General features: G+C 38.3%; 4 protein-coding genes and 1 pseudogene across 7 annotated transcripts; 4 read left to right on the top strand and 1 right to left on the bottom strand.

Annotated features, from left to right (window-relative positions):
* The first annotated feature begins 15,278 nt into the window (after nt 1–15,278).
* Nucleotides 15,279–17,377, top strand: LOC149008096 (peroxidase P7-like). The gene is made up of 4 exons (XM_089166184.1): nt 15,279–15,571; nt 16,036–16,227; nt 16,379–16,544; nt 16,705–17,377. Exons 1-4 carry the CDS (start codon nt 15,338–15,340, stop codon nt 17,091–17,093), a joined length of 981 nt encoding a protein of 326 aa, XP_089022310.1. The 5' UTR covers nt 15,279–15,337; the 3' UTR covers nt 17,094–17,377.
* A 2,472-nt stretch (nt 17,378–19,849) lies between these two features.
* On the top strand, nt 19,850–35,649 carry LOC149008095 (aspartate aminotransferase, mitochondrial-like; annotated as a pseudogene). The gene is made up of 9 exons (XR_016174994.1): nt 19,850–20,409; nt 20,506–20,591; nt 23,957–24,163; nt 24,300–24,405; nt 25,731–25,835; nt 25,912–26,085; nt 30,421–30,580; nt 30,939–31,034; nt 31,157–35,649. The product of XR_016174994.1 is annotated as an aspartate aminotransferase, mitochondrial-like (transcript).
* Nucleotides 35,650–74,339: 38,690 nt separating this feature from the next.
* PRX52 (Peroxidase superfamily protein) lies at nt 74,340–77,763 on the top strand. The gene is made up of 4 exons (XM_089165985.1): nt 74,340–74,678; nt 76,364–76,555; nt 76,707–76,872; nt 77,091–77,763. The coding sequence occupies exons 1-4, from the start codon at nt 74,460–74,462 to the stop codon at nt 77,480–77,482; spliced, it is 969 nt and encodes a 322-aa protein (XP_089022111.1). The 5' UTR covers nt 74,340–74,459; the 3' UTR covers nt 77,483–77,763.
* A 2,592-nt stretch (nt 77,764–80,355) lies between these two features.
* LOC149008093 (aspartate aminotransferase, mitochondrial-like) lies at nt 80,356–115,216 on the top strand. Of its 3 annotated transcripts, none has more exons than XM_089165691.1 (11): nt 80,356–80,913; nt 81,010–81,095; nt 84,562–84,780; nt 84,917–85,022; nt 86,360–86,464; nt 86,541–86,713; nt 91,053–91,212; nt 91,505–91,600; nt 91,723–91,817; nt 114,010–114,127; nt 114,235–115,216. In XM_089165691.1, exons 1-10 carry the CDS (start codon nt 80,767–80,769, stop codon nt 114,080–114,082), a joined length of 1,260 nt encoding a protein of 419 aa, XP_089021817.1. In that variant the 5' UTR covers nt 80,356–80,766; the 3' UTR covers nt 114,083–114,127; nt 114,235–115,216. The 3 variants fall into 3 exon arrangements, with proteins under 3 accessions (XP_089021817.1, XP_089021816.1, XP_089021818.1); XM_089165690.1 differs by having other exon boundaries at nt 114,216–115,214; XM_089165692.1 differs by having other exon boundaries at nt 84,574–84,780; nt 114,216–115,210.
* Nucleotides 115,217–120,254: 5,038 nt separating this feature from the next.
* LOC149008092 (LOB domain-containing protein 15-like) lies at nt 120,255–122,958 on the bottom strand. The gene is made up of 3 exons (XM_089165693.1): nt 122,529–122,958; nt 122,060–122,309; nt 120,255–121,971 (listed from the first exon to the last, which is right to left on the bottom strand). Exons 1-3 carry the CDS (start codon nt 122,540–122,542, stop codon nt 121,525–121,527), a joined length of 711 nt encoding a protein of 236 aa, XP_089021819.1. The 5' UTR covers nt 122,543–122,958; the 3' UTR covers nt 120,255–121,524.
* Nucleotides 122,959–127,790: the final 4,832 nt, after the last annotated feature.

Genomic DNA, 127,790 nt, shown 5'->3' with positions numbered 1-127,790 from the left:
GTCGATGCTATTCGAGTGAATGAGGTTCAGATTGAGCGCCTTGAACCAGGAACTCTTCGAGTTTTTAGTTTTCTTCAGAAGGTAATTTTTGAGGATGATATTCTGCGGTGCTCACGGTGTAATCGAGAAGGCCACCTGGGTCTTCATTGTAGGTTTGCTTCAAACGATTCTGTGGATGGTTTGCAGGTTCAGCCCTCTATCGTTCCTGCAGAAAACCTCCCAGCAGATAATCCTATTGTGGATGGGATTCCTACTGACGATGTGAGAGTGCAGACTCCAAGCTCACTCCAACATCAGATTCGTGTGGCTCTAGAGGTGGCGGGTTTGGAGGACTCTATTTCATCCAATGAGGGTGCGGCAAATTCAATTTCAAATTTCAATTCAAATTTCAAATCTACAAGGTTGGTTCCCTCTGATGTGTTGATCGCGTCTAGCGAGAACTCTTCTCTTGATCTTTCTCTCTCTCAAAGTGATCCTTTTCAACTTCAAAAAAATTTAGATAAAGGCAAGAGTTCGATGTTGGTTGGTAATCTTTCAAAGAACGTGGTTACCTCTGTTGGTCCCACAACTAACCAACTTCCACCTAATTCGGCCACTAAGGATATTGGCTCTTTTGAACGGTTTGAAAAGCTTCATGAGAGGCCTTGTGGGGCCCTGCTGAATTCGGTTAGAGTGGAAGACTCTTCTACGGAACAGAATTCGGTTTATGTGGAAGACTTTTCTACGCAACAAAATTCGATTAGATTGGAAGAAACTGCATTGGACGTGAACTCTAGTTTGGAGCTTCAAGTGGGGTCATGCGAGGCCCAACAGAATTTGAATAATTTTGAAGCAGCTTCTTTGGCCGTGGACTCTAGTTTTGAAATTCAAAATTCCTTAGATACGGCAAAGTGTTTTAATTCAATTGGTAAACTTCCTTTGGGGAGTTCACTAGTGGGACCTACAGATAAGCTCGAAAGTGGTTCGGCCACTCCTTTTGAATTTCAAAAAGTGCTTGTTGCAGGTAAGAGTTCTATGCAAATTGGAAACCCTTCTTTGGGGTGTTCATTGGTGGGACCAGAAGTTGCAAATATTATTAGAAGTTCAGCCATTGAAGGAACTACGGAGGATAATTTGGACTATTGTGGGGCCCATCAGAATTCGGCCAGGCTGGAGAGTTCGGCCAATGATGAAACTTTGCAATTGAAAGTAGTTCTTTCACTTTCGTCTTCGTCTATATCAGTGCGGGCTGAAGGTTCTCCTCGTCGAAAACCTGGTCGTCCGAAGAAGAAGGCTCACGCAATGAAGAAAGTAGTAACAAGTAAAAAGGGTTCTATAGCAGAGGAATTCAAGAAGGTAGATTCAGCTTTAGCGAAAGTATCCACAAGTGCATCGAGCCTCCCATTGGGAGAGGATAGTGCTACTATATAACTATTGTTATGAAGCTTTTCTTAAAGATCTTGATTTGGATGCATCTAGACGTCCTACATTTCGTTTCTGATGACTTAGTTGTTGTCAATTATGAGTAGGAACCAGTGAGGAAGGGTGTATTGAGGACAACTGTTGTTGCGGGTGAGCAAGGTAGGTACTAATTGCTATATTTCTTTTTTTTTTCTTCTTCTTATTTTCGTTATAAAATGACCCTTTTAGCGAAAAGAAAAAAAAACCTAGATGGCCAACAGAGGAAAAATGAAAGAATTGTCTAAAACTCAGATAGTGGAGAAATTCATGAACTGCAAAATTATTGAAGATAGAGAGATACTCCTTCAGATTACAGACCTATAAAACTTTAGATCCAAACTAAACATAGACAAGATAGATATTAGTGATTGGTTTCTTATTGGGGTAATTATTTATAAATTACCATCGACCTATCACTCATTTAGGACAGAGATGTTTAAGAAAAACGCACATGTAAGGCTAGATGATCTTATAAGATTCAAATGAATCAAAGATGAGAATAGACTTATAAACAACTTGAAAATGGTGAATAGACAAAAATTTGTTGCAAATATGGTCACTCATTCCAAATATAATTCTAAGAAATCCAAGCTACAAAAAAGTAACCCAATAAGTTGATGGCTAAAAGTAAATTCACATTTGGGGGGAGGGGGGGGGAGGGGAAATAAGTTAGAGGCCCAAAAGACTATCTTAAAGAAAAAAGCGACAAGTGCCACAATTGTGGGAAATGAGAACACTTTGCAGTTGATTGTAGATTACCAAAAAAGACTGATGGATATACTATAAAGGAAAAAATTAATATGATGATTGATAAGACTAAACCAATAAACCTTGTAGGCATGGTGGGGCAAAGAAGGTCCAGACCAATACTTCTTCAGATTGGTGGTGGAACTCAAGAGTAATATGTTATGTTTGCCACAACAAGAACTTGCAAACTGATAGAGTTAACTCAGTTAAGGTTTCAAAGACTGTAATAGTTACAAATGGAATATCAACATTGGTGACCCAGAGAGGAACTATAAATCTAATTTTATCTTCAGGTAAAGTTCTAATTTTGAAAGATGTTAAAGTAGTTACTAATCTAAAAAAGAATTTAATTTTCACTTAGCCTTTTACACAGTGCTAGCATGTATATTTCTTTTCATAGCAGTAGTGCGATTTTATGTGTTAATTCTCACTACTCTAATTGTGCTTATCTAATTAAGAGCGTGTATAAGCTGAGTTTAGGAAAAGAAACAATGAACCATATTAGTTCAAATTTAATTGATCATATTGCAGTATAAATTGGAACATGTGAATTATATGAAGATGATTCACTTTTCTAAAACTCATAAAATATTATAATTCAACATATGTGAAGTGTTGCCCAAACAAACATTATTAGAAAATCTTTTTATCAGGTTTTTTACAGCATACAACTTTGATCTTTGTGAGATTAAAAATTTGATAACTCGAGGAGGATTAAAGTATTTAATTATATTTATAGTCAATTTTTTTAGATATTGTCATATTTATCTGTTAAAATCAAAAGATAAAACGTTTGAAAAATTCAAATTTTTTAAGAGTTGAAAATCAATTAAACTTAATTTAAAAGACTTAAAAGTGATAGAGGAGATAAATAATTTGTGATGGAATTCAGAACTTTTTGTACCTTTGAATGTATAATTTTTTAAACTACTGCACCTTAGTCACCCGATCAAATGGGATAATTGATTTTTTTTTTTTTTTTTTTGTCCCTCCATGTTTGAAATTTGAATATACTTAACGATGACTAACGGTATTAGTCTGATTGGACCCACATGTAATATGTTACACTAAATAGACCCAACATTAGTTTCTAATCCACTAAGAAGACTCACATGTAAGAATCTTTTAACTAAATTAATTACACTAACATAGGATTAGACTGGGCTAGGGCTGGTTGGCTCGAGGGCTAAACCCGAACCTGACCTGACCTTGTCAGGGTTGATTACCCAAGCCCACCCTTCAAGTAGAAAAAATGAGGCAGAGAACGGGTTGGGCTGGGCCAACAGTGTTTTTTTGACACCCCTACATTATATGATACTCTGATATTTTTAGGATTACGTTTACCAAACCTAACAAGAGTTAAAATGATTGCGCAGTTTTCTTGGCTGGATTCTTATACAGTCCACACAAGAGGTTTAATCCCATCCATCTTCTCTCGTAGAAGCTCATAGTGCTATCGTGGGGATGATGCGAAGGCAAAAAACTACTATAGATTGTAATCTTTTTTATTTATCTCTTTATTTATTTATTTATATTAATAAAAATCTACATTTACTCTTCCCAAAAAAAAATCTATTGGGCTTGGACCTGATTGGACTTTGATTGATGGGCCATCTTCAGATCATGGGAGATCTAAAATAATCCTTCCAATCAAATGATTAATCTGATTCTAAACTAGCTACTACTGTTTGACTTTTGAGTCTCTCTTGAAGCTCCCCTGCACTACAATTTGTTAAATTTGAAGACTAGAGAACGAATAAAGAACTTTTGACTGGTTCTTGTTGGCAGATAGGCTTAGCTAGCCCAAATAGTGCAGATACGCGTTCCCTTCAACTACGCCAACTTCAGTAGAAACGAAAGAAAAAAACAAATCCAAAAGAAGGAAAAGAGAGAGAGAAAGCATCTTATTGACAATTCATAAAGTGGGCTGGTGGGCCGAAATGCTCCAAGCAAAAGTAGACTATTGGAAAATCTAGAGGGATATTTCGTTAAAGAATAGTTAGGTAGAGCAGGTTTGCTATGAAACTATGACTTTGAAATTCATATAACCCAAGAGTAGCTATTGACATTTCTTTCTTTTTCTTCTTGTGTTTAAAGCAATTTGACATCAAAGTGTGTTTGGAACCCACCATCATTAAATAGTATGGTTGAGCAAGAAAATATAATCACAAGATTCACAACATCACACCTTGGCTTGTCTTTCAAGCTTACGTGTTTGACTTAATGAATTATCACCGTTAAAATTAACTGTTTTGCAACATTAATCAAAATTTAATACAAGTTCGCTTTTTTTTCTAGAAGAGTGGAAAATTTGTTGTGATGGTTGGTACATAAGAGGCAAGGTTGAATACATTGAATATTTCCTTACTCATTCTTTGTTCATTCGGATATAGTTTGAAGAATCATTAGTCTTTTGTGATGTAAAGTTGCTGGCCAAACACTAATTCTACTCTAATGGAAAGACTTATTAGCCACAAGTTTTTGTATAATTAGCATTCTTCTTACTAATTGATTAATCGCACAGTCATACCATCAGTGCTAAAGGCTCCTACACAAGCAGAATCCAAGAAAGGTGGTGCGAGAGGGAGGAACTTCCTATGTTGCTTTACTCCAGAAATTTTTGCTAAGAGATTGTTTTAATACCTTAACCTCATTCTACAACTATAGTAAACCTTTAGCATAATAATAAATAAAAACCATGGTGAACCAACTATTGCATTAAGACTTGTTCTTTTCTGATCATCATATCACCAATGGAGGAAATTAAACATTTACACACTATAAGAACGAGGAAATGTTGCAAATGATTCAATGCTAGAGATTTCATTCATACTTGTAGATTGTTTAATAGGTCTTTCTATTCTTAATATGTAATTGGGTTTTTAGGGTAATCTTCAGCACTTTTTATATATTTTGATAAATTTGCAATATAGATGAGAATTTATAATTCATCTTTTAATCCGGAGAAGATTCTGAAAGATATCTACTATTGGACTGCAAACTTTGACGAGGTGCTTTCTTTACTAACACTGGATTTTTTGGTTCAATAGAATGAGAAAGTTAATTAGCAGCTTGTCTGCTAAGGTGGTATCACATTTTTCTCACCTCATCTTTTTTAGAAGTTTAATTTTTTAGTGGGACTTTGTGAGAAAAAGAAGGAAATGATAAAAGCTAGTAGAACCTACATTTTAACTTTTTCACAAAATTCTTTTCTTTTCTTTCCTATTCTCGCACCCCACTGCATGTAAATCCTACATGTATATTCTGGATTTTTGTTCGCACCTGCGCGGGTATCCTCCACACAAGCACAATAATATGACACTTGACGCACAGAAAAATAAAAATGTGAACTTCTAACAGGTAACAAGGGTTAGGTTCAGCAACCCTATTTTTGTAAATTTTGATTCAATGAGGGGTTAGTTTTTGTAATTCTAGGAAGCTTTTGGGCTTAATAACTCTAATTACCAAAGTACCCATCCATCCAACTGTTTATTTTTTTGTGCGCCAAGTGTCATATTATTGTGCCTGCGCGGAGGATACCCACGTAGGCGCAAACAAAAATCCATTTATTCTTCCCCCCTGCTTTTATCTTGCAAACACACAGTGTCTATGTGAAAACATAAAATGAGTTACACAGGCGTAAATCAGCTTATCTCTACCTCTTCCTGCATCAAATAATTTTCTTATTGCTAGAATTTATTATTATTATTTTTTTTTCCCTCTTCCTGCATCTTTATGGAAGTTGTTAAAATGTACTTCTAGCGCCTCTTGGCCTTGGAAGTTGGAACTAACCATTTCACCAACCAAAGCCAGAAGAGTATAGCACATGTTGTATAACACATTTTTTTATAAACTATGACAGTTAATATTAATGAATCTTTGTACTTCTCAATAAAAAACAAAAATGAAAGGACTGGAAGAAAACTTTAAACCTTTAACTTTAAAAAGTTCCACGCTGAAAACCCTTTTAAAGTGGACCATGCAGAACAAAAAGCTACACGAAAAGAGAAATTCTCATTTGAATTTTAGGTCAGGATCAAATCACCTAGACCTAAAGAAAGATTCCCATTCCTTTGAAGAAAAACTTGTTCATGACTCCTTTCGTTATTGTATTTTGCAACATTCATGCTATCATCTGCTTTTTTTTTTCCTTTGTTCCTTTCGGAAGTCAAGTTTTCTTTTATCTTTCTCATAAAATTTTCTTCATAGGATTTCATGTAATCTTGAAAGGAAAAACATACAAATTAATATTTTTAAGGAAATCCACCAACTCAACGAGATCTTAATGGTTTTTGAAATAATCGAGCTGAACTCCTAATTAACTAATTAAGTTTCTGAACTCTACCAATAAATCTGACTTCTTAACAACTAGGATTCATTCATATGAGTCCTTTTTTTAGGTAAGAGATTAGTTGTGTCAAAAGATAAATTAAAACGTACATTAGGAGGATCCACAATAGGGATATCCATAAATGAAGTCAATTAACCTACAAGTAGTGAGCTACATCGACCTGGTTAGAGAATAATCTAGGTCGACCCATTGCATCCTTCTCTATCTCTTGAGTAATCTTTACAGGCTAAGATTGAATTGGAGTAAACAATTGGTCATTTGTTGGTGATTTTGCCAAAAAAACCAGCCACAACATTTGTTTCTTATAGCATTGAGTGATTTTCCAATCCATTGCTTCTAGATGTGGATACAGAAGCCACCACTACTATATACAAACCATGGCAGCTTCTTCTTGGACAATCAATATGTAACAGCTTTAAAATCCGTTCCTACTCAAATTTTCCAAAAATCAAATTCCTCTTCTGAATATTCTAGTCCTGAGATCACCCCTTCCACTTCATTCAAAATTGTTCCATTTACCAATTGATAATCAGAATGCATATAGTATTATTTACATATCATCTTTAAAAGTACTACTGATCAAATCCACCAAAACACTTTTCCATATTTAGTTCCACCACCCCTAGGAGGTCGATACCAGGAGACTTCAATGTGAAATATGTGTCAAAATCGAACTCATTTATTTCTCTTCGTTATTTTTTCCTTTTATTGACTTCTATTCTTTTTTCTTTTTCCTTTTTATTAGAAAGCTTCTTTCAAATCTTTCAGTTTTACTACCATATCCAATAGGATTGTCAAATGTTGAAGCGGACACACTATCTTTGAACACTTTGGTAGGAGGGACATGATTCTGTCGTCATTGCACCAAATATGTGTAATGGATATGTTTTACTTCTTTGCTAGGTCTAGTCCAATACTAATTGCAAAAAGGGTAGCACCGATCTTGTCATTTTTGTTCACACATCCTACCTCCACAATAACTAGTCTGCCACTTACTGCACTCCATCTTTGCCTTCTTTAGAGATGCATTAGGTACCCCTACGCAAAATAGAACTGGTGAGCGAAGCATAGATAATTCTCTAGATACATAATGTACCTATTGTTCCAAGATAATATTATCAGGAGAGGGTTGCTGAGATTCTTTGGGCGGGTGCATAGTTGAAGATCCCAAATGAAGCTCCACTATCCAAAAACAAATATTATTCATGACTCTAACAAGCTGAGTTTTTGTTTATTAAGCATAACAATATTCCTTTCTATCCATAAGAAGTAACAAGTGATACTAAAATAGGAAAAGAACCAGTGAGAAGCTTCTTTGTCCAGCTGTGTTAGCTAGAAAGAAGCATAGAGGTGGAGATAGAATCTCTAGTTAAGTATTGAGTTTTGAGCCCCAAGGGTCCTGCCACCCAGATCCTCTTGGTTCATTCGCAAGATAAGAACATACGCCATAGAGTCTCTACATAGTTCAAAAACAGAGTCCATGTCCTACCATCAGGCAAGAATAGACTTAATAGGCAGTCCTGCATTCAATAGACACACCCAAAGAAAATTCAGATGGAGGGGTGGCTTCCAAAAGATCGAATTGCCACCAATGAATGAAGATATTTCAACTAATTGGGTATTTTGTCTCTACAATACTCACCCCGCGGTGTTTCCTTTTTTTTTGTTAATTTTTTTTTTTCCTTTAATTTTTTTTCCCCAACCCCCCCTTTTTTTCCCAACTTAGCAAAGAACTCGCCATTGACAAAGATGAGCCTTTTGTACCCATTTCCTATGATTTGATCAAAGAAGGAAAAGAGGAAGAGAGGGTCCAATCAAAAAGAAGGAGAGAGAATCCCGAAGTTGAGTGTCTCTGCCGTGATTAGCTCCATGGTTGCTCATTCATGTGTGCAGCATCGGCGTTTTTGGAGGAGAGCTTAAGACTTCTTGGCTTAAACCAACGGGGGTTGCTTGGGGCCCCGGGACACTCCTGTTAGTCACAATGGATAGCCCTCATTCAGCCACGAGTTTAATTAATCTATAAAAGGGGCGCAAAGAAGAAGAGGGGGTTGGGGGGAGAGGGGGCGGGGGGGGGGGGGGGGACGAGCCCGGGGCGGGGGGGGGGTGGGCGACCAATCTTTCAATGTTCTTGAACTCCTTCAATGTTCTGTAGGACTAATTTAGTTTTTCTAGGGATCAGATGTAGCCTATCTTTGAATTCCCACTCTTGAATTCATCAATATAATTTTGATATTGTTTCCTTTGTTTTTTCTTCTATTCTTCATGCTTTTGATTAATTGGCCACTAATCAACGCAGTTCATTGGAGTAAAAGCCATGAATTACATGTAGGATAGAGATATACCTAGAGACAAACGAGAAGAAAGAAAACAACGAAAAAAAAAAAAGAGGAGAAAAGGTAAGAAGAAACACCCAGGTCAGCAAAAAACAATAACAATAAATAGTCAGAAAATTACTTTATATTGTTCAAATAAAATGGATAATTAATTGGTACTAATCATAGTTTCGAGGGATCGATTTTTATCATTATATTACTTGTTACGACAGCGTACACTTGCGTTGTACTTTTTCACAACACCCGCCAACTTAGCAAAGAACTCGCCATTGACAAAGACTTTTGATACCCACCTATCATTAGAAGAAGATAGTGAAAAATGAGAGAGGGCTGAAGAAGGAAGATTAAAAGTTGAGAGATACTCCCTATTAAGCTCCATGTTTCTCATCATTTGTGCAACCATAGTTTTCGGTGCCCAACTGGGACATCCTTGTATTTAGTCACAATGGATATGCCCTCATCTAGCCAGGGGTCAAGCAAAAAAGAAGAACCAATTCCATTTCCAATAGTTTTTTGAACCATTCCTTCAAGTTGAGGGATTATAGTGCAGATACTAGACCACGTCAGGGAACCTTTTTTCTTTTGTACTTGGGATGGAACAAAGAGGTCTTTGGAAAATATTTAGCCTTAAGAGTCAGAGCCTAGAGGCTATTGGACTCGTTAAGAAGTCGTCACCCCTGTTTGAGAGGTAACGGCGTATTGACGTCTTCCATTCTTTTGAAACCCAACCCTCCAACTGATTTGCATTAGCAACATTTATCCCAACTAATAAGAGTAAGGTGCTTAGCCTTAAGAGGATTGCCAAGCCAAAACCTTTGGCAAAGAGAGTCGAGTTTTCTGTAAAATATCTCAGAAAACGGAAACAAACTAATAAGGGTTGCAAAACAGATTTAATGAGAACCTCTCGTCCAACATAGGAGATGGATGAGGCCTTCCAACCTGAAAAGCGCTTGCTTATCTTATCCACGAGAAAATTTTAAGTTCTTAGTTCTAGCTTTGTTTTAAAAGAGATTAGTGCCCAAATACAAAGCATCTTGTTTCATTTTTGAGATGCTCAAAATAAACAAAATCTAACTTTTAGCACAGGCATCCACATTACGGTTGAAAAAAGCACCACTTTTTTCAAAGTTAATTTCCTGCCCAGTTACATTGGAGAATAGCTCCAATGCAACTTTTACCACAAGAACATCCTCAACTTCTGCTCGACAGAAAAGGAAGGTGTCATCCCAAAAAAAAAAAATGCGATATTTCAGGGGTAGAGGGGGCAATTTTTATACCCTTGAAAAGATTCAAATTTGTATACTCTTGAATAAGTCTAGATAAACTTTCATAATAAGAAGGAAGAGGTAGGGGCTTAGAGGACAACATTGATATAGCCCCACGCATTCTCGAGAACCATTCAAATGGGCAACCATTAATTTTAATGGAGTATAGCCAAACTAATATGTTTTAAAACTAGGTTATACCAAAGTTGGTCAAAGCCAAGGGAACCAAAAATACTAGAAATGAGCTTCCATTTAGTTCTATCATAGGCTTTGGGCATATCCAGCTTAAGCGCAACAAAGCCTTGTTTTCTCATTTTATTTTTTTTCATAAAATGAAAATTTTCATGGGCCAAGAAAATATTTTGTCTATTTGGGGCAAAAGCTCCTTGAAGAGGGGATATGAAGTCAGCTAACAAAGGTTTAAGCCTTCAAGCTAAAATTTTAGCCAAAACTTTATAGGTTACATTACAAAGACTAATACGTCGAAAATCAGCCACAGAGATAGCATTATCCTTTTTAGGGATGAAACATAACAGGGTATGATTGACTTCCAGGGGTAAGCACAAGTCCCTAAAAAGGAGGCTACAAAATGAAAGACGTCCCTGTTAATTAGAGGCCAATGCTCTTGGGAAAAAAAAAACGTGGAACCCATCAATCCCAGGGGCCTTGTAGGGGGCAAAGGAAAATAAGGCTCCTTTAATTTCCTCCAAAGAGGGTATTGCATATAAACCCTCAAGGGAAGAAGCATTACCCAAAGTAGGGAACAGGTGTTTTATAAACGCAGGGTCCAAAGGACTAAAAGAGGTGAAGAGATTCTGCATATGAATAGCAAAAGTATTGGCAATATTCTTTAGCTCCGAAAGAGAAACCCCATCCAACACAATAGATTCAATCTTCCTAAGGTGAAATTGGACCTTAGTGGTTAGCTGGTAGTACGTGGTATTTCGATCCCCTTCAACAATGTATTTAGTCCTGGATTTTTGAAACTAGAGCCATTCCTCAGCATCCAAGGCCCAATCAGAAAGGTATTGTTTTTCTTTTTCCACAATAAGGCTCCAATCAAGGCAAGGCTACCTTTCCAAAGCATAAATCTCTAGAGACAAAGCATTAAAAAAGTTATTGACACTGTCAAACACATGGTTATTCTAGGTCTAAAGAAAGCGGGAAAGGTTTGCTAATTTAATATCTAAAGAGCTTTCATCACTACCATCCCAACCTTTGGTAATTGCATTAGAGAAAGAGGGATGCAAGTGCCAAGCAATGGAAAAGCTTTCTCCTAGAAAAGGGGGCAAGTATCACACCCCACCTGCCGGTATCGATCCCACCCGACAACCCGTGGGTGCGATCCATAATCACAAGATCCACGGTTTAGCCATCAGCAATATTAAATGCATATAATGTCAAATCAAGAGCAAGGAATAGTTCGATATTTAAATAAAAAGAATATACAAGTGTGCAACATCAAAATAAGGAAAAGGGTATAATCCAAAGAATAAATAAAAGGAACGTGTCCAAAAAGGGTATTTCAGCAGAAGCAAAAGAATATCAAAGTTTAATTATTGTTTTGGTCTTTCTCGAGGCTGGCACTCTTCTCTTCTAGTTTCTCGATAAAAAGAATCATGAAACCCTCCTTCATTAAAGGGCAAACCACCTGGATCCTTTTGTCATCAATAGGTGTTATAAGCGCACTCCATGCACCCACAGGTGGCTTTGTGTTGTGCAGCAACACATCCCATTGACGTCTCCAAAGTCTCTTTATAAGGGTTCTCTCAGTCATACGAAATTTCTCCCGCATCAATATAGCCATCTAAATAATATAGAAATAATCCACAAAAGAATGAGTTCTGACGAACTCAGTAAAGCAACAAATCTCATATACATATCAACATCATAACATGGTAAATAACATAAAAGGAAAGATGATATGCATAAGTATGGAAGCATCTAGTATTCTAGTAGCTAACCATGCAAGTCTCTAGTATGGCATACATGTTTTAAGATATAACACCAACCCTCCTCCAGGTAGGTTTCATTACTCTCATCCCTCACAGACTGGCTACCTCTGTTGGGATCCTGAGCAAGGGGTACACTCCTCATCAATAAACCATGGCTGGGGTTTAGGTCCACACTCTCTCATCGCAACCATTGGCATGAGTACTAGCACATGTCAGGGATTCTAACCCAATGTAAAGTCTTACAGTAACATACTACATGTGGTCCAGATACTTCCCCTATGACATCAACCAACTTGGTTCAATATCCTTCTCCACCTAGGAATGAGAATCCTCACACTCCATTCCCTAACCCTATGGTCGTCCACATATTGTTGGGGTGGATGCTCTCATTTCCCCTCACAACTCTCAAGCCGCTTATTCGACACTCATGAGCCCAACCCTAACATATTCAACCCTACCAATGCATGATCACAGTGGACCACTGAGTCTCCGCATGGATTGACTACCGTTGTAGGATGAAACAGAGTCACGTCACCATTATCACCTATCATTTGGCTTCCATACTCTTGCCAATGGGTAGTAGCATGTACGAGTATCTAACCATAGAATCTAGACAATCTAACAACCATGATAGTGCTAGGGGCATCAGAGAATAGGGTCTCATACCACAGTCTCTAATATCCAAAGCTAGGAATATCCAGTAAGGATACCCTCAATCGTAGTTGCAATAACTCATCATTCCATATCACATAATAAATCAAGTACATCTAATCATCATCCACCACATATTATTATTAGGTAGTCATTTTAAACTACCGTAATAGCAGGTTATAAGACTACTTATGCACTCAAAGTAATAAACAATTTAACACATTACAAGTCGATTCATATATAAGTAATTGTAACCTTACCTGTCGAAGTGGAAAAGCTACTAAAAATACAATTAAACCTCACAAGCAACAACTCCAGTAAACCTCAGAGATTGCCTATATTAGGATTAACAAGTATCATTAAAGTCAGAATCCAAAATGGAGCAAAACACAAGTTGACATGACTACTATGACCCAGCCGGTCGCACCTTTGGATATTGAAAATTTCTTGTCCCAAAGTTTCAGTGACAGACTTTCCCTTCATTTGTTAAAGAAAAACCTTAACTATAGGGTCCTCAAGGATGGAGGCTGGGTACCCATCATCATGATTATGACACAGATTTGGATTGGATGAATGAATCGTTGGTTGAGAGCCATCAGAGGCATGCAGCCCCTGAAAAATATTACATTGTGGCTCATGTTGCGCGCCTTGTACACCCAACTTGCTGATATTATTCAAAGCAGCTTTTGCATCATCAGCATCAACAATCTGATTGCCTTTATGTACCTGATCAGTAAAGGTAACTGATTTCCCTGCATTGTTGCATGGGGTATTCTACGCTCCCTCATGACTAGTCCCTCCCTCAATTGAACCTTCTTCAACAGGGACCCCAAAGTCTCTCTCAATGTCTTTTTCTTTTTCACTTCCTTTGTCTATTATTTTTTTCTCTCTTGTTGCTTCAACTTCTTTTACAATAGCATTTGAACCACTTACTTTATTTTCTTCATTTTTTCCTTCAATGTTTCTTTCTATTATTACTTTCCTAGAGTCAATGACAACATCTTTCCCTTTCATCTTGTTGTCTGATTGGGGACCATTTTCCACACAAAAAAGAAGCAGACGAGGGAGAGTCACAGGACAAATATCTTGCTAAATTGCAATCACCGCTCGTACCCTTCAACAAGCAAGCATTTCCAAGAGTCACTTCAGCCAAACAACCAAGACCAAAGGAATCTTCACTTGATTTACAGGGAAAAGCTTCCACTCCACACGGAGATCTCCCCAGAAATGAGTTAACTTAATCGTCATCAGAAATGTGAATTGGACCATCCGAGACAGGGGGTGTTTGGTTCAAGGGCAGAGGGTTAAGGTTGAGTGGAAAGGAGGCTCTAAAAGCAGGTGGTTCACAATGGATAGGATCCACCATATAATCAGAAATAGATTCAGAAGGACGAAGACCAAAGTTAGGTCTAGGGTCATACTCATGTAGCGTACAATGTGGAATTTATGGGTTATTTTGCTGCAGATAGAGCATATCAGCAACATTTCATAGGATACTTTAAGGTTAAAGAATTCTCCAAACAGGTTTTTAATAAAATCACAGAGGGCTTAACGTGGCTGTGAATCTCAAAAAAGAATCTTCACTCTAGCAGTGTTGGGTGGTAGACCAAGGTTAACATAATTGAGTTGTGCATCAATGACAACCTATAAGAGAGAGGCCGTCCCAAAGATTTGATCCACCGCAAAACAATCAAGCCTAATATCCCGAAGCTGGATCCGAAGAGTGATGGGAGGGAGTTTAGCTTTTTTCGGATCTTAGGGAAAGGTTCAATAAAGAGGTAGGCCAGATAGTTCCCCACCCACCAAGGTGATAGGGATAAGACCTTACCCTAGAAGGAAAAGATGCATGGATATTATCTCTTCAACAATCAACAATAGCTGGGCTTCCAAATTCTCTACAAATGAAAAAAAAAATCCTCTATTATGCACAGCAGTGCACTTTTATACCAAATCAAAGGCAGAGATTTAAAGCTTGATTTCAAATTTGAATAGTTCAAAAAAGCTTTATAGTTTTTTTCTTTTCGAGCCAATGATTTGATATAAAAGTGCATTACTGTGCACTGAAGACAACTGTGCACAACTGAGGATTTTTTTCCCCCCTCTACAAATGATACAAAAATAACCCACAGTGAATTCAAGCACTGTCACCCTTCCATTTAAGAAACACCCTCTTTAGGGATGGGAAATTACTCACCTATCGATTTTTATTTTTTTTGGTAATAATTACTCACCCATCGATGGACAGACTAAAGGAGTAGAAAGCGCGTAGACGGGGAAAACAGGAAAAGGAAAAGGAAGGGAGAGGAAACAGAGCTGTCAGACTCATTTTACCTTTTCTTCCATGCATCTTATTCAAAACTTGAATATGGTGACAAACAGTGCTGTGATTACTTCCATTCTTAATTCCTATTAAACGTCACTGTGTGAACTCTTTCATTTTAAATGCCATGCAATAAAGGTCTTGGTATTAGGTGACCCGTCGGCGCCAAACTTCTTGACGAGACTCTTATATATAGCTAAGTACGTAACCCTCGAACTGCAATCATCTCAAGGCCCTTGTACCCGTCAGTGAGTTTTTTACACAGCAATAGTACAATGGCTTCTTCTTCTTCTTCTTCTTCTTCTTCCATTGCCACTTCAACAATGTCTTTTCTTCTTCTGCTACTCTTGGTGGGGAGTTCCTCTGCTCAACTCTCCACCACTTTCTACTCAAAATCTTGTCCCAACTTAGCTTCTACAGTGAAATCTGTTGTTCAATCTGCGATATCAAAGGAGAAGCGAATGGGTGCTTCTTTACTTCGTCTCTTCTTCCATGACTGTTTCGTCAATGTATTATCATCTTTCTTATCCTCTACTCTCATCCTCTAGGTTCATTATAATGTTGATATTCCATGCTCTGTGCTTTCTTTCTAAGTTCTAGTATTAGAATATTATATATCTCAAGACTTTTAAGGTCCCAATATGTCATGTGTTTGATGGGGCTTGATTTGCTAGCTGTATGGCCCCTAGAGTGGACTAGCCAACTACTAGATAGATTAATGGAGTTGATTTAATTTTTTCCTTTAGTTTCAGAGCTTTTAGAGAGAAATTTATATCATATCCAATTAACTGTTCAGAGGTAGACTAATAATCTACTTAAATGGTGGATTAGTCAAGCCTGTCTCCCTCGTGATACATACTACACATACGTAGTCACTTTCTTCATTGGTCTCACAGTTAGATTCTAAATCTTTCGTGTCTGTCTATTCCTTGCCGACTCACCTTTTGGACTTTCTGTGTTTTATTGATTACAGGGATGTGATGGTTCAATACTGCTAGATGACACATCAAGCTTTACTGGAGAAAAGAATGCAAACCCTAATAAGAATTCAGCCAGGGGATTTGATGTAGTTGATAATATAAAAACTGCTGTGGAGAAAGCGTGCCCTGGGGTTGTGTCCTGTGCTGATATCTTGGCTGTTGCTTCCCGAGACTCTGTGGTTACTGTGAGTAGTCTATAACCATGTCTCACTTAGCTAAAGCTTAACAATGATCTAATGGCTTTTCTTTCAAGGATGCAAGTAGAATTCATCTTCAAAAGCTAGTCATAAGAAGATTGTTTCCAAGTTTATTTAGTTACGTCTTGAATCATTTCAGCTTGGAGGACCTAGTTGGAATGTGAAACTTGGAAGAAGGGATTCTAAGACAGCAAGCCAATCTGCTGCAAACAATGCCATCCCTCCACCAACTTCTAGCCTAAGCAACCTAATCTCTAAATTCAAAGCTGTGGGTCTCTCCACCAAGGAAATGGTTGCCTTATCTGGTACTCTCTCTCTCTCTCTCTCTCTCTCTCTCTCTCTCTCTCTCTCTCTCTCTCTCTCTCTCTCTCTCTCTCTCTCTCTCTCTCTCTCTCTCTCTCTAATATTAGAAGAGTCTCAAATAACTCAAATTTATGAAAATGGCTTATTAATTGAAACAGGTAGCCCACACGATTGGTCAAGCAAGATGCACTAACTTCAGAGCCCACATATACAATGAGACCAACATAGCTACTTCCTTTGCCCAGACAAGGCAAGGGAATTGCCCAAAAGCTGCTGGGTCAGGAGACAATAATTTGGCACCTCTAGACATTCAAACGCCTACTTCTTTTGACAACAACTACTTCAAGAATCTCATTGTTACCAAAGGGCTGCTTCACTCTGATCAGGAGTTGTTCAATAGTGGATCCACAGATTCCCTTGTGAAAACATACAGCAGTAACCCTAGTACCTTCAACTCAGACTTCACAGCTGCCATGATCAAGATGGGAGACATAAGCCCCCTCACTGGCTCTAGTGGAGAAATAAGGAAGAACTGCAGGAAAACCAACTAAGGTCATGCAGTCTCTGCTTGTATGGTTAAGAGTTATCTATCTATTTTGTCTTAGCTAGGGTCTTTCCTGCTTTCTTTTGAGATATCAAAAAAGAGACGTTTGGGTTGTAGCTATTAGATTGATCTGATCATAACGGGCTTGTTTGTTTTACTGTTTTTGCTTTGTAGTTGTGACATGTGAGTGAAGCCTTGTTCTCACTGTCACTAGGGATCCATATTTATGATTGTATGCTGGGGATTAATCTAGTCCTTAAAGATAAGAGCTTGTGTGGCTAAAGTTTGTTACGAGCTGTGACTTAGAATTTCTATTTCTGATTTGTTCTTTCTTTCCCAGTTTGAAGAAGACATTTGCGGCCAATTGTTAGCCAGGGATGAAGAGGTTAGGTCTAGAGAGAGACTTCAATTTACAACTTGTGTGGAGTCCTCCCTAGCTAGAACGTACCAACCTAGCAACGCAACATCTATTATTGCATCTTCCTATTAATTAGGTAATCAAACACCCATGACACTTATCATATGAAAACAAAACTACCTGTTATTTGAAGAAAAATAAATAAATAAATAAATAAAAAATGAAGAAAGAAAGAAAGAAAAACAGAAACACCGATAACACATTTGTTTCATGCCAATATACCACCAGATTTTGGGTTTGACTTTAGTGTTGTGCCGTAATACTGTGTTGCGAACGGTTGAGATCTTAATCTCGACCGAAATTTCGATCTCGACTGTCCATTTTCGAAAAGTGTATTTCCATTTATCAAAAGTGTAAAAATACACTTTTCGAAAATGGACGATCAAGATCTTGACTATTCGCTGGAGGTGCTGCTCATTAATTACGTAGCATCCAAGCAATTTCCTAGATTTTGATGTTGAATTGATGGACCAATAGAGACCTTATATTCTATTGGATTATCCCAGACCGAGACCTGTTGGGTGAGCCACGCATCTCAACACTCATGACCAATCCATCAATAATTGGGGAGCACATACCTACCCAAAGTATGGTTTTCTTTTTGAAATTGAGTTTGGTGGCATTTCGTCTCTTACTTGAAGGGAATTCAAACTCTTCACTTCACACTACTCAAAGTACGGCTGTAGATATTAAATTATCACCTGTTATCAACAGTTATGGATGAATATTGTTGGAGAGATATGTATACTAAAATGGCTCGACTATATACCGGTCAAAAATGATTTTTCTTTGTTCGTTTTTTTCATAACAGAAAAATGACTTTTCAATAAAGAAAATGTCTACTGTCAATTGTCAAAAAAAGATAAATAGTTTGGTCATTTTACATTCAAACCCCAAGTCCGTGTGCGCCTACTAGACCTGCAGCACACTGGATCCGGTTGACAGGTTATATCAATTGGTAGTTTCTAATGGGCTAGGATTGCATTCAACGAAAATCCTTGGGCCTAGTTCATATGGGCCAAAATAAATTACAAAAGCCCATATTTTAGGTTTCTCCGTTTTTTTCCTTTGTTATTTGTTGGGGGTGTAAACGGATCGGATTCGGATCCGATAATGGTATATCCATATCCGCATCCTATTATATTCGGACGGATTCGGATAATATCCTATCGGTTTTCTGAAGGATTCTGTCGGATTCGGATGATAATCGAATAGTTATTTTCTTAAGTAGATTCTTCTAAATGGACATGAATATAGATTGAATATAAGTTTTTGACTACCTGTTTACATCTTTACCTTTTTATTTTTGAGGGTTAGGTTTGAAATTTAAAAATTTAACAAATTTGGTAGCTATTTTAGTAAAAAATTTAGAAAAATAGTCACATATCATAGGTAAAATTTATATAAATAAGAATAATAAATCTAAATAAGTAACTTAATCGGATAATTTTATCGGACGGATTCGGATACCTCTAAATGGATGTGGATGCAAATTCGAAAGCGGATTTCGGTTATCCATTTACACCCCTAGTTACAATGTCAAGCGAGTAGCAGATATTCCGAAGTTTGGAATGGAATTTTTTTTTTTTTTTTTTTTTTCGATCTTACGATCCTAAGTCTTCTACGGTGGATAAATACCACTTATGGGTGGGTCCCACACAATCAACTAGTCTATTTAGGTTCACAAAAATGGAAGCAAATATAATTGGAGGGGGAGGGGGGGGGGGGGGCGCTAAACATTAGGCCCAAATAGTTACCCATACCGAATATGGTTCGAAAAATTGCTCTGTGTCCTGTGTTGGTGGCTAGCAACACTACTGACATGGCAACTTATCACGATATGTCGGGCAACATTTCGAGGGATATCGAGAAAAAATATACCCTTAGTTTCGAGGAGGTATTTTGAGTCATTTTAATCTAAATTTTGTTGTGCAGCCTAACTTGAAGCTAATAAACACACTAGGAGCGTTATTTTGACTTAAAACATCACATAAACTAATGTTTATAATCGACACATGTCCTGTATGAGAGCGAAACTAGAAGTTTGGAAAACTAGTGGATTTGTATTAAATCCCACTTGATTGACAAACAATGTAATAGTCTGGGATAACGAAGCAAGATGCGCTCGTAAACGTTGAAAATCAAAGCAAAATATGATTAAAATACAAGAAACAATAGAGAAAAGCGATATATCGGTGACATTGGCGACATTTGGTGACGTTTCGGTGATATGTTGTCTACTTATTGCCGACCTCGTGTCTGAACAAAGTATCGTGTGACCCCACTCTAACGTGGCGATATATCAAAGACATTTCGAACGATGCCCGTACCGTCATCTCAACGTTAGGCCCATTGAAATTCGAGAAGCTAGAAAACCGCCCACTGTAAAGATTTCATAGTCCAAAATTTCAAAGTCTGTGTTCGGTAACGGGCGGAGATACAAGTCAGCATTCAACGAATCCGGACAGCTTCAGATCACGGTTTGATAGAATGATTGTGGGTCAGATGGAGCAATAAATTTCAATCCGACAGCATTGAGAGCTTCTTTTGTAGGGAATATATCCTTCTATGGGCCCAGCTAATTCTCGTACGATATGTCCGACGCGTAGAACCGAAGCCAACAGTTAGTGCGCAATACGCACCCCATTTGCAGAGACTCAGAAAAGGCTAACAGTGAACTGCTTCTGTATCTTGTGAATATTGGAAAGCAAAGTTTGAACTGAAAAGAAAGTGAAGAAGAAGAACTTCAGAAGTAGAAATGCGGAGATTTTTGGGGAAGAGATGGATGTCAAGCTCAACTGGTGGATGGTGGGACAACGTTGGTCCTGCTCCCAAGGATCCCACTTTATCTATTACAGAGACCTTCCTCGCTGACACTCACCCTAGCAAGATCAATCTCGGAGTGGTTAGTACTTATTTTGATAATTATATGGTTTCTTATTTGCTTGTTTGCAGGTTTTTGATCGGTGTTTCATTTTCTCTACTTGTGAATTGTGATTAGGGAGCTTATCGTGATGACGAGGGTAATCCGGTTGTGCTTCAATGTGTTAGAGATGCAGAGGCTAGGATCGCTGGTATGGAGTCCTTGTAAGTGTTCCATTGGGAATTGTTTTAAATTTTGTTATTTATTGTTGATGTTCTGTGAGTTCTTTTAGTGTTTAAATGTGAATGTAACTTTTTCCCCCTTTCTATTGATCAAGTGGTGTGATTTGTTGAATGTTATCTTGAGAATGCCTATTTAATTTATACAGCGAAGTTTAGAAAATTTAAATCAGAACAAATATCACATGAACTATCCAATGACTTCAAATTATTGTAACAGTTCACAGTCAGTTAATTTATTTTTGCTTTTCCTTTTCTTCTTGATAACTGAATGGTTTTTTGAGAATTTTCAATAATTTGATTTGTGGAGTATGACGATGGATGGATCAACCTTTCATATGCTTGATAGCTCTTCAAGTCTTTCACTTCTTATTAATAGCATGACAAACAAGCGGTCGAGTCATTCATCGAAAGATTAAGGAATGTCCTTAATTGCCATTACTTTTCAGTTGTGAATCAGGTTTGGAATCTTGAAACAGAGTCTCTCTGGAACAATTAGCGAAAGGAAACCTGATCAAACTTTTTGGTTGATTAGAAATCAACTGGTTACATGACAGAGGAAAGAGGCTTATATTTCTGTCAATCAAGGGTATTGAGCAATGCCATATTGGGAAAATTACAGAGGTTATTCTAGAAGGGAAAAAATAATCTGTTGCATACTCTTTCTCTGGTCATACATGGATAACCAAGATATGGTGTTTGATGGGGGTAATGGTGAAGTCCAAGATGATTATGAAGCATTTCTGAAATGAAACCATGAAGGATATACCTTGATGTGAAAAGCAGGGAGTTTTGAATGCCGTCCTAGTTTGCCCATATTCAAACAATGTCACCCAGGTAAAGCAAGGACATAATATTTTAGTAACGCAACTGCTACTTACATTGAAATGAAGTAGCTAACAACATATGGCACTCAACACTTAGATAACAAAGATAGGGATTTTCATCAAATTAACTGGCTTTTCTATTAGAACAGCCACCAACAAATCACAAAGAAAAAAACAAAACAAAATGAAAAGAACGCAAAGATTTAACGTGGTTCACACACCAATGCGGTGTGCTATGTCAACGGGCGAAGAAGAAGAACCTTCCACTATGTAGAAGAATAAAAGAATGCAGCGTTACAAAGGTCTCAACCAAAACCCTAAGGCGAAAATCTCAAATCTCACAATTTAACCTCATAGGGAGAACGTAGGTTGTAAGGTACATATACAAATTTTAATTGAGTAAACAAGCCGATCCATTGGGTCGGGTTGTATTTTGAGTAAACTGAGATTAGTGATGGGCTCTAGTCTTGGGCCAATATCATAGATCTACCAAATCAGTTATTTGGATCGCCAACCAAAATATATCATTGTGGGTCCATCTTCGAAGTCAGATATAAGAATTCGGGTCACAACATAACATTTGTATTGTGCTTTAAAAAAGTACAAAATCTAGGGTATAATATAAATATATATATATATAAAGATTATATTTTGTTATATGTGAGTATATGACTCAAATTCTTGTAGCGACTTTGAAGATGGACCCACACCGACATTTTGGTGGAAAACTGAATGATCGGATTTTTATGGAAGTACAGAGCCCATCACTGATCTCGGTTTTTGCGGCACATTAGGACCGACCCAATGGTTAACCCATTTATCCATTAGAATTCTATAAATTCATACCCTGTGCTCTCTTATGAGATCATTGTGAGATTTGAGATTTTTGCCTTAGTTCTTATGAGAGTTTTGTAACGCTATTCTGGAAATGGTTGAGAGATCTCCATTGTAATCTTCTTCCTACATGGTGAAAGTTCTTCTTCTTTGCCTGTGGATGTAACATACTGTGTTGGTGTGTGAACCATGTTAAATTTTTGTGTTCCTTCAATTTGTTATCGTTTTTGTTTATGATTTCTTGGAGTTTGTTATAACATATTTTATGCAAATATTAAATTGTTAAAGTAGCAGGGTTTGTAATTGGATTTAATTGTATTGGTCGAAAATAATAAATAATCAAAAACAATGAAAACATAGCAAGAAAATTTTGCTCTGCTTCAGTTTTTAGGTTTAATCCGTAATCCATCAACCAATCCAGACTTTGTGGTTAGAACGGCCACCAACAAATCAAGAACATAAAACAGAAATAAAATGAAAAGAACGTAGAGATTTAACGTGGTTCACACACCAATACGGTGTGCTATGTCAATGAGCAAAGATGAAGAACTTTCCACTATATAGAAGAAGAAAAGAATCTAGCATTAGCTCTCACCCAAACCCGTTAAGGGGAAAATCCAAATCTCAAAATTTGACTTCAAAGAACGTAGGGTACAAATATAGATTTTAATTGAGTCAATAGGTCGATCCACTGGTCAAGTTGTATTTTGAGTAAACTGAGATTAGTGATGGGCTCTGAGCATGGGCCAATATCACAGGTCTCTCAAATAGGGTCATTCAGGTCGCCCACCAAAATATATCAGTGTGGGTTCATCTTTGAAGTCGGGTACAAAAATTAAGGTCACAACATAACATTTGCATCGTGCTACGATGTGGTACAAGATCAAAGTATATATAGTGTAGTCTTTTTTTTTTTTTTTAAAATATGTTGTTATATGTGACCCGAATTATTGTAGCGACTTCAAAGATGGACCCGCACCGACATTTTGGTGGACAACTTGAATGATCTGATTTTATATGAAAGTAGAGAGCTCATCATTGATCTCGGTTTTGGCGGTACAATACAACCGACCCAATGGGTTGTGACCCATTTATGCATCAAAATTCTTTAAATTTGTACCCTATGTTCTCTTATGAGGTCTTTGTAAAATTTGGAACTCTCATCTTAGGGTTTTGGATGAGAGTTTTGCAATGTTGTTCTGGCAATTAGGTGAGAATTGTCATTGTAATCTTCTTCCTACATAGTGAAGGTTCTTTTTTGCCCATGGATGTAGCACACTGCGTTGGTGTGTGAACCACGTTAAATTTTTGTGTTCCTTCGATTTGTTTTTGTTTCTGTTTGTGATTTCTTAGAGTTTGTTATAGATATTTTATGTGAATATTAAATTGTTAAAGTAGCAGGGATTGTAATTGGATCTAATTGCATTGGTAGAAATATGAAATAATCAGAAACAATGAAAAGCATAGCAAGAAAATTTTGCTCTGCTTCAGTTTTAATGTTTAACTGACAAAACTTCGATCACGTTTTGGGAAAACAACATAACCCTCTCCTTTTAGTGATTTTTTTCTTCTAATCTGATAATGACTTGTAGGAAAAATATACTTTTGGTGTTGTTGAATTAAGAAACTGTTACTATGTTTCTTCAACCTTAAGGTTGTCAAAGCTTCAATTTCCAGTGATGTTGGCAGGGAGTCACCTTCAAGGCAAAGCAGTCTGAAACTAGTTTTGGAGAGCGTGAAGCTTGCTTAGGGGGAGAATTCGAATGTAGTAACAGAGGGAAACTTTGCAGGTATCCAAGCTATTTCTGGCACTGGTGCTTGCCGTCTATTTGCAGAGTTCCAAAGGAGATTCCAACCTGAATCACGGATTCATCTACCTATTCCAACTTGGTCCAAGTAATCTCTAATCTACAACCTTTCAACATTTTCTCTTGCTTTAAAGTCTGGAGTTTCATGAACTCTATTAGCACCTGGGAACTTAAGATTTGATATTTCCCTATAATGATTAAAATGTGGTCACTTGCATTCCCAGTCACCATAACATATGGAGAGATGCTCAAGTTCCCCAAAGGACCTTCCAGTACTATAACCCCACATCTAAGGGCTTACACTTTGTGGCACTCATGGATGATGTCAAGGTATATGAATTTGATTGGATTAAGAGCCAGTGGATGAAATTTGCAATAACTAATATGCATTCCTTGACGAGTGCATCGATTCAAGCCTCCTCACCCATCTAATATCAAGGTTTATATGAGAGGATGTTTGAACACCAGTAGTCTTGTGGGAATGAGGTCAAAGCTTGAAATTGAAGAACTGAACCTCTTTTACGCAAAAAAGACAGAAACCTTGATCCTAATGAAGCCTTTTAGCGAATCATGAAAATAGATATTATTGATAATTGTGTTTTACCTGTCGCTTCACCTTAGTTCACAGTGCAGATGACCAGGGCCAACATTTCAAATTTCACAATGAAAATTTTGAGTTGGCAGATTATGCATCAGAAAGGACATAGTTAGCGTAATTGTAGTGATGTGGTTGGTACTCCTACTTTAAGAGGGCAGGGTGAAGATATGAGGCATATCAGTTTGAGAACCTTTCTGGCTTTTTACTTTTTCTTTTTCTTCTTCTTTTTTTTTTTTTTTTGGAGGGGGGGGGGATAGGTAAAACTTTGCTTTTCAATGCTATAAGATAAGAAACATGATGCTGCAATATGATATGTTCCCTCTCCCAACCTTGGTTTAGCATTCACATTCAATTAGGTCTGCAAACAAGAAGTGAATTTGGCAGGGCTCATACTGATCTGTTTATTATGGAAGTTGAAAATATTTACTTTATTTATTGTAAGAACAATCTGACAACATTTAAAAGCATTGCTTTTCTGTGAATTTTTTTTCCTCATAATTCTCTATATTCTTATAATTTACTCTCTTTAGTTCGCTGTTCATGATCTTGGTCTGGAGGCCCAATGCCCAGGGCAATGATAAAAAGGTTGGGCTTCCAGCAAGAAAACTTTGTGCCGAAGGGTTAACTATTTTCCATACTGATACCCTGCAAAAAGGGGACTTGTTCTGAGCCATGGGCTTATTTCTTTTCAGTCCAATTCTACTTGTTCCATATTTGTAGATCCTTCCATTGCCATCCTTGCCTGTATATGGAGTTACTATTTTTTTTTCATTTTATATTATGTTCGATTATAAAACATCCCCCATTTTCCTGAGAATGAGTAGCAACTCACTTTACTCAATGTGTGACAACCCTGCATCTTCATACAAATACACTATCAAGCATATAAGACATTGTGTCATGCGTAAGACTGGAGCAGATGGGTGAGGAAGCTTGAAGCTTCATAGAGCACATTATATGGGCTTGAAGGGGGAACACACCCATATTCTTATATTTTCCTTATATGCAGAATCTTCTAATCATGTTTCATTTATCTTCTGTTTAATGGTTTATGTAGAATGCACCAAATCATTCTTTTTTCCTACTTCATCCTTGCGCACATAATCCAACTGGCATTGATCCTACTGATGAACAGTGGCGAGAAATATCATATCTATTCAAGGTCGGTTGCTAGAAATATTCTAAGACCTTTCTGAATCTTCTCAACTGCTACGATTTCAACCCTGATATTTGTTCAGGTGAAGAATCACTTCCCCTTCTTTGACATGGCTTATCAAGGTTTTGCTAGTGGGGACCTCAAAAAAGATGCGCAGGCAATTCAGATCTTTCTGGATGATGGCCATTTGATTGGCTGCGCTCAGTCATTTGGCGAAGACAATGGGCTTATATGGACAACGAGTGGGATGTCTCAGGTTTGTAGAGCACTGCTAATTCTTTATTTCCTTTTACTAAGCAACTTAATAGTTACAAGTGCTCAATTCCCTAGAACTACACGTAAATAAAACATGGGTGGTCGTGCTAATGCATAAGTTGGTCATTTCTGCACTCTGGTCTCTATCCTCACCAAAAAATAAAATAAATTCAAATAAATGAGCATAGTGATTTCCCCTTACTCCCGTATTACTCATGTAGTCTCCTGCAAGTGGTGATCTACGGAATAATGCCTTTGTTGTTATGAATTGGATTAGTGCTGAACATCTTTAGAACTACACATCTCGAGCAAAAGCATGGAATGGCTTTGCTTTTATATAATTAGGCAGAGATCATTGCTTGGTCATTTATTGTCACCCCCCACTCGATGGTGTCGGATCCACCCCGACTACCTGTGGATGTGATCCACAGTCACCAGATTAGATTATAGCCACAGTAATTAGTAATGCACACAAAACCATAATCAAGAGAAAAGAGCAATAAATCCATTAATTTATAAAAGTAATAAATTTCAAAATCCCAAATAAATCTCAAAGGAAATTTGTAAGTGGAAGGCAAAGAATGATCCAACTAAGGTTTAGAATCTATTTCATTAAGTTCATACATTTCGGTATCGCCTAATAAAGCAGACAAGTGTATACATCAACCCAATTAGTGCCACCACACTCTCGACAGTAATCTTTCGATGCTCGAAAGGGTTGGACTCCGTAGGATTAGTCCAAACAAGGGCACGAGTCTCTGTGTGCCTCAGAGTCCTGTCTTGTTCGTTCATCGCACTATTCCACTGGCATCAAACTCTCCGAGAAAAAGGTTCCCCCATGACCTACAAAGTAATCTAAAGAAAACAAAGAATCCACAAGGGTGAGTTCCACAGAACTCAAATAAGGTAAAAAATTCTACATATACCAGGATAGTATGAAATGTAGATATATAATGAATGCAGTGACATTCTAGGTATGTAGTTAGTAAGCTAACCATGACATTCTCTACCTAGGCAGACACGCATTAAGATGAACGTCAACCTCCTCTAGGTAGTCTCACACAGACCCCTCACGGTATCCAACCGACTTTTGGGTGTCACAACTGAGGTATGGGATACAAGTCCAATCTGACCGTGGTTAAGGGATATAAGGCCACACTCTCTCACCCCAACCATTGGTATGAGTCTAGCGCGTGTCGGGGATATTCTAACCGAATGTTAGGTCATAAAGGTAACATACTACATGTGGTCCAAATACTTTTCCTCATCCCTAGTTCCCTTTTGGTCCAGTATCCTTATCCATCTAGGAGTTAGCTAATTCCTCACAGGAGGTGTACTGAATGTTGGATTTAGCACTTTGAACCTCTATGGTCATCCACATATGATAAGGTGAATGCTTCTCATGCCTCCTCACATGATAGTTACTGATTGTTGGACGCCCATGAGCTCAACCCTCAACATATGAATGATACACTAATAGGCTTTGGTCTCCTCATGGGACGATTACCGACTATTGGACGCCCACCAGCGCTCTACTACTATCATGGTAGAAGATCTCACTCTCGAGCGAGATCTCGCCTCCTTGAAAAACTGAGATCTCGACCATCTCAGCGAGATCTCAGTGGAGATATACAATTTTTTGGCGTCAACTTGGTGGCCCATCTCGGTGGATTTTAGGGTCCCAATTGGGTTGAAACTTGGTATTTAGCTTATTTAAGATCTTTTGAACACATTGGTGACCTTGGATTTGTCAGAAAACAACCCTATGTATGATTTATAAGTCTACCCATAGTGTGAAACTGAAATTTTGTAGGATTAGGGAATGCGAGGTTATACAAAATGTAATATAGAACCTTTAAGGCATATAAATGAAAAACAAGTGTATCAAATGCATCAAGTAACCTAAATGTTATCAAAATTCCATCCATATGAATATCACAATCTTAATTTTCAAGAATAGAATAATAAAATTATACAACCATTAGAAGTTCTATATAAGTCATCAAATCATAAGTTTATAAGACAAGCAGAGAATGATTGATCTTCCTTCAATGTTGTAGATGTGCTAAGAGTAGTTACACATGAAAATCCAGTCGAAATCCTCAAAAAAAGGCAACAATTGAGAGTTCCAGCGAGATCTAGGGCGATATATAGCAAGATATCCGAACTCTCTGCTCTCGACCTCCATCTTGTCTCGCTTATGTGAAAAATGAGATATCTCGCGAGATCTCCCACCATGACTGCTATCACGGGCCACTTAGCTTCAATTCTCATGACGAAGGGATAGTAGCATGTACATGGGTAGCCTAACCATGCATCTAGACATCCTAACATGCAAAAACAGAAGCTATATGAGGCACGAAAAGCACCAACGGCAATGGATCTTGACCACAACCCTTGATGTATGATGTTAGGTTTACAAACCCATGTTTTCCCCAAGTCAAAGTCACATTCCAACATTCCATATCAGATGACTAATGAAAGAACAATAGTAAGTAATCATGATTCATATACACGAAGTAAACATGCTTAAACAGTAGTTATGTGAACATGCTTGGATTAACAAAGAAGATAGCATATCAAACGATCAAGTATAAATGCTATTGTTCCCTTATCTGACTAATCTATAAAACCTTCTATATGAGTTGGTTTCACCAAAACCAATACCTTAATAGATCTCAGTAGGTCCTATAAACAAGTTCATATAATTACATTCATGTTTTAGAATCAATCTAACCAAATCACACTTCAAAAATAGGGCCGGCTGATTCAGCCAACCAACCGCTTGTAGCAACCACCAGGTCTCTCTGGCAGTTTTCCAAACCCGAATTTCATACCTCTTATTTCCCATTTCAAATAGGTTTCGGGAGCCTAGGCAAAAGTCATGACTCTGAATCACTGATCAAACATCCCAAACTTCAAAAACAAGAAGTTCTGATCTAAAATTCATATCTGGACTCTGAGATCCTTCTCTGAAAGAATACGCCATTAAAATAGATTCAAGATCTATTCTCATAGCCTAATATGATCAAGGTCAATGGTAATTAATTATTTCCCCATCAAATCTTCTTCTAGCAGAGGTTTCTCAAGAAACCCAACTCTTAAAACTATAAAATAATCAAGGGGAAGAGAGTATGTTAGTCTATTTAACTTCAAGATCTAAAAATCGATGATGATGCATGAAAATCTCCGCAAGAAGAGGTCTTCTTCTCACTCCCACGTGCTCTCTAACTTCTCTAAAGTCCACAGCTGCCTTTGTAATAAAATAATACAAAAAATAGGGTTTAGAGAGCTTAAAAAGAGTATCGAGGGCAAAAAAGACAATTTTGCCTATACAGGTTCAATCGACCAGCTAGGGTAGCGATTGATTGGTCAATCGACCTCCTAGAGTGACCGCCACCTGGTACTCTACAATACAAAGGTGGTTTGCTCCCCAGTTGGTTCAAAACACTGGTGCAAGCCTAAGGAGCATTCTAAGGGCTCTTACCTGGTTTAGTGGCATCTCCCAACTCTATTACGCATGAGCTGGAAATCCACCTGCCAAAATCATCTGGATTCTTGTTGGATCTTCTCCCGGTTTCCAACAAAGCAGGGGTGCTACCTTCTTCATCATCCAGGTCCATGGGTTATGATGCCAAACCATGGGCTTCAATTCAGATGGCCCACAACTTCTTCCCACTAGATGCTCGGGTCCTCGGACCTGCAATTAGGGTTTTTCAGGTTAGGATCCTGAGGGTTATCACACTAGTCCCTTGGGCCAATGAGAGCCATTGGCATCAACTTGGATGGTATTTTTTTTTCCTTCTTATTTCAGAGTCGGCAGGCAGTAACTTTGCACGGCAGCAATGTCTTCCCTTTTAAGCTGTAAGACACACAGTAAGCGATACTTGTGTATGAGCTTAGAATATCATACTTTCATCATATATTGACTATTAAGTTTCATAAACTGGTGTATGGCAGCTGTGGGAATTTAAGACCATTCTTGTAGGCCCATTGAAGGTCAAATGGCTGGATCGCCTTTGATTTAGAAGCCCATGAGTACAAAAGGGATCAGTAACTGCACCACATGAAGATCTTCTGGCTTTGTGGTCTATACTAATGTGTCAATACAATTTACAAAGCCACTAACAGCCAGCAACCCTTTTAATGGTCAGAAATATGGCAGCAATTGATTAAAAGAAAATGTCCAGATTGCAAGTTACGACTACCTACTAGTTTAGGTCATCTACATGAAGGCAGATTAGAGCACCACCAGTCACTGCAGTGCGGTTGTCTTGTAATTTTATAAACTTGTCAATTCGTTTTCTAATTTCTTTCCCATTTTATTTTAATGTAGTCTACTTTGTGTGGATAAAAATCAAGCAGCAGCAGTCGAAAGCCAGCTGCAGCAGATTGCTGGAGCAATGTACAGCAGCCCACCTGTTCATGGAGCTTTACTGGTCTCCACCATCTTAGGTGATCCAAGCTTAAAGAGTCTCTGGGCTAAAGAGGTGAAGGTAATTGTTTCACCTCTTACTACTCATTGTCAATATCCCACTTCCAAAATTCAACTTCTCTGTCCTTTATAAATGCATTTTGGTATGTATGCTTTTTATAGTGACCAATTTGTCCATATAGCCTGCAGCATGGAAACTACTCTTAACAGCCTCTAATGGTAGTTTATGCCCCGCTTCCCCCCAAAAAAAAAAAAAAAAAAGGGCAGAAGAAGAAAAAAAGAACTTTTTTTCTGCGTGCTACTGGCTTCTCTGACATTTTTGTACCTATTTTTTTAAGTGCAAGTTTTGAGTCTGGACAAATGGGTCCTAAATGATGCTACAAGGTTCTGTGTGGCTTTAGTTCCTCTGTCTTTTCCAGGTCATGTTAGATCGCATTATGAAAATGCGTGCTGCTCTACGTGATAATCTTGAAAATTTGGGATCTGCTTGTGCTTGGGAGCATATAACCAACCAGGTCCAGTTTCTGGACTTCGACATTTGTAGTAAATTTTTATATTTTTCTCCCACCCACCCTAAATATAAAGATTAGTGGAGGGCATCCTTCCTATTTTAACATGTAGTTTTATAATACTGCAGGTTGGGATGTTCTGGTACAGTGGTTTAAACCCTGAACAGGTTGATCGACTTAGAAATGAATTCCATATTTACTTGACACATGATGGCCGTATCAGGTACTGCTCACTTGCACAATAATTATGGTTTGCACTGGCAAGAACTCTTTTCCATTTGAAAACTTCAAACTGATTCTATATTAGGAGTTAATTGATTTATGATGAAATGGAATGTGAATGTCCTTTCTTTTCTTATCCCTGCTATCCAAATAACACCATCCAATGGATAATTCCTTTGAGTGGAAGGGTAATTCCTATCATCATAGTAGAAGCCACATACAAAACAATTGCATAGAAGTTAGCTATTCGTTTTGCATACTATGTTTCCCTGATATGATGAGGAAATTGGGAATTGTTATAGGCTTATTGCTGATTTATACTCATTGAAAAGGGTTATCTACCATAGTGCTAGACCAATACTGTAAAAATTAATTTTCCAAAAATTACTAATGTTCCAGTTATTTCTGTGACAATATCAGACCTAATATACCAACAAAAATATAAAGTAAAAGACTGAACAGGATCAGAGGAAGTCGCTGCTTCTCAAGCTTTCCTCTTTCCAATATATATTAGTAAAAAGCAACCTACTTTAGAAGACTAACTGAAAATCAATCCCACATGTACAAGTCATGTGACCACACATGCAGGCACCATATATGTAACCCACAGTTTTTGAATTATGAAGCCCTTAGAACTTATGTAAGGTAACTTCAACACTTCCCTTTCAAACTGGAGCATATAGGTCATTCAAGCTCAGCTTGAAACAAATTCTTCTAGAAAGCAGGCCAAACAGGGACATGGTAAACTTATCACCAAGCTGATCAGCAGAGGAAAAATAGGTGTGACAATCAGCTTCTTCACAAAACCACAAAAGATGACTGTCAATGTCGATATGCTTTGTTCTCTCATTTAACGCAAGGTTGCTGGCATGTAGATAGCAACTTGTTTGTCACAATACATCTTTATAGGATGTGGGAATGGGAAAACCTCTACTTTTGAAGAGGGAAACTTAGCAGTGGTGTTTGGCATCGATACTAGCATTATGCTTAGCGGTCTGCTTTTTGCTGCACCACGTGACTAGATTATTGCCATTAAATATACAACATCTCTTACATCTCTTGTCGGCATCAGACCTGGTCTACTCAGCATCAGACTACCCAACCAGATAAATATTCTGATGAGATCAATAAATGAGCTCCTTTCTTGGAACCCTCTTCAGATACTTCAAGGTTTGACAAGCTGAAATGAGATCCCATTGGTTGTTTTTAGATGACTGTAAATTGACTATAACCCAACTGAAAATGATATCTCAAGCCAAGTAACTGTCAAATAAATCAGTTTCCATGTAAATACATCATGCACATCATCAAAATCTTCACCATCAGCAGTGCCAAATTTCTGGAGGGATCATAGGAGTATCAACTGGTTTAAAGACAAGCTAACCTATCTCAGCAATATGTTAACTGTTGAAGTTTGGGTTGTTACTGTTCACATGAACAGTAACGTGAGCAGTGTTATGCCATTATTCCTTGTTTCCTTTTTAGATATGCTACTCTTTCTAGTGTAGGAATCTTGCTACACAAGTTTTGGTAGTTTCTAGAAAGCATAGTTTACATTTTCTATTAGTTACTAATTTCAGAACTTTCCCTTTTCAGTACTTTCTATTTTAGACTGATTTTAGGAGTTAGTTTTACTAGAAAATTATGTCCATAAGTTTTACTTTTTATTTCCTTTTTTAGAGGGCAAGATGGCTTGCTTCTCAAATTATAATCTAGACTATTAATATCTATATATAAGAGGCTGCGATTCTAGGAGTACTAAGCTAGAATCATAGGCTTATGTGATTCCTATCAATTCTTCTTCTTTCTTCTTCTCTTCTCTTATTCTTTTTTCTTCTTCTTAATTCTTCTTGTTATTGCACTGTTTTGGTTGATTAAAGTTTATTTTCTAACATGGTATTAGAGCTTTTTTAATCAAAACAGTGTTGTTCTCAAGTATTCTCTTCTGAAGTTCTCTTTCAATGTTCCTCTCTTTGGTGCACAACCACCTACTGCTGTATTTATTTTATAGTTAGATCAGATGAATATATAAATTGATCTATTCTATTACTTACCTCTTACTTATCTCATAATTTGATTGATTACTTTGATCTATTATTTTCTACAGTTTTACGTCCTTCTGCAGATCTGTTTTGCTCGGCAAACACCTATTCAATTATGTGTTGCAGAGCTGTTGTAGATAATGTGCTACTTAGATCAGTTTTTTGTTCTACCCTATTCTGTTATGCATTCTAGAATTTATTTTATGATTCTTCTTCAAGTTTTGGGCTGCTAGTTCATGAGTTTATACTACAGATCAGGGGATCTTTTGCTGGTTTCTGAAGATTTATTTGGTATGGCTACTGGTTTATATGGTTCTCTTGTTTGATGACTTATGAAGGACTCAAATAATACCTATCCATGCTACTAACAACCATGGTGGGAGATCTCGCGAGATATCTCATTTTTTCAGCTTGGCGAGACGAGATGGAGGGCGAGAGCAGCAAGTTGGGATATCTCGCTCGAGATCTCGCCATATCTCGCCATATCTCGTCATATCCCACCATATCTCGCTATATCTCGCTATATCTCACCCTGGATCTCGCTAGAACTCTTAATTTTCACCTTTTTTTGTGGATTTTGGCTGAATTTTCACTTGCAACTACTCTTAGCACATCTACAACAAGGAAGATCAATCATTCTTTACTTGTCTTATGAATTTATGATTTAATGACTTATATAGAACTTCTAATGATTGTATAATTATTTTATTCTTGAAAATTGAGCTTTGATACTCATATGGATGGAATTTTGATAACATTTAAGTTAGTTGATGCATTTGATATACTTACTTTTCATTTATTTTCCTTAAAGGTTCTATATTACATGTTGTATAACATTGCATTCCCTAATCCTACTATATTTCGGTTTCACACTATGTGTAGACTTAGAAATCATACATAGGGTTGTTCTAACAAATCCAAGGCCACCAACGTATTCTAAAGGTCTTAAATAAGCTAAATACCAAGTTTCAACTCAATTGGGACCCTAAAACCCACCCAGAGAGGCCACCGAGTTGACGCCAAAAAGTTGTATATCTCTACCGAAATCTCACCGAGATGGTCGAGATCTCTCTTTTTCAAGGTGGCGAGATCTCTCTCGAGAGCAAGATCTTCTACCATGCTAACAACCCAAGGAATCCAGATGAAGATTGGCTGTATGTTTCAGTTTGCAATCCTTTACATGATGGTTCCTACACAAGCTTTTCTTTGGGTCTTCTCTAAGGTTCGATCTTCCTAGTATTTAATCCCTGGGCAGCTGTTTCTTTTTTCTATAATAAGGGCTGCGATTTACCTATATGGTTGTGTTTGCATCTCAACTACTAGTTTATAACCTACGATGCTATACAATGTTTTATGCGAATCTCTGGACAACTGTTTCCCTATTTCGTGGGTGGAATAAATTTTCTGCAAGTTTTTTTTTCCATAAAGACTTGTACCTACTCTGTTTCTTCAAAGATTTTTTCAACATTTCAGACCTGAATTTAGCATCAGCTAGATTTCTACTCCATTGACTACTATTGTTAACAAGATTCTACTCCATTGACTACTATTGTTAGCAAGATTCTACTCCATTGACTACTATTGTTTCTAACAATTTTTTTTCTACCCACCTTTGGTACTACACATATTTTGCTTTTTTATTATTCTTGATTATCCATAGTTGAACCTATGCCTCTCCCTCCTCGTCCGTATTTTGCTTTTTATTAAATCCCATCTATACCATAACTCCTCGCCATTGGACTATATTTACCATTGATACTATATATTTACCACATTACAACATTCCCTACCATGAGGAGAACTTGAAAACTATATATATATATATATATATATTTTGGATGAATAAATAATCAATTAAAGACAAAACAACAAATACAAAGAAGGATCCTATGGAAAAGGATCAAGGAGGAGAATGGATTTGGCAGTTAAGCCCCCAGGCAACAACAATGAGTCTGTTCCTTGGGGAGTTAACTACCGGGGGGGAGGGATTAGCTGAGATTTTAGAGGATACATCAAAGTAAATAGCATTCCAAATAGTATCTATAGAGTGGGATTTAGAAGTCCAGCGCCGGAGATTTCGCTCCCACCATAGATGATGGACTGAAGCACCAAAGACAAGCCTGCCAATTCGGTCACATATAGAGGTACCTGAAAAATTACTCAAAACCCAAAGACCAGTCCCGGGCAAACCCAAAAGAGCGACGAGAGCGGGGCCAGATGAAGGTAAGGGCTTTTCTCCAAAGAGCACTAGAGAAGGGGCAAGAAAAAAACAAATGCTCGATGTCCTCAGTGCTAATCCAGCAAAGAATGCAATTTGTGTTCACAGGGATATGGCGCGAAACAAGGAAAGACTGAGTTGGGAGGGCAGTGTTTAGGGTGGGGTTATGACCTTTGAACCAAACCAAGGGGGGCCAAATGGGGGGAGGGGAGGGAGAATGGAAAAGGCTCCAAGCAGAGGGGGTAGTGTATATTTTGGAAGTGGATGGCAGCCAAATAACTCTATCATGGGGAAGGGAGAGGATAGGGGGAAGAGAGTTCCAAACTAGCATGAGACTATGATGAGGAGAAGGGACCCAAGAACCATTAGAGATGAAATGCGAGAGGCGGGTAGATTTGGGAATGCGGGTCTCATAGACAGAGCGGGGAGTGAAAAGATTGATAAGGATACCCAACGGATGCCACGGATCTAGCCAGAATGAAGTGGAGGAACCAATGGAGATCTGAATGGAAATGGCAGGGAGAGCATGGTGTCTCAGGAGAAGAAGCTTCCTCCAGGTCCAGGAAGGATTAGGAGGGATAGGGACAGACCAGAAGGAGTTAGATTTGAGAAGATAAGAGTGGACCCATTTAACCCAGATGGAATCCTCATTAGTGACAATTTTCCAAATGAATTTGAGTAAAGCTGCAGAATTGACTTATTGGATACGACGAATTCCAAGGCCCCCTTCAGATTTGGGCCGACAAATGTTGGACCAACTTATAGGCCGAAGGAATTGTGCAGATTCTTGGCCCTTCCAAAGAAAAGCACAGAAGAGAGATTCCATTGCAGACGATATAGTCTTGGGAATCGGGAAAATGCCACACCAATAAATGTAGGAGGATTGGAGCACAGACCGAATGAGCTCCACCCTACCGGCGAAAGATAGAAGCCGGCTTTTCCAGAGTTGGAGACTCTTACAGATGTGATCTAACATGGGAGAACAATGATGGCGAGAGAGTCTACCTGGGATAAGCGGGAGGTCAAGGTAAACCACAGGGAAGGAGCCAGGCTTAAAACCCGAAAGATTCAAGAGATTTGATCTTAGAGGCTCAGACACTCCAGAAAGGAAGAGGGTAGATTTATCAAGATTGACCCTAAGACCAGAGATGGATTCAAAGAAGGAAAGGGCAGAGATGATGGAGGAGATGGATCTATGGTCTGCTTTGGCAAATATCATGAGATCACCAGCAAAAGCGAGATGGGTGAGATTAAGGGCTTTGCATTTAAGGATGGGAGAAATCAGGAGCTGATCTGTCTTGGCTTGGAGGATCCGGGAGAGCACCTCCAGAGCGAGAGAGAAAAGGAAGGGAGAAAGGGGACAGCCTTGGTGGATACCGATACGAGAGGGAAAAAATCCAGCCGGAGAGCCATTAGTTAGAATGGAGAAGTAGGGAGTAGAGATGCAAACCTCAATCCAATGGATGAAGGAAGGAGGAAAACCCATGGCAGAGATAACATCACTGATAAAGTTCCAACGGATAGAGTCGAAAGCTTTGTGGAGATCAACTTTAAGGAGGGCTGCAGGGGAGTGAGAGGATCTATCGAAACCCCTGACAACCTCAGCACAAAGGAGGATATTATCCGCAATACTACGACCCGCGATGAAAGCAGATTGGTTGGGACTAACTAGTTTAGGCAAAACCTTTTTGAGCCGATTCGCAAGGATTTTGGAGATGAATTTGTAAAGGAGATTACAAAGGGAGATGGGACGAAAATCTGAGACAGAAGAGGCTCCAGCCTTTTTGGGGATTAGACAAAGAAAAGTTTGATTGATGGAAGGGAGTTGAGATGGATTAAGGAAGAAACTGCGGATAGCTCGGATAAGGTCATCCTCAATGAGATCCCAGGCACAAGAATAGAAGCCCATACTGAAACCATCTGGTCCAGGGGCTCGGTTTGATTTATGGGAATGGATAGCCTGAATAATCTCATCATGGGAAGGAATAGAGAAGAGAGAGGGAAGAGAAAGAGGGTCAACCAATTTATTGATAAGACCCGAGGGGAGGGAAGGGCGCTGCGGGAGAGCAGAAGGAGAGAGGAGATTTGAAAAGTAAGAGACAACCTCGGCTTTGATTCCAGATGGGTCGTAGATCCAAATACCAATGCTAGAAAGGAGGGCAGGAATGGAGTTATGATTATTTCGAGATTTAAGAGAGCGGTGAAAGAAAGCCGTATTAGAGTCTCCAAGTTGGAGCCAATTGATTCTGGCTTTTTGCCGGAGGAAACTCTCTTCAAGGGAGACAAGAGAAGATAGCTCAGAGGAAAGATCCCTTTCACTTTCAGCAAGCAAAGGGTTGAGGGGATCAGTTTGGAGGAGAGCTTGGATCCTTAGGAGATTAGAGCGGCTATTAGAAACCTTAGAGGTAATATCTCCAAAAGTGGAAGAGTTCCACCGACGGAGAGCTTCCTTAGTATTCCTAAGACAGCAAGCAAAGACAATAAGGGGGAGGGAGTGACAATGGAGAGGCTTCTCCCAGGCTTCCTTGACAGTGGGAAGGAAGGACTGGTTAGAGGTCCACATATCAAAGAATTTAAAAGGCTTAGGACCAAACAAAGAAGGGGGAAGGAGATGGACAAGGCATAGAGAATGATCAGAAAGCCAAGCAGGAGAGAAAGAGGCATGGGAGTCCGGGAAGGAGGAGAGCCAGTGATGGTCGACAAGGAAACGATCGAGTTTCGAGGCAATCCTATCTACACCGATACGCCGGTTATGCCAAGATAAAAAGACTATCTTAAAGAAAAAAGTGGCAAGTGCCACAATTGTGAGAAATGATGACACTTTGCAGTTTGACTGTAGACTACCAAAAAAGACTGATGGATATACTATAAATAAAAAAATTAATATGATCATTGATAAGACTGAACCAATAAACTTTGTAGGCATGGTGGGCAAAGAAGGTTTAGACCAATATTTCTTCAGATTGGTGGTTAAACTCAAAAGTAATATGTTATGTTTGTCACAATAAGAACTTGCTAATAGAGTTAAGATTTCAGAGATTGTAATAGTTGCAAATAGAATATCAACATTGGTGACCTAGAGAGGAACTATAAATCTAATTTTATCTTCAGGTAAAGTTCTAAATTTGAAAGATGTTAAAGTAGTTATTGATCTAAAAAAAAAATTCACTTAACCTTTTACGAAATGCTAGTATGTATATTTCTTTTCATAGTAGTAATGTGAAAGATGTTAAAGTAGTTATTGATCTAAAAAAAAATCACTTAGCCTTTCACGAAATGCTAGTATGTATATTTCTTTTCATAGTAGTAGTGTGATTTTATGTGTTAATTCTCACTACTCTAACTGTGCTTATCTAATTAAGGGCATGTATAAGCTGAGTTTAGAAGAGGAAACAATGAACCATATTAGTTCAAGTTTAATTGATCCTAAAATATTGTAGTATAGATTGGAACATGTGAACTATAGGAGGATTATCCACTTTTCTAAAACTCATAACATACCATTAAATATTTTTATATACTTCTACATATGTGAAGTGTTGTCCAAACAAACATTATTAGAAAATCTTTTTGTCAGGTTTTTGAAATCATACAACTTTGATCTATGTGAGATTAAAAATTTGATGACTCGAAGAGGATGAAAGTATTTAATTATATTTATAGACAACTTTTTTTTAAATATTGTCATATTTATCTGTTAAAATCAAAAGATAAAACGTTTGGAAATTTCAAATTTTTTAAGAGTAGAGTTTAAAATCAATTAAACTTAAAAATAAAAGACTTAGAAGTGATAGGGTAGGTAAATAATTTGTGATCGAATTCAAAACTTTTTATACCTCTAATAATTTTTGAAACTACTGCACCTTAAGTCATCCTTGTAAAACGGGATAATTGAAAATTTTTTTTTTGTCCTTCCATGTTTGAAATTTGAATATACTTAACGACAACTAACGATATTAGTCTAGTTGGGACCCACATGTAATATATTGCACTAAGGATATCCAACATTAGTTTTTTGTTTTTAGCCAAATTTAACTATCCAACATTAGTTTGTAGTCAACTAAGGAGACCCACATGTAAAAATCTCTTAACTAAATTACACTAACCTAGGGTTGGATTGGGCAAGAGCTAGTTGGCCCGAGGGCTAAACCCGAACCTGACCTGACTCTGTCAAGGTTGATTACCCAAGCCCACCCTTCAAGTTGAAAAAATGCGGCTAAGATGGGTTGGGCCGGGCCAACAGAGTTTTTTTAAAACCCCTGCATGATACGATACTCTGATATTTTTAGGATTACGTTTACGAAACCTTACAAGAGAAATTAGGCACAGTTTTGTTGGCTGGATTCTTACAATTCCACGAAGAGGTTTAATCCCATCCATCTTCTCTCGTAGAAGCTCATACTGCTATCGCGGGATGATGCGAAGGCAAAAAAACTACTATAGATTGTAATCTTTTTTATTTATGCCTTTATTTATTTATTTATATTAATAAAAATCTACATTTACTCTTCCCAAAAAAAAAATCTATTGGGCTTGGACCTGATTGGACTTTGATTGATGGGCCATCTTCAAATCATGGGAGATCTAAAATAAACCTTCCAATCAAATGATTAATCTGATTCTAAACTAGCTACTACTGTTTGACTTTTGAGTCTCTCTTGAAGCTCACCTGCACTACAATTTGTTAAATTTGAAGACTAGAGAACGAATAAAGAACTTTTGACTGGTTCTTGTTGGCAGATAGGCCTAGCCCAAGTAGTGCAGATACGCGTTCCCTTCAACTACGTCAACTTCAGTAGAAATGAAAGAAAAAAACAAATCCAAAAGAAGGAAAAGAAAGAGAAAGCATCTTATTGACAATTCATAAAGTGGGCTGGTGGGCCAAAATGCTCCAAGCAAAAGTAGACTATTGGAAAATCTAGAGAGATATTTCGTTAAAGATTAGTTAGGTAGAGCAGGTTTGCTATGAAACTATGTGTTGAAATACAATGTTTGGCAGAATGGCTTATTGATCCATGATCTCAAGCCCTTTATTTATAATATAGTGGAAAGTAGACTATTACAAGGAATAGAAGTTTACATGAATGCAAACTCTAATTTAATTCCTATACAAACTCTTATTAGACTCCTAATAGAATCCAACACTCCCCCTCAAGTTGAGGCATGGATATCACACATGTCCAACTTGACCAAAAAAGTATAAAACATCTATCCAGGTAAACATCAACAATTTGATCTTCAAACTTATAGATTACGTCTGCCTTATAGACTTCCATTTGATTTGTCCTCATCTTTACTGCAACTTTATGTCTCCAAGGAAGAACGCCCAAGTAAAGAAGTAGAATCTTCAAATGTTGAGAAGACTAAATTTCTGCACAAATTTGAGGAAAAATATATTTTTGGGGTAACAATAGCTAGGGTAAAATAGCCAAAGTGAAAGTTTTGATTTGTAGCAATGTTAGATCTTTAAAGGGAAAGTTTGCCAAGGGGCAATCTCCAAAGGTAGGGGAAAATTTGTCAAGATAAGTGACAATCTCCAAAGGTAATAGAGATCAAGTTCTGCAAAGGTCAAACGACAAGTCTTTTGCAAGGTTAGATCTCTGAAGGGAAGATGTCAAGTTAAGGGGCAAATCTCCAGGGTTAACAGAGATCAAGTTCTGCACAGTCAAAAAGATAGATCTATAGCAATGTTAGATCTCCAAAGTGGAAGATTGCGAAGGTAAGGGACAAACTTTCAAAGGAGTAGAAGATTGCGAAGGTAAGGGACAAACTTTCAAAGGTAACAAAGATCAAATTCTGCATAAGGAAGTTTACATGAAAGGCTTTGAATTGTAGACATCTTCAATCTCCCCCTCACGTGTAGCGTTACAAGTGGGAAGATAATAACAAATGAAATTCCAATGGGGAAACTTGGAAAGGAAGAAATTGTAATGGTAAGATAAAAGTATCAGGAAAACAAATCTAGAGAAAATGACAAAATTTGAAAGGGGTTGACCGAGCCTACGGTGCCACTAATGAAGGTCTGATATTACCGAATGGACCGGATTAGAAGATGTAGTCAAAGCAGAAGTAGATCTAGACCAGATCAAGTAATTTGTGCCGTCAAATCTTACCGAAAGAGAATGAAAAGTGGAAAAATATTCAGATCCAGTGGGAGTAGTAGTATCATCAATAGTTGTCATGTTGACAAAATTATCTGCAGTTCTTCAGTCTTCACCCTTTCGAAGTAACAGAAACGTCGCAGAATGCAATAGCCAAACAACCCAAACAGATCTACCTCTTTTTCTTTTTTTTTTTCTTTTCTTTTTTCAGTAATGACAAATATGTCCTTGAAAAAACGGAATTTGCAAATAAATCTCAGAACTTATACAAATTTACATATAAGTCCCTGTAAAGCAAATTTACCAAAATAACTCAAAACTTGAATTCAAAACTTAAATTCAAAAATTGAATTCAAAAACTTGAATTCCCCTGTAAAGCAAATTTACCAAAATAATCCTCAAAACTTGAATTCAAAACTTAAATTCAAAAATTGAATTCAAAAATTTGAATTCAAAAATCAAATTCAAAAACTTGAATTCAAAAATCAAATTCAAACCATAACAGATCCGTTATGGTCTTTCACAGGCTTAAGGAGAACAACCCCAGTCGAAGAACCTTAATAGCAGAACCCCAATTGAAGGTTTCAGATGACTAACCAAGCTTTAGAATCGCAGGCTTCAGATGAAGAATCAGACAGAAAAAATTGCAGGAGCTGAAGCCGAAGTTGTTGCAGAAGCAGCGGAAGTTGCGATTTCTGATTTCTTCTTCTCTTCTTCTTTCCTCTTTTTCTGTTCTTATTCATTGAATCAAGACGGAACGAGAATCGTCTTCTTCTTTCTTTTTTTTTTTTTTTTTTTTGTTTTGGTTGGCGACCAAGATGGTACTTGAAAAACTGCCTAGAACTGAAGATTGGCGATGGGTTTGAAAAAAAATCAGAAGAAGAAGAAGGTAGGTCGCTTCCCAAATCGAATTTAGGCTCGATGCCATGTTGAAATACAATGTGCGGGGGGGGCGGGCTTAAAAAAACACCCAATTGGCGATGACCACCTTAAGGGCTTTCCAACCAAGTTGGAATAACTGGGATGCCTGCACACACAAAGAAAGCAAGAACGGTCCGGCCTAGTTTTGGCCAGGGAACCGCCTCCGACGCTCAAGTCAGCCTAGGCAACAATAATGGTTCTTGAGAGAGTTCTCAAGAACGTAATGAGTAAGTACTCAGATGAAAGTTCTCTTTACCTTTCTCCATGTAGGAGGTAGGTTTATATAGAGGTTACCTGGAGGCGGCGATTCCTTAAGTTCCGGATCGATAGTTGAGGAGTGGGTGGAGTAGTGGAATAACGGCTCCTTCTTTGTCGTACTTGATAATGCCGTTATGCTGACTCACCTCCCTAATTCTCGGAATAGATATGCTGAGTGTTTATGCGTAACTAACTCTTCTTGACTTAGTCAAGAGAGTCTTCTGAGAAATGCTAGAGTTGGATATAAATATATATTTTTCCCAAGTGTGGCACTTCTCCAACGAATAAATGAACCTGCCCAAGAGGGAGGTGTCTCTCCCGAATGAGGCCCTCGGGACCTTCTTCAGGGATGAGGTGAGCCATCCCACATGGGAGGTGTCTCTCCCGAATGAGGCCCTCGGGACCTTCTTCAAGGAAGAAATCAGACAACCCAAAGGGGTGCATCTGTCCCGAGTGAGGCACTCGGGACCCTTTATGAGGGAAGAGATGCACCAGCCCGAGGGAGGTGCATCTCTCCCGAGGGGGGGGGACTCGGGACCTTAGTTCCCCACAACAGAGCCCCCCATTCCGTGCGATTGACTTCTCGAACGTATGGAATGTTACTCCCAGGCTTCTTAGAAAATTTCCTTTCTTCTTGGAGAAACTTTAAGACGCCGTCTTGAATGAGAGCCATTATTTCACCAAGGCCTTCGTAATTCCCAACCGTCGTACTAATTCATATTTATTGCTGCTTTTGATATGCGAATGGTCATGTTATCTCAGCCGTTGATTTATTTGATCAAGGGCTGTTTGATTGAGATCTTGAGTCCCTTAATCTCGACCGTTGTGTCTGTTCATTGTTGGTCGTTGGATCGCGACCTTTCATGTGCCAGATCTCAACCGTCGCTTTGCTTGATTCACAGCCGTTGGATGTGTCTCTTCATCTTCCTCCTCCTCACTATAAATAGAGGTTCAATCCTCATTTTCAATTTTTTGCTTGCAAACTCCCTCTGAAGTCCCCTGACTGCGTTGCTTGCTTTCTCCAACTCGCTATTCCAATCTTCAAACCAGTAAGTTTTCTCTAACTTTTCTTCATTTCTTTCCTTTGTCATTTCCGTATTATGGATAATTTAAGAAAAGGCAAGGAAATAGCCCGAGCCCCCTCCCGACTGGAGGTCCCGACTGCCGCGATCTCCAGTCCCGAGATGTCTTCCCGAACCCAATCCATGCATTATTCCAGTGAAGATGCTTTCTCAGGTTCTTCTGACTCTCGTATTGTGAGAGCAACTGCTGACTTAGCTAGGGACGACCCTCTTGACCAAGAACCTCTATGCTCCGATTTAGGAACGGACTTAGTCAACCTCGGTCTTTCTGTGGATTCTTCGGATGAGCGGGAGGTTGATAGTATTAATCAATCTCTTGGTAAATTCCGAGTGAGTCAGAGACATTATTCGCCTCATCCACCCCTTTCTCGTCCTCAGGATTGCCACAATCGCTGGCCACCTTTTATTCTTTCTGAGTTGCTTTCCGAAGAGGCAGCTCTCGAAGAAAGGAACAAACCCAAGACGCCCTCTCACATTGACTATGATCTCAAGTCTTCGGGTCCCGAATTCTATCCCGGAGATCTCAACCCCAATCATCTCCAGCGTCTAAGGGATTTCTGCGAAATTCCAAAGAACTATCTCTTCCAGCTCCCGTCTTCCTCTAGTCGGGTTGGAGAGCCCCCGAACGGGGCCTTCTCCCTTTATTACGATGCTTTCTTAGGAGGTCTTCGCCTTCCAATTCAGAAAATTCTTGAAGACCTTCTCGTTCATTACGGAATTTCTCCCTCCAACCTTATTCCAAATAGTTGGAGAAGTGTTTCCTGCTTTGTTGGTTTCTGTCATAATGTTGGAGTCAAACCAACATTCCCCCTTCTTCAGCGTTTCTTTGAAGTTAAGAGTCAATCAAAAGGGGGTTGGCTCTCTCTTCTTCGTCGGGCAACCGACGCTGTGGACTGGTCAGGCAACATCATTTTGCCGGGGTCTATGCCTACCTCCACCAAAGGGTGGAGACATCACTTTTTCTTCTGCCAGCCCCCAGTCCCGCCGCCATTCCCAACTACTTTTGTGAAGAAATCTAAGTCTGATCTTAAAGAACTCAATAATCTCATTGAGTTATCCGCCGCCGAAGAAGCGGCTTTAGAAAAGATCATCCAAGTTGGCGGAGATTCAGCCGCAGTTCACGGATATTTATCTGAGTATCCGTCTGCTCTTCAGTTGTGGGGCTTTTCTCCGGGTGAGCCCCTTCTTCATTGATATTCTTCAATTTTGTATATTTTTCTTATCTTCGCACTTTCTGACTTTCTTCGTTTGTTGTCGCAGTGTCTAGCAAATTGGACATCAACGCTCTTCGGGCACTTACAAATGGGAATGTCAAAGAGGCTTTCGCCCGAAAGCCAGTGAAGAAAGGTGGTGCCACAGACACTGGTCCCGTCGTCCAGGCTCTCGGCGCTCTTGGCTCGTCCAAGCCTTCGGGCAAGAAGACTGCGAGGAAGAGTATCTCTTTGGGAGGAGGGCCTCCTGAGATAAGTGTTCCCCAAGCGTCTCCTTCAAGCCGCTCGGGCAGGCCATTGAAGAGGCCTCGGGAGAGTGAGAAGGCCGCCGAGGAGGACTCCCGAAAGTCCCCTGTCTTCGTTCCCGGATGGGATCTGACCTCATCCGACACCGTCTGGGGGACTCTAACGCTGCCAGGTCTTGGCTTCTTGAGGGGATGATCCCTTCGGACCGAAAGCATCTGAAGGATCTTCCAGATGACAAATTCTATGCCAACGCCTACAGGTAATTCTCCGTCCTTAGTCCTTCATAGTTCTCCAAGTGATTTCTGTAACATGGTATTCCGTATTTTCTCCAGGTTCTTCTCTGGAGGGGCGCATTACATGGGCGAGTGCATGATTCGTTCCAAGCACTTGATTAATCAGCTTCGAGAGCTGAAGGAAGACCAGGAACGCACCGTCGCAGACCTCTCTGAGTCTATTAAGACTGTTAGGTCCCTGAAGAAATGTGACGAAGAAAGGAGCTTGAAACTGAAGGAGATATCCCGAAGCAAGGTAGTTCTTAAGGAGGAACTCTCTGAGGCCAAGGAAAATTTGGAAGAGGCCCTTCAAGAAATGGAGAAGTTGAAGCGCGAGAAAGCTGAGATGGAGACTATTGCCATGCAGCTTCGCGAAGAAGTCCGAGCTGGTAAACTTCCCGTCAGTGCCGATGAGGTGCCCGAGGCGGTCCAGAAAGAGATCATCACTTCTTACCTCGGCACTTCTCAGTTCAAGAATCTCCAGGTGGCTCTCTCTGCTTCTACCTACCGCCTCGGGCTTAATGATGCTTTCACTGCTGTTCTCCGACGGGTAGATATTCCTAACCCGAAGGAATTAGGTGGAATGCTAGACGGTAGAGTTTATGAGACTCTTGAAAGAGCCGTACCCGAAGGGGTTGAATGCCAAGAACCCTTCAGCCCTCCCGACCCTTTTCTCTATGTTGATGATGATCAAGCGGTGGGCTCTGGAGAGAGTCTTGAGAAAGAAACTCCTGGTGGCGACGGGCTTGGTGAAGACAATCTTCCCGAACTTGGGAATCCTCCTGAGAACTGAAAGACTTCAACCTTTTCTTGCTTCCGTTTCTGAGAAACTTTTGGAATTTTTATAAACAATGTTGAATTTTGCGCAACTTTGCGCTTTCTGTAATATTGGTCCTTGTGGCCAAATGTTTTGAATAGTAACTTAACTTGTAGTTGTTTTATTCAAACTGAGGCATTAAGCTTCTTTGTTGACTGGTCCCGTGTGTCTTCTCCCCTAGCGTAATGCCTTAGGGTTGATGATGTTTTGATTTCTCCCGAGCCTTTATTACAAATGGTCCCGAATATGGTCCCGAATGAAGGTCTTGGAGAGAAATGTATCTCATGGAAAAAATTCCATCTCATGAGAGTCTCACTTGGATTTTCACAAGAGGTGGGGAAATACTCCCGAATGGCAATCCGAGTGAGGTCCCGAGTGTAACGCCATTAAATAATTCCATCTCATGAGAGTCTCACTTGGATTTTCATAAGAGGTGGGGAAAACTCCCGAGTGGCTACCCGAGCGAGGTCTCGAGTGTAACGTCATTGAATAATTCCATCTCATGAGAGTCTCACTTGGACTTTCATAAGAGGTGGGGAAAACTCCCGAGTGGCTACCCGAGCGAGGTCCCGAGTGTAACGCCATTGAATAATTCCATCTCATGAGAGTCTCACTTGGACTTTCATAAGAGGTGGGGAAAACTCCCGAGTGGCTACCCGAGCGAGGTCCCGAGTGTAACGCCATTGAATAATTCCATCTCATGAGAGTCTCACTTGGACTTTCATAAGAGGTGGGGAAAACTCCAGTGGCTACCCGAGCGAGGTCCCGAGTGTAACGCCATTGAATAATTCCATCTCATGAGAGTCTCACTTGGACTTTCATAAGAGGTGGGGAAATACTCCCGAGTGGCTACCCGAGCGAGGTCCCGAGTGTAACGCCATTGAATAATTCCATCTCATGAGAGTCTCACTTGGACTTTCATAAGAGGTGGGGAAAACTCCCGAGTGGCTACCCGAGCGAGGTCCCGCAGTGTAACGCCATTGAATAATTCCATCTCATGAGAGTCTCACTTGGACTTTCATAAGAGGTGGGGAAAACTCCCAGTGGCTACCCGAGCGAGGTCCCGAGTGTAACGCCATTGAATAATTCCATCTCGAGAGTCCCGGCGCCATTGAATAATTCCACTCTGAGAGTCTCACTTGGACTTTCATAAGAGGTGGGAACCCCGAATGGCTACCCGAGTGAGGTCCCGAGTGTAACGCCATTGAATAATTCCATCTCATGAGAGTCTCACTTGGACTTTCATAAGAGGTGGGGAAAACTCCCAGTGGCTACCCGAGCGAGGTCCCGAGTGTAACGCCATTGAATAATTTAAAGAGATGGATGTCGACAATGAAGACGTGGATTTATTGAAAATCAAATGGTCTTTCGACTTTACCTGCAAGTGTTACATATTTGGACTAATTCTATTGATAGAATTTCCGAAGGTTCATGGAATTCCAAGTTCGATCAATTGTCTCGCCCGTGGCCAAGCTTTTTAGCTTGTAGGTTCCTGGTTTCGTCTCTTGTTCGACGAGATAAGGCCCTTCCCATGTGGGTGAGAGCTTGCCTTGGTTTCTTGGGTCTGAAGCCGCAACTTTGCGGAGCACTAAGTCACCCGTACGATGTCTTCTATTTTTTACCCGAGCATTGAAGTATCCAGCTACTCGGTTTTGATATCTTTGATTCCGGTATTCTGACATGCTCCGTACTTCGTCTATTAGATCAAGATTACTCTTCAAGCCTTCTTCGTTTGCTTCTTCATTGAAGTCTGTATATCTCTTTGACTCTGCCAATACCTCCACCGGGACAAGTGCTTCTGTGCCGTAGGCTAGCCGAAAAGGTGTTTCTCCCGTAGGAGTTCTAGCCGTGGTGCGATATGACCAAAGGACGCTTGGTAATTCTTCCACCCATTTGGTTCGACTTGTCTCCAAACGCTTCTTTATTCCATTTAAAAGCGTTCGATTGGTTATTTCAACTTGCCCATTGCTCTGTGGATATGCCACGGATGAAGTTCTATGCTCGATGTGATATCTTTCACAAAAATTCTTGAAGCCGGCTCCGATAAATTGCTTTCCATTGTCGGTCACAAGGATCTTTGGAATTCCAAATCTGTAGATGATCCTTTCTTGAAAGAACATCTCCATTTGTTTCTCAGTAATGGATGAGAGAGGTTCGACTTCCACCCACTTAGTGAAATAGTCGATTGCCACGACCAAATATTCTCTATTGTTGGCGGCCTTAGGGAGCTTTCCCACCAGATCCATTCCCCACATGGCGAAGGGAATCGGACTGGAGACAGATGTAAGAGGGACAGCCGGAGTCTTCGGAACAGATGCATGAAGTTGACATTGCTTGCATTTTCTGACATAGTCCACGGCATCTTTCTGAATAGTCGGCCAATAAAGGCCTTGGCGTATTATTTTGTGGGCTAAAGCACGACCTCCCATATGCGCTCCGCATATTCCTTCGTGTACTTCGGCTAAGGCATATTGAGCTTGAGAAGGGCCAACACACTTTAGAAGAGGCTGTGTGACCGATCTTTTATAAAGTTGTTCTTCAATAATGGTGAACTTCGCTGCTTGATTTTTAACTGCCTTAGCTTCCTTGACGTCTTCTGGGAGGATATCATTCTTCAAATATGCTATAATTGGGCTCATCCAACTAAGCTCTTCTTCAATATCCATCGCCTCGGCCTCCCGAATGCTAGGAATTTCTAACTGTTCAATATAGACGGCTGAGCCTAAGGTCGAATATTTGGATAAAGCCAACTTGGATAACTCATCTGCTACTTCATTTTCCTTTCTCGGAATTTGCTTTATCTCAAGATGATCGAAATAATGGCGACAATCATCAATTTTGGCTAAGTAATTTGCCATTCTTGTTTCCTTTGCCTCGTATACGCCACGAACTTGATTCACGATCAACTGCGAGTCGCTTCGGACTTCCAACTCTCGGACTTTTAAGGCTCGGGCAAGTCTTAGTCCTGCCAGTAGGGCTTCATACTCGGCCTCATTATTAGAGGCTTTGAAGTTGAATCTTAAAGCATAATGAATAGTGAATCCATCCGGGCTGATTAGCATTAGCCCTGCTCCACTCCCCGAAGAGTTGCTTGAGCCGTCAACATGCAAAGTCCATAACTCCGGACCGGGTGAATTTCCTACTCCCGAACTAGGCATGCTATTCTCAAGAATAAAGTCGGCCAGAACTTGTCCCTTTATGGTTGGACGAGTTCTGTACTCAATTTGATATTCGCTTAACTCAATAGCCCATGTGACCATTCTTCCGGCTAAGTCTGGTTTCTGTAGTATCTTCTTCAACGGGAAGTTGGTCAAGACTACAATTGGATGAGCTTGGAAGTATGGTCTGAGTTTCCGAGATGCGATTACAAGTGCTAAGGCTTGTTTATCCACATCCGGATATCGTGTCTCGGCATCTATTAAAACATGACTTATGAAATAGATAGGGTTTTGTGAAGTACCTTCTTCTTTTACTAAGACCGCGCTTACTGCCACTGGAGAAATGGCTAAGTATGTGAATAATTGTTCTCCCGTTGAAGGTCGGGCTAAGAGAGGTGGAGTCCCGAGCTTCTCCTTCAACTTCTCGAACGCTTTCTGACATTCATCGGTCCATAAGGTATCCTTTGCCTTCCCGAGCTCTTTAAGAGCTTTGAAGAAAGGCAAACATTTCTCACCCGATCGTGAGATAAATCTGTTTAAGGCTGCTACTCTTCCGGTTAGGCATTGGATGTCTCTAACCGTCCTTGGTGACTCCATCTCGAGCAAGGCTTTGATTTTCTCCGGGTTTGCCTCAATTCCTCGTTGGGATACCATAAACCCAAGGAATTTTCCGGAAGAAACTCCGAAAGCACATTTCTCCGGATTTAGCCTCATCTGGTATGTTCTCAAAGTATCAAAGACTTCTTCAAGATCTTCCAGATGACTTCTTCGGACGATACTCTTTATGAGCATATCATCCACATATACTTCCATATTTCTTCCTATTTGGTCTTTGAAGACTTTGTTTACCATTCTTTGATAAGTGGCCCCAGCGTTCTTCAACCCGAATGGCATTACTTTATAAAAGTAACTTTCTCGATCCGTCATGAAGGCCGTATCCTTCTCGTCCTTGGGATTCATCATAATTTGATTATATCCCGAATAAGCGTCCATGAAGCTCAATACTTCATGTCCTGCTGTAGCGTCGATCAAAAGGTCGATCCGAGGAAGTGGATAGCAATCCTTTGGGCATGCTTTATTCAAGTCTGTGTAATCTGTACACATTCTCCATTTGCCGTTGGCTTTCTTCACCATGACTACATTCGCCAACCAAGTTGGGCATTCTATGGGTTTTATAAAACCCGATTGCTCTAGTTTCTCCACTTCGGTTCTGATGGCAGCATGTTTCTCGAGCGAAAAATTCCTTCTTTTTTGGATCATTGGAATTGCATCGTCCCTGATCCATAAGCTATGTTCTGCAACTCTTCGATCTATTCCGGGCATGTCTTCGGCCGACCACGCGAATACATCTAGGTTGTTTTGGAGAAACTCGGTGAGTTCTTCCTTGAATTCTGTAGGTTGTTCCGACCCGATCATAGTCCCTCTCTCGGGAAGATCCGGATGAAGTTGAATTCGCTCAAGCTTTTCAACTGGTTCGGCTCTCTGCATAGCTTCTTCATCCCGGTCATCCCGAATTTCAATACTCATTGTATTGCCCGATCTCTCGGCTTTTTTGACTTTCTTAAGATAATTCACATAACATTGTCTGGAGAGTCGCTGATCAGAAGAGCACTCCCCGACTCCTGCTGTGGTCGGAAACTTCAACTTCATATGTGTTGGAGAAACCACCGCCCCTAAGGCGTTAAGAGTTGGCCTCCCGAGTAAAACGTTGTAAGCTGAAAGGTCCCGAACCACCATGAATGTTGCTTGGACGACTGCATCCCGAGGGGAGGTCCCGATCCTTAGATCCAATTGGATAGTCCCTTCGGATATGGCGGACGACCCGGCGAACCCATATAAGTGAGTCCCGCATGGAGTCATCATCTCGTCCTCAAACTTCAATTTCTTAAATGCTTCATAAGATAGTAAGTCGGCGGAAGATCCCGTGTCCACAAGAACTCGGTGAACTTCTCGATTTGCCATTTCACTTTGATAACTATAGCATCGTCGTGAGGAGAAGTGACGCCCTTGAGATCTTCGTCGGTGAAGGTTATTGGATCTGGGCATAAGTCATTTCTTCGTTTTCTTGGCAACTGCATCGATCCAATGAACCATGCCTTTTGCTTCACCTTCTTAATGGATTCTTCTGTCGGATTTCCCAAAACAATGTAAATGGGGGAACACTCCCGAGTGTCGGGTTTCTTCTCGGGATTCTTATCTGCCCTCTCGGGACTTTTGGATCTGAGTCTTTTAGTTGATCTAGGTGGGGACTTCTCTCGATCTTGTCGCTTCTTCTGAAGATATTTTTCAAGATGCCCTACTTGGATGAGCTTCTCGATCTCGATCTTTAGATTTCTGCACTCATCCGTATGGTGGCCGTAGTCTTTGTGAAAGCGGCAATACTTTGTCATATTCCTATCTTCGGGTCGGGCTCTTATCTTGCCCGGCCACTTCAAGTTTTCGTTATCTCTGATCTGTAATAGAATTTCTGACCTCTTAGTATTAAGAGGTGTAAAGTCTCCATTGGCGAGTCTTTCTTTCCAAACTCCCTTTTTGTCATCTCTTGCCCGAGCATTTGAATTCTGACCTCTTTCTCCATAATTCTTTTTGTCCTTTACGCCTCTTGTGGACTCTTCTCGGGCTTCAATAACTTCTGCGACCGTTGCTTGCTTTTGGCATTTCTTAAGAAGTGCTCCATAAGTCCTCGGCTTGTCTTGGAGCAATACCTCGAGCAAACGTCTTTGGGTTATTCCACTCCATAGCGCATTGTACGCTACTGTGTCATTCAACTCTTCTACCTCAATAGCCACTTTATCGAATCTGAGAAGATAGTCCCGAACGGACTCATTTGGTTTCTGCCTAATGGCAAAAAGGCTATCTACTGTCTTCTTACTCCCGATGCAACTTCGGAATCGGGCAATAAATTTTCTCCCGAGTTCTCGAAAGTTTTGGATGGATCTTGGCGGTAGGCTAGAAAACCATTTTATTGCCGGGCCTTTGAGAGATGCCTGGAAAGTTCGGCATAATAGCTCATCTTCTCGGCCAATAACAGCCATGACAGATTTAAAATAACTAATATGTTCTCGAGGATTGGACTTACCTTCATAGGGAGTGAATGTCGGCATGATAAAGTTCGGTGGAAGAGGTGCTCTCATGACTTCTTCTGAGAAGGGTTCTCTATCAACCACATCATAGTCGTCATCGAGGTCCCGATCCTCAAGCCGTCTCTCCATGGCATCTAATCTTCTCCCGAGACCATGCGCCTCTTGACGTTCTTGCGGAGACCGAATACTTCCTAAATCAGAATATTGGGAAGTTGGTCTATGAGAAGATCCATATTGACTAACCGACCCTCTCGGGTTATTAGATCTAGAATGGCCTCTTCCGTGGCTCCTTCCCCCTCCTTCTTGCTCCCGAACTCCTTCATTTCTGCGCCCTTTTCTGGGTAAATCTTGAGTTTGCCTAAGCCCAGCCAAACGGTGGAACACACTTCCCCTCGACCGATCCTCTCGGGGACGTGGCTCTTCAATATGCACTCCTTGAGATCTTTCTCCAACCCGTTCGGCTGGTCGCCTTGGTATTCTGGGATTTCTCCTTTCTTCATTCACCGAACGTTGCCTATCCCGAGTCTAACGGACGGCTTCACGCCTTCGTCCCTCTTGGGAATTTCTAGGGGGTCCGGATGGTACCCCGATCTGATGGACTAAGCCTCGAACAACTCCTTGGAGTTCCAACATTTGTTGTTGGACTTCTCTTTGCATATTCTGCAAATCGGCCACTGTCGTTGGAATTGGAGGTTGACTCGAACCGCCTTCTCCAAATGGAGTTGGAATAGTTACCGGGGGATTCTCCGGAACTACTTCTTGACCTTCCTCTGGAATAGGAATTTGTCGATCTAGAGAAGGGAGAGTTTGTTCTTCAACACGTCCGTTTTCTGTCTCCCTTTCTCTCGCTCGAGTGAGAATTTGAGAACTTGTCACCTGAGGTGTGGTACGTCTCGTCATGACTTTTTGTGACGTTTCCCACAGACGGCGCCAAATTGTTGCGTCTAGAACTTCTTCGAGAAGCCGGATATTGGGATGACCACCTTAAGGGCTTTCCAACCAAGTTGGAATAACTGGGATGCTTGCACACACAAAGAAAGCAAGAACGGTCCGGCCTAGTTTTGGCCGGGGAACCGCCTCCGACGCTCAAGTCAGCCTAGGCAACAATAATGGTTCTTGAGAGAGTTCTCAAGAACGTAATGAGTAAGTACTCAAATGAAAGTTCTCGTTACCTTTCTCCATGTAGGAGGTAGGTTTATATAGAGGTTACCTGGAGGCGGCGATTCCTTAAGTTCCGGATCGATAGTTGAGGAGTGGGTGGAGTAGTGGAATAACGGCTCCTTCTTTGTCGCACCTGATAATGCCGTTATGCTGACTCACCTCCCTAATTCTCGGAATAGATATGCTGAGTGTTTATGCGTAACTAACTCTTCTTGACTTAGTCAAGAGAGTCTTCTGAGAAATGCTAGAGTTGGATATAGATATATATTTTTCCCAAGTGTGGCACTTCTCCAACGAATAAATGAACCTGCCCAAGAGGGAGGTGTCTCTCCCGAATGAGGCCCTCGGGACCTTCTTCAAGGAAGAAATCAGACAACCCAAAGGGGTGCATCTGTCCCGAGTGAGGCACTCGGGACCCTTTATGAGGGAAGAGATGCACCAGCCCGAGGGAGGTGCATCCCGGGGGGGGGGGGGGGGGGGGGGGGGCCGCAAGGAGGGGGGGGGGGGGGGGGGAAAAAAAAAAAAAATAATATAAAAATACTTGGGTTGGTTGTTTTTTTTTTTTTTTGTTTTGTTTTTATTTAAAAAAAATCCGTTAAAATTAACTGTTTTGCAACATTAATCAAAATTTATTACAAGTTCGCTTTTTTTGTAGAAGAGTGGAAAATTTGTTGTGATGGTTGGTACAATAAGAGGCAAGGTTGAATACATTGAATATTTCCTTACTCATTCTTTGTTCATTCGGATATAGTTTGAAGAATCATTAGTCTTTTGTAATGTAAAGTTGCTAGCCAAACACTAAACTACTCTAATGGAAAGACTTATTAGCCACAAGTTTTTGTATAATTAGCATTCTTCTTACTAGTTGATTGATCTCATAGTCATTCCATCAGTGCTAAAGGCTCCTACACAAGCAGAGTCCAAGAAATGGGGTGCAGGGAGGGAGGAACTTCCTATGTTACTTTACCCCAGAAATTTTTGCTAAGAGATTGTTTTAATACCTTAACATCATTCTACAACTATAGTAAACCTGTAGCATAATAATAAATAAAAACCATGGTCAACCAACTATTGCATTAAGACTTGTCCTTTTTTGATCATCATATCACCAATGGAGGAAATTAAACATTTACACACTATAAGAACCAGGAAATGTTGCAACTGATTCAATGCTAGAGATTTGCATTCATACTTGTAGATTGTTTAATAGGGTCTTTCTATTCTTAATATGTAATTGGGTTTTTAGTGTTATCTCCATCACTTGTTATATATTTTGGCAAATTTGCAGTAAGATGAAAATTTTTAATCATCTTTTAATCTGGAGAAGATTCTGAAAGATATCTACTATTGGACTGCACACTTTGACAGGGTGCTTTCTTTACTAACACTGTGGATTTTCGATTCGGTTCAATAGAATGTGAAAGTTAGCAGCTTGTCTGCTAGGGTGGTATCACATTTTTCTCACCTCATCTTTTTTAGAAGTTTAATATTTTAGTGGGACTTTGTGAGAAAAAGAAGGAAATGATAAAAGCTAGTAGAATCTACATTTTAATTTTTCCACAAAATTCTTTTCTCTTCTTTCCTATTCTCGCACCCACTGCATGTAAATCCTACATGTCTATTCTGGATTTTTGTTTGCGCCTGCCCAGGTATCTCCGCACAGGCACAATAATATGACACCTGACGCACAGAAAAATAAAAATGTGAACTTCTAACAGGTAACAGGGGTTAGGTTCAGCAATCCTATTTTTGTAAATTTTGATTCAATGAGGGGTTAGTTTTTGTAATTCTAGAAAGCTTTTGGGCTTAATAACTCTAATTACCAAAGTACCCATCTATCCAACCGTTTATTTTTCTGTGCACCAGATGTCATATTATTGTGCCTGGGTGGAGAATACCCACGCAGGCGCAAACAAAAATCTCTTTATTCTCCCCCCAGCTTTTATCTTGCAAACACACGGTGTCTATGTGAAAACATCAAATGAGTTACACAGGCATAAATCAGCTTATTACCTCTTCCTGCATCAAAAATTTTCCTAATGCTAGATTTTGTTATGTTTTTATGTTTTTATTTTTTTTACCTCTTCCTGTATCTTTATGGAAGTTGTTAAAATCTACTTCTAGCGCCTCTTGGCCTTGGAAGTTGGAACTAACAATTTCACCAACCAAAGCCAGAAGAGTATAGCACATCTTGTGTAACTCATTTTTTTATAAATATGACAGTTAATATTAAAGAATCTTTGTACTTCTCATTAGAAAAACAAAAAAAAGGACTGGAAGAAAACTTTAAACCTTTAACTTTAAAAAGTTCCACGCTAAAAACCCTTTTAAAGTGGACCATGCATGCAGAACAAAAAGCTACACGAAAAGAGAAATTCCGATTGGAATTTTAGGTCAGGATCAAATCACCTAGACCTAAAGAAAGATTCCATTCCTTTGAAAATAACTTCTTCATGAATCCTTGCATTATTGTATTTTGCAACATTCAAGCTATCATCTGCTTCTTTTTTTCCTTTCTTCCTTTCGGAAGTCAAGTTTTCTTTTATCTTTCTCATAAAATTTTCTTCATAGGATTTCATGTAATTTTGAAAGGAAAACATACAAATTAATATCCTTTAAGGAAATCCACCAACTCAACGAGATAATCTTAATGGTTTTCAAAATAATCGAGCTGAAAGTACTCCTAATTAACTAATTAAGTTTCTGAACTATACCAATAATTAAATCTGGCTTCTTAACAACTAGGGTTCATTCATATGAATCCTTTTTTTAGGTAAGAGATTACTTGTGTCAAAAGATAAATTAAAACGTACATTAGGAGGATCCACAATAGGGATATCCATAAATGAAGTCAATTAACCTTCAAGTAGTGAGCTACATCGACCTGGTTAGAGAATAATCTAGGTCGACCCATTGCATCCTTCTCTATCTCTTGAGTAATCTTTACAGGCTAAGATTGAATTGGAGTAGACAATTGGTCATTTGTTGGTGATTTTGCCAAAAAAACCAGCCACAACATTTGTTTCTTTTAGCATCGAGTGATTTTTCAATCCATTGCTTCTAGATGTGGATACAAAAGCCACCACTACTATATACAAACCATGGCAGCTTCTTCTTGGACAATAAATATGTAACAGCTTTAAAATCCGTTCCTACTCAAATTTTCATAAAATCAAATTCCTCTTCTGATTCTAGTCCTGAGATCACCCCTTCCACTTCATTCAAAATTGTTCCATTTACCAATTGATAATCAGAATGCATATAGTATTATTTACATTATCATCTTTAAAAGTACTACTAATCAAATCCACCAAAACACTTCTCCATATTTAGTTCCACCACCCCTAGGAGTTTGATACCAAGAGACTTCAATGTGAACCAATATGTGTCAAAATCGAACTCATTTATTTCTATTCATTATTTTTTCCTTTTATCGACTTCTATTCTTTTTTTTATTAGAAAAGCAAAAGTGATATTAAACATGTTGAGAATTACATCTTTTTGTTGTAGAGATTCTACCAAACGTCATATCTATCAAAGACCCTAGATTAGTCCTAACATATACATTGGCCTTAGTTACTTGCTTCATTTTCAAATTAACAAAAAAGTTTAAAAGAATGTGGGATTGAAAAGTAGAGCATGCAGCTTCTTTCAGATTTTTCAGTTTTACTACTATATCCAATAGGATTGTCAAGTGTTGTTGCGGCCACACTGTCTTTGAAGACTTTGGTAGGAGGGACGTGATTCTATCGTCATTGCACCAATATGTGTAATGGATATGTTTTACTTCTTTGCTAGGTCTAGTCCAATACTAATTGCAAAAAGGGTAGCACCGATCTTGTCATTTTTGTTCACACATCCTACCTCCACGATAACTAGTCTGCCACTTACTGCACTCCATCTTGCCTTCTTTAGAGATGCATTAGGTACCCTTGCACAAAATAGAACTGGTGAGTGAAGCATAGATAATTCTCTAGATACATAATGTACCTGTTGTTCCAAGATAATATTATCAGTAAAGGGTTGCTGAGATTCTTTGGGTGGGTGCATAGTTAATTGAAGATCCCAAATGAAGCTCCACTATCCAAAAACAAATATTAGTCATGACTCTAACAAGGTTGAGTTTTTGTTTATTAAGCATAACAATATTCCTTTCTATCCATAAGAAGTAAAAAATGATACTAAAATAGGAAAAGAACCAGTGAGAAGCTTCTTTGTCCAGCTGTGTGTTAGCTAGAAAGAAGCACAGAGGTGGAGATAGAGTCTCTAGTTAAGTATTGAGTTTTGAGCCCCAAGGGTCCTGCCACCCAAATCCTCTTGGTTCATTCGCAAGATAAGAACATACGCCATAGAGTCTCTACCTTATCTCTGCATAGTTCAAAAACAGAGTCCATGTCCTACCATCAGGCAAGAATAGACTTAACAAGCAGTCGTGCATTCAATAGACGCACCAAAAAAAAAAATCAGATGGAAGGGTAGCTTCCAAAAGATCGAATTGCCACCAATGAATGAAGGTATTTCAACTAATTGGGTATTTTGTCTCTACAATGCTTACCCCGCCAACTTAGCGAAGAACTCGCCATTGACAAAGACTTTTGATACCCACCTATCATTAGAAGAAGATAGTGAAAAATGAGAGAGGGTTGAAGAAGGAAGATTAAAAGTTGAGAGATACTCCTTGTTAAGCTCTATGTTTCTCATCATTTGTGAAACCATAGTTTTTGGTGCCCAACTGGGACATTCTTGTATTTAGTCACAATGGATGTGCCCTCATCGAGCCAGGGGTCAAGCCAAAAAGAAGAACCAGTTCCATTTCTAATAGTTTTTTGAACCATTCCTTCAACTTGAGGGATTATAGTGCAAATACTAGACCACGTCCGGGAACCTTTTTTCTTTCGTACTTGGGATGGAACAAAGAGGTCTTTGGAAAATATTTAGCCTTAAGAGTCAGAGCCTAGAGGCTATTGGACTCGTTAAGAAGTCGTCACCCCTGTTTGAGAAGTAACGGCGTATTGACGTCTTCCATTCTTTTGAAACCCAACCCTCCAACTGATTTACGTTAGCAACATTTATCCCAACTAATAAGAGTAAGGTGCTTAGCCTTAAGAGGATTGCCAAGCCAAAATCTTTGGCAAAGAAAGAGTCGTCATTGATCAAGGATCGACGTTACTTAGGTAGTGAACCAAAATACACTAAGAGGGTTTCCACAGAAAATGTGAATAATAAAATCCACCAAAACTACAAATGATCGCAGCGGAAAATATTCAAATATAAATCAAAATGCTTCCATGAATTTTCTCATAATTTTAATGAAATCCAAGTAAAGGTCTAGAATCCAAGATTTACAACTAATAGGAAATTTCAATATTTATCTATCCTAAGAGATGTAGTAGACATGATCTTTATCTTCATCCTCCGAACATCCATCATCCCTCTGATCAATTCCATCATCTGTAGAAGTAAGGGGTAAGTTTCGAGAAGAAACTTAGCAAGTACAACCTAACACATATCAACAGTTTCCTTTCTTTTTATATTTAATATTTAATTAAATAGAATCTTATACAAATAAAATTAACTAACCTGTATAAATGAGAAAATAAAGTCATGATATGCCCAATGATATGAATGAGACTCAATGATGCCAAAAAGATAGAAATAAATCACACCCTCATTGGTCTAGGGTCGATAGGATGTCCCATGCCGTTACATGGCCTGCGCGCGTTACACAGCCCAACATCCATCTACCCTAACCCAAATGTTTCCAAACTCAATGTATGTTCCATGCCGTTACATGGCCTGCGCGCGTTACACAGCCTTAACATACATTCTTATCTAAAAACACAACTACCATCTCTCATGCATACATGGTCTAAGGTAGATCGGATGTCCCATGCCGTTACATGGCCTGCGCGCGTTACACACCCCAACATCCATCTGCCTTAACCAAATGTTTTAGAATCAATGTATGTTCCATGCCGTTACATGGCCTGCGCGCGTTACACAGCCTTAACATACATTCTTATCCAAAAACACAACTACCATCTCTCATGCATACATGGTCTAAGGTAGATCGGATGTCCCATGCCGTTACATGGCCTACGCGCGTTACACAGCCCAACATCCATCTACCTTAACCAAATGTTTTAGAATCAATGTATGTTCCATGCCGTTACATGGCCTGCGCGCGTTACACAGCCTTAACGTACATTCTCATCCAAAACATCTATTAACTCAACATCACACATAATGCTAATATGACCATGACATGTCTTGATGAATCATATGCAAACAATGCAAGATCATATGAAAATGATGAATTTTGGATATAGTCCATTATAAAAATCAATGCATAATACAATAATAAATAACCCAATAAAACACAAATATAAAGATACATTCATGCTTATAGAAAAGATTAATAAATTTAAGGGAGAGATTAGTTATTGATAGATCATAATAATTTCATAAAATATAATCTAAAAGAATACATATTTATATACTTAAAGACAAGATACTAATAAATCAAGATAGACAAAATTTAAAACGTATTCATACCCAAAATCAAATTATTAAATCAAAGAAATAAATCATATACCAATACACTATGTAAATCAAACATCATATAAAACGTATTAATAATCAAGATAAGTTATAAATTCAATAAAAGAATCAATCACTAAGAAGTCACGTAAAACTATAAATTAGATCATAGAAAAAGAAGACAATAACATATTGAAAGTGTGAAGATTGTACTTACAGTGGAGAAATCACAAAAAGAATATCACCCTTCGATAGAGGGCCTTCAACGCTCTAAATTATATTCTTCTATATCACCCTTCGATAGAGGGCCTTCAACGCTCTAAATTATCTTCTTCTTTTCTCTGCCCCCTTGTCTTTCTTTTCTATTCTTGCATAACCAATATAGGCTCTCAATTCTCTTCTTTAATAACCAATATAGACTCTCAATTCTCTTCTTTAATATACCACGTTCTCATCATCTTTCTTCTCTCCCCTCAAGATTCCTCAAGATTGTCTCTTCCTAAACTCCACCTAAATCCTCCTAAACTCCACGTTTCTTTCACCATCAATTTCTCTCTCCTCTCAATATTCCCTCCTCCTAACCTCCACGATTCCATCAACCATCTCCTCCTGAATTCCCATGTTTTCCTTATATTCCCATACTTAGTTGCTCTCAATACTTGATTCCTTCAATATTAGATTCCTCTTTTTATTTGATTACATATTTTATCTCTCATGCAATATTTGATTTGTCTTTTATTCCCTATTTATGCATATCTCCCATATTCTTTTATTTATGCAATGTTTTTGACTTCCACGCTTGAAATCCCCAAGATTCTAAAGTAGATCCGGATGGGGTTAAAACAATATCAAAATGTGTAATATAATTTATGTAGCTATGAGGCATTGAACCCGAGACCTCTTTCTTTATTCAAGGAGCTTGTTAACCATCTAGCTAATTCTCAACCTATGAATGAATTTAGCAAATAAATCCTAGTAAGTATGTTAATCCCATACTAGTTCGGCTTTTAATGGTAATTATTTGAATATCAATACAAAATGCCAAGACTACCCCTATGTTTTAGTTGCGGGTGTTACATTCTTCCCCCCTTATAAAAATTTCGTCCTCGAAATTTCGATCGTAGAAGATCTGGAAGTGTAGAGAGCATACCTAGTAACTCAAAAATCGAAGAGCATGAAGGCTCTTTTTGTACATTTATCTATCAGTCTTTTGATTCCTCAACGTCTGACAAAAAGTAAGAACAAGACCAGAAGGTTGACTAGGTTTGTCATATGATGAATCCTATAAGCTTTGAGGTTAGGAAGTAGGATTAATTACCTTCATCGCGAAAGAGATGAGGATGCTTGGTCCGCATATATTCTTCCAACTCCCATGTTGACTCAGAAACACCATGGTTGTTCCAACATACCTTCACATACGGAAAGGGGCCCCCCCCCCCACCCCCCCCCCCCCCCGCGCACCCCCCCCCCGCGTCCCCCCCCCACACCACCCGTCCTGGTTTAGCGTGTGGGTTCCCCCCCCCGACCCACATGGGACGGATCTGCCACATACTTGCGAAGCAAAGAGACATGGAAGACATCATGAACATCCGATAAAGCCGGTGGTAGGGCAAGTTGATAAGCTACTATTCCAACCTTCTTTAGAATTTCGAAAGGTCCAATGAATCTTGGGCTTAGCTTGCCCTTCTTCCCAAATCTAACTATGCCTTTCATGGGTGAGACCTTCAAGAACACCTTGTCTCCAACTGAGAGCTCCAACTCCTTCCTCTTCATAACTGCATAACTTTTTTGACGATCTTGAGCTACCTTCATTCTCTTCTTAATCAAACTAATCTTCTCTTGGGCATCAACAATTAAATCTGGACCAATCACCTTTCTTTCCCCAACCTCATCCCAATAGAGTGGAGAGTGACACCTTCTACCATAAAGAGCCTCGTAAGGAGCCATACCAATGGTTGTTTGATAACTATTATTATACGCAAACTCCACTAGAGGTAGGTATTTCTCCCAACTCCCTTTAAAATCTAGCACACAAGCCCTTAACATGTCCTCAATGATTTGGTTCACCCTTTCTGCCTGCCCATCTGATTGAGGGTGGAAAGCAGTGCTGAAGTTCAACTTGGTGCCCATTGCTTCTTGAATGCTCCTCCATAATCTAGAGGTAAACCTAGAATCTCTGTCTGATACTATTGTCAAAGGCACACCATGTAATCGAACAATCTGGTCCACATACACTTGTGCCATACGATCCACAGAATATGACATGGAGTAGGGCAAAAAGTGGGCTGTCTTTGTCAGGCGATCGACTACAACCCATATAGCATCATGTCCCTTTTGAGTCTTGGGTAAAGTAGTTATAAAATCCATGCTGATAGAGTCCCATTTCCATTGCGGAATTTCCAATGGCTGCAATAAACCGGATGGTCTTTGATGCTCAGCCTTTACTTGTTGGCAAATCAAGCACCTCTCTACATAGCTGGCAATGTCCCTCTTCATATTCTCCCACCAATAGTGCTCCTTTAGATCACGGTACATCTTGGTACTTCCGGGGTGTACAGAATATGGAGTTGTATGAGCTTCTTCTAAGATTTTATCCTTTACCTTATCATCATTAGGCACACAAAGTCTCATGCCATATCGCAGCATCCCATCATCGCTGATGTTGAACATTGACTCATTCCCTTCTTGTAGTGCCTTGCCAACCTTACTCATCAATTTTTCGTCCTTCTTTTGTCCTTCCTTGATTGAATCCTTCAATGCCCATGCTCGAATTGATAGACTACAAAGCAAGGCAGCTGGCTTTTCAACAATCAGGCCCAGCTGTAGACTTTCAATCTCCTCTTTCAGCTTAATTTGAGTAGTCAACATTGCTGCAAACAAGCCCTGTGATTTTCGACTGAGTGCGTCTGCAACAACATTTGCCTTGCCTGGGTGATACATAATATCACAGTCGTAATCTTTTATCAACTCTAACTATCTACGTTGCCTCATGTTTAACTCTTTCTGAGTAAAGAAATACTTCAGGCTCTTATGGTCAGTGTAAATCTCACATTTTTCCCCGTACAAGTAATGTCTCCAAATTTTAAGGGCAAAAACTACCGCTGCCAACTCAAGATCATGCGTCGGGTAGTTCTTCTCATAATCCTTTAGTTGTCGAGAAGCATAAGCTATAACCCTTCCATTTTGCATCAAAACACAACCTAAGCCTTTCAATGATGCATCGCTATAGATTGTCATTCCTCCTATGGTTGAAGGTAGGGCTAGTACTGGGGCGGTTACTAGCCTAATTTTTAATTCTTGAAAACTCTTCTCGCACTCTTCCGACCACACAAACTTCGTTCCCTTCCTTGTTAAGGCTGTCAAGGGTGAGGATAAATTGGAAAAGCCTTCTATGAATCTTCGATAGTACCCTGCTAATCCCAAGAAACTTCGAACATCAGCTGCAGAGCTCAGTCTAGGCCATTCGGTCACTGCCTTGACCTTTGCCGGATCTACAGAGATCCCTTGAGATGAAACAACATGACCCAAGAATATGACTTGATTAAGCCAAAACTCACACTTGCTAAATTTGGCATATAACTGCTTCTCTCGAAGTCTCTGTAGTACAATCCTCAAATGATCCTCGTGTTCTTCTCTACTTCTGGAATAAACTAGGATGTCATCAATGAAAACCACGACAAACTTGTCTAAGTACTCTTGGAATACGGAAAGGAAAAAGGGGCAGGAAAAAGGAAAAAAAGAGGAAGAGAAAGGGGGGAACCGAAGGATGATATGAGGAAGATCAATCTAGAGAAAGGCGAAGATCAAAGAGATCATCAGAGGAAAGGGAAGGCGATGGGACTTTGTTAGTTCAGGTAATAACATAAGCATGTCCCATCCAGAAAGAGGGAAAGGTGATACAAGGAAAAAAGAAAAGGAATGGAACTTTAGCGAGGGCCAAGGGGCGAGATGGGGGAAGAACAAGGTAAGGAGAAAAACTGAGGAGGTACCGGACATCAATGGAAAAACATGGGAAAGTTTCACACCCAAGTCCCACATCCTTTCTCAGAGGAGCCAAGAATCCGACATGTAGGAGGAGTTCTGCTTCAGCGAGACAATGGTATGGAAGCCTGCCTTATTCAAGCGAAAACATAATCTCTCTAGGGAAGTATATTCTTATCAAGCAAGAAATGGTTGCTCTATAAAGGAAAGCAGTCCATACAAGGATTACATAGATCATCTCTAATAGAAAGGCGGGAAGCATGTTCCCACTATTAGAGGACATGACCTATATATGTGTAGCAACTTGTAGATGATGGTAGCGACACTAACAGTTGATGAGAGGTTCGGTTTCACACCTAATTTTTAGCAAAACTATTGGAGACGAAGGAGTGGGGGCTGAATCGAATAACAACAAGAGGTGGGAAGAGATATGTAAAGTACCTAATAGATTTCAAAATAAATAAATAAAGAGTTGCAGCAAATACTATCGAAAGAAAAGTTTCTAGGCGTAAAACTAGGGACGTCACCAACAGACAGCGCCGTTGAGGGCAAAGAGAGCTGGCTTGGTGCATCCTAGCCAGCAGAGGTGGGACAGGAGGAAGGTGGGGGGAAAGGGGTAGGCTGAAATGATCGTGTGGTAGGTGACTTAGTTGGTTCGGGCAGTTCCGATGTGTGGCCACTTTGCCCAAGTGAAGCAGAAATGGTGGAGAAGAATGCCGGTAAAACCGTCCACAATAATGACATACAGGAGTAAGTGGGGAGGAGTCGAGCCACCGAGGTTGGTGCCGGTGAAGAGGACTCCCAAGGCCTTTTACCTTTCCCTATAATATCCCCTGAATTCTTTCCCCAACTTTCTTCCAACTGAAGGGCCTTTTGTAGTAGACCTGCATAAGAAGGAATATCCAAGACGGTGAGGGTACCCTTCAGTATGGAGTTAAGTCCTCCTAAAAACCTTTTGATTTTTTTTGCTTCAGTGTCCACCTGGTCTGGTGCAAAAAGGCTAAGATCTTCAAATTTCCTCCGATAGTCCATTACTGAGTTGGACCCCTAAACCAAATATAGGAATTCCGCTTCCTTAGCTGCTCGTACAGCGTCAGGAAAGAAGCTGTCATAAAAAGCCTTAACAAATCTGGCCCAAGTGATGATGGGTTCAGTTGCAGTCAAAATCTGCTTTTGGGTCTTCCACCATGTGTGAGCTCCTTCTTGGAGCATGAAAGTTGCACAAGTGACCTTCTGATGGTCTGTGCAGCCGAGTGCTTCAAAGATCTTCTCCATTTCCTCCACACATCTAGCTGGCCAAAGAGCATCGGTACCTACCCCTTTGAAATTGGGTGGCCCAAGTTTCTTGAAGCGCTCAAGCATCCTACCCTGATCATCTCCCCTAGGGGTAAGAGCTTCCCTTTGGTAGCCATTAGTGTTATTTCCAGTGACTTGTTGCTGCATTAAGGCCATGAATTGGGTGAATGCCCCCATAAAGTCCATAGGTGTTACACCTGGGGTCCCTGTAGGTTCAGAATGTAGGGGAATGCCAGTTCCTGGTCCTACATTAGGTTGTGGTGCTGATTGATCACTATTTCCTTGCATCACCGGTTCCTTTGTGCCGAGCAGTTGCACAACAAGGGGTACTCCTTCATCGGTGTTACGGACAGTGTTCCTAGTATCCATGGGTACCTATATAACCAAGAATACAAACATAGTCACCGATCTTCTTTTCCATTTAATTTTTTTCCCCTTAGCATACAATCACCAACTTAAACTAGAAAGAAGTAAATAATTAAAGGAATAAACAAGTTATCCTCACAATTAAAGCCAAGTGATTTTTTTTTTTTTTTTTTTGTAATATGGCTGGCACCCAAGATAAATATCTAAGCTCAAAATATTAATAAATAAATAAATTTGTGATATTATTTTGAAAGGTTTGAAAATTTCTGTTTTCTTCTTTTCAGACTAGTTTTAGAATAAAATACGTAATAAATATTTATGACTTTCAAAAATATTCAAATAATTTTTTTTAGACAAAGATAACAGGTTATTCTAAATCCTAAGGAAAAAATAATCAACTAAAATGAGCTTCTATAATTGGTTTTTCATGCTATACATTGCAGTATTTTTACTGCAACAGATTCTGTCCATCTAATTTCAAAAATACAAAACATTAATTTTTATTATTCAATTTCGTCCCTGTTTCTCGAGAGTTATAAGACCTTTATTTTGTTTATAGTAATTTTTGTAGATCAGAATTCGAATTCTTGGTCACTATACTAGTCAATTATTTCTCAAGGTATGCAGAAATTTCAGAAACAGTAGCTTATGGGTTTTGGCATTTTTCTAGCCTATCATTTCAGCTTAAAATTCGTTGAAATTTTATGGGGATTCTAATAAGACAGTTTTTAGCCATGAATAAATTTCTTATAGTCCATTTCGACATATAAGTATTTTTAACTATTTTATTACTTATGGGCTGCAGATTAGACAGACTGCAGTACCGTTGGAACAACACCAAATGTTGTTGATTTTTCTAATAAGCTAAACAACTCTAATTTGAACAAAATTACTAAGGGCATAATATAAACATTCATACGTAACCTCAGTAATTTCCATAATCAAAAGTTCCTCCAAATCCAAGTGTGCTATCAAGTACTACCCTATTTGACCTCAAATCAAAATCAAGAAGGTTTTCTAAACTAGTTAAAAGCCTATTCTCTTAGTGGCTTCTAAGTTCACTATAACTAAGTCTTTCAGCTCTAATACCACTCTGTAACGCCCCAATCTCCATGTAAGGAGAAAGTCGTCATTGATCAAGGATCGACGTTACTTAGGTAGTGAACCAAAATACACTAAGAGGGTTTCCACAGAAAATGTGAATAATAAAATCCACCAAAACTACAAATGATCGCAGCGGAAAATATTCAAATATAAATCAAAATGCTTCCATGAATTTTCTCATAATTTTAATGAAATCCAAGTAAAGGTCTAGAATCCAAGATTTACAACTAATAGAAAATTTCAATATTTATCTATCCTAAGAGATGTAGTAGACATGATCTTGATCTTCATCCTCCGAACATCCATCATCCCTCTGATCAATTCCATCATCTGTAGAAGTAAGGGGTAAGTTTCGAGAAGAAACTTAGCAAGTACAACCTAACACATATCAACAGTTTCCTTTCTTTTTATATTTAATATTTAATTAAATAGAATCTTATACAAATAAAATTAACTAACCTGTATAAATGAGAAAATAAAGTCATGATATGCCCAATGATATGAATAAGACTCAATGATGCCAAAAAGATAGAAATAAATCACACCCTCATTGGTCTAGGGTCGATAGGATGTCCCATGCCGTTACATGGCCTACGCGCGTTACACAGCCCAACATCCATCTACCCTAACCCAAATGTTTCCAAACTCAATGTATGTTCCATGCCGTTACATGGCCTGCGCGCGTTACACAGCCCAACATCCATCTGCCTTAACCAAATGTTTTAGAATCAATGTATGTTCCATGCCGTTACATGGCCTGCGGGCGTTACACAGCCCAACATCCATCTACCTTAACCAAATGTTTTAGAATCAATGTATGTTCCATGCGTTACATGGCTGCGGCGCGTACACAGCCTTAACGTACATTCTCATCCAAAACATCTATTAACTCAACATCACACATAATGCTAATATGACCATGACATGTCTTGATGAATCATATGCAAACAATGCAAGATCATATGAAAATGATGAATTTTGGATATAGTCCATTATAAAAATCAATGCATAATACAATAATAAATAACCCAATAAAACACAAATATAAAGATACATTCATGCTTATAGAAAAGATTAATAAATTCAAGGGAGAGATTAGTTATTGATAGATCATAATAATTTCATAAAATATAATCTAAAAGAATACATATTTATATACTTAAAGACAAGATACTAATAAATCAAGATAGACAAAATTTAAAACGTATTCATACCCAAAATCAAATTATTAAATCAAAGAAATAAATCATATACCAATACACTATGTAAATCAAACATCATATAAAACGTATTAATAATCAAGATAAGTTATAAATTCAATAAAAGAATCAATCACTAAGAAGTCACGTAAAACTATAAATTAGATCATAGAAAAAGAAGACAATAACATATTGAAAGTGTGAAGATTGTACTTACAGTGGAGAAATCACAAAAAGAATATCACCCTTCGATAGAGGGCCTTCAACGCTCTAAATTATATTCTTCTATATCACCCTTCGATAGAGGGCCTTCAATATTAGATTCCTCTTTTTATTTGATTACATATTTTATCTCTCATGCAATATTTGATTTGTCTTTTATTCCCTATTTATGCATATCTCCCTATTTATGCAATATTTTCTTTATCATTTAATCATTCTTTTATTTATGCAATGTTTTTGACTTCCACGCATGAAATCCCCAAGATTCTAAAGTAGATCCGGATGGGGTTAAAACAATATCAAAATGTGTAATATAATTTATGTAGCTATGAGGCATTGAACCCCAGACCTCTTTCTTTATTCAAGGAGCTTGTTAACCATCTAGCTAATTCTCAACCTATGATTGAATTTAGCAAATAAATCCTAGTAAGTATGTTAATCCCATACTAGTTCGGCTTTTAATGGTAATTATTTGAATATCAATACAAAATGCCAAGACTACCCCTATGTTTTAGTTGTGGGTGTTACAAAAACAGATTTAATGAGAACCTCTCATCCAACATAGGAGATGGATGAGGCCTTCCAACCTGAAAAGCGCTTGCTTATCTTATCCACGAGAAAATTTAAGTTCTTAGTTCTAGCTTTGTTTTAAAAGAAATTAGTGCCCAAATACAAAGCATCTTGTTTCATTTTTGAGATGCTCAAAATAAACGAAATCTAACTTTTAGCACAGGCATCCACATTACGGTTGAAAAAAGCACCACTTTTTTCAAAGTTATTTTCCTGCCCAGTTACATTGGAGAACAGGTCCAATGCAACTTTTACCACAAGAACATCCTCAACTTCCGCTCAACAGAAAAGGAAGGTGTCATCCCAAAAAAAAAGTGATATTTCAGGGGTAGAGGGGGCAATTTTTATACCTTTGAAAAGATTCAAATTTCTATACTCTTGAAGAAGTCTGGATTAAACTTTCATAATAAGAAGGAAGAGGTAGGGGCTCAGAGGACAACCTTGATATAGCCCACGCATTCTCGAGAACTATTCAAACGGGCAACCATTAATTTTAATGGAGTAGGTAGCCGAACTAATAAGTTTTAGAACTAGGTTATACCAATGTTGGTCAAAGCCAAGGGAACCAAAAATACTAGAAATGAGCTTCCATTTAGTTCTATCATAGGCTTTGGGCATATCCAGCTTAAGCGCAACAAAGCCTTGTTTTCTCCTTTTATTTTTTTTCATAAAATGAAAATTTTCATGGGCCAAGAAAATATTTTGTCTATTTGGGGCAAAAGCTCCTTGAAGAGGGAATATGAAGTCAGCTAACAACGGTTTAAGCCTTTAGGCTAAAATCTTAGCCAGAACTTTATAGGTTACATTACAAAGACTAATAGGTCGAAAATCAGCCACAGAGATAGCATTATCCTTTTTAGGGATGAAACATAACAGGGTATGATTGACTTTCGGGGGTAAGCACAAGTCCCTAAAAAGGAGGCTACAAAATGAAAGACGTCCCTATTAATTAGAGGCCAATGCTTTTGGGAAAAAAAAGCGTGGAACCCATCAATCCCAAGGGCCTTGTAGGGGGCAAAGGAAAATAAGGCTCCTTTAATTTCCTCCAAAGAGGGTGTTGCATATAAACCCTCAAGGGAATAAGCATTACCAAAGTAGGGAACAGGTGTTTTATAAACGCAGGGTCCAAAGGGCAAAAAGAGGTGAAGAGATCTGCATATGAATAGCAAAAGTATTGGCAATATTCTTTAGCTCCGAAAGAGAAAACCCATCCAACACAATAGATTCAATCTTCCTAAGGTGAAAGTGGACCTTAGTGGTTAGCTGGTAGTACCTGGTATTTCGATCACCTTCAACAATGTATTTAGTCCTGGATTTTTGAAACTAGAGCCATTCCTCAGCATCCAAGGCCCAATCAGAAAGGTATTGTTTTTCTTTTTCCACAATAAGGCTCCAATCAGGGCAAGGCTACCTTTCCAAAGCATAAATCTCTAGAGACAAAGCATTAAAAAAGTTATTGACACTGTCAAACACATGGTTATTCTAGGTCTAAAGAAAGCGGGAAAGGTTTGCTAATTTAATATCTAAAGAGCTTCCATCACTACCATCCCAACCTTTGGTAACTGCATTAGAGAAAGAGGGATGCAAGTGCCAAGCAATGGAAAAGCTTTCTCCCAGAAAATGGGGCAAGTGTCACACCCCACCTACTGGTATCGATCCCACCCAACAACCCGTGGGTGCGATCCATAATCACAAGATCCACGGTTTAGCCATCAGCAATATTAAATGCATATAATGTCAAATCAAGAGCAAGGTATAGTTCAATATTTAAATAAAAAGAATATACAAGTGTGCAACATCAAAATAAGGAAAAGGGTATAATCCAAAGAATAAATAAAAGGAACGTGTCCAAAAAGGGTATTTCAATAGAAGCAAAAGAATATCAAAGTTTAATTATTGTTTTGGTTTTTCTCGAGGCTGGCACTCTTCTCTTCTAGTTTCTCGATAAAATGAATCATGAAACCCTCCTTCATCGACCTATCAAAATGGCGAACCACCTGGATCCTTTTGTCATCAATAGGTGTTATAAGCGCGCTCCATGCACCCACAGGTGGCTTTGTGTTGTGCAGCACCACATCCCATTAACGTCTCCAAAGTCTCTTTATAGGGGTTCTCTCAGTTATACGAAATTTCTCCTGCATCAATATAGCCATCTAAATAATATAGAAATAATCCACAAAAGAATGAGTTCTGACGAACTCAGTAAGGCAACAAATCTCATATACATATCAACATCATAACATGGTAAATAACATAAAAGGAAAGAAGATATGCATGAGTATGGAAGCATCTAGTATTCTAGTAGCTAACCAACTACATGTGGTCCAGATACTTCCCCTATGACATCAACCAACTCGGTTCAATATCCTTCTCCACCTAGGAATGAGAATCCTCACGGACTGATTACCTCTGTTGCACTCCATTCCCTAACCTTATGGTCGTCCACATATTGTTGGGGTGGATGCTCTCATGTTCCCTCACAACTCCCAAGCCGCTTATTCGACACTCATGAGCCCAACCCTAACATATTCAACCCTACCAATGCATGATCACAATGGACCACTGAGTCTCCGCATGGATTGACTATTGTTGTAGGATGAAACAGAGTTACGTTACCATTATCACGTGTCATTCGGTATCCATACTCTTCCCAAAGGTTAGTAGCATGTACGAGTATCTAACCATGCAATCTAGACCTCCTAGATATGTAATCCAACAACCATGATAGTGCTAGGGGCATCAGAGAATAGTGTCTCATACCATAGTCCCTAATATCCAAAGCTAGGAATATCCATTAAGGATACCCTCAATCGTAGTTGCAATAACTCGTCATTCCATATCACATAATAAGTCAAGTACATCTAATCATCATCCACCACATGTTATTATCAGGTAATCATTTTAAACTACTGGAATAGCAAGTTATAAGACTACTTATGCAATCAAAGTAATATACAATTTAACACATTACAAGTCGATTCATATATAAGTAATTGTAACCTTACCTGTCAAAGTGGAAAAGCTACTAAAAATACAATTGAACCTCACAAGCAACAACTCCACTAAACCTCAGAGATCACCTAGATTAGGATTAACAAGTATCATTAAAGTCATAATTCAAAATGGAGCAAAACTCAAGTTAACATGACTACTATGACCCAGCCGGTCGCACCTTTGAATATTGAAAATTTCTTGTCCCAAAGTTTCAGTGACAGACTTTCCCTTCATTTGTTGAAGAAAAACCCTAACTATAGGGTCCTCAAGGATGGAGGCTGGGTACCCATCATCAAGATTATGACGCAGATTTGGATTGGATGCATGAATCGTTGGTTGAGAGCCATCAGAGGCATGTAGCCCCTGAAAAAGATTACATTGTGGCTCATGTTGCGCGCCTTGTGTTCCTTGTACACCCAACTTGCTGATATTATTCAAAGCAATTTTTGCATCATCAGCGTCAACAATCTGCTTGCCTTTATGTACCTGATCAGTAAAGGTAACTGATTTTCCTGCATTGTTGCATGGGGTATTCCACGCTCCCTCATGACTAGTCCCTCCCTCAATTGAACCTTCTTCAACAGGGACCCCAAAGTCTCTCTCAATGTCTTTTTCTTTTTCACTTTCTTTGTCTATTATTTTTTCTCTCTCTTGTTGCTTCAACTTCTTTTACAATAGCATTTGAACCACTTACTTTCTTTTCTTCATTTTTTCCTGCAATGTTTCTTTCTATTATTACTTTCCTAGAGTCAATGACAACATCTTTCCCTTTCATATTGTTGTCTGATTGGGGACCATTTTCCACACAAAAAAGAAGCAGACGAGGGAGAGTCACAAGACAAATATCTTGCTAAATTGCAATCACCGCTCGTACCCTTCAACAAGCAAGCATCTCCAAGAGTCACTTCAGCCAAACAACCAAGACCAAAGGAATCTTCACTTGATTTACAGGGAAAAGCTTCCACTCCACACGGAGATCTCCCCAGAAATGAGTTAACTTAATCGTCATCAGAAATGTGAATTGGACCATCCGAGACAGGGGGTGTTTGGTTCAAGGGCAGAGGGTTAAGGTTGAGTGGAAAGGAGGCTCTAAAAGCAGGTGGTTCACAATGGATAGGATCCACCATATAATCAGAAATAGATTCAGAAGGACGAAGACCAAAGTTAGGTCTAGGGTCATACTCATGTAGCGTACAATGTGGAATTTATGGGTTATTTTGCTGCAGATAGAGCATATCAGCAACATTTCATAGGATACTTTAAGGTTAAAGAATTCTCCAAACAGGTTTTTAATAAATTCACAGAGGGCTTAACGTGGCTGTGCATGAATCTCAAAAAAGAATCTTCACTCTAGCAATGTTGGGTGGTAGACCAAGGTTAACATAATTGAGTTGTGCATCAATGACTTCCTACAAGAGAGGCCGTCCCAAAGATTTGATCCACCACAAAACAATCAAGCCTAATATCCCGAAGCTGGATCCAAGGGTGATGGGAGGGAGTTTAGCTTTTTTTGATCTTAGGGAAAGGTTCAATAAAGAGGTGGGCCAGATAGTTCCCCCCACCCACCAAGGTGATAGGGATAAGACCTTACTTCTGAGTTCCCTGGAAGGAAAAGATGCATGGATATTGTCTCTTCCACAAATAACAATAGCAGGGCTTCCAAATTCTCTACAAATGGAAAAAATCCTCTGTTGTGCACAGCAGTGCACTTTTATACTAAATCAAAGACTGAGATTTAAAGCTTAATTTCAAATTTGAATAGTTCAAAAAAACCTTATAGTTTTTTTTTTTTTTCTTTTCTAGCCAATGATTTGGTATAAAAGTGCACTGCTGTGCACAGAAGAGAACCGTCCACAACAGAAGATTTTTTTTCCCTCTACAAATGGTACAAGAATAACCCACAGTGAATTCAAGCAGTGTCACCCTTCCATTTAAGAAACACCCTCTTTAGGGATAGGAAATTACTCACCTATCGAATTTTTTTTTTTTTTTTTGGTAATAATTAGTCACCCATCGATGGACAGACTAAAGGAGTAGAAAGCGCGTAGACGGGGAAAACATGAAAAGGAAAAGGAAGGGAGAGGAAACAGAGTTGTCAGACTCATTTGACCTTTTCTTCCATGCATCTTATTCAAAACTTGAATATGGTGACAAACAATGCTGTGATTACTTCCATTCTTAATTCCTCTTAAACGTCACTGTGTGTCTTTACCAAAAAGAAAAACGTCACTGTGTGTACTCTTTCATATTAAATGCCATGCAATAAAGGTCTTGGGATTAGGTGACCCGTCAGCGCCAAACTTCTTGACGAGACTCTTATATATAGCTAAGTACGTAACCCTCGAACTGCAATCATCTCAAGGTACAATGGCTTCTTCTTCTTCCATTGCCACTTCAACAATGTCTTTTCTTCTTCTGCTACTCTTGGTGGGGAGTTCCTCTGCTAAACTCTCCGCCACTTTCTACTCAAAATCTTGTCCCAACTTAGCTTCTACAGTGAAATCTGTTGTTCAATCTGCGATATCAAAGGAGAAGCAAATGGGTGCTTCTTTACTTCGTCTCTTCTTCCATGACTGTTTCGTCAATGTATTATCATCTTTCTTATCCTCTACTCTCATCCTTTAGGTTCATTATAATGTTGATATTCCATGCTCTGTGCTTTTTTTCTAAGTTCTAGCATTAGAATATTATATAGGGTAATTTTCATCTGGACCCCCTGAGGTTTGGTCTATGTCATTTTTAGTCCAAAAAAACTGAAACTTTGCATCTGCCTCCCCTGTACTAAAGAAAAAATCAATTTAAGGACAAATTATCACTTCTATGACAAATTTGCCCTTATTCTTTTTTTTTTTTTTTTTTAATTTAAACAAAACATGGAAAAAAAATTCAAATTCAAATTCAAATCTTTGAACCAGAGAAATACGATTGTTAGCATTCGAAATCAAAAGAGTTGTTTAAGATCGAAACATCATGCCCTTGAACCTCGCGTCGAAGCTCTGCCACTTGAAGTTAATTTTCTTAACCCTTCGAGCCATGGAATCACATCTTTCTTATCGTCGGAAGTTTCAAATTTGTCTTCTCCAACACAGTCTTATCTTCGAGCCATAGAATCACATCTTTCTTATCGTCGGACGTTTCAAATTTGTTTCCTTATTTGTTTCCTTATTGTCTTTCGCCATGAACCGGTGTTTAAGGTCATGATACTTCTATTTACAGTTTCGTGGCGTCAGAAGACGAAGCGAAGAGAAGTGTTTCGGTTCTGTATTTCCATAGCCACAGAGTCCCAGCTATTGGTTCCATGACGGTTAATGGCACATGCCAACAACAGCTTCTCCCAAATCCCTAATGATTGCTTCACAACATCTTCGACTTTAGCCATGGTTTCTCATATCTGACGCTCCATCAACCTTTCTGCAATTCGTAGATAATATTTTTTTTTTCAAAACTAGGGTTTTTTCCCTTTTTATTTCTCTTCGGATTTCTCGTCACTTAATGAAAATTTACCTTTTCAAATCCTTGAATCTTGTTTCCACTTACCTAAGTTTTCCAAAGTAGCCTCATGAAGCAAGAGAGCTTTAAGCTAGGGATTCAAAGTTAAATGAGTTGAATGAAGAAACATTCAAGTGTTTGATGTTCTTAGACGGTTGCTTTGTGGTGTTTCGGAAGAACTGGATTTCGAGAATCACAAATGAATATTAACTTAAATTTTTTTTTTCATTTTTATTTCCTATGTTTTTTGTTTAAATTAAAAAAAAAAAAGGGTAAATTTGTCATGAAAGTGATAATTTGTCCTAACAATTGACTTTTTCTATAGTACAGGGGAGGCAGATGCAAAGTTTCAGTTTTTTTGGACTAAAAATGACATAGACCAAACCTCAGGGGTCCAGATGAAAATTACCCATATTATATATCTCAAAACTTTTAAGGTCCCAATATGTCATGTGTTTGATGGGGCTTGATTTGCTAGCTGTATGGCCCCTAGAGTGGACTAGCCAACTACTAGATAGATTAAAGGGAGTTGATTTAATTTTTTCCTTTAGTTTCAGAGCTTTTAGAGAGAAATTTATATCATATATATCCAATTAACTGTTCAGAGGTAGACTAATAATTTACTTAAATGGTGGATTAGTCAAGCCTGTCTCCCTCCTGATACATACTACACATACGTAGTCACTTTCTTCATTGGTCTCATGGTTAGATTCTAAATCTTTCGTGTCTGTCTATTCCTTGCCGACTCACCTTTTGGACTTTCTGTGTTTTATTGATTACAGGGATGTGATGGTTCAATACTGCTAGATGACACATCAAGCTTTACTGGAGAAAAGAATGCAAACCCTAATAAGAATTCAGTCAGGGGATTTGATGTAGTTGATAATATAAAAACTGCTGTGGAGAAAGCGTGCCCTGGGGTTGTGTCCTGTGCTGATATCTTGGCTGTTGCTTCCCGAGACTCTGTGGTTACTGTGAGTAGTCCATAACCATGTCTCACTTAGCTAAAGCTTAACAATGATCTAATGGCTTTTCTTTCAAGGATGCAAGTAGAATTCATCTTCAAAAGCTAGTCATAAGAAGATTGTTTCCAAGTTTATTTAGTTCCGTCTTGAATCATTTCAGCTTGGAGGACCTAGTTGGAATGTGAAACTTGGAAGAAGGGATTCTAAGACAGCAAGCCAATCTGCTGCAAACAATGCCCTCCCTCCACCAACTTCTAGCCTAAGCAACCTAATCTCTAAATTCAAAGCTGTGGGTCTCTCCACCAACGAAATGGTTGCCTTATCTGGTACTCTCTCTCTCTCTCTCTCTCTCTCTCTCTCTCTCTCTCTCTCTCTCTCTCTCTCTCTCTCTCTCTCTCTCTCTCTCTCTCTCTCTCTCTCTCTCTCTCTCTCTCTCTCTCTCTCTCTCTCTCTCTCTCTCTCTCTATCTCTATCTCTATCTCTATCTCTATCTCTATAATAGAAGAGTCTCAAATTTATGAAAATGGCTTATTAATTGAAACAGGTGCCCACACGATTGGTCAAGCAAGATGCACTAACTTCAGAGCCCACATATACAATGAGACCAACATAGCTACTTCCTTTGCCCAGACAAGGCAAGGGAATTGCCCAAAAGCTGCTGGGTCAGGAGACAATAATTTGGCACCTCTAGACATTCAAACGCCTACTTCTTTTGACAACAACTACTTCAAGAATCTCATTGTTACCAAAGGGCTGCTTCACTCTGATCAGGAGTTGTTCAATGGTGGATCCACAGATTCCCTTGTGAAAACATACAGCAGTAACCCTAGTACCTTCAACTCAGACTTCACAGCTGCCATGATCAAGATGGGAGACATAAGCCCCCTCACTGGCTCTAGTGGAGAAATAAGGAAGAACTGCAGGAAAACCAACTAAGGTCATGCAGTCTCTGCTTGTATGGTTAAGAGTTATCTATCTATTTTGTCTTAGCTAGGGTCTTTCCTTTCTTTTGAGATATCAAAAAAGAGACGTTTGGGTTGTAGCTATTAGATTGATCTGATCATAACGGGCTTGTTTGTTTTACTGTTTTTGCTTTGTAGTTGTGACATGTGAGTGAAGCCTTGTTCTCACTGTCACTAGGGATCCATATTTATGATTGTATGCTGGGGATTAATCTAGTCCTTAAAGATAAGAGCTTGTGTGGCTAAAGTTTGTTACGAGCTGTGACTTAGAATTTCTATTTCTGATTTGTTCTTTCTTTCCCAGTTTGAAGAAGACATTTGCGGCCAATTGTTAGCCAGGGATGAAGAGGTTAGGTCTAGAGAGAGACTTCAATTTACAACTTGTGTGGAGTCCTCCCTAGCTAGAACGTACCAACCTAGCAACGCAACATCTATTATTGCATCTTCCTATTAATTAGGTAATCAAACACCCATGACACTTATCATATGAAAACAAAACTACCTGTTATTTGAAGAAAAAAATAATAAATAAATAAAAAATGAAGAAAGAAAAACAGAAACACCGATAACACATTTGTTTCATGCCAATATACCACCAGATTTTGGGTTTGACTTTAGTGTTGTGTCGTAATACTGTGCTGCGAACGGTTGAGATCTTAATCTCGACTGAAATTTCGATCTCGACTGTCCATTTTCGAAAAGTGTATTTCCATTTATCAAAAGTGTAAAAATACACTTTTCGAAAATGGACGATCAAGATCTTGACTATTCGTTGGAGGTGCTGCTCATTAATTATGTAGCATCCAAGCAATTTCTCAGATTTTGATGTTGAATTGATGGACCAATAGAGACCTTATATTCTATTGGATTATCCCAGACTGAGACCTGTTGGGTGAGCCATGCATCTCAACACTCATGACCAATCCATTAATAATTGGGGAGCACATACCTACCCAAAGTATGGTTTTCTTTTTTAAATTGAGTTTGGTGGCATTTTGTCTCTTACTTGAAGGGAATTCAAACTCTTGACTTCACACTACTCAAAGTACGGCTGTAGATATTAAATTATTTATCAACAGTTATGGATGAATATTGTTGGAGAGATATGTATACTAAAATGGCTCGACTATATACCGGTCAAAAATGATTTTTCTTTGTTCGTTTTTTTCGTAACAGAAAAATGACTTTTCAATAAAGAAAATGTCTACTGTCAATTGTCAAAAAAAGATAAATAGTTTGGTCATTTTACATTCAAACCCCAAGTCCGTGTGCGCCTACTAGACCTGCAGCACACTGGATCCGGTTGACAGGTTATAATTATATCAATTGGTGGTTTCTATTGGGCTAGGATTGCATTCAACGAAAATCCTTGGGCCTAGTTCATATGGGCCAAAATAAATTACAAAAGCCCATATTTTAGGTTTCTCCGTTTTTTTCCTTTGTTATTTGTTGGGGGTGTAAACGGATCGGATTCGGATTGGATAGTGGTATATCCATATCCGCATCTTATTATATTCGGACGGATTCGGATAATATCCTATCGGTTTTCTGAAGGATTCTATCGGATTCGGATGATAATCGAATAGTTATTTTCTTAAGTAGATTCTTCTAAATGGACATGAATATAGATTGAATATAAGTTTTTGACTACCTGTTTACATCTTTACCTTTTTATTTTTGAGGGTTAGGTTTGAAATTTAAAAATTTAACAACTTTGGTAGCTATTTTAGTAAAAAAATTTAGAAAAATAGTCACATATCATAGGTAAAATTTATATAAATAAGAATAATAAATCTAAATAAGTAACTTAATCGGATAATTTTATCGGACGGATAATATTCGGTAAGAAAGGGGTATACCATATCCGCATCCTATTAATAGTCGGACGGATTCGGATACCTCTAAATGGATGTGGATGCAAATTCGAAAGTGGATTTCGGTTATCCATTTACACCCCTAGTTACAATGTCAAGCGAGTAGTAGCAGATATTCCAAGTTTGGAATGGAATATTTTTTTTTTTTTTTTTCGATCTTACGATCCTAAGTCTTCAACGGTGGATAAATACCACTTATGGGTGGGTCCCACACAATCAACTAGTCTATTTAGGTTCACAAAAATGGAAGCAAATATAATTGGAGGGGGGGGGAGGGGGGGGGGGGCGCGCTAAACATTAGGCCCAAATAGTTACCCATACCGAATATGGTTCGAAAAATTGCTCTGTGTCCTGTGTTGGTGGCTAGCAACACTACCGACATGGCAACTTATCACGATATGTCGGGCAACATTTGGAGGGATATCGAGAAAAAATATACCCTTAGTTTCGAGGAGGTATTTTGAGTCATTTTAATTTAAATTTTGTTGTGCAGCCTAACTTGAAGCTAATAAACACACTAGGAGCGTTATTTTGACTTAAAACATCACATAAACTAATGTTTATAATCGACACATGTCCGGCTGTATGAGAGCGAAACTAGAAGTTTGGAAAACTAGTGGATTTGTATTAAATCCCACTTGATCGACAAACAATGTAATAGTCTGCGATAACGAAGCAAGATGCGCTAAACGCGTTGAAAATCAAAGCGAAATAAAATTAAAAAAAAAAAAAAAAAAAAGAAAAAAAAAAAAATTGAAAATCAAAGCAAAATATGATTAAAATACAAGAAACAATAGAGAAAAGCGATATATCGGTGACATTGGCGACATTTGGTGACGTTTCGGTGATATGTTGTCTACTTATTGCCGACCTCGTGTCTGAACAAAGTATCGTGTGACCCCACTCTAACGTGGCGATATATCAAAGACATTTCGAACGATGCCCATACCGTCATCTCAACGTTAGGCCCATTGAAATTCGAGAAGCTAGAAAACCGCCCACTGTAAAGATTTCATAGTCCAAAATTTCAAAGTCTGTGTTCGGTAACGGGCGGAGATACAAGTCAGCATTCAACGAATCCGGACAGCTTCAGATCACGGTTTGATAGAATGATTGTGGGTCAGATCTCAGATGGAGCAATAAATTTCAATCCGACAGCATTGAGAGCTTCTTTTGTAGGGAATATATCCTTCTATGGGCCCAGCTAATTCTCGTACGATATGTCCGACGCGTAGAACCGAAGCCAACAGTTAGTGCGCAATACGCACCCCATTTGCAGAGACTCAGAAAAGGCTAACAGTGAACTGCTTCTGTATCTTGTGAATATTGGAAAGCAAAGTTTGAACTGAAAAGAAAGTGAAGAAGAAGAACTTCAGAAGTAGAAATGCGGAGATTTTTGGGGAAGAGATGGATGTCAAGCTCAACTGGTGGATGGTGGGACAACGTTGGTCCTGCTCCCAAGGATCCCACTTTATCTATTACAGAGACCTTCCTCGCTGACACTCACCCTAGCAAGATCAATCTCGGAGTGGTTAGTACTTATTTTGATAATTATATGGTTTCTTATTTGCTTGTTTGCAGGTTTTTGATCGGTGTTTCATTTTCTCTACTTGTGAATTGTGATTAGGGAGCTTATCGTGATGACGAGGGTAATCCGGTTGTGCTTCAATGTGTTAGAGATGCAGAGGCTAGGATCGCTGGTATGGAGTACTTGTAAGTGTTCCATTGGGAATTGTTTTAAATTTTGTTATTTATTGTTGATGTTCTGTGAGTTCTTTTAGTGTTTAAATGTGAATGTAACTTTTTCCCCTTTCTATTGATCAAGTGGTGTGATTTGTTGAATGTTATCTTGAGAATGCCTTTTTAATTTATACAGCGAAGTTTAGAAAATTTAAATCAGAACAAATATCACATGAACTATCCAATGACTTCAAATTATTGTAACAGTTCACAGTCAGTTAATTTATTTTTGCTTTTCCTTTTCTTCTTGATAACTGAATGGTTTTTTGAGAATTTTCAATAATTTGATTTGTGGAGTATGACGATGGATGGATCAACCTTTCATATGCTTGATAGCTCTTCAAGTCTTTCACTTCTTATTAATAGCATGACAAACAAGCGGTCGAGTCATTCATCGAAAGATTAAGGAATGTCCTTAATTGCCATTACTTTTCAGTTGTGAATCAGGTTTGGAATCTTGAAACAGAGTCTCTCTGGAACAATTAGCGAAAGGAAACCTGATCAAACTTTTTGGTTGATTAGAAATCAACTGGTTACATGACAGAGGAAAGAGGCTTATATTTCTGTCAATCAAGGGTATTGAGCAATGCCATATTGGGAAAATTACAGAGGTTATTCTAGAAGGGAAAAAATAATCTGTTGCATACTCTTTCTCTGGTCATACATGGATAACCAAGATATGGTGTTTGATGGGGGTAATGGTGAAGTCCAAGATGATTATGAAGCATTTCTGAAATGAAACCATGAAGGATATACCTTGATGTGAAAAGCAGGGAGTTTTGAATGCCATCCTAGTTTGCCCATATTCAAACAATGTCACCCAGGTAAAGCAAGGACATAATATTTTAGTAACGCAACTGCTACTTACATTGAAATGAAGTAGCTAACAACATATGGCACTCAACACTTAGATAACAAAGATAGGGATTTTCATCAAATTAACTGGCTTTTCTATTAGAACAGCCACCAACAAATCACAAAGAAAAAAACAAAACAAAATGAAAAGAACGCAAAGATTTAACGTGGTTCACACACCAATGCGGTGTGCTATGTCAACGGGCGAAGAAGAAGAACCTTCCACTATGTAGAAGAATAAAAGAATGCAGCGTTACAAAGCTCTCAGCCAAAACCCTAAGGCGAAAATCTCAAATCTCACAATTTAACCTCATAGGGAGAACGTAGGTTGTAAGGTACATATACAAATTTTAATTGAGTAAACAAGCCGATCCATTGGGTCGGGTTGTATTTTGAGTAAACTGAGATTAGTGATGGGCTCTAGTCTTGGGCCAATATCATAGATCTACCAAATCAGTTATTTGGATCGCCAACCAAAATATATCATTGTGGGTCCATCTTCGAAGTCAAATATAAGAATTCGGGTCACAACATAACATTTGTATTGTGCTTTAAAAAAGTACAAAATCTAGGGTATAGTACAAAATCTAGGGTATATATATATATATATATATATATATATATATATATATATATATATATATATATATATATATATATATATATATATATATATATATATATATATATATATATATATATATATATATATAAAGATTATATTTTGTTATATGTGAGAATGTGACTCAAATTCTTGTAGTGACTTTGAAGATGGACCCACACCGACATTTTGGTGGAAAACTGAATGATCGGATTTTTATGGAAGTACAGAGCCCATCACTGATCTCGGTTTTTGCGGCACATTAGGACCGACCCAATGGTTAACCCATTTATCCATTAGAATTCTATAAATTCATACCCTGTGCTCTCTTATGAGATCATTGTGAGATTTGAGATTTTTGCCTTAGTTCTTATGAGAGTTTTGTAACGCTATTCTGGAAATGGTTGAGAGATCTCCATTGTAATCTTCTTCCTACATGGTGAAAGTTCTTCTTCTTTGCCTGTGGATGTAACATACTGTGTTGGTGTGTGAACCATGTTAAATTTTTGTGTTCCTTCAATTTGTTATCGTTTTTGTTTATGATTTCTTGGAGTTTGTTATAACATATTTTATGCAAATATTAAATTGTTAAAGTAGCAGGGTTTGTAATTGGATTTAATTGTATTGGTAGAAAATAATAAATAATCAAAAACAATGAAAACATAGCAAGAAAATTTTGCTCTGCTTCAGTTTTTAGGTTTAGTCAGTAATCCATCAACCAATCCAGACTTTGTGGTTAAAACGGCCACCAACAAATCAATAACATAAAACAAAAATAAAATAAAAAGAACTTAGAGATTTAACGTGGTTCACACACCAATACGGTGTGCTATGTCAATGAGCAAAGATGAAGAACTTTCCACTATATAGAAGAAGAAAAGAATCTAGCATTTGCTCTCACCCAAACCCGTTAAGGGAAAAATCCAAATCTCAAAATTTGACTTCAAAGAAGAACGTAGGGTACAAATATAGATTTTAATTGAGTCAATAGGTCGATCCACTGGTCAAGTTGTATTTTGAGTAAACTGAGATTAGTGATGGGCTCTGAGCATGGGCCAATATCACAGGTCTCTCAAATAGGGTCATTCAGGTCGCCCACCAAAATATATCAGTGCGGGTTCATCTTTGAAGTCGGGTACAAAAATTCGGGTCACAACATAACATTTGCATCGTGCTACGTAGTAGTACAAGATCAAAGTATATATAATGTAGTCTTTTTTTTTTTTTAAATATGTTGTTATATGTGACCCGAATTATTGTAGCGACTTCAAAGATGGACCCGCACCGACATTTTGGTGGACAACCTGAATGATCTGATTTTATATGAAAGTAGAGAGCTCATCATTGATCTCGGTTTTGGCGGTACAATACAACCGACCCAATGGGTTGTGACCCATTTATGCATCAAAATTCTTTAAATTTGTACCCTATGTTCTTTTATGAGGTCTTTGTAAAATTTGGAACTCTCGTCTTAGGGTTTTGGATGAAAGTTTTGTAATGTTGTTCTGGCAATTAGGTGAGAATTGTCATTGTAATCTTCTTCCTACATAGTGAAGGTTCTTTTTCGCCCATGGATGTAGCATACTGCGTTGGTGTGTGAACCACGTTAAATCTTTGTGTTCCTTCGATTTGTTTTTGTTTCTGTTTGTGATTTCTTAGAGTTTGTTATAGATATTTTATGTGAATATTAAATTGTTAAAGTAGCAGGGATTGTAATTGGATCTAATTGCATTGGTAGAAATATGAAATAATCAGAAACAATGAAAAGCATAGCAAGAAAATTTTGCTCTGCTTCAGTTTTAATGTTTAACTGACAAAACTTCGATCACGTTTTGGGCAGACAACATAACCCTCTCCTTTTAGTGATTTTTTTCTTCTAATCTGATAATGACTTTTAGGAAAAATATACTTTTGGTGTTGTTGAATTAAGAAACTGTTACTATGTTTCTTCAACCTTAAGGTTGTCAAAGCTTCAATTTCCAGTGATGTTGGCAGGGAGTCACCTTCAAGGCAAAGCAGTCTGAAACTAGTTTTGGAGAGCGTGAAGCTTGCTTATGGGGAGAATTCGAATGTAGTAACAGAGGGAAATTTTGCAGGTATTCAAGCTATTTCTGGCACTGGTGCTTGCCGTCTATTTGCAGAGTTCCAAAGGAGATTCCAACCTGAATCACGGATTCATCTACCTATTCCAACTTGGTCCAAGTAATCTCTAATCTACACCCTTTCAACATTTTCTCTTGCTTTAAAATCTGGAGTTTCATGAACTCTATTAGCACCTTGGAACTTAAGATTTGATATTTCCCTATGATGATTAAAATGTGGTCACTTGCATTCCCAGTCACCATAACATATGGAGAGATGCTCAAGTTCCCCAAAGGACCTTCCAGTACTATAACCCCACATCTAAGGGCTTACACTTTGCGGCACTCATGGATGATGTCAAGGTATATGAATTTGATTGGATTAAGAGCCAGTGGATGAAATTTGCAATAACTAATATGCATTCTTTGACGAGTGCATCGATTCAAGCCTCCTCACCCATCTAATATCAAGGTTTATATGAGAGGATGTTTGAACACCAGTAGTCTTGTGGGAATGAGGTCAAAGCTTGAAATTGAAGAACTGGAACTCTTTTACGCAAAAAAGACAGAAACCTTGATCCTAATGAAGCCTTTTAGCGAATCATGAAAATAGATATTATTGACAATTGTGTTTTGCCTGTCGCTTCACCTTAGTTCACAGTGCAGATGACCAGGGCCAACATTTCAAATTTCACAATGAAAATTTTGAGTTGGCAGATAATGCATCAGAAAGGACATAGTTAGCGTAATTGTAGTGATGTGGTTGGTGCTCCTACTTTAAGAGGGCAGGGTGAAGATATGAGGCATATCAGTTTGAGAACCTTTCTGGCTTTTTACTTTTTCTTTTTCTTCGTCTTTTTTTTTTTTTTTTTTTTTTGGGGGGGGGGCGGGGGATAGGTAAAACTCTGACTTTTCAATGGTATAAGATAAGAAACATGATGCTGCAATATGATATGTTCCCTCTCCCAACCTTGGTTTAGCATTCACATTCAATTAGGTCTGCAAACAAGAAGTGAATTTGGCAGGGCTCATACTGACCTGTTTATTATGGAAGTTGAAAATATTTACCTTTATTTATTGTAAGAACAATCTGACAACATTTAAAAGCATTGCTTTTCTGTGAATTTTTTTCCTCATAATTCTCTATATTCTTATAATTTACTCTCTTTAGTTCGCTGTTCATGATCTTGGTCTGGAGGCCCAATGCCCAGTGCAATGATAAAAAGGTTGGGCTTCCAGCAAGAAAACTCTTTGTGCCGAAGGGTTAACTATTTTCCATACTGATACCCTGCAAAAAGGGGACTTGTTCTGAGCCATGGGCTTATTTCTTTTCAGTCCAATTCTACTTGTTCCATATTTGTAGATCCTTCCATTGCCATCCTTGCCTGTATATGGAGTTACTATTTTTTTTTCATTTTATATTATGTTCGATTATGAAACATCCCCCATTTTCCTGAGAATGAGTAGCAACTCACTTTACTCAATGTGTGACAACCCTGCATCTTCATACAAATACACTATCAAGCATATAAGACATTGTGTCATGCGTAAGACTGGAGCAGATGGGTGAGGAAGCTTGAAGCTTCATAGAGCACATTATATGGGCTTGAAGGGGGAACACACCCATATTCTTATATTTTCCTTATATGCAGAATCTTCTAATCATGTTTCATTTATCTTCTGTTTAATGGTTTGTGTAGAATGCACCAAATCATTCTTTTTTCCTACTTCATCCTTGCGCACATAATCCAACTGGCATTGATCCTACTGATGAACAGTGGCGAGAAATATCATATCTATTCAAGGTCAGTTGCTAGAAATATTCTAAGACCTTTCTGAATCTTCTCAACTGCTACGATTTCAACCCTGATATTTGTTCAGGTGAAGAATCACTTCCCCTTCTTTGACATGGCTTATCAAGGTTTTGCTAGTGGGGACCTTAAAAAAGATGCGCAGGCAATTCAGATCTTTCTGGATGATGGCCATTTGATTGGCTGCGCTCAGTCATTTGCGAAGACAATGGGCTTATATGGACAACGAGTGGGATGTCTCAGGTTTGTAGAGCACTGCTAATTCTTTATTTCCTTTTACTAAGCAACTTAATAGTTACAAGTGCTCAATTCCCTAGAACTACACGTAAATAAAACATGGGTGGTCGTGCTAATGCATAAGTTGGTCATTTCTGCACTCTGGTCTCTATCCTCACCAAAAAATAAAATAAATTCAAATAAATGAGCATAGTGATTTCCCCTTACTCTCGTATTACTCATGTAGTCTCCTGCAAGTGGTGATCTACAGAATAATGCCTTTGTTGTTATGAATTGGGTTAGTGCTCAACATCTTTAGAACTACACATCTCGAGCAAAAGCATGGAATGGCTTTGCTTTTATATAATTAGGCAGAGATCATTGCTTGGTTATTTATTGTCACCCCCCACTCGATGGTGTCGGATCCACCCCGACTACCTGTGGATGTGATCCACAATCACCAGATTAGAGTACAGCCACAATAATTAATAATGCACACAAAACCATAATCAAGAGAAAAGAGCAATAAATCCATTAATTTATAAAAGTAATAAATTTCAAACCCAAATAAATCTCAAAGGAAATTTGTAAGTGGAAGGCAAAGAATGATCCAACTAAGGTTTAGAATCTATTTCATTAAGTTCATACATTTCGGTATCGCCTAATAAAGCAGACAAGTGTATACATCAACCCAATTAGTGCCACCACACTCTCGACAGTAGTCTTTCAATGCTCGAAAGGGTTGGACTCCGTAGGATCAGTCCAAACAAGGGCACGAGTCTCTGTGTGCCTCAGAGTCCTGTCTTGTTCGTTCATCGCACTATTCCACTGGCATCAAACTCTCCGGGAAAAAGGTTCCCCCATGACCTACAAAGTAATCTAAAGAAAACAAAGAATCCACAAGGGTGAGTTCCACAGAACTCAAATAAGGTAAAAAATTCTACATATACCAGGATAGTATGAAATGTAGATATATAATGAATGCAGTGACATTCTAGGTATGTAGTTAGTAAGCTAACCATGTCATTCTCTACCTAGGCAGACATGCATTAAAATGAACGTCAACCTCCTCTAGGTAGTCTCACACAGACCCCTCACGGTATTCAACCGACTTTTGGGTGTCACAACTGAGGTATGAGATACAAGTCCAATCCGACCATAATTAAGGGATATAAGGCCACACTCTCTCACCCCAACCATTGGTATGAGTCTAGCGCGTGTCGGGGATATTCAAACTGAATGTTAGGTCATAAAGGTAACATACTACATGTGGTCCAAATACTTTTCCTCATCCCTAGTTCCCTTTTGGTCCAGTATCCTTATCCATCTAGGAGTTAGCTAATTCCTCACAGGAGGTGTACTGATTGTTGGATTTAGCACTTTGAAACTCTATGGTCATCCACATATGATAAGGTGAATGCTTCTCATGCCTCCTCACATGATAGTTACCCATTGTTGGACGCCCATGAGCTCAACTCTCAACATATGAATGATACACTAATAGGCTTTGGTCTCCTCACGGGATGGTTACCGACTATTGGACGCCCACCAGCGCCCTACTACTATCATGGTAGAAGATCTCGCTCTCGAGCGAGATCTCGCCTCCTTGAAAAACCGAGATCTCGACCATCTCAGTCGAGATATACAATTTTTTGGCGTCAACTTGGTGGCCCATCTCGGTGGATTTTAGGGTCCCAATTGGGTTGAAACTTGGTATTTAGCTTATTTAAGATCTTTTGAACACATTGGTGACCTTGGATTTATCAGAAAACAACCCTATGTATGATTTATAAGTCTACCCATAGTGTGAAACTGAAATGTTGTAGGATTAGGGAATGCGAGGTTATACAAAATGTAATATAGAACCTTTAAGGCATATAAATGAAAAACAAGTGCATCAAATGCATCAAGTAACCTAAATGTTATCAAAATTCCATCCATATGAATATCACAATCTCAATTTTCAAGAATAGAATAATAAAATTATTCAACCATTAGAAGTTCTATATAAGTCATTAAATCATAAGTTTATAAGACAAGCAGAGAATGATTGATCTTCCTTCAATGTTGTAGATGTGCTAAGAGTAGTTATACGTGAAAATCCAACCGAAATCCTCAAAAAAAGGCAAAAATTGAGAGTTCCAACGAGATCTAGGGCGATATATAGCGAGATATCCGAACTCTCTGCTCTCGACCTCCATCTTGTCTTGCTTATGTGAAAAATGAGATATCTCGCGAGATCTCCCACCATGACTGCTATCACGGGCCACTTAGCTTCAATTCTCATGACGAAGGGGTAGTAGCATGTACATGGGTAGCCTAACCATGCATCTAGACATCCTAACATGCAAAAACAGCAGCTATATGAGGCACGAAAAGCACCAACGGCAATGGATCTTGACCACAACCCCTGATGTATGATGTTAGGTTTACAAACCCATGTTTTCCCCAAGTCAAAGTCACATTCCAACATTCCATATCAGATGACTAATGAAAGAACAATAGTAAGTAATCATGATTCATATACACGAAGTAAACATGCTTAAACAGTAAGTTACAGCATACTAAAGTTATGTGAACATGCTTGGATTAACAAAGAAGATAGCATATCAAACGATCAAGTATAAATGCAATTGTTCCCTTATCTGACTAATCTATAAAACCTTCTATATGAGTTGGTTTCACCAAAACCAATACCTTAATAGATCTCAGTAGGTCCTATAAACAAGTTCATATAATTACATTCATGTTTTAGAATCAATCTGACCAAATCACACTTCAAAAATAGGGCCAGCTGATTCTTCCAACCAACCGCTTGTAGCAACCACCAGGTCTCTCTGGCAGTTTTCCAGACCCGAATTTCATACCTCTTATTTCCCATTTCAAATAGGTTTCGGGAGCCTAGGCATAAGTCACGACTCTGAATCACTGATCAAACATCCCAAACTTCAAAAACAAGAAGTTCTGATCTAAAATTCATATCTGGACTCTGAGATCCTTCTTTGAAAGAATACGCCATTAAAATAGATGCAAGATCTATTCTCATAGCCTAATATGATCGGGATCAATGGTAATTAATTATTTCCCCATCAAATCTTCTTCTAGCAGAGGTTTCTCAAGAAACCCAAGTCTTAAAACTATAAAATAATCAAGGGAAGAGAGTATGTTAGTCTATTTAACTTCAAGATCTAAAATTCGATGATGATGCATGAAAATCTCCGCAAGAAGAGGTCTTCTTCTCGCTCCCACTTGCTCTCTAACTTCTCTAAAGTCCACAGCTGCCTTTGTAATAAAATAATACAAAAAATAGGGTTTAGAGAGCTTAAAAAGAGTATCGAGGGCAAAAAAGACAATTTTGCCTATACAGGTTCAGTCGACCAGCTAGGGTAGCGATTGATTGGTCAATCGACCTCCTAGAGTGACCGCCACTTGGTACTCTACAGTACAAAGGTGGTTTGCTCCCTAGTTGGTTCAAAACACTGATGCAAGCCTAAGGAGCATTCTAAGGGCTCTTACCTGGTTTAGTGGCATCTCCCAACTCTATTACGCATGAGCTGGAAATCCACCTGCCAAAATCATCTGGATTCTTGTTGGATCTTCTCCCGGTTTCCAACAAAGCAGGGGTGCTACCTTCTTCATCATCCAGGTCCATGGGTTATGATGCCAAACCATGGGCTTCAATTCAGATGGCCCACAACTTCTTCCCACTAGATGCTCGGGTCCTCGGACCTGCAATTAGGGTTTTTCAGGTTAGGATCCTGAGGGTTATCAAACTAGTTCTTTGGGCCAATGAGAGCACATTGGCATCAACTTGGATGGTATTCTTTTTTTTTTCTTATTTCAGAGTCGGCAGGCAGTAACTTTGCACGGCAGCAATTTCTTCCCTTTTAAGCTGTAAGACACACAGTAAGCGACACTTGTGTATGAGCTTAGAATATCATACTTTCATCATATATTGACTATTCAGTTTCAAAAGCTGGTGTATGGCAGCTGTGGGAATTTAAGACCATTCTTGTAGGCCCATTGAAGGTCAAATGGCTGGATCGCCTTTGATTTAGAAGCCCATGAGTACAAAAGGGATCAGTAACTGCACCACATGAAGATCTTCTGGCTTTGTGGTCTATACTAATGTGTCAATACAATTTACAAAGCCACTGACAGACAGCAACCCTTTTAATGGTCAGAAATATGGCAGCAATTGATTAAAAGAAAATGTCCAGATTGCAAGTTACGACTACCTACTAGTTTAGGTCATCTACATGAAGGCAGATTAGAGCACCACCAGTCACTGCAGTGCAGTTGTCTTGTATTTTTATAAACTTGTCAATTCGTTTTCTAATTTCTTTCCCATTTTATTTTAATGTAGTCTCCTTTGTGTGGATAAAAATCAAGCAGCAGCAGTCGAAAGCCAGCTGCAGCAGATTGCTGGAGCAATGTACAGCAGCCCACCTGTTCATGGAGCTTTACTGGTCTCCACCATCTTAGGTGATCCAAGCTTAAAGAGTCTCTGGGCTAAAGAGGTGAAGGTAATTGTTTCACCTCTTACTACTCATTGTCAATATCCCACTTCCAAAATTCAACTTCTCTGTCCTTTATAAATGCATTTTGGTATGTATGCTTTTTATGGTGACCAATTTGTCCATATAGCCTGCAGCATGGAAACTACTCTTAACAGCCTCTTCTTTTTTTCCTGCGTGCTACTGGCTTCTCTGACATTTTTGTACCTATTTTTTTAAGTGCAAGTTTTGTGTCTGGACAAATGGGTCCTAAATGGTGCTACAAGGTTCTGTGTGGCTTTAGTTCCTCTGTCTTTTCCAGGTCATGTTAGATCGCATTATGAAAATGCGTGCTGCTCTACGTGATAATCTTGAAAATTTGGGATCTGCTTGCTCTTGGGAGCATATAACCAACCAGGTCCAGTTTCTGGACTTCGACATTTGTAGTAAATTTTTATATTTTTCTCCCACCCACCCTAAATATAAAGATTAGTGGAGGGCATCCTTCCTATTTTAACATGTAGTTTTATAATACTGCAGGTTGGGATGTTCTGGTACAGTGGTTTAAACCCTGAACAGGTTGATCGACTTAGAAATGAATTCCATATTTACTTGACACATGATGGCCGTATCAGGTACTGCTCACTTGCACAATAATTATGGTTTGCACTGGCAAGAACTCTTTTCCATTTGAAAACTTCAAACTGATTCTATATTAAGAGTTAATTGATTTATGATCAAATGGAATGTGAATGTCCTTTCTTTTCTTATCCCTGCTATCCAAATAACACCATCCAATGGATAATTCCTTTGAGTGGAAGGGTAATTCCTATCATCATAGTAAAAGCCACATACAAAACAATTGCATGGAAGTTAGCTATTCGTTTTGCATACTATGTTTCCCTGATATGATGAGGAAATTGGGAATTGTTATAGGCTTATTGCTGATTTATACTCATTGAAAAGGGTTATCTACCATAGTGCTAGACCAATACTGTAAAAATTAATTTTCCAAAAATTACTAATGTTCCAGTTATTTCTGTGACAATATCAGACCTAATATACCAACAAAAATATAAGTAAAAGACTGAACAGGATCAGAGGAAGTCGCTGCTTCTCAAGCTTTCCTCTTTCCAATATATATTAGTAAAAAGCAACCTATTTTAGAAGACTAACTGAAAATCAATCCCACATGTACAAGTCATGTGACCACACATGCAGGCAACAGATATGTAACCCACAGTTTTTGAATTATGAAGCCCTTAGAACTTATCTAAGGTAACTTCAACACTTCCCTTTCAAACTGGAGCATATAGGTCATTCAAGCTCAGCTTGAAACAAATTCTTCTAGAAAGCAGGCCAAACAGGGACATGGTAAACTTATCACCAAGCTGATCAGCAGAGGAAAAATAGGTGTGACAATCAGCTTCTTCACAAAACCACAAAAGATGACTGTCAATGTCGATATGCTTTGTTCTCTCATTTAATGGAAGGTTGCTGGCATGTAGATAGCAACTTGGTTGTCACAATACATCTTTATAGGATGTGGGAATGGGAAAACCTCTACTTTTGAAGAGGGAAACTTAGCAGTGGTGTTTGGCATCAATACTAGCATTATGCTTAGCGGTCTGCTTCTTGCTGCACCACGTGACTAGATTATTGCCAGTAAATATACAACATCTCTTACATCTCTTGTCGGCATCAGACCCGGTCTACTCAGCATCAGACTACCCAACCAGATAAATATTCTGATGAGATCAATAAATGAGCTCTTTTCTTGGAACCCTCTTCAGATACTTCAAGGTTTGACAAGCTGAAATGAGATCCCATTGGTTGTTTTTAGATGACTGTAAATTGACTATAACCCAACTGAAAATGATATCTCAAGCCAAGTAACTGTCAAATAAATCAGTTTCCATGTAAATACATCATGCACATCATCAAAATCTTCACCATCAGCAGTGCCAAATTTCTGGAGGGATCATAGGAGTATCAACTGGTTTAAAGACAAGCTAACCTATCTCAGCAATATGTTAACTGTTGAAGTTTGGGTTGTTACTGTTCGTGAGCAGTGTTATGCCATTATTCCTTGTTTCCTTTTTAGATATGCTACTCTTTCTAGTGTAGGAATCTTGCTACACAAGTTTTGGTAGTTTCTAGAAAGCATAGTTTACATTTTCTATTAGTTACATATTCAGAACTTTCCCTTTTCAGTACTTTCTATTTTAGACTGATTTTAGGAGTTAGTTTTACTAGAAAATTATGTCCATAAGTTGTACTTTTTATTTCCTTTTTTAGAGGGCAAGATGTCTTGCTTCTCAAATTGTAATCTAGACTATTAATATCTATAAATAAGAGGCTGCGATTCTAGGAGTACTAAGCTAGAATCGCAGGCTTATGTGATTCCTATCAATTCTTCTTCTTTCTTCTTCTCTTCTCTTATTCTTTTTTCTTCTTCTTAATTCTTCTTGTTATTGCACTGTTTTGGTTGATGAAAGTTTATTTTCTAACATGGTATTAGAGCTTTTTTAATCAAAACAGTGTTGTTCTCAAGTATTCTCTTCTGAAGTTCTCTTTCAGTGTTCCTCTCTTTGGTGCACAACCACCTACTGCTGTATTTATTTTATAGTTAGATTAGATGAATATATAAACTGATCTATTCTATTACTTACCTCTTACTTATCTCATAATTTGATTGATTTGATCTATTATTTTCTACAGTTTTACGTCCTTCTGCAGATCTGTTTTGCTCGGCAAACACCTATTCAATTATGTGTTGCAGAGCTGTTGTAAATAATGCGCTACTTAGATCAGTTTTTTGTTCTACCCTATTCTGTTATGCACTCTATACAATTTATTTTATGATTCTTCTTCAAGTTTTGGGCTGCTGGTTCATGAGTTTATACTGCAGATCGGGGGATCTTTTGCTGGTTTCTGAAGATTTATTTGGTATGGCTACTGGTTTATATGGTTTTCTTGTTTGATGACTTATGAAGGACTCAAATAATACCTATCCATGCTACTAACAACCCAAGGAATCCAGATGAAGATTGGCTGTATGTTTCAGTTTGCAATCCTTTACATGATGGTTCCTACACAAGCTTTTTTTTGGGTCTTCTCTAAGGTTTGATCTTCCTAGTATTTAATCCCTGGGCAGCTGTTTCTTTTTTCTATGATAAGGGCTGTGATTTACCTATATGGTTGTGTTTGCATCTCAACTACTAGTTTATAACCTACGATGCTATACAATGTTTTATGCGAATCTCTGGACGACTGTTTCCCTATTTCTTGGGTGGAATTAATTTTTTGCAAGTTTTTTTTTCCATAAAGACTTGTACCTACTCTGTTTCTTCTAAGATTTTTTCAACATTTTAGACCTGAATTTAGCATCAGCTAGATTCTGCTCCATTGACTACTATTGTTTCTGTTAGAAAACAAGCATTAAATAATCAAAACAGCTGCTGAACTTGAACAAAGAAAAGAGAGAAGAAGAAGAAGATAAGAGAGATGAAGAACTAGTAGAAGAGGCTTGTGATTCTTGCTTAAAAGTAAGTAATTGTCCTCTAGAAAAAGGAAACAAAATATTACAGCTTTAGTAACTTCCTAACTCCTAAAATAGAAAGTTCTGAAAATAGAAACTACCACCAAAATAGAAACTATACTTTCTAAAAACTCTCAAAACTTATGTAGCAAGACTCCCACATTAAAAATAGAAAATATAATAAAAACAATAACATAATACTGTTCACGTGAACAGTAAAACTACCAAATTTACATATACTTCAACACTCCCCCTCAAGCTGGAGTGTACACATAGAAAACTTCAGCTTGCACAATAAAAATAAACTTGAAAAGTAGCACCAATCTTGAATCGTGTAGCAATGGCAAATGTCGATAAACACTGAGAAAACTTCACCCAAGAGATAATCAACACCGACTTAAAAAAAACTTTAATTCTTCATTGCAATAGAACCATCCAATATTGAGAACAATCGACAATGTTGAAGACGAACAAAGTCCATAAGTATAGCAGGATCAAAGACACTATCCATATAATGCCGGTAGTAGGGAGAAATATCCACACTAAATCTTCAAAATTGTAACTCCAAAGTTAATATAAATGCTTCACAAGAAGGCAAGTAACAGGTAAAGTATGGGTAGGTAAAAGACAATATTGATTACTGTGGACCAAGTTGGTAACGTAGTAAAGGATACTACGGACCAAGTAGGTAGGTAAAGGACAGTATGAGTTACTGTGACCAAGTAGGTAAGGTAAAGGACAGTATGGGTTACTGCGAACCAAGTAGGTAAGGTAAAAAAAACAGTATGGGTTACTGCGGACCAAGTAGGTAAGGTAAAAGACAGTATGGGTTACTGCGAACCAAGTAGGTAAGGTAGAAAACAGTATGAGTTACTGCGGACCAAGTAGGTAAGGTAAAAGACAGTATGGGTTACTGCGGACCAAGTAGGTAAGGTAGTATGGGTAACTACAGATCAAGTAGGTAGGTAAAAGGGCAATATAGGTAAAGATAGGTAATGATATTGTTGTAGAATGCCATAAGTTGAGGGCAAAGATCTTCACTAATAATATCCATCAGCACATCTTGAGTAGATATAGAATAAGGTACCATTCTCCCCCTCACGTGTAGCATTACACGTGGACAATTAATGATGACCAGTGACAAACATCTTAAAAGTATGAGCACAAAAGAAACCCAAGAAGGAAAAGTAGTAGCCACAGAGCAGTGTATTATTCACCAATAAAGCTGATCAAGCAGCAGAAAATCGTCTCATAGGACAAAGTCTTGTTCACCAAGGGGGGGAAAAAATTCTAGACAACCACTAACCCTTTAATAGGGTAGGAGCAAATTAGATCAAAAGAAAATTACTGAACCAGCTTGGAATCTCAAAATTGCAGTAGTCGCTGCATCAATCCACTCAGAAGAAGTGCAATAACAGTAGTTGCAGTAGCAGATAATATCAGATCTTGGACCATAGCAACAAACTTCTGCTAGATGTAAAACTCTAACAGATCTTGATATGAAGGAAAAGTAGTTCTTTAGATCTTTGTAGAAGTATTAGATAAAAAGAAGGCTAAACTTGATTCTAAAATAAACAACGGAAGTAGGAGTAAAGCAGGACGGTAGCAGCAGAATTTTTCAGAACATAAAAATTCAATGAAACAGGGGTACTAGTATACGACTTGCAGCAGAACTTATAGCGCAAACAATGGAAGACAATACTTAGGTCTTGCAATCCGAATTATGGGCATATTTTCGCAAGAATCAAGAGGAATCCCAAGACACAAGTATAGTGCAGATTGAACTTCAGATTTGTACAAAAAACAGGGTAGTAGCAACCTCAGTTGAATCAAATAGGTAGACATATCCCCAGAAAGCTTGGGGCCTTTTTGCAGTATTAATACATAGATACTTGGTGCTTCAAAAGTCAAAGAAGAAGGACAGCCATGCACAATTACTGCAGCGAAGGTTGGGGCTACCCTAGATAAGAAAAAGGAAAAAAACTGGGCAGCCAAGAGAGAGAAAACAGTCCCTATGATTAAACTTGCTCTGATGCCATGTTAGAAAACAAGCATTAAATAAGCAAAACAGCTGCTGAACTTGAACAAAGAAAAGAGAGAAGAAGAAGAAGAGAAGAGAGATGAAGAACTAGTAGAAGAGGCTTGTGATTCTTGCTTAAAAGTCTAGAATCACAGAGCACTTTTATTTATAGCTTCTAATGAATCTAATACAACTTGAGAGACAAGTAATTGTCCTCTAGAAAAAGGAAACAAAATATTACAGCTTTAGTAACTTCCTAACTCCTAAAATAGAAAGTTCTGAAAATAGAAACTACCACCAAAATAGAAACTATACTTTCTAAAAACTCTCAAAACTTATGTAGCAAGACTCCCACATTAAAAATAGAAAATATAATAAAAACAATAGCATAATATTGTTCACGTGAACAGTAAAACTACCAAATTTACATATACTTCAACAGTTTCTAACAATTTTTTTTCTACCCACCTTTGGTACTACACATATTTTGCTTTTTTATTATTCTTGATTATCCATAGTTGAACCTATGCCTCTCCCTCCTCGTCCATATTTTGCTTTTTATTAAATCCCATCTATACCATAACTCCTTGCCATTAGACTATATTTACCATTGATACTATATATTTACCACATTACAACATTTCCTACCATAAGGAGAACTTGAAAACTATATTTTTTTGGATCTTTTTAAACTGGATATTGGATATTGGTTGTCATTAATGTCCACATGTAATACTACACGTGAGGGAGAGAATGGTACCTTATTATATATCTACTCAAGATGTGTTGATGGATATTATTTGTGAAGATCTTTGTCCTCAAATTATGGCCTTCCACAACAATATCATTAGCTAACTTTACCTATGTTGTCCTTTACCTAACTACTTGATCCGTAGTAACCCATACTACCTTACCTACTTAGTCCATAGTAACCTATATTGTCTTTTTACCTTACCTACTTGGTCCACAGTAACCCATATTGTTTTTTACCTTACCTACTTGGTCCGCAATAACCCATTCTGTCTTTTACCTACCTACTTGGTCATTAGTAACCCATACTACCTTACCTACTTGGTCCACAGTAACCTATACTGTCTTTTACCTACCTATTTGGTCCACAATAATCAATATTGTCTTTTACCTACTACTTGCCTTCTTGTGAAGCATTTATATGGACTTTGGAGTTACAATTTTGAAGATTTAGTGTGGATATTTCTCCTTATTACCGGCATTATGAGAATAGTGTCTTTGATCCTACTAGACTTGTGGACTTTGTTCATCTTCAACATTGTCGATTGTTCTCATTATTGGTGGTTTGTTCGACATGAAGAGTTAAAGTTTTTTTAGTTGGTGTGTTTATCTCCTGGGTGAAGTTTTCTCGGTGTATATCAACGTCTGCTATTGCTACACGATTCAAGATTGGAGCTACCTTTCAAGTTTATTCTTATTGTGCAAGCTGAAGTTTTCTTTGTGTATACTCCAGCTTAAGGGAGAGTGCTGAAGTTTGGGCTATTACTGTTCATGTGAATAGTGTTATGCCATTATTCCTTGTTTCATTTTTAGATATGCTACTATTCCTAATGTAGGAATCTTGCTACACAAATTTTGGTAGTTTCTAGAAAGCATAGTTTCTATCTTCTATTAATTACTAATTTCAGAACTTTCCTTTTTTGGAACTTTCTATTTTGGACAGATTTTAGGAGTTAGTTTTACTAGAAAATTCTATCCATAAGTTGTACTTTTTATTTCTTTTTTTAGAGGGCAAGATGGCTTGCTTCTCAAGTTGTAATCTAGACTATTAATATCTATAAATAAGAGGTTGCGATTCTAGGAGTACTAAGCTAGAATCGCAAGCTTAGTGATTCCTATCAATTCTTCTTCTTTCTTCTTCTCTTCTCTTCTTCTTTTTTCTTCTTCTTAGTTCTTCTTGTTATTGCACTGTTTTGGTTGATTAAAGTTTATTTTCGTTAACATTTACTTCTTTTGTGACAAACTAATTCCCTTTTTACTCCGTAGTTCTTCAATGCCAAGGAAATACCAAAGAATACCTTAGTCTTTCATCTACATGTGCTGATGCAGTAGGCCTTCACTTATGTAATTCTTGATGCATTATCTCTAGTTTTTATGATACCAGATAGCTATCCTAGATCTTCAGCATGAAACAAGCACTGAATGATTAGAATAACATTGTGAAATAAACAAGAGTCGGTATAGAACCGAACTTATCTAACTAGGCTCTAAGTAACTGCTTTAAACTATGGATGGCCTTCTGTAAGTTGCAAACAAGTAGAATTCTGCCCCCTCATAATCATAATTTGGAGGTTTCACTACACATACTCCCTCATCAAGATTGCCATTTGATATTTTTATGTCCATTTTAAGGGGGTCAATCTATGTTCAACGCAATAGAGATGAGCACAAAAACACTATATAAATTGGCCACAGGAGAAAAAAGTATCAATAATCCACACATATTCACTTCTGCAATTAATCAGGCTTTGAGTCATTCAATGGAGCCATCTGCATTGTACTTTATAGTGTGCACCAGTGAAAGAATACAAGATCCTTCACCAGGAGGTAAAGCTACTAGAATCCATTTCTTATAGGATAATAAAGTATCCACTTCCAGTTTGTACAGGCTGTGGGTTGGATTTGGATGGATCCAAACGGTTTATATGGGCTGTGGGTATGTTCTTGGGAATCAAGGTTTCCAAAAACGAAATTAGAAAAGGGGAAATTAGGGTCTGAGACTAGAAGGTTTAGAAGAAGAATTTTGGGGATGGACATCAATACTAGAAGATGTACTTTATAGTTGGCTACCTTAGATCTTCAGCATGAAACAAGCACTGAATGATTAGAATAATATTGTGAAATAAACAAGAGTTGCTATAGGACTGAACTTATCTAACTAGGCTGCAAGTCTTTTAAACTATAGATGGTCTTCTGCAAGTTGCAAACAAGTAGAATTCTCTTCCTAAGAAGCATAATTTGGAGGTTCACTACATACACTTCCTCATCAAAATCACCATTGGACATTTTTATGTCCTTTGATAAGGGGGTCAATCTAAATTCAAAGCAATAGAGATGAGCACACAAACAATATTTAAATTGGTCGCAGGAGAATCTTTTTTTTATCAATAATCCACACATATACATTTTTGCAACTAGCTGGGCCTTAAGTCATTCAATGGAGCCATTTGTATTGTATATTATGATGTGCACCCAGTGAAAGTACACAAGATCCGTGACTAGGAGGTAAAACGACTAGAATCCATTTCTAATAGGATAATAAATTATCCACTTCCGGTTTGTAAAGGTTGTGGGTTGGAGTTGGATGGAACTGTTTATATGGGCTGTGGGAATTGTTGATCCACTGGCTGAAATTGCATGTGTTGTCATTGTTGGCAACCAAAATGCAGTGTACTAAGAGTGTGTGAATTGTAGTGAATTGAAGGTTCCATAGAAGATTTTGGGTGTTCTCTATGTTTTTTTAGGGTGATTAGCACTAGTATGATGGTTTTAAGTGCTTATAAAAAGATTTAAGAGTTTTAGGTGAAGTTAAGGTTCCTTAGTATGGAGGATTTCACAGGTTTCTTCGAAAAGGTTATCTTGAATGAATTTTTGGAGGGTCATGCAGTTATTTTCTAGGTTCAAGTTTGTTGGTGCTAAAATTGCCAATAGTCACGAACCGCCACCTTCGCACCGAACTCCTCAGATCTAGATCGATCTAGTTTGCTCTTCAGTCAATCAACCTCTCGCTCCTGAACAATAGAACACCAGTGAGTAACGGAGCCAATCGTCTTGATTGGCGTCGCGTCTCCGACGGTCTAGTCAGAATGGTGAAGACGATGCTTCAGAGCTCGAAAAAGCTTCTAAGGTGTTTTAATGGAGTAAAATCAGGGAGTATCAGTGTTCAGGTTGATCTTAGAGACTTACCTCCTTACGAATCCTCCTTTCCCTTTTATATAAACTTTCCCGCTCGTAATACTTTCAATCATGACCGTCGGATCATCGTTTTTGATTGGATGGTGCTGATCATCCTTTCTTTATAATCTTGAACAGACCCATAGATTCTTTCATCTCATCAATTGAATCCGGTTGAACCTGGTTAGACCGGTATAAACCGGAAGTGGATATTTTAGTCACAACACAAGCCCCCAAGCCTGCTGATCAGGTTGATCTTGTATGAATCTGGTCAGGAGGTTTGAACTTTTCTATCAAAATCATCCAGCATACCCTCTTCAGCTTTTATGTCTTTTCGCAAGGTACTTTATGATTTCCAAAAAACTATGACGCCAGGTCATCATATCATCATTAACTTGAAAGTTGATCTATGGCTCTCCCCCCTTATAAAATCATAACTTTTGTAATAGTCAAACCATCTTGCGTGATTATTACATCTCTGTGCTCAGCCCCCAAATCATCATGTAAACCAGCTGAAATCTCCTTCTTGTCAGGCTTTTCACAAATTCTTAAATATAATTGTTCAGCTTCCTTAACGTTATCTCCTCTCGCGCCGTTTGATCATAAATTTTGTCTCTTCCCCACGTACAGTCATCATGTCCTCCCTTACCTTTCATACATCATCCTCGTATTCTCAACCGCAATTCCCCTAAATCCACCGATTGATTCCACGCGTCGGTTATGAAAAGTAATGACCATTGATCTTAGAACATCATGTATTTCCCCCCATTTTCCAAGAAACCTCCTTTTGCCTCTCTTCATTCTTTATATATTTATCTGTCAACTGTCACCTGCTCTCCTCCGTACTCTGCCCTCCATTTTCGAGAATATCAACTATACTCATCCGCCATTTTCTATCACTTCTCTTCAAGTTTCATCCTTCCAATTTTCTTCTTCTTCCTTTCCCGTTTCCACCATGGATCCTGCTTCCAACCCCTCAGCACCCAGTACCTCCACACAGTCCATTATTCCTCCAAGCATCGAATGACTGAAAGATATGTCTGGTGCCTCTTCTTCCCATCAGAATCCTTCAGACTGGAAACCCTCTCCGTACGCTCACGACGAAGCCATCGTTGCTTATACGCCTGTAGACATGTCCAAGGAGAAGATGGACCCAAAATATGCAGGCCCTGAGTGGTATCCTACCAAGGTAAAGAAGTCTCACCTGGCTTCTTATTTGGAAAATTATCATTTCCCCTCAGATGCCAGAATATGGGTTCCCGAACCTTTTGACCGTCCTTATAGCGTTGATCCAGGAGTCATCACCATTTATCTCGACCGTCTCGATTCAGGTTTCAGAATTCCTTTAATCCCTATAGTTCAGTCTTTGCTGGATTATTATCATGTTTGTCCTTCCCAACTCACTCCAAATAGTTGGAGGTTGGTTTACTGCTTTTTCGCCTTCATTCTTAGAATGAATCGCACCCCCTCCGTTGATCTTTTTAAGAACCTGTATTGTGAATGAACTACGTAAAGAATCCCAGATTTTCATTGACTCTTCCATTCCTCATGATAACAAACAATGGCGAGAAAAATATTTTTTCTGTGCTATTCCAAATCCAAATTTCCGCTCCCGATGGTGTTTACATTCCTTGAACTCGCTATTTCCTTTGAATAAGCGTCCAGAACTCAATGAATATGACCAAGAGACTTGGGGTTTGATTCCTGCTGGAACTCCAATTGACGCGGCTGACCTAAAAACAGACACAGGCCTAGTCAATCACGGTCTCTTCCCAGGTAAGGATAATAACAATGATATACCTTTCCTCCTTTTACCGTTACTTTTCCTTTAAACCTCATCTTCATTTTATGCATATACAGAAACTATTGCTCATCCAATTCCCAGTATCGCTGAACTTCGAAGAGTTGTCTTAGAAGAAGAAAAATCTGATTCCAAGCTTGTCAAACCCACCAAGAAAATAAAGCACATTGCCCTCCGTTCCTCAAAAAGAAAGTCTACTGAGAAGGAATCTTCCCCCGGTCAAGAGAAAGTTGACCAGGGCGTCGAAAGTTCCGTCAGAGAAAACCTTGATGTTCAAATTGTGAAGACTATAGCCAGTAAAACTCCTGGTCCCAAGATGAGGACTTCCAGAACTTCCAACACCCTGAGATGTAGACTTCGGTCTACAGGTCCAGCTTCTGGTCAGGGGTTATCTGGTTCCAAGAAAAAGAAGAGAAAAGAATCCAATTCTGGTCCCATTGAAGCCCCCACTGAGGAAAACAATCCTCCAAAAGAAATCCCTACTGCCATTGAAGCTAATGTTGAAGAAAACATAGAACACATACTACCAAACATGTCAGCTGAGTTACCCCATGACACTTCAATTCTCCCAGAAAAGATGGTTGAGGATGAAGGTCAAGGTAAGGAAATTTTTGACTACCCTCTTGATCATCTGAAGAAAATCGCTAAAGATATACTCATTCATGCTTCTGCTTTTGCCTTTCCTTTATCAAATCCTGTTATGGATGATGTCATTCCAGACATCAATATAGCCCCTGCTCCTGAAGAAAACAACCAAAATGTTCCCCCTCCTGAAGAAATCCCTGAAGTTGCTCCCCAAGAAGCCCATATAGTAGTTGATCCCCAGATTGGTCTTGAAGATCAAGAAAATATTGTGGCCGAGGATTTTGTTATGCAGGTCGATTCAAATGATGCTGCGGTGAATGTAGATCCCCAAAATATGATTGAAATTGCCGATCTCCAACCAGTCCCTGGTCAACCAGATGACACCCAGAGTGTTGCTGATTCGGGAAACCCTTTCAACCCTGAATGGCTTTTGAAAGAGAACCATACAGCCAGCCATAATTGGGAGGTTGCCAGAGAATGGGGAACCAAGGGCAGGATTCCTCGTGACAAGAGAGAAATAGCTCAAATGTCTGACCCTGAACTTTACTATCATGGATGGGGGTAAGGAACAAATCTCTATTTTTTCATTAAAACTGATTTATTATTGATTTTATTTATTTATTCTGTTTGGTCTTTATTAATTAACCTACAGATGTTTTGGAGCTGCTTTCAATGCTTTTTCTGAAGTACTGGAAAGAGAAAAAACTTTATCTCAAGAAAATGACAGTATGATTAAGAGGAATTTTGAACTGGTTAATGAGGTACAAGAACTTCGAAAAAGTTTGAACTCTTCTGAGAGAAAATTGACAGCCGCTGAATTCAGAGAAATAGATTTGATCAATGACCTAGATGATATGCAAACTGACTATCAACTCTGCTCTGATTTATGCACTGATTTGCAGGAAGAGGTTTCCATGTTAAGGGATGCTGTTTTGAAACATAAGGATGAGCTTCTTCAGCTCGAGATGTCAAAGGATAATGCCCTTGAAAGGGCCAGAATTGTTACTGCTGAGAGAGAAGATTTCAAAGAAAAGTTAACCAGAGCCTTTGCCTGGTCAAAAGATGTTGAGAAAGAGAAGAATGAACTTCTGGAAAAGTTCAAAAAGATTGAAAAACTGAATGCAAATTTGGAGTTGGCTCTGGAATATCATGTTAAAGCCTTTAACTCAATTTTGCAAGAAAAGTCTACTTTGGAAAGTCAAAATGATAGTTTGGGATTGAGACTCTGCAAGGTTGCAACAGAAAAAGATAATCTTAAAGTTTCCTTGAGTTTGATTTCACAGGAGAAAGAAAGTTTACATGCTCTTTTAGATGACACTCTGAAAGACAAAGCTTTTATGCTTGAAGATATGGAAACAGAAAGGAGACGATTTGAGTTAGAAAAGAAAAGAATACAACATGAAAATCAAATTGTCCTCAGTTTAGTTACCTCATCTATAAAGGAAGTTGGAGATAACCCAGCTTTCTTTGGATTTTACAAGAGTATGGTAAAGGACCTGCTCGACCAAATCTTCTCGGAAATCCTCAAGATTCACCCCAACATAGATTTCAAGCTGCTGCCCCCAGAATTTCTCCCATCCAGAAAATTCTTTGATCTCAGGAATTTGAAACACCCGAACTCAGATAGTTCATCAAAGGATGATAATGATGATGACAACAATGAGTCTTCCAGTTCTGGCAATAATCACTCTGCCAGCGATCTAGATGATGATGATGACTCACCCTCTCAAGATGATAAAGAAGTTGCTGCAGATGATGATCCACCTGCAAGTTAAAAATTTAAGAAAACATTCTCTTTTGCTTTTCAATTTACCTTGTTGTTAACCAACTTTGTCAATCTTTCATATCAATAGAATTTCCTTTTCTTCTCTTTTGTTCCTTGTGGTTTTGATAAAATAATACTTTGAAGAAATTCTTTATAATGTTGACCATAGACATTAAATGACCACCATCCTTAGGCTGTTGTATATCTGATTAAATATACCCTTCTGACCAAATCTATACCCTTAGTTAGCTTCCAACGAAATATTTCTGAGGAGAATATAGTTGACGAAGGCCTTAATAACTGATCAGATGCCTTCAGAGAAAACTGATGAGAGCCTCAATAGTTGATCAGAAGTCTTTGGAGAAAACAGCTGACAAGAGCCTTAATAGTTGATCAAAAACTTTCTGTCCGTAGACAATAGTTGAATAGAGTTTTAGCAACTTTGATTAGAATCTTCAATATAATATGCTTTGTGAGAAATTTTATTGATCAGCTCCTTTACTCTCAATCAAAAGGCTGCCTTGGAAAGCTGGCTACTTGAGCCTGACTTACGTAAAGTCGGGACCATCCTCGGAAGGAATGATTCATGATTAAGCTAGCATGACCAGGCCTCGGAAGGCTAGCTACTTGAGCCTGACTTACGTAAAGTCGGGACCACCCTTGGAAGGAATGATCCGTGATCAGCTTCGGAAAGCATGACCAAGCCTCGGAAGGCTGGCTATTTGAGCCTGACTTACGAAAAGTCGGGACCACCCTCGGAAGAAATGATCCGTGATCAGCTTCGGAAAGCATGACCAGGCCTCGGAAGGCTGGCTATTTGAGCCTGACTTACAAAAAGTCGGGACCACCCTCGGAAGGAATGATCCGTGTTCAGCTAGCATAATCAGGCCTCGGAAGGCTGGCTACTTGAGCCTGATTTCGGAAAGTCGGGATCACCCTCGGAAGGAAATGACCCTGGATCAGCGTTAAAAGGCATGATCAGACCTCGAAAGGCTGCCTCGGAAGGCTGGCTACTTGAGCCTGACTTCGGAAAGTCGGGATCACCCTCGGAAGGAAATGACCCTGGATCAGCGTTGAAAGGCATGATCGAAGACTTGGTCCACCAAGAACTAAATGAAGAAGAATCTTTTGATGACAACGATTAATAAAATGATTTCTTCAAGAATACCAGAAAATCCTGTTTCCTTTCTATTGATAATACTTCTTGAGATGAATTACATTCCACGGTCGTTTCAAACAGCTCCCATTAGCATCCTTAAGCCAATATGTATTTCTGCTTACAGATTTTGTCACCACATATGGTCCTTCCCAGTTTGCAGAAACCTTTCCACAATTCCTTGGATCTGATGCTGATTTCTTTCTCAAGACCAAATCTCCCACTCTAAAAGATTTAGGTTTGACGCGAGCGTTATAATACGCTGCTGTTCTCCTTTGGTATTCTATATTGCGATATAAAGCTCTTTCTCTGACTTTATCTAAAAATTCAAGATTTGCCCTCAACCCTTCTTCATTAGTCATTGGATCAAACCTTTCCGATCTGTCTGATCCCACCATAACCTCCACTCGAGCCAATGCCTCAGACCCATATGCTAGCCTAAAAGGCGTTTCTCCTGTTGGTGTCCTGACTGTAGTCTTATACGCCCACAGTACGTGAGGTAATTCATCGATCCATAAGCTGTTTGCCTCATCCAACCTCCTCTTTATTCGTTGTAGAAGTGTTCTTTTGGTTACTTCGATTTGACCATTGCATTGAGGATATGCTACAGAGGAGTTCTTGCATTCGATGTGATAATCTGCACAGAATTCATTGAATCTTTCATTGTCAAATTGAGTTCCATGATCCGTCAGTAAAATCTTCGGCAGACCATATCTAAATATAACATTGTTTCTGAAAAACTTTTCAATTTGATTTGTGGTGGTCGTGGCCAAAGCTTTTGCTTCCACCCATTTTGTGAAGTAATCAATTGCAGCCACCACAAATTTCTTTCCTTCCAGTAGTAACAGGAAATGGACCAAGTAGATCCATCCCCCACATTGCAAATGGAATGGGATTGAGAATTGATGTTAGTTGTTCCGCCGGCTAGCTCTGAATTGGTGCATGAATTTGACGTTGATGACATCTCCTTACATACTCCATTGCTTTAGACTGCATGCGTGGCCAATAGAATCCTTGTCTTAGAACTTTATAAGCCAAAGCCTTCCCGCTTAGATGACTTCCATAGATTCCTTCATGGACCTCTGCCAGAGCATATTGTGCATCAGATGGTCCCAAACATTTCAAAAGTGGTCCAGAAACTGTTCTTTTATATAATAGTTCATTCTTGAGAATAAACTTGGCAGCTTTTCTTTTCACAGTTTTGGCCTTTTCTCTATCCTCAGGAAGAATACCCTCTTTAAGATACTGTATAATAGGATCCATCCAAGATATTTCTGCATCAATTTCCATTATCTCTGGCTCTGTATATGCTGGGATATCCAGCTCCTCAATATATACAGCCTGTGGTAAAGAAGTAAACTTTGCAGATGCTAATTTCGCTAGAGAATCTGCCTCATTGTTTTGATTTCGGGATATTCTCATGATCGAGAATTGTGAAAACCATCCTTTACATTCCAACACCTTCTTAAGATAGCTGATCATCCGACCATCCTTCACATCATACACTCCTGTAACTTGGCTGACCACCAGCTCAGAATCACTTCTTACTTCAATGCTTTGTACATTGAGGGATCTCGCCAATCGCAAGCCTGCAATTAGAGCTTCATATTCTGCCTCATTGTTTGAAGCATGAAAATTAAATCGAAGTGCATTCCGAATTACAAATCCGAACGGACTTTGGAAAATCACACCTGCTCCTGATCCCTGAGAGTGACTTGATCCATTTACATGTAGAGTCCACTCGGTAGATATTTCATTGGAACCTTTTTCTTCCTCTGGTGGTGAAATACTCTCAACAATAAAATCAGCCAACACCTGTGCTTTTATCACAGTTCTAGGTTTATAATCTATATCATGTTCTGTCAACTCTACTGCCCATGATACCATTCTCCCCGCCAAATCAGGCTTATGCAATATTTTCTTTAAGGGCTAATTAGTAATAACAATAATTGAATGAGCCTGAAAATAGGGTTTAAGCTTTCTGGCCGCTATTATCAAAGCTAAAGCTTGTTTTTCAAATTTTGGATATCTAGACTCTGCATCTAACAATGTATGACTTACAAAGTAGATAGGATTTTGGATAATACCTTCTTCTCGAATTAATATTGCGCTCACTGCCGCCTTCGAAGAAGATAAATATATCTGCAAGACCTCTCCTGGCTTTGGTTAAGACAGAACTGGTGGACTGGTCAGCCTCCTTTTCAATTCTTCAAATGAACTTTGACAATCTTCTGACCATTTGAATTCGTTAAGTGCATTTAGATTTTTTAACGCCTTGAAGAATGGTGCGCATTTATCTCCTGATTTTGATATAAATCTGCTCAATGCCACCACTCGTCCTGTTAAACTTTGGATTTCCTTTACACTGCTGGGTGCTGTCATATTCAAGATGGCCCTGATTTTCTCTGGATTCGCCTCAATACCCCTTTGTGTAACCATATAACCAAGGAATTTACTAGACGAAACTCCAAATGCACACTTTTCAGGATTGAGTCTCATTCCATTCCTTCTGAGTACATCAAAGCACTCCCTTAGATCAGTGAGATGATCAGATCTGAATTGACTTTTTACGAGAAGATCATCTACATAAACCTCAATATTTCTTCCAATCTGGTCAACAAACAATTTATTCATTGCCCTTTGATATGTTGCACCAGCATTTTTTAATCCGAAAGGCATAACCTTATAACAATAGCTTTCCCGGTTTGTCATGAATGCTGTATGGGGTTGGTCCTCCTTTTTCATAAGAATTTGATTATAACCAAAATAAGCATCCATAAAGCTTAACATTTGCTGACCTGATGTGGCATCGATTAACTAATCAATTCGTGGCAAAGGGTAACAGTCCTTGGGACATGCCTTGTTCAAATCAGTATAATCTACACACATTCACCATTTGCCATTATGCTTCTTCACCATTACAACATTCGCCAGCCATTGGGGACATACAATTTGCTCAATAAACTTAGATTCTCTGAGCTTTTCCACTCAATCTTGATCGCATCATGCTTTTCTGATGAGAAATTCCTCCTCCTTTGTTTCACCGGTTTGATAGCTTTATCTATCAGAGACAATGTTCTGCCACTTCTCTGCTTAAGCCTGGCATATCCTGTGCTGACCAAGCAAAGACATCTACATTTTGCTGAAGAAATTCTTTTAACTGGTCCTTGTCTTGATTGCTCGATCAGCTCCAATCATGGTTCCTTTGTTTGGATTTTCAAGGCTAAAACAAATTTTTTCTAGCTTTTCTACTGGTTCACCTCTTTGAATTTTTTCTTCATCCCTATTATCCATAACCTCCACAGTAAGAGCAAGAGCTTTACCTTGTGCCTTTGAATCTTTCAAAAAAGTTGTATAGCTTTGCCTCAAAATTCTCTGATCAGACTTGCATTCTCCAATACCTCCTTCATTTGGGCATTTTACTTTTAGATGCCTCGTCGAAACTACAGCTCCAACAGCATTCAGTGTTGGTCTTCCCAAAATTATATTGTAGGCTGACAGATTCTTTATCAACAAGAATTTAGTAACCGTAGTTACTATTTGTGGATGTGTCCCCAATGTGATTGTTAACTCCACAGTTCCCTCCACCGAAGTAGATTCTCCAGAAAATCCAAATAATCTTGTCCCACAAGGTTTTATCTTGACCGTATCCATTTTCAACCGTTGAAAGGCTTCATAAGACATAATGTCTACGGAAGACCCCGTATCGACTAGAACCCTGTGAATATCTCTGTTTGCCACCTTAATGACTATCACAATGGCATCATCATGTGGCTCTTGAATTCCATCCATCTCCTCCTGTGTGAAGACTATCTCTTTCGTCTTTTTTATTCTTTTAGGAATAACATGAGATTCGACAGCATTGACATACCTGGTATGTGCCTTAGACTTTGAAATTGAATTCAAATCTAAACTTCCCAGGATGGTCATGACAGGAGACTGCTTCTGTTGAACCTGTTGGCTTTCTGATGTTTAGCATTTTCATCTGGAGAGTTAGATTGAAAATCTCCTTTCACCTAATCCTCCCTTGCTGGTAGCTGGTTATTCCATCTTCTCGGTTGATCAGCAACATTTCTCCGGTTACCTCCATTTCTCCTTTGAACATAGTGATCCAATCTTCCCTGACTGATTAATCGTTCAATTTCATTTTTCAAGATTCTACAATCATCAGTATCATGACCATGATCCCTGTGATATCTGCAAAATCTGTTTGGATTCCTCTCATCTGCCTTTGCTATCATTGGTAATGGCCATCTTACAATTCCTTGATGTTGAATTCGCATCAGAATCTCCGACCTTCTAATATTAAGAGGAGTGTAATTTTCTTGAAATGACCTCGGAATATCCCTTTTGAATTGACGATCAGGGCAATTTCCTGGGAAATTTCTGTTATTCTTTCAATCCCTCTGGTCAAATCTCACGACCCCATCTTCTTTCCTTTTGCCTCCATTGCCATCAGTCTCCTTCCTCGCCTGAAGGATGTCTTTCATATTAGCATACTGATTACAGTGAGTTTGTCAACTCTGCAATGTTGGCCGGCTTGTTCATGATCAGGAATTCTAACAAATGGTCATCCGTCAAACCTTTGAACATAGCATCATATGCTACTGCTTCATTTAAATTCTTTATCTGAATTGATTCTTGATTGAATCTTTTCATATAACTTCGAACTGATTCTCCTGATTTTTGGCGAATTGCAGCCAAATTATCCATAGTTTTACTACTCTTCATACTACTTTGGAATCTCGACAAGAATATTTTTGTCAGATCTCTGAAATCTCTAATAGAATCCAGTAATAAACTGAAAAACCAGGTTGTTGCAAAACCTTTCAATGAAGACGGAAAGGATCGACACTTTAAAACATTAGAATTACCTGCCAGCATCATAACGGAATTGAACTGAGCCAGATGCTCCATCGGATCTGTGCTTCCATCATACATCGTGAATACTGGAAGCTTAAATTGCGTGGTAATGGTGCTGAAATGATATCTTTAGAAAATGGATTTTGATTCATCGCTTCTTCCACTTTTTCTCCGTTATCCTTGTTCGTCAATCATTGAATTTGATCATCCAGGATACGAAATATTTTGCTGATTTCTGATCCGTGAACTTCAGATCTGCTATCTTCTGACCTCCTTGTTTCTCTTTTATCTCCCCGATCTCCAAGACTTCTACTCTTTTTACTTTGAATGTGGCTTAATCGATCGTCCTTGGATGATCCTTGATCTTCAAATTCCAGAGGAATATAATTTGGATCTGCACTTTCTCCTGATCCTTCTCTGAGAATTGATCTTCTTTGGCCTTCTCTTGACCTTTGAATCTGAGGATTCGGAATAGAGATCGCCTCAGCTCGAGAAAGAGTTCGAGATCTTCTAGCTGGTGAGATCGGAACTCTTCCTTCTGGATGAATTCCAATTTGCTTGATGAACGTCCTCATCAGATTTTGAGTTTCCAGTATTTGATGCTGCATACTTTTGAATCGTTCAGTAATTTGATTTTGATCCAGCTCCAAATGAGATGCCGTCAACGTATCTGCGAGTTGCTTCTCCTGTCTTTCGAACATCTCAGTAGGATGAGGTGAGCGGTCTTCAGTCATTCTCTGTATCTGCCGAGTCTGCATCGTCGGAATTTGTAGTGCTGGAACCGCTTCTTTTGTTCTCCTTTTTGGATTTACTCTCCTTGGTTCCCTATGGCTTGTTTCTGCCATTTCAGTCGGTAATACCTCCTCATTAAGCCATAACTTCCACTTTGAACTTGTTCAAGTTTACGTTTCCCAAGACGGCGCCAAAATGTTGGTGCTAAAATTGCCGATAGTCGCGAACCGCCACCTTCGCACCGAACTCCTCAGATCTAGATTGATCTGATTTGCTCTTCAGTCAATCAACCTCTCGCTCCTGAACAATAGAACACCAGTGAGAAACGGAGCCAATCGTCTTGATCGGCGTCGCATCTCCGACGGTCTAGTCAGAATGGTGAAGACGATGCTTCAGAGCTCGAAAAAGCTTCTAAGGTGTTCTAATGGAGTAAAATCAGAGAGTATCAGTGTTCAGGTTGATCTTAGATACTTACCTCCTTACGAATCCTCCTTTCCCTTTTATATAAACTTTCCCGCTCATAAAACTTTCAATCATGACCGTCGGATCATCGTTTTTGATTGGATGGTGCTGATCATCCTTTCTTTATAATCTTGAACGGACCCATAGATTCTTTCATCTCATCAGTTGAATCCGGTTGAACCTGGTTAGACCGGTATAAACCGGAAGTGGATATTTTTGCCACAACAAAGTTCAACTATTAAAACTATAGTTCGTGAAGTTTTCTTTCCGGCACAATTTTCAGACTATGATTACGACATCAAATGAAGGAGTTATGGTGTTTCTCATGAGGGTGTGCAATATGGAAGCAAATATGGATAGTGTGGAGATTAAAGAGAAATTGTTCTTTGTGATGTTGTTTTGCAACAAAGGTTAAAGTACAATTTTGAAGAGTTTTATGGGTCTTTTTTAAAGAAGAATTAAGTCTTAGGGAGGAATGTGCAATTAGAAAAGGTTTTTTTAATCATTCCATGCTTGCATGATGCAAATTGAATAGCTATTAGAAGACCAAGTAGAAAGATCTAGTTTTAAGGCCTGAGATTGATGCGCTTGGAGTTTTAATACTCAAAATAGAAAAGATTCTATCATGTGGCTTATGGTTGGTCAAGAGCATGTATATATCGTGCAATATAAAGCATAATGAGAAAGATGATCTAGTTTATCACAAATTTAAGGTATAAGCAGGGAAGATTCCATTTGAAATAATCCTGTAAAGTGTGTTCGGATCTTGCTAAGATAATCCAATGTTTCAAGAGTTAGATTCTATTTGGGATTCATCCAGAAGGTATAATTGGACGGTTCACATTCTTTTTCTTGTAAAACTTGATTTTGGATGAAACATAATAGGGTTTTTGGTGATTTTAGCAATGTGGAGACAAGGGTTTGGTTATGCATTATTCTTCATCTTAGTGTTATGCATGATACTTGTTTTATATATTGTTTATTTACATTATCTTTGTTCCAAAAGCATATTTCTATATGTATTTTAGCCACTTATATTCGTTTTTGTACCATTTGATATCATCTCTAACACAATACAATACAGTATGCTACATCTCTTAAGATCACCCAACCAATACAGAACTTAATTCCAATACATTAAACCTTGGGTAGAGCCTTTTTTTCTATTGAGATGAGGATGTTGTGATGAATGTGTGGGTAAACTAGGAAAGATAAAATAAGGAATATGCTTCTTCTTCTTTTCTTGGTGAATAATAAGGAATTATCTTATTAGATCTTAGTCAAGAGTCGCTCCAGTACATAACCCACTTAGAGAGTCATTTGAGGTGATCTGATAATGTCAAACTGAGACCCCAGATGCCCCAGTTTGAACCCAATTCTAATTGAGGGTAAGAGCCAGTGGGAGGCCTGATATAATCATATTGGAAGAGCTGAAGAAACTACAGTACTGAATAGGCCTTATAGCTGGACTTCACTGATGTAATGCTGTCCCCCTGTTTCATCTTTTCTAGACTTTGAGCAGAATGTCAGGTTGTAGAAGCTGTTCATAGTCATGGTAGATCTAATGTTTGTTTTGATGTTCCTACTCCCTCTTCTGGCATCCATTTTGCCGACCCATTAAATTAAGTTACGGCTATTATGGTGGTGGTAGTGATCCATTGGCGAAGGCAAGCCTGTTCTCTTTTAGATCCACATTATTTGGTTTCTATCATCTAATTTCATCCATTCTGTTGGGGATGCAACTAAGACATGACATAGTTCTTTCTGGAACTTGCATCTTGAGAATGTTGATTAACATTCTGATATAAATTGTCTTGATGAGATTACTGGGGGAAGTTTCACTTCATCCAACAACGATATATAGGTTTCTAAAGGAACACAGAACAATGAACACAAGATAGATACCATTGCTCACATGTTAGGACAAGAGAGTTGATTCAGAAAAATTTTCAGTGCAAGTTTGTTGTGATTTGTGCAGCATGGCAGGGGTCACCATAGGAAATGTGGACTACTTAGCAAAAGCAATTCATGAAGTCACTAAATCTGATTAAAGAGCCAGAGGTTATCTAGATGCTAGTTCTACTATTCATTGACAGGTAAGAATGGGAACTTATCTTCATATGTTTACTCGTTTTGGATCTTGTGCTGGCTATTTCCTTAGATAATAAAGGACTGGTCTTGCAGAATGAGGCAGGTCTTGCAGAATGAGGCAGATTTAATTCACTTGATTTCTGGGATTCATTCTGGCCAGTTTAGAACAGGGAAAGGAAGTACCTGAAATGAATACTGGGGTATAATATTTTGTCATTCACATTACATACAAGGATTTGCAGGAATAACATCCCATCAAGGCTAACTTGTATCCCAAAGCCATTGTATAGGTGCTTCTAGGATTGGGTTTATAGAGGATTTAGCTTGTAATTCACTGTCTGTAATCTGTATCACTTGAGTCCAGCCTTGCTCCTTTTACAGACAGTTGTATTTAATTAAAGAATGCAATTAATTCATGGTATCTTTTGTGAAACTTGGCTTCTTTTACGTAATTGGATTCAATTCATTGTTGGCTTAAATTCTGGAGTCTTAACACTTTTTATGGTCTTGGGGTTCCACTGTGGGAAAAAAATATTGGAGGCTGTTGTCATGGTAAGAACCAACATTCTTGGCTAGTATTGGGGATACAAATGCACAAACATGAAGGATAGCACAAGTAAAAACACAAGTGATTTAACGTGGTTCAGCAAAACTGTCTACGTCTACCTGAGAGAGAAGTTTTGCTATTTCTTAAAAATCTCATTACGCTCACAATTGACAAAGTGCAGCCCTTTCACTTGCCCCAAGGGATGGATCCCTAATCCCTTGCAGGAATTGATTCATCTAAGCTATCCTACGAAAACTATTTATAGAGAATGCCAATGGAGGAGTAGTAGGATGGTTAAGAACCTGACTTCTCAGTGGAGGGGTCATGAGTTCAACTTCTACCGGCGGCATATGTAATATCCCTATCCCTATATATATATAAAAAGCGCCTTTGTAAAAAAAAAAAAAAAAAAAAAAAAAAAAAAAAAAAAAAAACTATTTATAGAGAAATCTAAAACTCTATTCCCCATATAATTACAATTTTACTCAGTACTAATAATTGACCCAAAACCCTGCTTTAATTACAAATACAACCAAACCATAATTACATGAACTCGAAAAATACAAGACACCCAAACCCAACAGCTAAATATATCAGAGTGTCATCATGCCATCTAGCATGTGAGGGATTTTTCTGGGGGATGTTCTGGAAGTCAAGCCAAGCCTTTAAATTGACATAACAATGACACAAGGGTTGGCTCAGTTTCCATAAGACCCAAGTGAAGAGTTTAAATCTCCTTGAGTTGGGGCTCCCCTGCCCCCAACCACCCACTCTATGTTAGTTGAAGCAAGCGTTTGCTGACGCAGATGCCGAGGTTACCAAGAGAAAAAAGAAGACATGATAGTAGTGATGTTAAATACAAGGTTTAAAGTATCGGTATCGAGTATCGTATCGGTTAGGTGATTTTAAGAGACCTATCGTCCTGTATCGAGTATTGTATCACTTTGACTAATGTATTTTAATGTAATTCAATGGAGAGATGTATCGTATCGGTTGGGTCAAATATGGATACGTATCGACTAGTATCGTATGGTATCGTGGGATACTTTAAACCTTGGTTAAATATGCTGGGCCAGTCTTCGAACCTTGATGATATGTATCTCAATGATCGTCCAACCACTCCTCTGGAAAGACTACAGTGTCAAAATGACTGAAAAGAGTCCCGTAAGGAAAACAGAAGTTGCATAATGACTGATCTCCTTGGGCTTTAACTCAAATCTATGAATTTGTACACCTACCAAATGAAGAACATATCTGTGAAAAGGGTCCACTCACTCAGCTTGGACTGTGTTCCGCTTACACTCCACCACATATTTACAAGTTTTTTAAGCTCATTTGAAAATTTTAGGGGATAAATTTTCAGTGGATTATCGTCTAAACTAAGCTAGTAAGGTGGAAAGATTTTACACCCAGAAATTTAAATTTTGTCTAAATAGTAAATTATGGATTGCTTAGACTAAACTCCTATGTGCTTATATGATCTGTTGGAAAATCAGAACATGTCTGCTCAGAGGTTCCTATGCCCAGACAAAGGAGCAAGGTTTTCAGTGTCTAGCTTTTGATTAAATGGAAACTGCCATCCAAGCTAATTCCCCTATGTGTTGAAACATTATTGAGGAATCTGCAAATATACTTGAACGTTTGTTCTCACAATACTGTCAAATGAGCTGAAACGTACCAGAGGTACTTTCTTTAAGGTATTTAGACACCCCGATTTGTGCAATGGTTCTACAGTGTCTTCACCCCAAGATCAGTCAGCCAAACCTTTAAGGTTGCACCCCGAAAGGTTACTTCAGGTGTATCAGGTAATGTTCACTGCTTGACAGAACAACAAGAAGGAGAGAGAGACAGAAAGAGGAGGAGGAAATTCAGTACTTAGAATGAACTCGAAAATGGCTTTATATAGAGCTCCAAAGGCTGTGGGTGAAAGGGTAAGGTCACTTCTCTTTGTTGAGGGTATCTTTCAGCTCACGACCCACCCCATGTTCTCAAATCCCAAGTCCCAAGTCCTTTGCACTCTTATTTGGCCCTTTGTGCTCGTCTAAGGGTTATATATATGATCAGACAGAAATCTCTTATCTATATTTATATTACTGTTCCATGTATGGTAGTATACATTATCTCACACTGTCTCTTCTCCCTGACACTATATGTAGATTACTTAACATATGAATCGTAAGGTACTTTCCCCCTCCTGTGTCCCAAGGATTCATTGACTTACCGTAAGAGATACCCTCTCAGATTATTGGATTCTGGAGCATAACTCCAGAAAGCTACACGCAAAAATGAATTTAATATTTTGGTCTACCAAGAATTTCAAAAACTGGCTGTTTGCCAACAGATTACAGCCGCCCCCCTGAGGATGGATTGCTGGGTTAGGCAAACAGGCTGAATCCAAGATGAACCCAATGGTATAGATCTTCACTCTTCATATTATTAACTTAATTAATACTCCATAATAGACAATCAAGGAAACAAAGGTTTTAACTGGCTCTCTTTTCTAAACAATTGATTTGGTCATAATTCATATTGTTTTATATAAATTTCAGTGATGTTTAGTCAGATTTTTGTGTTTCCTCAAGATCCTCCATTTGAAACGAAAAAAGAAAGACAAATAACATAAGTCAAACTAATATACATTCCTATTAAGTTAAAAAAATAAAAATAGAATGGTCCTCAGGTCCTCCAAGTATATAAATAAGAAGCTAGAATTGGAATTGGTGCAATTTTGACATCTTGATCAGATAGTAGCTGCACCGGTTATTAAGATGTGATCAGTTGAGATTGAAATCCCAAATTCAAAATGAAGTGGGAAAAAAATGGAAGGTGTAAACATGAACAAGCGTGCAAGAAGGGGAAGTGATACCCAGATGGGGATCTTCATTAAGTACCTTAAACAGTACTCTTTTGACTCTATAGTTCTCAATCCCAATTCTTTTTTCTTTTCTTTTTTTTAAACCAAACCAACTTAATACTTAATCCCAAGTCATTATGCATTGCCCACCGCGAATACCAGAAGTTCAAACGAGTTTTGTAGCTGGAAAATGGTTGTTAGGATCGAAAGCAGTGAAAATTCATTTCTTTATTTTCCAAGACATTCGTGGATACATAAGAAAAATCAAAAATAAAGAACCAAAGAGGGCCAGCAATTCAACTCTCCTCTAGGCATTTGAAAACTACTAAGGGCATGTGGGTCTCACAGTTTAAGGAATCTTAAAATGTTTTCTTATGATATATCATATGAAATCACAAATTTAATACTTGTTAAAAAAAAAATTGGGAAGGCATTTATATACTGATTTCCCATGCTAAGTCAATAGGGGTAAATAGGGGGGAGAGAAAGAATCTCGCTTTATAGATAGAGTGAGAGAGTAAATACCACTAGCATTGTTTCAATCATCTTCATTCATAACCCTACACAAGCTTTAAACCACCTATCCCAAATTTATCCAAATGAACATAGAATTAATAACAAAATTTTGGGGGGAAATAATTTCTATAATGAGATTGAAGTATCCTTGAACTTGTGGTTCTTTATCATTTTCTTCTTCCTTTCTTCTCCTTTACTGATCAAACATAACTCAAAGATTACATATAGATGCAAAGACACCCCATAAACACTAATCAGTATATTTTTCTGTCCTCTAGTTGATAAATTTAGTTTTAGCTGTGAAGCCAAAGAACAATATCTTATGTCCTTCTTGACATTCATATTAATTAGAAACAGTCAACACCAAATAAATATAATTACATTTATACAATTAGAATTTTTATATGGTCTTCAACTTCCCAAGGTCATGTGTTAAGGATTATTAAATACAATTGAGTGTCCTTCATTTCATTCCCCAAAGCATACCATTTAAAGATGTGTCATCAATTTTCCCGTTGATCTTCATTTTTAACTATCTTAATAAAGGAATAATATTACTTTCATTATTATGATATATTCCTGAACAATTTGAAATTATGTGGTCGGTGGTCCTTTGAGGTTGAGACTACAAAGAGAACACGTATGTGGTGAGTATCTGTCTGAGAATTAGAAAGAAAGAGATGGGTGGGAAGCGTAGACAGTGGTCAAAATAATCCCAATTTTATGCATTTGGCTTCAGGTAAGCAGTTCTTTTCATAAAGGAATCTGCAATTTTCACAAAGTTTAATATCTTTTTCACCAGAAAAAAACATTAAGGCAACACCGCTAACATATATAAAAATTCACCTAAGCAATCAGATAGATTTGATTTGAACTTGATTGGAACATCTAATCCAGCAAATTCTGAGTTTTGATGTTTGGTCTCAAGACTTTTGACTACAGTGAACCCTCTACCTAAGCAAGATGGAATATCCTCTTTATGCTAGCATGAGAAATCTAACCTCAATAATTTCTTCGAGTCCTTGAACCTATCATGTATACTTTTGCTTAATTAGATGGCTCTTACCATGTGACACTCGCTCATTGTTGGGCTAATTTTATATATAACCCAGGTGGTTATTAATTACTAGGTAGTGATACCTAATGTAGTTCTCATTGTAAATTTGACAAATATATGATACGCAAGCAGGGATATGAATAAGAGGATCATAAGATGAGAAGCCTACTTGAGGCAAGATTTTCTTATACAGCAATCATTTAATGAAGTAATTGGTTCATGCCCATGAAATGAATCTCTTATATCACCTAATTGAATCTTAAGTCTCATCTTATTAATTTGTTTTTGCATTCCTTTTCATGATTCTTATTGCAGACAATGAATAGATAGATTGAAAAGTGGGGTTTAGCAAATGTGATGGAAAGAACTGACAGAAACAAAGCCTACACTTAAGAAGCTTACAAAGTGGAAGCTTTTTTTTTCTTTTTTTGGATAAAGCTTACAAGTGGAAGCTTACGTAGTAAACTTGGGAACTCATCATATTCACATGCAATGCGAAGTCCAAACATATTATGGAAGACTATTGCGCACCTCTCATGTGCCATAGAAAAAGGCAATATTGCTCAAAAGAGATCATGTAAATCTTTCTAAAGCCCTAGTCATCAGAGCCCTAATAGTATCACAATCTAGGTACAGTGGATGTGAGCTTTGTGTGTATATATATTATTTAAACGATGACTTTGGAGCATTTGCCGAACTCACTTGTTGCATGGAGATTTTGGAGGGGAGAAGAAGCAAGATTAGAATTCTTTTGAGGACAACTTTTAAATAGAAGAATTTACAAGTGCAAGTTTAGAAAAGACAAGATAAGATGCCACACTTTGAAGCAACCACGACGGGAGACCAAATTCTATCACATCTCTATAGGCTCCATAAAACGATATAATATTTTCAGAATTATAATTTTAGATATGCAGAGATACATACAATACACTTCCCAATGTTTCTTCACTTAATTATGTATAAATTGATAGGTTTCTCTTTCCCCCCCTACCACTCAGGTTGATCTCCACACGCCAAGGAAACCCAACAATTTATTTACGAAGTATTGGTAGCTGGCGAGATTGTGGACCACCCAACTGTACATTACATATAATCATCTCTCTCTCTCTCTCTCTTAGAAACTGAAACTTCTTGCACAATAGTGCCTGAACACTAATTAGCCAGTCAAGCTGGCTACAGGCGAAAGCATAAGGTGCATAAGCAAAGAAAGTCGTATTTGAATCACCAACTCTTTCTAAATTTACACAGAGAATACAAAGTGGGTTCAGAATTTTAGCCTCAAAATTTAAGTGATGAAGTCATAGATGGTAGAAATTTATCTATCAAGTTAAACATACTGTGAATTATATTTATAGTTCCATACTCTGATAGTTTAATGGAATTACTGGCTACAAGACTGTGTAACTCATACTCTAAAGTTGCTGTTTGACTGAACACACAGTCTCACCGTTCCAACCATCATGAAGATGTGAAGACTGTGTTCTGTAAACTGAAGGAGAGGAGAAGGAAACAGTGACAACCCATGTCTAGATTTACTATTCATTGAAGGTGAAGAAAGACTTTCAACATAGACATTATTTTTCAATTTTTCTTGGGTACACAAATAAGGTAAAGGGGCATTAACTTCAGACCCATTACTCATAAGTTATCCTCAAATAAATTCTGAGAAGTTTCTTTGACCCATATAGAAGAATCACAATAACAACCATACCTTTTGTCTCCCCTTCCTTCAATGATGCCTCAATGGCACAGAAAATCATGCACGCGAACCCTAAGATTCAGCTAAATGAGCCCAGATACCTCATACCTGCACGTGCAATCACTCCAGCCTGTCCAGTTCTAAACCCCCAACACCGCCGGAGTTGAATCATCAGAAAATCAAATTTTGCCGGAGGCTCCATGCACTTAGTTCTCTTGTGAAACCTGAAACCCATCTAGCTTGTAGTATGGACAAGCACTAAAAAACAACTAACATAGAAAAAGACAAGTAGTTGTGCTTTCCTGACTGGTTCTTCTTCAATTTGATCAAGAGATTTCTACAGTGCAACTAAGTTTCAGATATGATATAGAAGAAACCCCTCCTGGTAGGTATGGTTTCTTTTAATTTAATGGACTTTCAAGTAAAATGCTCCCCAAGAAATGAGAAGGACAGAAAAGAAGTAATCTCAACTTTGAGTAATGAAATCTAGGAAAGAAATTAGAGTAAGAAACCCATCAAGATTTAATAGATTTTAACACTTTTAATATCAAACAATGATCAAAAAGAGTTTTAACACTTCTTCCGATCATGATGATATTTATTTTATAAATTGAAGGGGAAAATAAACCCAAGTAATCGAATATTAATTTTCTTCCCCTTATTTCCACATGGTTCGTAATAAGAAAAATAAGGAAGATGTAAAATAGAATTAAGTCCCTACAAATTCTAGCCAAAATAGGAGACATTATCACTAGTAATAGAACTGTAGTCGATGGTAGCAGAAGAAGGGGGAGTATACATGGTAGAAGAAGAAGAAGAAGCAGTAGGAACAGCACCAGTAGCAGCAACAACAGCAGCGGCAGTTGCAGGAGATGGTGGCGGCGGAGGATGAGAGCGAGCCGGTGATGGTGGTGGTGGTGCAGCAACTGATACGGCCACCGTAGAGAACAAAGCAGCAGCATGTGAAGAGGAGAGGATATTAGCACTAGGCTCCCTATATTTATACTTCATTATCTCATTTCTTACTGCATTAAGCTCAGCTTGTAAAGATTGAACTTGTTGCTGCAAGGCTGAGATAGCACCCATGCACCCATAAACTGGATCCCTAAGCCTCACGTTTGCCTCGTAAACAAGACTATTCGCTGCATCAGCTCTCTGGCACTCTGGCACTTCCTGTATTGATTGATGGGGGAAATTTTAATGAAGAAGAAAAGGGTTTAATTTGATCCACAAAAACAATGGAAAGGAAATTAGGGTTCACCATTAGCATCTTGGAGACGTTGCTTGCACCAAAGACTTTATGGACAGAAGCAAACTTCTGGGGCTCATGAGGTGAGAAGTAAGGAGAGAAAGGACATTCTTGAGCGCACCTTCGCCTTAGGAGCTTACAGGCAGCACAAGGTGTAATGGTATTAAGGTTCCCAGGAGGGCCCAACATGTGTCTTCTTCCCATTCTATCAGATGCATCTGCTTCTCTCTTGATCTTCTTACCTATCTCATCAAATCTTTCTCTGAAAACCAGACAATACCCTAATTATTGTATGGAAATTCAATTCATTCTCCCACAAAATTCAAAAAGAAAAAATGTAGAAAGAAGAAGAAAGTTTAAATAAGAGATGTGCCTGGTTAGGTTATCAAAGAATGGAAATCAAGATTAGGGTTTGGATAGTTTCATAGAAAGAATCAGTGAAAAAGTTTTTCTTTTTTCTTTTTTCCCTTCTGTTAATTACCTTTCTCTGGACATCCAAGCATGCTCCTTGGCGATGGAGAGGAGTTGCAGAGAGAGAGAGGGAGAGAGAGAGATAGGAATGGGAGGCTTAAGGCTTCAAGAGAAAAAGAAGGGGTTTAAGTGAGGAGGAAGGAGTGCTTAAAAGGCAAGGTAATTAAGGAAAGTGGGCCAATGTCTATAAAGAAACAAAACAAAAGGAAATTGATGACTGTTTGTCTTGCCTCTTGATGTTCCAAGATTGGGTTAAAGAATGAAGCTTGCATGAGAAAAACACCAGGAAGAAGAATAAGAAGTTGATGAGAGAGGGCTCTGCCAACTCACATGAACTCTCTTCAAAGCTGTTGACTTTAGGAAGCAACCATAAGAGCTTAAAGAAGATTAATGGAGAATGGGGGAGGTGGGTTCTGCTTAAGGATTCAGTAGTTGCTGGCTTGTTGGGATTTGGGACTGTAGACTGGGATTGCCGGGTCTGGGTTTTTGTGGTCTCGGTCTTAATTAGCTGTATTATTTTTTTCATCAGGTGCATTTGATTAGTTTACTATGATTTTTAAAATTAAGATCATCATGTTGTCAGTTTAATGCAATTTAGATAGTCTTATTAGTAAATTGATTAAATAGTTTGCAAGAGATTAAATAAACCTTCTTCGCCAATTCTGAGCACGATGCAAACTGACAGATTGGGAGTTCTTTTCTGAAAGTGATAGATTTTGGATATAACAAAATGGCAATCCTCAATCCTTCACTGTGTACTGTTTTTGATATTTTTATGTTTTTTCCTTCTTCTTTGACATGTTATAGAGAGGAGCAATCAACGTGGCTACAGCTAACTGGGACAAAGACACAAATTAGAAAACATAATATGCAAATTGTATAAGCTACCAGAAAATGGTTACAAAGTTCAAAATTTGAGACAATATGCAAATTGGTAAAATATGGGCTTATCCAGCATGTAAGTTAATTAGTTTATGTTCTACCAAAAAAATTATGTTCATGTTTATTGAAAAAAAAATTTGATTTGAATTGATTGCTGTTCAACTTCATCACATTGAAACTGGTCAACCCCGGATTTCTACTGGAAAATATCAAAACCAACCTTATAACAAACCTAAAAGAACCCAAAATTAGATCAAACCAAAATTCAAGCTTTTATTTTTAATATTTGTTTAACTTTCCCCACATTGAAACTGAATTTAAGTTTACTTGCCACCAAAATGTCAACAACACCAAATTAACCTGTCATGGTAAAAATGAGACAGACTTGATAAGGTTTGGGGAATTTGAAATAGAAATAATGACTGAACAAACTTTTTCAAATTGAAATATCCTACAAGTTTCACCATTTCTTATGTTATTAGCAATAATAGCAAAAAGTATAAATAAATGCCAAGTTGGAATTATAAGTATCAACTTTGCAATCAAAAGGTTTTGAGATAAGTAGAACAAAACCGGAATATATGGATTGTAACTTTGGTAAGAAATTTACTTATACATATGGATTGTAATAGGGCTGCAACAAGGTTGGATCAAACTTTTAGAACCCCAACTCTAACCCTAATCCTGACCTGACCCTAATCGGTATATTACTATAAATTGGCTGTACCATATCATTACCATATATTTAAACAAAAATATCCTACAATTATTAGGATGGTTGACCAAGTCAAACACTCAACCATGGCTTGATACTAACCCTAGCTAGTAGTGCCAGAGCATTCCAACCATGACCTATTTCTAGGGCTAAAATTTTAAACCTAGCCCTTGTTTAAAAATCAAGGTGCTCCTAAGACAGGTTCGGATTATCAAGGCCAAAATTACAAGCATAATTTGTAATGATCAGAATTGCACTCTGAAAAAATACAACATCAATGTTCCATCACAAGTCCAAGGTAAAATGACTAAGAAAATAATGGTTTTCTTTTGGGAGTTTGGTATGACTACATATGCTTAAGTGGAAGTACTTTGGTTGAAGCAAGGGATTAAGACTCTATAATTGTCAAGTTAATACCTTGAGATCAACTAACTTCTTGCGTAAGTCTCATTTTGTTAAAGAGGCTGCAGCAAACATGGCTCTTGAAGCTAATCAAAACTTGGTCCTGAGTCCAGAAAATGCTGTGACCATCTGGTACTTCTTGTTCTCCTTGATGCCTCGACCTGGTGAGAGTTGAAACAGAACCAGAGCTAATGGTGGGTGAGGGAGTAAATGAGGAAGAAAATTAATCTTAAACCTTGAGCTTAATATGGTTTTCCTTGAAGAATGTCATCCGAGCATTTTGATCATATAGTATGAAAACACAAGTATGTTCTATGTATGAGCATTATAGGATCCAATGAATTAGATTAAACTGGAAAACCACAATTTACACTTTCAGCTAAGAATGGCAGTATATAATAATCATAAAAGGAGACCCAACATCCAGGTAAAAACTGGATTTGAAGAATCTACTCAATTTGTTTGATCAGTCACTACACTATAGCTAGCACAAGATCATGCATGTAATGTCAGCTAAACCAATAATTTTGGGTGAAGTTAGCTAGGGTTGCTAATGCAGTAAATATCAGATGAAAGGTGGTCTTTGTCTGCAGAAGAAATCAGGAAACCTATGATATAATTAAGATAAGGCTAGCAGTGATTAGCGAATAAGAATAGTAGGAAAGAAGCCTGAAAGGGTCGCTTTTGGATTTTATTTCAAGGTGGTTGGTGAAAGTGAGGGGGAAGGAGGGAATTAAAGGTGCATTTGGATATGGATTAGTGTTAATAATAAACTTGTTTTAATTTTTATTTTTATTTTTTGTGAAAATCATAAACTTTTACTTAAATTGCAAGGAAATGACACCATTGATTCTCGTTTGACCCGTTTTTGTAGCCAAGGAAACCGCACCACCGTTGTCCTTCTCTCATCCCTAAGCAAAACCTCTCTCAAGAAGAAGACACAGTGGAGATCTGCAGAACCTCCAAATTAAAACCCTAAAAGTCACATCAGGAATTTTCAGTCTTTAAAGGATCCAATAACATCAAAACCAAAGAAGTGGCAAAACAGAAACTCAGTTCAATTCAACTCCTCTACACCTAACCAACCAACATTCCTTTCAAGTCTCTAAAGGTCAAAGAATTGAGACTAAAAGCCACTTCCCCACCTCAGCTCATCATGGTTATCAGAAAACATATATTAAATAGGAAAATTTTTAGTGCCTTCCTTGATTTATCCTTTAAGACTCAATTTATCATCCTTTATTTTTAACACAATTAAACATTTAAACTCAATTAATTTTTATTTATTTATTTTAATATTATCCTTATAATTTAAGGAAAGATAGAGAAAGAAAAGAAAATGAAAATATATATATATATATATTTGTAGGAAAATAAAAGTCATGTAAAAGATGGAATAGAGTGATTGCAAAATATAGAGGTAGACGAAAATGAGTCTCATAAGGGTTTTTGTTCAAGGGCGTTCTTGTCTTTTTGAAAGATTAACTTGGTTATATTAGCATTTAATTGTGATTTTCTTGTGGCTTTCCAGAGTTTGGCCAATAAATTAATTAACTCAAAAGATGGCATTAATTTTAGAAGGAAACTCAAGGGGTGGCGTTGGAAATTTCACAAATTTAAAAACTATACAATAATAAATATACATGGCAATTCACCAAAAATGTGATAATGGTATATCCATTTTGTTTTTATTTTGCTTACTTCCTTATGAGTGTGGATCATCTCTAACAACCTTACAACCACAAATTATGTGGGATCCACAAGTAAAAAATAAAAAAAATTTAAAAAAAAAAAAAAAAAAAGAAAAGAAAAAACCTCATCACCCTAACCCTGTGGCCCCCTATAATTCATGGTCAATAGCCGTCAGGAGTGACAATCTAGACTCCTTCCTTACAATCCTCGGACTCTGCTTCCACAGAAGCCATCGGCACCGAGTCTACCTATTTTTACATTCTTGCATTGAGACCAGAGGATACCAATTAATGCTCTTCCATAGTATTGCTCAACTTTTTTTTTATTAGATCATGCTAAAGAGTTTGGTGGTCCTAAATTTTGCAAAAATTATCTATGTTATTATTATTTACTATAGATTAATTTTATCACTACAAGAGGATATTTAATGCTATATTCACTATTCAGTCAAAGTTGTGAATATTCAACCTTGGTATTGATCCAATTCATGCACTTGTGAGAGTTCGGATTAATTTTTCGTCAAGAAAGAACAATGTGCTCCCCTAATTCTTTTGAGCCACAAAATAAGGAGTGGGCCCACGTGAGTCTCACTAAGATTTCCATCCTTATTGTTTTAATATTTACAGGTGAACCCACCTCTTATTTTGTGAAAAAATGTGAGGGGAGAACAATCGAGGAGGTGATCCAGACTCGCAATTGTGCCATTGCGGCATCACTATGAACTTTTGTTTGCTAAAGTGTCGGTATGAATTGTACATATAGTCGGACCAAAGGCTTGGAACCCGTGTTAGTAAAAGGGAAAAGATATATTTTATGGGCTTCAAGGCCCACCATGTTTTGTGGCGCATTGCCTGCCCATAAGCCTGTGTGGACTTTAAAGCCCAATTCAGAACTGCCCATCCAAAATCCGGGCTTGATTTAACCTAATTGGGCTGGGCCCCCAACCAAACCAAGCTTGGTTATGAATTAATCAAGCCCAGCCCGGTTTGACACTGGCCTCTTCATATGCGTTCGGTAATGTTTTCGTCGTGAAAGACTAGTTCTTATGCAAAATTATTTTTAGTGTTTTTGTGCTAAAAAACCGTTCTTTTGCTTGGAAATGGGCGTTTGATAAATTCGTTCTTCTTCACCAAAAAAAAAAAAATCGTTCTAAAAGTATTTTCAGAACACTATTAGAATAAGTTGGTGTTTGATAAACTCATTTTAAGGTTTTAGTCAGGGCCAATTTTCTCGGTTCCATTTTTGTTCTTTGGTAAAAACTTATTTTTGATGTTCTGCAAAGTGCGTTCTTCATACCACTTTTCTGACAGATCCGTTCTTAAATAATGATGTCTGCATTTTGTTTTAACAAACGCCTCTAACCCGTTCTTTCGTCCCAAGATAACAAAAGAATGCCAAGAACGTTTTCTAAGAACATTACCAAACGCGCCCTTAATCTTTTATTATAGGAAAGAATCTTATGGAAGTCATGTATTTGTCATTATTTACCCAAAAGGCCAAAAGTAGTTTTAAACCAATTTGACTGCTACATGTTTGAAAATACTTTTTCAAAATTACTAATTTTTAAGCAAAGAACAATGA

Source organism: Hakea prostrata, chromosome 8, assembly GCF_041222555.1.
Source record: "Hakea prostrata isolate BN-2017 chromosome 8, UWA_Hpros_2, whole genome shotgun sequence".
Taxonomy (NCBI): Eukaryota; Viridiplantae; Streptophyta; class Magnoliopsida; order Proteales; family Proteaceae; genus Hakea; species Hakea prostrata.
The sequence above is the reverse complement of the archived record's forward strand: the minus strand, read 5'-3'. Positions and strand labels throughout refer to the sequence as shown.

What these genes read in the sequence shown, in the direction of transcription:
- LOC149008096 (XM_089166184.1), top strand. Translation starts at nt 15,338, where the DNA reads ATGGCTTCTTCTTCTTCTTCTTCTTCTTCTTCCATTGCCACTTCAACA. An exon ending in TCCATGACTGTTTCGTCAAT is followed by an intron (nt 15,572 to 16,035) that starts GTATTATCATCT and finishes TATTGATTACAG; the next exon opens with GGATGTGATGGTTCAATACT. An exon ending in CCCGAGACTCTGTGGTTACT is followed by an intron (nt 16,228 to 16,378) that starts GTGAGTAGTCTA and finishes GAATCATTTCAG; the next exon opens with CTTGGAGGACCTAGTTGGAA.
- PRX52 (XM_089165985.1), top strand. Translation starts at nt 74,460, where the DNA reads ATGGCTTCTTCTTCTTCCATTGCCACTTCAACAATGTCTTTTCTTCTT. An exon ending in CCCGAGACTCTGTGGTTACT is followed by an intron (nt 76,556 to 76,706) that starts GTGAGTAGTCCA and finishes GAATCATTTCAG; the next exon opens with CTTGGAGGACCTAGTTGGAA. An exon ending in CGAAATGGTTGCCTTATCTG is followed by an intron (nt 76,873 to 77,090) that starts GTACTCTCTCTC and finishes TAATTGAAACAG; the next exon opens with GTGCCCACACGATTGGTCAA.
- LOC149008093 (XM_089165691.1), top strand. Translation starts at nt 80,767, where the DNA reads ATGCGGAGATTTTTGGGGAAGAGATGGATGTCAAGCTCAACTGGTGGA. An exon ending in GGGAGCATATAACCAACCAG is followed by an intron (nt 91,601 to 91,722) that starts GTCCAGTTTCTG and finishes ATAATACTGCAG; the next exon opens with GTTGGGATGTTCTGGTACAG. An exon ending in ACACATGATGGCCGTATCAG is followed by an intron (nt 91,818 to 114,009) that starts GTACTGCTCACT and finishes TGATTTGTGCAG; the next exon opens with CATGGCAGGGGTCACCATAG.
- LOC149008092 (XM_089165693.1), bottom strand. An exon ending in ACGTCTCCAAGATGCTAATG is followed by an intron (nt 121,972 to 122,059) that starts GTGAACCCTAAT and finishes CAATCAATACAG; the next exon opens with GAAGTGCCAGAGTGCCAGAG.